The sequence below is a fragment of the Cervus canadensis genome, chromosome 29, assembly GCF_019320065.1.
Source record: "Cervus canadensis isolate Bull #8, Minnesota chromosome 29, ASM1932006v1, whole genome shotgun sequence".
Taxonomy (NCBI): Eukaryota; Metazoa; Chordata; class Mammalia; order Artiodactyla; family Cervidae; genus Cervus; species Cervus canadensis.
In genome coordinates this window covers 180,695-324,873 of record NC_057414.1, presented here as the reverse complement: position 1 = coordinate 324,873, position 144,179 = coordinate 180,695, and the positions used below count along the sequence as shown (strand labels likewise).

Sequence of the window (144,179 nt, the reverse complement as noted above, 5' to 3'; positions counted from 1 at the left end):
ACACTGTATGCGAATCAGCAAAAGAGACACAGATGTATTGAACAGACTTTTGGACTCTGTGGGAGAGGGCGAGGGCAGGATGATATAGGAGAATGGCATTGAAACATGTAAATTATCATATGTGAAATGAACTGCCAGTCCAAGCTCGATGCATGAGACAGGGTGATCAGGGCTGGTGCACTGGGATGACCCAGAGGGATGGGATGGGGAGGGAGGTGGGAGGGGGGTTCAGGATGGGGAACACATGTACACCCATGGAGGATTCAAGTCAATGTATGGCAAAACCAATACAATATTGTAAAGTAAAATAAGAAATAATTAAAAAGAAAAAAAGAAGTGAAAAGACAAAAAGAAAAAAAAAAAAAAAAAGACTTCAACATGAATTTTGAGGGAACACAAACCTTCACACAACAGCCTAGACCAAATATGACTTATCTTCACTTTTAAATCTTCTAACACTGCTTTAGAAATAGTTTTTGTATATGGTGTGGGATAGACCCAAGATCGGAGAAGGCAACGACAACCCACTCCGGGACTCTTGCCTGGAAAATCGATGGATGGAGGACCCTGGTTAGCTGGACATGACTGAGAGACTTCACTTTCACTTTTCACTTTCATGCTTTGGAGAAGGAAATGGCAACCCACTCCAGTGTTCTTGCCTAGAGAATCCCAGGGATGGGGCAGTCTGGCAAGCTGCTGTCTATGGGGTTGCACAGAGTCAGACACGACTGAAGCAACTTAGCAGCAGCAGCAGCAGGCCCAAGATAAATATATTTTATTGAAATGGCTATCCAACTGATCCAGCACCATTTATTTTAAAGACCATCTTTTCCCACTACAGGGAAGTCATTATTTTCTCAGACATTATGAACATTATATTTCTGGACTCTCTCTTCTGTTGCACTTTCAGTTTGTTCTTGTACCGAGACATAGGAAGGGTACTTAATTATGGAAGGGATTACTTTAATGAATATAAAACCATGAGAATTTTTCTCAAATTTTCCCTTGCATCAGTTTGGAATACTGTATCTTTTAAAAGAATTTACCAATTTCATCCAAATTTTTGAAACGTTTATCATAAAATTGTTCAAGAATATTCCCTTTTCTTTTTAGATCTGAAGGACAGTATTAATGACCACTTTTCACCCCTGATTTTGATTACTGGTGCTTTTTATTTTTTCCTTCATCAGTCTCATTTAGAGTTTACCAATTTATTAGTCTTTGTAACTATATTTTATATTTCTTTATTTTATTATATATTTTTCTATTTCAGTAATTTCTGCTCTTATCTTTGTTATTATATACCTTTTAAAATCTTTTGGTTACTTTTCTAATTTGTTGAGGAGGAAAGATTAGCTCATTGTTCTATTAACTTTTCTATTTTTAAAAATATGTGCTCAAAACTACAAAATTGTCTGCAGATACTGCTTTAGCTATATGCCATGGTGCAATGTATAGTAGTTTTATTATAATGCCATTCAAAACATTTGTTTGTTTCTATTTTGATTTGTTTTTAGTTCCATAAGTTACTAGGGAATGTGTTGCTTACTTTCTGTATATAAGGGAGTTTTTAAAGTTTTGAAGCTGAGCTAGGCTTCAAGAGTATGTGAACCAAAAACTACTAGATGTTCAAGATGAATTTAGAAAAGGCAGAGGAACAAGAGATCAAATTGCCAACATCCTTTGGATCATAGAAAAAGCAAGAGAATTCCAGAAAAATATTTATTTCTGTCTCATTGACTACACTAAAGCCTTTGACTCTGTGGATCACAGTAAACTGTGGACAATTCTTAAAGAGATGGGAATACCAGACCACCTTATGTGCCTCCTCAGAAATCTGTGTACAGGTCAGGAAGCAATAGTTAGAACTGGACATGGAACAACAGACTGGTTCCAAATAGGGAAAGGAGTACATCAAGGTTGTATATTGTCACCCTGCTTATTTAACTTATATGCAGAGTACATCATGAGGAATGCTGGACTGAATGAAACACAAGCTGGAATCAAGATTGCCAGGAGAAATATCAATAACCTCAGATACGCAGATGACACCACCTTTATGGCAGAAAGTGAAGAGGAACTAAAAAGCCTCTTGATGAAAGTGAAAGAGAAGAGTGAAAAAGCTGGCTTAAAACTCAACTTGCAAAAACCTAAGCTCATGGCATCCGGTCCCATCACTTCATGGCATATAAATGGGGAAACAATGGAGGCAGTGACAGACTTTATTTTCTTGGGCTCCACAAAATTAAAAGATGCTTGCCTCTTGGAAGAAAAGCTATGACAAACCTAGACAGCATATTAAAAAGCAGAGACATCACTTTGCTGACAAGGATCTGTATAGTCATGGTTTTTCAGTAGTCATGTATGGATGTGAGAGTTGGACCATAAAGAAGGCTGAGCACCAAACAACTGATGCTTTTGAACTGTGGTGTTGGAGAAGACTCTTGGGAGTCTCTTGGACTGCAAGGAGATCCAACCAGTCAATCCTAAAGGAAATCAACCCTAAATATTCATTGGAAGGACTGATGCTGAAGCTCCAATCCTTTGACCTCCTGATGCGAAGAGCTGACTCATTAGAAAAGACCCAGATGATGGGAAAGATTGAAGGCAGGAGGGAAGGGGGCTGACAGAGCATGAGGTGGTTGGATGGCATCACTAGCTCAATGGACATGAGCTTGAGCAAGCTCTGGGAGATGGTGAGGCACAAGAAAGCCTGGCATGATGCAGTCCATTGGATCACAAAAAGAGTCAGACTGAACTGAGTGACAGAACAACAAAAGTTTTTAAAAATTTCATTTTAATTGCTTATTTTTGTTTTTGCTATGAATCTCTAGATTATATGAATTGTGGCCAATACCCTACATGATTTCAATGCTTTGATTTTGATGAGTATGCTTTATTGCCAATTTAATGCTTAATTACAGTTAAATTCTCCTTGTAGGAATAAAAATAATGTGCCTTCTTCAGAATTACATTCTATAAGTGTTATTCTATTGTTATGGTCTACATATGCCAATGAAATCAAGCCTATTCATATCTTTTTCCTATCTTTTACTCTTCAACTTATGTATTCAATATACTTTTTACATATATCTCTTTTCAGTTCAGTTCAGTTCAGTCACTCAGTCGTGTCCAACTCTTTGCAACCCCATGAACTGCAGCATGCCAGGCCTCCCTGTCCATCACCAACTCCGGAGTTTACTCAAACTCATGTCCATTGAGTCAGTGATGCCATCCAGCCGTCTCATCCTCTGTTGTCCCCTTCTCCTCCTGCCCCCAATCTTTCCCAGCATCAAGGTCTTTTCAAACGAGTCAGCTCTTCGCATGAGGTGGCCAAAGGATTGAAGTTTCAGCTTCAACATCAGTCCTTCCAATGAACACCCAGGACTGATCTCCTTTAGGATGCACTGGTTGATCTCCTTGCAGTCCAAGGGACTCTCAAGAATCTTCTCCAATACCACAGTTCAAACGCATCAATTCTTTGGTGCTCAGCTTTCTTTATAGTCCAACTCTCACATCCATACATGACCACTGGAAAAGCCATAGCCTTGACTAGACAGACCTTTGTTGACAAAGTAATGTCTCTGTTTTTTAATATGCTGTCTAGGTTGGCCATAACTTGCCTTCCAAGGAGCAAGCACCTTTTAATTTCATGGCTGCAATCACCATCTGCAGTGATTTTGGAGCCCAGGAAAATAAAGTCAGTTACTGTTTCCACTGTTTCCCCATCTATTTGCCATGAAGTGGTGGGACCAGATGCCATGATCTTAGTTTTCTGAATGTTGAGCTTTAAGTCAACTTTTTCACTCTCCTCTTTCACTTTCATCAAGAGGCTCTTTAGTTCTTCTTCACTTTCTGCCATAAGGATGGTGTCATCTACATAACTGAGGTTATTGATATTTCTCCTGGCAATCTCGATTCCAGCTTGTGCTTCCTCCAGCTCAGTGTTTCTCATGATGTGCCGTATAAAATTAAGTTTTGTTTTTAATCCAGGCAGATAACATTTGTCTCTTAGATACATGATTGATTTACATTCTTTTTTATATTTGAGTTTAAATCTACAATCTTGCTCTGCATTTTCTATTTGTCCTACCTAGTCTTACACTTTTTTCTGTGTAAGAAAAAAGTGACTTCTTTTGAATTAAGATTATTCTCTATTATCCCTTAAAAATAATTCTATTTATCTCTCTTTTACTATACTTTAGTAGTTTTACTCTGAGAAGGCAATGGCAACCCACTTCAGTGTTCTTTCCTGGAGAATCCCAGGGATGGATGATCCTGGTGGGCTGCCGTCTCTGGGGTCACATAGGGTCAGACGTGACTAAAGCGACTTAGCAGCAGCAGCAGTAGTTTTACTGATGTTGTAATAATTACTTGAGTTAGTTGATAGTTACCTTCTTTTCAGACAATGCAAGCACCTCAGAATGTCTTGTTTGACTTATAAGCATTTTTTCATTTATTTTAATTATGTGTATATTCTGATCCCATGAGACAACGTATTGTTGTTTTATACATTCAATATTTACTTAGATGTACCTGCATATTTTACCACTGGTGTTGCTTTAACCCAGTTTCAGGAACTGAAATTTCCTTGGCTACATAAATGACTCAGTCTAGCTGTTCTACATCTGATACACCCTTAGACCTGGGGTGTCTCCTGTCTGGTTCCAACCTCAATAACAGGGAACTTATCAGGGCCACTTTATTTGCTAATGCTGGCTTCCAACTTAATTTGCCACAGACCCAGATGTCTTCCATAAGCACTGTTCAACATGTCAGACAGCTATTTTGTATTGGCAAACTCCAACAGAGCAGAAGCAAGTCAAAAAACCAAGTTTCTCTCTGGATTTCTCCTTTCTTCCAGAGATTGATGCTATCTATACTTATTACTTTCTTAGCTGTTTGATGACTTTAAGAATATGTCACCTTTTTTTTCAACTTTTTTGTTATGTTATGCCAGAAATTTGTTTCAAAACGTTTAGTATACTACTACAAAATGTCAATAATTACCTTTTATAAGCCTTTCCTTCCTTAATTAGACTAGTTCCCTCAGAGTTATATTATTTTCCTTTGCACTTTTAAGTGCCTACTTTGGACTTAGTATGCAAAATAGTCAATTTTATTAAATAAATCACTCACCATACTCAAATAGCTCCAAGGAAAAATACATAAATAGTGCTATCTGAAAGGTCCATGTGTTTAGCGGTAAATCTTGGTGAAGACAGAACGTAGTGTCTCTATGGCAGTGCTCCAGTAGTTCAAGTAATTGCCTGCTATACCAAGGAGTCCCTAAAGATATTAGCAGTAACTGAAATTTACTTTCCTAATGAAGCTAAGGAATTGAAGTGTATTGTAGTAATAATAACTGTTATATTTTATAGTGACTTCCCAAACTGGGCAGAAGCATATAATTTTGTTCCTGTTTTTGATGGTATGAGAGTTTGGTTCAACTAGGAACTAGTTTTATGGGCAGCAACCTACAGATATCTACTAATATAAAAAAGGAGATGAGGAAAATTTTTAAATGGAGAAACACACTACTGCAAAACAGAAAAAAATGAGTCCAACCATCACAATTTAAGTTAAATGGAAACATTAGTTGATTCTACTATTTACACATACCCCACAAGGCATTGTTCATTGCCTCTAAGTGTAGCTAGCTATAAAGGGCAAACACGGTGTTCTTCCCAACTCCCAGCCACATGGAATATAACCTCTTCTCCCACTTGCTCCACCAGTGTGATTACTGCTGCTCTTTTCTTTCCTTTCTTTTCCTCTCTCCTTCTTTCAACCTTCCTTCCACCTTTCCCTCCTCTTCCATATCCTCTCCGATCCTTTTCCATTTCCCCTTTCCTTCTTCACGTATTTGTATCGTCTGTTTAATACCTTTAAGTATCAGAAAGTCCCTAGTTCCCTTTTTTGATGGGGAGTTACGCACTGCATAGCTTGTGGGATCTGTTTCTGACCAGGGATTGAACACGAGTCCTTGGCAGTGAAAGCATGGAGTCCTAACTGCTGAACCAGCAGAGAATTCCCAACCACTGGATCCTTATTCCAAACTGGATTTTGTCACTTGGGCAAGTCTCCAAACATTTGCTGTCATACTTGACTAACCTGGAAAATAAAGTCATTATTAAGGTAATATTTAGTGTTTCATATTTGCAACAGTCTATAAGTCTATTAATTTTCCATGTTCATACACAACTCTATTCTTGATCATAATTGTTGGTCTGGTTTGGGGCACATGATCTAAATTGACCAAATGATTCCCTCCTCTGAAATGTTTGGACTTAGGTACAGCAGTAGCTCTTTCTAGGGATCAAATCATAAGATGTAAAGCTTAGCAGTTACTTTCAGTCAACTTTGCTGCCAAGGAGAGAAAATTTGCCTGAAGGGAAAGATAAATTTAAATAATTTAAATTTTAATCATAAAAACAGTTCCATAGCTTTGACAATCTATTCTTATTTATTTAATTCCAAGTCCTGCCATATAAGATAGATTTAGATTTATGAGATTAAGTCACAGGATATACAAGAAAATCAGATCCTTAAAAAATCTGTCGTATGAGCCAATTTTGTCAAGCCACTTACATATCTTACTGAAAAAGAGAATTCTGGAAAAGGTTCAGATAAAGGATTTAGATTAAAGAATCCAGACAAACATTACTCTTTGAACATCGTTTATTATGAATCAGGAACTTAGCAGATACCACTTGCCATTCTTGAGATAAGCCAGAAAGATACGAATTATTATCTCAATTTTGTGTAGGAGGAAATTGAGACTCAGAAAGATTGAATCAGTTGCCAAATTTATACAGCTAGGAAATCACTGAGCTGAAAGCCAGCTCCCTCACTATGACCAGAGATCCCAAACTTTTTTCATTCTATAATACAAGATTTCCTCTCAATTTGATTATAATATGCTTAAAAAGTATAGGAATGAAATAATTCATGAATTAAATTCACATAATTAATAAAATGTTTCCCTAGAGGGTGAGATGGTTAGATAGATAGCATCACTGACTCAATGGACATGAATTTGAGCGAATTCTGGGAGCTAGTGAAACAGAGGAGCCTGGTGTTCTGTAGTCCACAGGGTCACAAAGAGTTGGACATGACTTAGTGACTGAACAACAACAATTAATAAAATACTTAAAATCAAATCTAGAAGAATTTTCTTCCCTAAGAACTATATAGTATTCTGAGGAGTACTTATGATTTGATAATCTGTAAATTGCACATTTCTGATGGAAACTTAGTTTGAGATCATGTATTACTGCCATCTGTTAGTTTTGTTGGAATTTGCTTTGTGACACTTGACTGTCCTAATTACACAGTACTGTATGAATTCTGGGGCCTCTGGAAGATGAGATTTTGTGGCCCACACTGATTTTCACAGTTGGATGTCCCAAGCCTGCTCTTTTGGACAAATAGGCCAGGAATTTTTAATGTTCCAAGTTATCACTTAAACTATTGTTAATAAACATAGCTGCCATTTACACCATAGACTCTCAACAACTATTGACAGTTTTGGCTTCCCTTGTGGCTCAGCTGGTAAAGAATGCACCTGCAATGCCGGAGACCTGGGTTCTATCCCTAGGTTGGGAAGATCCCCTGGAGAAGGGAAAGGCTACCCACTCCAGTATTCTGGTCTGGAGAATTCCATGGAATAGTCCATGGGGCCCAAAGAGTCAGACATGACTGAGCGACTTTCACTTTCACTTATTGAAAGTTTTACTTTCAGGTAAACTGAAATACAGGAAAAGTTTTCTTACACAGATCATAAGGCTTGTAATCAGCTAACAAGCCTAACGCTGTCTGACTCTAAGGTAAGGACACCACAGCTTCAAACAACCCCAGTCAATACTGGCTCCATAGACTTACTGAGGTTAAGGGGGAATATTTTTAAAAGATGTAAACAGATAAAATCAAATTCAATGATTATTCCTGGAATTATGATCTCAAAGTTGTATATATTGCATGTTGATATATGCAAAGCTTCCTTTAAAAACAATACAGTGAAAACTTCCATCCATACAAAAAAAATGCACACAAATGTTTATAGCTGCTTTATTCATAATTGCTGAAAATTGGAAGCAATGAAGATGCCCTTCAACTGGTGAATAAAAAACTCATATACAATGGAATATTATTTAACAGTAAAAAGAAATGAGCTATGAAGCCATGAAAAAGCACAGAACTTTAAAATGCATATTGCTAAGTGAAATAAGCCAATCTGAAATGACTACATACTCTATGATTCCAGTTATACGACATTATGGAAAAGACAAAACTATGCACAGAAGAAAAAAGGTCAGTGGTTACCAGGGGCTCGGGGCAGCGGGGGCAGAGAGAAGGGATGAATATAAGAAGCACAAGCATTTTTTGGGACAGGGGAAATATTCTGAATAATACTACAATTACAGAATATGTCATTACACATTTGTCAAAGACTCATAGACTATACAACACAAGAATGAAGCCAAATGTAAACTGTGAGCTCCAATTAGTAATAATGTATTGACGTTGGCTCATTAAACTGTAACAACATTACCACACTAATGCCAGATTTTAATAGTAGAAAAAAATGGGAGGGAGTGAGGGTGATTATGGGAACTCTTCATTTTTAGTTCAATTTTTCTGTAAATGTAAAACTACTCAAACATTTGTCTATTAATTTAAAAAATCATAGCAGATACCAATGTTGTGGGGATCATAAGTAGACCACCATAGATCACATGAAAAAATGACTATTTACAAGGTAGGCAAATGGATTTTGCTCTTTGAAATAAAATTCCCAGAGACAACATTTTAAAAAACTCCTAGATTTGAGTGAAGTTGATGTATCCTGGGAAACAATGATGACTATAAATGTAAAAGATGAAGATCCCATGATGGACTCATGTAAGAGTTTGAGTAAATTTTTTCACATAATGTGAGAAAGAAAAATTGTACTACTTCTTAATTATTATATTGTTTGACAAGATATGTAATTGAAATAGGTAGGATGACAACTGAAACAAAACAACTAGCTATCAGTTCAGTTCAAATGCTCAGTTGTGTCCGACTCTTTGCGACCCCATGAACTGCAGCACACCAGGCCTCCCTGTCTATCACCAACTCCCGGAGTTTACCCAAACTCATGTCCATTGAGTCGATGTTGCCTTTTCATACTGTTCATGGTGTTCTCAAGGCAAGAACACTGAAGTGGTTTGCCATTCCCTTCTCCAGGGGACCACGTTTTGTCAGAACTCTCCACCATGACCTGTCCATCTTGGATGGTCCTACATGGCATGGCTCATAGTTTCATCTCATATATGAAAAGTAAATTTATATTTGTCTTGGGAAAAATTCTTACTTGTAAAATTCCCATTGGGAATATGGAAGCTTACCCTATTGGGGGATTACATTGTATTCAGGAATTTATGGTATTTTTTTGAGTATTTATATTACATTGGGTTAGACACAGTAAGGCAGATACAAAATAATCAAGGCACCATGATACAGTTCCTGCTCTGAATCCTTAAATACGGTTCAGTGATAAGGGTGGAATGAAGATGAAATTCAAGTGTTGCTCTAGCTACTGCTTAATGTTTATAAGCAGTAAGTGTAAAACATGGACTTTATTATGCTAATCTAAATTAAGGAGAAATTGCCTCTGTCTAGAAAATTCAGAATATCTCTGTGGAGAAGGCAATATTTTTGATGAGCTTAAGTTGAAAGATGAAGAAGGAAAAAGTGAAAATTGAAAGAGAAAAGAATTTTCCCACAGATGGAGATGCAGAAAAGAGTAAGTCATGTCCAAGGATTAGCAGCTGGTTCAGTTGGTGGCTTGCATGGTAAAGAATCTACCTGCGATGCAGAGATCTGGGTTTGATCTCTGGGTCAGGAAGATTCCCCTGGAGAAGGAAATGGCAACCCACTCCAGTAGTCTTGCCTGGAGAATTCCATGGACTGAGGAGCCTGGTGGGCTACAGTCCATGGGGTCACAAAGAGTCGGACATGACTGACAATGAGCACTTTCACTTTCAGTTTGATTAGATCACAAAGATCTGAATACAGAGTGGAGAGGAGAGTTTTTATGGAAATAATGGAAGAGTGTTAGTTCTGTGGTGCTGTTACCAAGTCCAAGCTCAAACTGCTTGCTCACTGTGCAACAGCCAATAAATCAAGAGAAATGTTGCTGGGGCAAGAAACGGTGACTTTATTTGGAAAGCCAGCAGACATAAAAGATGGTGGGCTTGTGCCTCAAAGAACCATCTTCCCTTAGTTGGAATTTGGGCATTTTTTATACTAAAAAGGGAAGGAATAAAGTAAAACATTTCCTGGTTTGGTTCAGCCTCTGGAGGGGATATGTTATTTTTTTCCTTCCTGAAATCATTCACAGGTGAGTCTGGTCAGGATGTTTCCTGTGAGCTGTGTGTGTGTGTGTGTGTTAGGTGCTCAGCTGTGTCCAACACTTTGTGACCCTACAGACTCTAGCCCACCAGACTCCTCTCTCCATGGAACTCTCCAGGCAAGAATACTAGAGTGGGTAGCCATTCCCTTCTCCAGGGGATCGTTCCAACCCAGGGATTGAATCCAGGTCTCCTGCATTGCAGACAGATTCTTTACTGTCTGACTCACCGGGGAAGCCCTCAAGTGAATGAAACAAAGATATTTTAGCTTAATACTCATTTTCTGGGAGGCAGGATTCTCAGAGATGTGTTATTTTAGCTTATAGGCAACATCTCTTTAGTGATTAACTTGTAATACAATATAGTTTCTTCCCTATTACAGGGCTCTGACATAGAATATAAGTCCTTCATTCTGTGAGAATGAAAGCTTCTGAACAACAAGTTACACTTCACAAAAATGAGTGTTATTCAGTTGTTTTGTGATAATGGAATTTATGTTACTGCATTATATGTTTTAGGTTTATTTGCCATTTAGACCATAAGATCCTCAAAGGCAGATGTCATCTTACTTCTCTTGTTATTATCAGCACTTAATATGTAACTGGTACATAGTCAATCCTAAAAAAAATCAGTCCTGAATATTCATTGGAAGGACTGATGCTGAAGCTGAAACGCAATAATTTGGCTACCTGATGCGAAGAACTGACTCACTGGAAAAGACTCTGTTGCTGGGAAAGATTGAAGGCAGGAGGAGTAGGGGATGACACAGGATGAGATGGTTGGATGGCATCACCGACTCAGTGGACATGAGTTTGAACAAGCTCTGGGAGTTGGTGATAGACAGGGAGGCCTGGTGTGCTGCCGTCCATGGGGTCGCAAAGAGCCAGACACGACTGAGCAACTGAACTGAACACTGTATAAACTATAAGTGTTTACCAATGAATAATTGAATGGTGGTTCTCTTAATCATTTAAAATAATTTTAACCCCCCTAGAACTATTGGTTTTAAACAGTCAAATCTGAATTGACCCAAATAACCATTGATTTACTATTGGGTTGACCAAAAAGTTCCTTTGATTTTTTAAGTAAAAATGAAAGACACATTTTTCACTTTCACCAAGAACTTTATTGAACAACATATTCACCTCTTTATTCTACCATCTTCTGCCATTTTTCAGGGAACTTCATAATTCCATCTTCTCAAAACTTTTTATCTTATTGAGCAAAGAGCTATTTAAGATGCCTTTTAAAATCTTCCAGGAAATTGAGATTTTTTCCATCAAGAGAATTTCTTAAAAATAAAACTAGATGGACATCTGAAGGTGCAATGTCTGGTGAACATGGCAGATGAATCAGAACTTCTGAGCAAAGCTGTAACAATTTTTGTCTGGTCATCAAAGAAACATATGGTCTTGAGGTATCCTGATGGAAGTTTATGTGTTTCCTGTTGACAAATTCCAGACACTTTCATCAAGTGTTGCCTTCTGTTGGTCTAACTGGGAGCAGTACTTGTTGGAATTAATCATTTGGTTTTCCAGAAGGAGCTCATAATGAGGGATTCCCTTCCAATCCCACCACATATGCAACATCGCCTTCTTTGGATGAAGACCAGCCTTTGATGTGATTGGTGGTGGTTCATTTCACTTGCCCCATGATCTCTACCATTCCACCTTATTGTATAGTATCCACTTTTCATCACCCATAGCAATTTGTCTTAAAAATAAAACATTTTGTCACACTTAAGTAGAGAACTGGATGCAAAAATACTGTCAAGAAGGTTTTTTTCTGTTACCTTATGTGGAACCCAGGTAGTGCAAAAAGAATCCACCTGCTAATACAGGAGATGTGAGAGATCTGGGTTCAGTCCCTGGGTTGGGAAGATGCCCTGGAGGAGGGAATGGCTATCCACTCCCCTATTCTTGCCTGGAGAATCCCATGGACAGAGGAGCCTGGAAGGATACAGTCCATGGGGTCCCAAAGAGCTGGACACGACTGAGCAAGTGAGCACAATGTGGAACCCAAATATCAAAGCGATCAATATAACCAAGCTGGTGCAAATGATTTTCAACGCTTGATCTGGATATTTTTAGTATGTCCACTATCTCCTGCATGGTGTAACACTGGTTGTTCTCCATTAATGTCTTGATCACTGTTAGCTTCAACTGATCTACCCTGACCGTGGAGCATTGGCCAGTGAGAAATCTCCATTGTCCCACACAAAACTTCACAAACAACTTTTGACATATTCGTCCAGTCATAGCACCTTCTCCATACACCACTCAAATATTTTTTTGCATTTCAGTTGGATTTTTAACTTTCTTGGAATAATAAAGCATAATATGTTGAAAATGTTACCTTTTTTCATCAATCTTGAATATTTAAATGGCCACATGAAAATTCACCAGGTTTGATAATTTTTTTAAATCATGTGAAATGATAACTGTCACAATACAGTCTAACAAAATTGTTTCTAATGAAGTTAAAGACAACTAAGTGCTACTAGAGCCATCTTACAGAAAAAAACAAATGAATGTTGTGGCCAATCCAATACCTCTATTTGGGTTCCTCCTCTAACCTCCTTTGTAGGACAGCAGGAGTTGATAGGAAAAAGACTACAGAAGGGATGAAAAGGTCATGGTTCAAGAGGGGATTAACCCCCTAATAAACCAACAACCTCTTTTTCTTTATTAAACCCAACATCCTTTCAATATACTGGACCTGGTAATTGCACCCTTGGATTGTTCCCTGTGCCTGAAAAGTTACTGCTGCGTGTCTCAGACCCCAGCTTCTCCGAGACTGTGGCTTGTCTTTCTCCTCTATGATCCCTTTGGAAGTTCGGGTTTAACCCTGAAACTCAAGCCAGTGTCTGGATCCAGCGAGTTACTTGCTGACAGGTGTTTTTCAGAAGAGTCTTCTTGGAAATTTGGACGTTGCTGTTTAAAGATTCTGCCTCCGTGCTCTCCCCACCCCCTCCCAGCGCCCTTCTCTGAATCCTAGCTCTGTCCACTCAGGCGCCCTCCTCTCAGCATCTCTCGGTCTCCAGCCTCAGTGCCTCTGCTCCTCTGGAAGAAGATTTGGTTCTTTGTTTGGTCCTAGACAGGCTGCTATAAACGACTGAGCCATACCCAAGCAGCTCCCAAGATTTCACTGAATATAACATTAAAGTAACCTTTGTTTTTAAATTTAAAAACACACCGAGCAAACTAACCCCACTAAATTTAAAAATACTTAAACAAAATAACACTTCTTTTTTTCTGCCTTATCAAACTAGCACAGCAATATTAAATGACAAGTCAATTGACTTAAACATGATCAGAAGATGTGTACTTGCAGGTAGTTACTTTTAAAAACATGGCAAAAGGGCTTAAGAAGAATCAGAGGTGGTTCTGATATAACATTCTGATGTTTGAGAAAGATGATCTTCAGAATGGCACAAACTGCAGGTGAAACTTAACACTGTTTATTTTTAACATTTCCAATGGTTGTTAACTGATAGCCATCAGGGTTGGAAGAGACTTCGGAGGTCAGCAACAATTTCCTTTCTGAAAGGAGTAAGTGCAGTAAACTTACGACCTTTTAAAAATAAAACTAATTAGCTAAACTAATTCCATTTTCCACAATTAGGTACTACGTAATCTGTTTGAAAACCTTTACTGCTTCTATTTTGCTGGAACAAACAGAAATTTTCTTTTGTTGCCTTTTACTGGTAGCTCTTTTAATACCAAAACTTTATTCTGAAAGGAATATCTAATATTTTCTAATAGAAATAACATTGTAATGAATTTGCTGTAATAAGTTACCTTCTCCGTAGTGAAGACTTGGCACTGAGCAACGCTGATGACTTTTGTACCACCTCTAGCCCTGTCCTCTGTTGTGGCATTATCTCAGGAATTGCTTTGACCCCTCAATTGTCTGTCTCTCGAACTTAGTGAATGTTCTAAGGATTTCATCTTTGTTTAACCAGAACCTGCTACTGTGCTTTGCACACAGCAGGGTTTCAATAAATTCTGTTTAAAAAATAAAATAAAGGAATATGTGGAGAAAAGATGAATAAACATGTGTTTGTGTCAACACTCAACTGAATGTACATTTGGAATTGAATCAGAGCTCAAAATCAGCAATGCCTTTGAAAAATAACCTGACTTTCACATTCTTCCTATTCTTTTGGTGTCTTTATTGCAGAGGTAATATAAGTCAAACACTGCATCTTCTTTTGAGTAGTGAATTTTTACTCATTCTTCTTTACACACAAAAAATGTGACATTTATGTGAAGCCTTTCTCTTTCGTTCCCTTGGGCAGGACTTTATTCCTATTTCTATCATGATGTCACATTGCTCTGTCATTTTCTCTTCTAGCATTAGCCAGGCCCTAAGTGAATATTAAATGTGAATCTTTATGCATCATTCCAAGGTGATTCACTGTGTTTTTCTAACTTTGGATATAATTTTGCTGCCCTTGACATATTATTTATGTTCATAAATACAAAATATATTTATTTTTATTATTATCAGTTTCATAACACAGGTAATTAACCTTTTAAATGGGCTTATATTACTTTTTACTCTACCACATCAACAAATATTATTACAATGTAGTAACAGTAGTATGAAAACCGTAATAAATAAATTTACACATGTATAAACCAATAATGAATATACTGTTGAGTTTTGATACTTTAATTCACATGCAGCTCAATGGTGTGCATATTAGTTAACAAGAAACAGTTTTAAGCTAACCAAGGTAACTACTTATAGGGAAGTAATGTGCATTTTATATTATGAATAGAACAGTCTTATTTTTATTTTTATAGGTAGCAGTGTGTAGTTCAACAAATTCAGCAGTTAAAATGTCCAAAATGAAATTCTCTACCTAAAAATAGCTAGCTAGATAGACATATACCTATATGTCTATATATGTATATATATAGTATATGTGTATATATATATAGTATATATACTATAATGTATACACATAACTGGATATATAATTCTATTTATCTCATTTATCTGTTGATCAGTTGATCTATCTCCAGAAATGGAATGAAAGCTTATTCAGATGCAGTGAGTTTTTTCCATTATTTGTTTGTAATGGAACAAGCAGGGCCTTGTGGTCTATGCGGTTTTAAGTTCTTTCTGGGAGCACCACCTCTGTCCATCCTCTCACGTCTCCAGGCTTATGATCCTAACCAGAGCTTCACCATTATTCACCTGCCAAATATTGCACCAGCAAGCTTCTGGTATTATCTGAGGCTTTAGTCAATACTGGCTTTGATTTCCCTGACAGTCGTTTGCTATTCAGATCTCAAAATGCAAGAATTTAGCAGGAATCCCTCTGCATTGCAGGAGACCTGGTTCAATCCCTGGGTTGGGAAGACATCCCAGAGAAGGAAATGGCAACCCACTCCAGTATTCTTGCCTGGGAAATCCCATGGACAGCAGAGCCCAGTGAACTAATTCCATGGCGTCACAAGAGTCCAACATAACTTAGTGACTAAACCAGTACCACCAATATCATGATATTTCATTCCTTGTGTATCTCCCTTTTGATCCCTTACTTGTAATCCGTTGCCTTTTTCCTTACTTATGATTGTATCTTGGATCTTTTCATCACAATGAAATGCTCTACAGCAGAAAGCTAAACTATGACATTCCACTCTCTAAGACTTCCTTTTCCTTTTCCTTCAGTTCTCTCCTTCTTTTATTACCACCAAAACTTTCATTCAGTCTGGTTAAGCTTTCATCCTCTTATCTCTCAATTTTGTCCCAGATTATTATATTCCATTGGTCTCTACTTCCTCTCCTACTTGACTTAAGCCCTATAATGGTGGCAGGAATCATTTATTGAGTACTTATTAAATGTCAGACACTGTGCTAAGGTTTTCACATGCATTATTTAATGTCAGTTCTCACAACAATTCTGTGAGGTAAGTACCATTATCTTCACATAAAGAAAATGTGATGGTGAAAAATAAATAAGCAAAAAACTCTAAGTGTCAGAATGAGATTTGAATACAGCTTTGTCAAACTCCAAAGCACATTATATAAGAGAACTCACCTAACTTATTTAAGATCATTTTTACTCAGAGATTACTATACACCAGGGCTTATTTTGACCTTAGGAAGACAAAGATTGATAAGAAACAAACTGTTTCCTTAAAAAAAGAAACTGAAATTAATTGGTGGTAGAATCCTATAGGTAATCAAATAAATACAAAGCAACATAATGCAATAATAAAGAAATACATAAGATAGTAATGGTAGTGTTAGTCATTCAGTCATGTATGACTCTTTGTGACCCCATGGACTCTAGCCCACCAGGCTCCTCTGTCCATGGAATTTTCCAAGCAAGAATACTAGAAGCCATTCCCTTCTCCAGGGGATCTTCCTAACTCAGAGATTGAACCTGGGTCTCCTGCATTGCAAGCAGATTCTTTACCACCTGAGTCATCAGGGAAGCCCAATACACAAGGTAACATGATAGCAAATGGGAGAGAATTATTAACTTTGTAAAGAGGAATCCTCACAGATAAAGCAACAATTCAACTGAATCTTAAATACTGATTTGAAATTGACTAGATGAAGGATAATTTTAAGGGACATTTCAGGAAGAAGACGCATCATGTGCAAAGGTATGGAAATACACCTCAGCCAGCATGGTCTTCTACAGCCAGAGAACACAGAACTGGGAGATGAAACTACCATTCAGGCAGGGGAAGATCTTCAAGAATCTAGGATGACATCTATGGAATGTGGATAGTTTTCTGTAGGAAATGGAGATACTTTATAGGGTTTTATGGCTTGATGTATGTTTTAGAAGGTGGAAGCTCTCAAGACACTGGAAATGGCAGCATTTGGGAGCAAGGAGACAAATAAATCATCGAAAAAGTTAAAGAAAGAGACTGAACAAATGTCTGAAACTGTATGGTGTTGGCAAAAAAAAAAAAAAAAGAATACTTAAGAGAAACACTGGAGGCTGAATTACAAGGGTTTAGAAATCTATTGTCTGAAGGTACATGGAAAGGAGAGGAACAGAGGCATCTTGAGACTCATATCTCTGCCCCAGAAGACTGTTAAAGTGGTGATGCCATTATAGGGGTAAATGAATCAATGAGAAAAAAAACACTTTTCGGAAGAAGATAATGTGCTCAACTTTGAAATTATAGCTTCCAGATATTAAAGAGAGGATTTCCAGAGACAGAGATTCTGATAGTCAGGAGTTAAAAGAGGCTTAGTGATGAGACTGGGTCATGTGAAGACAGACCCCTACAACCCAAGTTGGGGAGGAAAAGGATCTAGCACCTAGAAAAGGAAACGGTAAAGGATTTAGATGAAAGAAATAAAAAAGTAAGAAAATAACCCAGTCACAGAGGTCTCTTCTAAACCAAGGGAGAACCAGAGAGGTGGGAAAGAAAAAGAAGTAACAAATAGAGCAAGAACTTATAGAGACACTGGATTAGTGTCATAGGAACAGCTGCACTGGAATTTCAGAGACAAATCAAGTATTAGCTGAATAGTCAAAGAAAGGTGGTGGAGGGGGGTTCCCTGGTAGCTCAGCAGTAAAGTATCCAATTGCAATGTGGGAGATGTGAGTTCCATCCCTGTGTTGGTAAAATCCCCTGGAGAAGAAAATGACAGCCCACTCCTGTAGTCTTGCCTGGGAAATCCCATGAGCAGAAGAGCCTGGTGGGCTACAGTCCATAGGGTAACAAGAGTCGGACAAGACTTAGCAACTAAACCATCACCACCTAAAGAATTATAACCATTTTTTATGTGTCCAACTTTGCTTAGCAAATAGTATAATACAGGGGTCTCCAACCTCAGGGATCCAACGCCCAGTGGTCTGAGGTGGAGCTGATACAATAATAAGAGAATTAAAGTGCATAAATAATCTAATGCCCTTGAATCATCCTGAAACCATCTTTCCCCCACTCTTGGTCAAAGGGAAAACTCTTCCATGAAATCAGTTCCTGGTGCCAAAAAGATTGGAGACTGCTGGATTTATATTGATTTTAACCAAAATATCCTTATACATGTATATCAATAACAATAGCTATCTTTTTAGGTATTTTCTTGGATGCACATTATTTTTAGATTTTGAAGACACTGAAGAACAGATATATATATATATATATATATATATATATATATATATATATTTTAGATTTTGAAGACACTGAAGAACAGATATATATATATATATTTTTAAATATGTTTTATGAAAAATTTTCATATTAAAATATAATCATCAATAATTTTATTTTTCTCATTGCAACACTTACCCTCAGATTTATGAAAAAAACATAACAAATGCTCTCCTTGTTATTTCTTGTATCTACTCTCATGCTTCCATTCTTATCATATGATTCCACATGATTATAATTATTTTCTCAGTAGTGAATAAACAATCATTTGCTTTTACTCTGCCAAACAACATACTACATTTAACAAAAAATTTCCATTTTTACAATCATGTTAAGATTGAAAGGATTGCTTGTTTAATTTAAACTTTTGTTTCTTGACCTTTTCTGATTCAAATAAACTTATGTTTATAGTAAGACATATCAAATGTTAACTGAGTGGTAAACACTATTTAAGTGTCAATATTAGGGAAGAGTAATCATTTTAGACTAAAAGTAGTCAAAAGTTTTATTTTCAATGTGGTTTTAAAAAATGTTAAAAAAGAATAGAAGCATTTAGAAATGCATTCCAGAAATCACACATCTTAGACTAAAATTGTTTCCTATTCTGAAATGACAGGAACATTGATGATTTTGCCCATTCTAAATCTCAACAGGTCATGAAGTTCCTTTCCAACCATGAAATAATGCATTACTAATTAATAACAAGAACTTGCTTCTTCAGCAAGTGCTTGCCTGTCCCTAAGATAGGTCAATGTGGAATAAAATTTTCTCTTCTAGGTTTAGGTTGCAGATTCCTGCACTGAGAATATTAAGAGGCTTTTGCTTAAAATAGCTGGACATTGATATTTGTGAAATAAAATGGTTGGCTGATTTCATTCTGTTTCCTTTTGCTTAGGTAGGAGGGAGATCTGAAGGTAGGAGGGAGATCTCTTCAGCAGCAATAATCTGTAGCAATTGAATCTGTGGGCAAGTCAACTTCATTTACTGAGCGTGAAGAATGAACACTGCTATGAAAATAGGTGCAGAGCTCCTACCCACACAGAGTAGAAGTGTACTATCAATGGCTAAATATATGTACATGTGAAATTAACCAAAAACATTTAGTTGCAGAGGGGTCCTACTTCCATTATTATAACAATTTACTTGTAGTTGATTACAAATGCCCCCCCCCAAAATCCCTAGCCACTCGTAGTCTTTAGGAGGTAGAATTTATTTCTCTCCTTAGTGTAGGCTGATCCAATAACTTTTTGACCAATAGAATCTTGCAGTAGAAGCCCTGTGTAAGCATCAAGACTGAATCTAAAGAGATCTACAGCTCATACTTTTGAGCATTTGGGTGCTCCCTCTTGGAATCCAGCTGCTATCCTGTGAAAAGTCCAAGCCATGTGGAAAGGCTGTGCAAAAGAGAATCATGATACTCTGGTCAGCAGCCCCAACTTCACCTGAGACCCAAGACAAGAGCCAGCATCAAATACAGCCATTTGAGTGAACTGTCTTGGACATTCTAGCCCAGGAGTGCCTTCAGATGACTGCAGAGTCACTGACATCTGGTGCAGTATGGCAGAAGAACCACCCAGCTGAGCCCAGTTAACACGGAATAATGAAAAGTAACTAAAAGTTGTCACTTTCAGCCACTAAGTATTGGGTGGCATGTTATACAGGAGTACATGCAACACTAATTGAATTGTTATCTGAGTATTTTGCTTATTAAATATCCTAAGGATACTTGCTCACTAAAATTTTGACTTTTTGTTTATACATGAGGTTCACTTGATGACAATGCAGGTACTTAGAACTCAATGAGATCCAATTTAAAGACTTTATTCTTTACTAACTGTATGTAACTAGCATAATATATAGTATATGTGGTAACTATGTATAAACTTCCCTAAAGCTCAGCTTCCCTCTCTGAAAAAAAAAGTACTGATCAGTAAAATAGCACCTACTTCCTACAGTTGTGAGGATTTTTTAAAAATTAAGGAAAAAAGTTTAGCACAGTCCATGATCTACAGTCTGAGATCCACTTAAAAATAACAGCTTCCTTCTCATTTACCATATCCATGGATAGCCATATTTTTTTCTTGTACTTCCAGTGTATATACTTTCATTTTATTACCTCTCAAAAGATTGAAAAAAAGGAAGAAATCAACAAACAAATTGGCAAACTCATAAACAAATGATTCTGCTTAATGTTTGGAAGTTGCCAGACCATCTTTCTAAGTTCTGTTTCAAAATATGGCTCTTGCAACTCTTAGGGGAGGTACAAATAAATTCCACTAAAATAAATCTGAGTTTCCAATCATTTTATAGTTCCAAGTGGCTCCTGAAGAGAAGGGATAGTGTGTGTGTGTGTGAATGCTCACTCAGTTGTGTCTGACTCTGTGACTGCATTGACTATAGCTCGCCAGGCTCCTCTGTCTGTGGAATTTTCCAGGCAAGAATACTGGAGTGAGCCACCATTTCCAAGGGATAGTGTGGTTGCAAATAATACATTTCACCTCCCCTAACACTAACAGCTATTCATTTCTTCTTTCCTCCTTCTCCATGCCCCATTCATGACTTCACTAGCTATTGAAAATTTACTTGGAAATTTGATAATCCAAATTATTGTTCCTTTCAAGAATATATTGTTCCTTTACTTGCCACAACTTTTGTCCTCACAAAATATGGCATATATTTTGAAATGCAGTGTAAAATATCTACTTCTTTTAGAAAACTTTCTAAATAGAGACCATTTCATCATGATACCTCCTTTCTTCAAATTCAGGAAACTTAGATTTCACAAATTGGTTGGGGGCATTTAGTAAGGTACTATCTTGAGGCTTGTCTTTTGTTCTCATGTTATTGTGTAACTTCCCTGACTATCATTATTTATTCAGCCAGATTGAAAGCTTCTTGAGAGCAAAGTTCAACACTTACCAAATGTGTGATATTGAGTCACTTACTTAACCTCTTAAAATCTGGGGAATGAAGATTATAAATCCATTCTCTTCAGGTTACTTAAATTTAATGAGATAAAATACATGTGAAATACATGGTTTAGCACATAACTATGTTCATTATAAGCCAGTTAATTTTATGTGTAGTTCTTGAATATGATGGCTGACAAATGCCTCCTGGGGAATAGATTGAAAGCTATAATGTTTGATGCTGTCTTTGACGTGCTCATCATGTAAAGCAGAAAGCACAGGGCTGAGCCAATGCAGATGAAAAATAGACCCCTGCTATAGAGACGATGCCTGGAATACCAACATCCACGCCCTGGCTCTGTGGCTGTTTCTTTTGAGAATATCATGGCAAAATAAATTATACGTTAGAGTTATAACTTTAAACTATTGAAAACTTCATTCTGATTGCTTTAGTTCCAACTACAGGAAATAAAATCACGTGAACAAGAATGATGTTTGGCTCTTGGATACAGGCCTAAAATAAAGATCTGGGTCAAATGAGGACAGTGAGGAAGCTCTTAAGAACATCAGTGAACAGCGGTGAATAGCAGCAAACAGAACCAGGGTAAAGAGAGTGAGAGAGAAAGATGAGCTGAATAATCATTATAGTCAAAGTTCCCCTACTTTGCAATTTGTATGACCTCAAGTGGACTTGAGTTTGGGAAGGACCTAACAACCGTGTGGGCTTCCTAGGTGGAGCAGCTGCAAAGCAGCTGCCTATTGGTGCAGGAGACCCAAGAGACGTGGGTTCAATCCCTAGGTCAGAAGGATCCCCTGGAGCAGGAAAGGGCAACTCACTCCACTATTCTTGCCTGGAAAATTCTATGGAAGGAGGAGCCTGAGCACATCTATATAATAAACATGTAGCCCAACCCCCACAAGTCATGATGGAGGGTACGTATTATTTATATTGAAAAGCATAATTATTTATAGCAAGGAGATTTTATGTGCTGATCAAAGCAAGTTGCAAACTGGTTGCATTGCTGTTCTGGGCCCTCTCTATATAGTCTACTTATTTCTCCTTTGTTCCAGCCTTGGGAACATGGTCTAAGAAAAAATAACAACAGAGGTTACTGCTTGCATGTTGAGAGCACACAAGTACATCATTGTCTTTTGTAGCCCTGTTTTATAATTGCTGTAGAACCAGGGTCATTACCTAAAAGGATTGGCTATCGCTTGGTTTTGAGTCACCTCAAAGAAAATGGCTTTTGAACAAGAATAAGTCCCTGGTCTTCATCTCTTCTCAGATGCTTTTCCGTTAACTGATATGAAGGGAATAAATATTACATCCTTTGTTACAAGGATTTAAATTCTAGGAACAATGAGCACAATATGGGTATCATGATGGATGATGAGGAAAGCAATGACACTGTATGAATGATCCAAGCCCCCATATAAGGAGCACCAGGGGTACTTATTCATGACACAAAGCTGAATTTATTAAACTTGCTGAGCATTAACATTAGCAAGAGTATCTGTAGTTCTCCAAAGGGAAAATTTAGAGGAAGATACTTAAATGATTTGATGGCTTCCCTGGTGGCTCAGTGGTAAAGAATCTGCCTGCCAGTGCAGGAGATGCAGGTTCGATCTCTGGGTTGGGAAGACTTCCTGTAGAAGGAAATAGAAACCCACTCCAGTATTCTTGCCTGGGAAATCCAATGGACTGAGGAGCCTTGTGGACTACTGTCCAGGGGTCAAAAACAGTTGGACACAACTTAGCAACTAAACAACAAGAAGTAACAGCAACGTATAGGAGATGGATGTAGTGGTTTTAGAGCAGAAGTTAGTAAGCCTGGTTTGGACAAAGATCAGCCAGAATTTATAAACAAGAAAAATTAGTGACCATCAGTGGTCTTTTTGGAATATATGAATTCAGAGATAGGATAAACCATTCATCTGTTGAATAATTAGAATGTATGGGTCTGACTATGGCAATTTTAAATCAATCAGGGCTTATGTGTGTTGCAAACTATGATTTAGTAGATTGTTATGCAAATCATAATACAGTTTATTTTGCAAATTGTCATTTCTATTTTGACTTCTCAGAGCACATGTAATAAGCCCTGAAAGAAACTTTCAGCCTCACTGCTATGGTGGATTTCTAATAAGGGAGAATGAGAAAAAATACTTTTGTGTGTGAGGGAAAATTCCAAACCTTTGTGTAAAAAAACAATGTTATTACTTTACTCTTTCCATCCAAGTAGCTTACTTAGGAAATACCTGGTTAAAAAAAAACACATCAGATACTAGAAAACTGTAGGTAATTTCCATTTCTGGAGTATATCAGATATATATTCCTATAAAAATTTTGCCAGGAACATCTGGCACTGTGAATGATTCCACCATAGTTTATCAGCCTGTTTCCTAACAATGTCATCAGGATGACTGGAAAAGCTGGTGCATTTGCCTTTGAGTCTCAAGAACGTATCGTGAGCATCCCAGAATATGATATCCCATCTGAGGAGCAAAATAAATAGTTCCCCCTGCTTCCCGCCCCCCACAATGCACTGGTAAGCAGAGTTTGAAGTATTTGGGAGCAGAATAAGATAGCACATGGGTATAGCGCATACACTACCCTACCAGGGAATTCCCTACCAGGGAATTCCCTAATTCACCCACAAAGAAATAAGCAGAAAACACAGGGATTCAGTTTGCAATCAAATCATTAAAAATATCTCTGAGGAAGCTCAGCTGTGAAAACATATTTCCAGCTTTATTACCACAATTGTACTAAAGAAAAATAATGCCCCAGTCTGTTAAAAAAAAATTGTTTGAGTAGAAAAAATTTTTTCCCTAGTAACTAGATATATTTGGCCATAAGCACTGAATAAACATAATACTCGCTGGTTTCATTTACTAGTAAAACAAACAAACCATATTTAGAACTAAGCCCAACACAGAAACAGTCAAAATTTTTTATGATTCCAAATCACAGCATATGCAAAAATGTATCACTGTATGTTCATTTCATGAAGAACCCTATTTAGTGAGAATAATTATTTTAAAAATGTTTTTTTCTCCATGGCCAAATCAACTAGTGTTAAATGTATAATTATGACTCAGGTACTCTTTAGAGTTTACAATTCATTCTATTATTTTAAAAGTTTATCCTCACAATAACCTTGAAAGCAGACAGAATCACCTCTGCATTAATCCAGAATATTTTAATTTCAAGAAACACAACTCAAACCACTTGCAAAAGAATGAAACTAGAACACTTTCTAACACCATACACAAAAATAAACTCAAAATGGATTAAAGATCTAAATGTAAGACCAGAAACTATAAAACTCCTAGAGGAGAACATAGGCAAAACACTCTCCGACATAAATCACAGCAAGATCCTCTATGACCCACCTCCCAGAATATTGGAAATAAAAGCAAAACTAAACAAATGGGACCTAATGAAACTTAAAAGCTTTTGCACTACAAAGGAAACTATAAGTAAGGTGAAAAGACAGCCCTCAGATTGGGAGAAAATAATAGCAAATGAAGAAACAGACAAAGGATTAATCTCAAAAAATATACAAGCAACTCCTGAAGCTCAATTCCAGAAAAATAAATGACCCAATCAAAAAATGGGCCAAAGAACTAAACAGACATTTCTCCAAAGAAGACATAGAGATGGCTAACAAACACATGAAAAGATGCTCAACATCACTCATTATCAGAGAAATGCAAATCAAAACCACAATGAGGTACCATTACACGCCAGTCAGGATGGCTGCTATCCAAAAGTCTACAAGCAATAAATGCTGGAGAGGGTGTGGAGAAAAGGGAACCCTCTTACACTGTTGGTGGGAATGCAAACTAGTACAGCCACTATGGAGAACAGTGTGGAGATTCCTTAAAAAACTGGAAATAGAACTGCCATATGACCCAGCAATCCCACTTCTGGGCATACACACTGAGGAAACCAGATCTGAAAGAGACACGTGCACCCCAATGTTCATCGCAGCACTGTTTATAATAGCCAGGACATGGAAGCAACCTAGATGCCCATCAGCAGATGAATGGATAAGGAAGCTGTGGTACATATACACCATGGAATATTACTCAGCCGTTAAAAAGAATTCATTTGAATCAGTCCTAATGAGATGGATGAAACTGGAGCCCCTTATACAGAGTGAAGTAAGCCAGAAAGATAAAGAATATTACAGCATACTAACACATATATATGGAATTTAGAAAGATGGTAACGATAACCCTATATGCAAAACAGAAAAAGAGACACAGAAATACAGAACAGACTTTTGAACTCTGTGGGAGAAGGTGAGGGTGGGAGGTTTCAAAAGAACAGCATGTATACTATCTATGGTGAAACAGATCACCAGCCCAGGTGGGATGCATGAGACAAGTGCTCGGGCCTGGTGCACTGGGAAGACCCAGAGAAATCGGGTGGAGAGGGAGATGGGAGGGGGGATCGGGATGGGGAATAGGTGTAAATCTATGGCTGATTCATGTCAATGTATGACAAAACCCACTGAAATGTTGTGAAGTAATTAGCCTCCAACTAATAAAAAAATTAAAAAAAAAAAAAGAAAAAAGAAACACAACTCAAACTACTGCAAGAGAAAAGGGGAAGATAACTGGTTCATAAAACCAAGAATTGTAGCTGCTTCAAGCATGGCTGGAGTCAGGGACTTATAGGGATATAACTCTCCTCCCTTCTCCTCAGCGCTTTCTTTGTGCTTTGGCTTCCTGTTCACTCTCTGCTGGTTAAAATATATGGCCACTGCAGCAGCCCGTGGTCCATAGTACAGCTTTCCTGCAAAAGCTTCCCTTTTCCCTGACATGCACATATCAGATTTCACAGTCTCTGAGTGGCCTTGTTGGAGTCAGGCTCTCATCTCCGAGTCAGTCACTATGTCCAAAAATGTGAGGCCCTTTAACTTATGTCTGTGGCTGGGGAAGAGAGCAGTTGCACAAGCAAGGATTAATTTTTCAAGGAAAGAAATACTAGGCAAACACATAATGGATAACCTCCAAAGTTCAAGTGAGCAAATTTAGGCCCAAAGCAATTAAAGAAACTAGGGATCCTAATTAAATTAGGACTTTCCTGGTGGTTCTGATAGTAAGGAATCTGCCTTCAGTGCAGGAGACCCAGATTCGATCCCTGGGTCAGGAAGATCCCCTGGAGAAGGGAATGGCAACCCACTCCAGTGTTCTTGCCTGGAGAATCCATGGACAGAGGAGCCTGGCAGGGGTTGCAAAGAGTTGGACACAATTGAGTGACTGACACACACACTAAAGCAATATTACATGATTATTAACTAAAGCTCATACTTTATTCAGATTTCCTTAGATCTAACCCAGCACTCACATTCTGTATATTAATGCATATATATAGAATTTAGAAAGATGGTAAGGATGACCCTATACGCGAGACAGAAAAAGAGACACAGATATAAAGAACAGACTTTTGGACTCTGTGGGAGAAGGCGAGGGTGGGATGATTTGAGAGAATAGCATTGAAACATGTGTATTATCATATGTGAAACAGATCACCAGTCCAGGTTCGATGCGTGAGGCAGGGTGCTCAGGGCTGGTGCACAGGGGGTTCAGGATGGGGACACATGTGCACCCGTGGCTGATTCATGTCGAAATGTGGCAAAAACCACTTCAGTATTGTAAAGTGATTAGCCTCCAATTAAAATAAATATTTTTTTTAAAAAAGGACCTCATTCAGGAAGTCATATAGCATTTAGCCATGATGTCTTCTTAGAATCCTCTAGGGTGTGACAGTTTCTCAGACCTTTTTTTTTTTTGATGACTCTTTGTTGAGGAATATTGGTCAGATATTTAGTATAACATCCTTCAGTTGTGGTTTTATTGATGTTTTCAATGTAATCAAAAGAGTTACATGGGTTTTGGAGAAGAAGATCATAGAAGTGAAGTGCTATTTTTATCACATCGCATCAAGGATTCATACTAGAAATATGACAAATCACTATCGATGTTAACCTTGGTCACCTGGCTGGAGTAGTGTTTGTCAGAGTTTTCCTTATGTAAAGTTCCTCTTTTTCCTTATTTCCATACTTTTTGAAAAAATATTACTATGCCCAGCCCATACTTAAGGAATAAGGAGTTTTGCTTCACCTCTATGTGAGTGGAGTATCTGCATAAATTTTTGGAATTCTTCTGCATGAGAGATTAGTCTATGATCTCCATTTATTTACTTATTCAATCAATTATATGTATCATGGATATTTTTTTACCTAGAATAAATTTCTGTGGACATTTTTTAAATGAAGTCCAAACTGTGATCATATTGTCTCACTTTAGTTTCTGAAAAGATCTATAACTGTTGGTTTTGTAACAGAGAAGAACAAAAACAAACCTAATAAAATAAAAATTAAAGAAAAAAGGAATGCTAGCATTTTCCTTTCTTTTGCCTTCTTTGACTGAAGACTAATACATTAGTCTAAATGTTACCAATTTCTTAAAGTTAAAAACCAACAGACCTATATCAAGAAAGAGATAAACTAATTTTCTAGCTAATAAATGTCAATTATCTACACACTCAAATAAATCCTCAGATGAGAAGTCAGTGAGTTTTAAAGGGACAAATAAAGAAAAGATAATCTTTCCCTAATTTTTTTTTGCACAATGCTCTCATACTGAGACATTTACTGAGGGTGGCAAGTAAGGTCAGTCTCATATGGGAGATGATACTAACAGGGCAAAGGAAAATTTCAACACTAAAACACTTTGAAAGTAACCTGGGCATACTCACATCCACAAAGTCGGGCCAAGTGGTGGTGATAAATGGTAGCAACCAAATCTTTCAGTGACATCCATGTAATAAGAACTTATTTAGTAACTACTGTAGACCCAACAGGGCTTCCCTGGTGGCTCAGATGGTAAAGAATCTGCCTTCCAATGCAGGAGACCCAGGTTTCATCCTTGGGACAGGAAGATCCCCTGGAGAAGGGAATGGCTCCCCACCCCAATATTCTTGCCTGGAGAATCCCACGGACAGAGGAGCCTGGCGGGCTACAGTCCATGGAGTCACAAAGAGTCAGACAGGACTGAACGACGAACACGTCACACTTTATAAACCCAACCAAACCATCTTCTTAGGACTGCATGGACATAGCCTGTTCCTGGCTCCCATAAGACTACAAGTGGTTTGTGTGTAATCCTCAGCACATTTTGCAAAGTGTGATGCAAAGAAGGCATGAAATCAATGTTTGTACAGTAAATGAATTAATGCAGAAGCCTTCTTGAGGATCTTGAAAATAAGTAAATATTTTCATTTAAGTATTCTACATTTCAGGCCAAGAACTAGAGTAATGATCATAGTCAGCATAAATGGTATCACTTGCATTGTCCAGCAATCAAGCAATCATATTGGGAATACTGAAAGAAAGAAAGTCGGGAGGGAGGAAGGAAGGAAGAAAAGGGAAGAAAGATAGGGAGGAAAGAAGGAAGTGAATATTTATAAAATTATGGGAAACAAACTGGAAATACTGTTACTTTCCAGAGAGAAACAACTATTGCCAATAAATTAAATTTTAATACAAACGTAATTTGCCTTATGATATATTTGATTTGTCATGCTCTTTGATTTCTTATACATTGAAATGGTAATCAGCTAAACACAAAGATGTTACACTAACTTTTGTGGTCATATTTTTTTTCCTTTCAGTGAGGGTAAGGTTGAAAGAAGCACGACTTCAGATTCAAACAAGATTAAAGCCAAATGCTAAAATGGTCAGTTCATGTAGAACATGATGGACATTGGTGCATCATTAAGATGCATTAAGAACAAATCTTAATTCCTTCAAATTCAAAGCAACTATAATGATCTTAGTTGTTTCAAGAAGAGTTAGAATTTGTTATTAATATTTGTGTAATAGACTTAATTTTAATTACTGCCTTGTTCTTTCCAGATGCTAGTGCTGAGGGTGGATTGGGAATTTCTTTCCAAGCCACTAAAATTCAAGAATGCAATCCTCTGTTTCCAGGGCTTAGGCGTGTGAGAGCGCTAAGGGAGGAGTAGCCACAACTTGGTAGTTTAGGTGTACCCACCAAAATCTCCTGGCTGATGAACACCTCTCCTGGAAGGCTCTCATGTATGGAGCAAGTAGGTGATGATGGGCTATCCTGTCCGAGAGTTCTGAGATCAGCTAACACAGAACCTTACAGAGGGGATGTGCAGTACCTATGCGAATGGTTACGAGCCTAGAGCCGGAACTTTCTCTGTCAACCACACCACTTCTTAGCACTGGCAACTGAAATGGACTTGGCAGTCTCTTGGTGAGGATTCTGGGTCTCACCTCACACCACACCTCTGTTAGTCCTTCTCAGGCCCTTATGACTTCCCCCAAGGTCACTTTCCATCCAGATATCTTGCCTCTTCTATTCCTAACTTTCAATGCGTGAACTTCAGCTCGTTTCACCCAGGAATGTGGGTAGACTGAGTCTTACCATAAAGGAGAGACTTAAGCAAAATTTGACTCCATCAAGAAACGCTTTGAGTGTTAGCTATCTACACTTAGCTTTGTTTCACTCTTAGATTTGTCTCCTTTGCAATGTCCTATGGACCAACATTTTTGCTAAGAAGTGGTGTAAGTAAAGCATTAAGAGAGCTATTTCACTATAAACGGTAAATTATTGAGAAACAAACATAAATGTTTGGAGGTCATGTGGAATGGTCACACTTAAATTAAGAGAGAGGTACTCTCCCCACTCCTCCGTGAGAAACGCAGCCCTACTTCAGGTATTGAAGACCACCACTGGTGCCAGCTTGGTTCTTCCAGGATTTCGTCATGCCAGCAGCCCCTGTACTCAGCAACTAGTACCTGTTGAATTCAGTTTATCTGTGGGAAAAGGAGTTGGAGCATGAAGAGAATTCAGTAGAAGCAATAAGGCCACAGATCAATTTATCCATGGCAATTTTAAGTAGTATGTTTGTAGAGATGTTATCAGGAAATGGACTGAGAGCAGGTAAGAGCAAGCATGAAATATAGGCAGCATACAGGTGAAGAGGAGAAAGGAGAAACAGATAATTTAATGAATCTTAAAATTGTAGATAACTGAGACAATGGCGCGCAAACACAAGCAGGCAATCATCACAGTTTAAGTCTAGCCAAAACGGCCATGTCAAGGGATGAAGTGGAATTAAGAATATGATGTCTGAGTTTGATTGCTTGTGTTTGGCTCCTGTTGAGATGTATCTCCTGCAGAATGGATTTGCCAAAGGTAAGATGACATAGCAGATGAAATTTCCTTTGCTGGGATTTTATGCAAACGGAAAGAAAGGAAAAAATAAAGGTATTTTACGTTGCTCTCCTGATGATTTATGGTCTTGTCTGCACTTGGACATTGGACACAAAGGCAGAAACTTTGCCCATGAAAATGTATCTATTGTAGAAGTCTAGTACAGGGCATAAGAAGAGTAGCAAGCAACCCCCATTCCCCAGGAAATGTGTATTCACTGCAAAACAACTATTATGGGATGCATTGTGTTCAAAGGGCAAGGATGTCTGCATGTATCCCAGAGCGCTGAGAGTTAAGATTTAAATGTGGACTTTGACTTGAAATCTGAGGATTCTATTTTCTTGTTGTACAAAGGGACAGGGTCTCACCATTGCATCAAAGACTTACATGTTGTTCTTCATTGACGCTAAGCCTATCACCTACTCCAGTGCTAGCTTGAAGTTCTTAGAGTTTAAAAGATCACTATCCTTAGTGATAGTATAGTATATAGTATATAGCTCATATAGATAGTATATCTATTTTTTGTGGCATAAAACATGGGAAAGTAGATAAAAGGAATATCAACAGAAGCCAGATATAATAAAAACTTAATGTGAACTGAATCAAGATTGCCAGGAGAAATATCAGTAACCTCAGATATGCAGATGACACCATCCTTATGGCAGAAAGTGAAGAAGACCTAGAGAGCCTCTTGATGAAAGTGAAAGAGGAGAGTGAGAAAGCTGGCTTAAAACTCAACATTCAGAAAACTAAGATCATGGCATCTGGTCCCATCACTCCATGGCAAATAGATGGGGAAACAATGGAAAGAGTGAGAAACTTTATTTTCTTGGGCTCTAAAATCACTGCAGATGGTGACTACAGCCATGAAATTAAAAGACACTTCCTCCTTGAAAGAAAAGCTATGACCAACCTAGACAGTATACTTAAAAGCAGAGACATTACTCTGCCAACAAAGACCCATCTAGTCAAAGCTCTGGCTTTTCTAGTAGTCACATATGGATGTGAAAGTTGGACTATAAAGAAAGCTGAGTGCCGAAGAATTGATGCTTTTGAACTGTGATGTCGAAGACTCTTGAGAGTCCATTGTACTGCAAGGAGATCCAACCAGTCAATTCTCAAGGAAATCAGTCCTGAATATTTGTTGGAAGGACTGATGCTAAAGCCAAAACTCAAATACTTTGGCTACCTGATGTGAAGAACTGACTCATTTGAACAGACCCTTGTGCTGGGAATGATTGAAGGCAGGAGGAGAAGGGGACGACAGAGGATGAGATGGACGTGAGTTTGAGCAAGTTCTGGGAGTTGATGATGGACAGGGAAGCCTGGAGTGCTGCAGTCCATGGGGTCGCAGAGTTGGACATGATGGAGCGCCTGAACTGAACTGAATGCTGAACTGCGATACTCCTAGGGAAGACCTACATAAAACACCTGATCTCCGCATGTGCACTCAGTCATGTGTGGCTCTCAGTGCCCCCATGGGCTGTAACCCGCCAGGCTCCTCTGTCCATAGAATTTCCCAGGCAAGAATACTGGAGTGGGTTGTCATTTCCTCCTCCAGGGGATCCTCCTGACCCAGAAACTGAACCTGCATCTCTGTGTCTCCTGCATTGGCAGGCAGATTCTTTACCAGTTATGCCACCTTGGAAGCCTCAAAAAATCTAATAAAATTGTACTATAGGAAAGAGAGGGTCTGAAGAGTTGGTGAGAAGAAATGTTCCCAAGGGAATTTAAAGGAAACACTCTTCACTGAAAAAAACAAAACATGGCAGAGGGAGAAAGGAAAGATTATGACAAGAATAAAAGAAACAGTTATCTCAAACTATGACACTTGAGAGGGTTTTGCTTCTGGACCACAAATTTTATGAGCACATAAGGTTACGGGAAAATAGCAGAAGACTACCTTGTGGCCAGTGAAGCCTGGAAGGGAGGGGTACAGAGATCATAGAACAAGTACAAAGGCCAGGAGGGGAGGGAACTCATGCAGGGTATCGGGAAGATGGCTTAGGTGATTTTTAAAAGAAAAAGAACCCCAGTTGAAGAGCCTCCCTTTGTTCTAACATTCCCAAGCAAATGGACTCACAGGCCAGGAACATGGCAGCAAGGCCACTGAGGCAGGGAAGAACAGGGGGCAGGCATTCGTCCACTTTCTGCATAATTTTCTCAGCTCATCGTGAAACTTGTGGCTTTTGTTTAAGCCTGCTAATATCCCTCTAGTTCGTGATGAATGCCTCAAGTAAGAATACTGCCTTGCTTCTTATATTGCACCCGATTTTATCTTATTACAAGATCACATGAAAACACTAACCAAAGTGAGGCTGTTTATAAAGTTTTCCATCTGCAGCCCTCAGGTTCATTAGATGAGGGATAGAAGTTCCAAGTACAATTCCAATAGGCCTTCTGCACACTTTGGTCACTCGCGGCAAGAAGCTATTATTTTACCCAAATTATTAGGTATAATAAACTATGTCTAACATTTAGATATGCTAACCAACCAAAGGTTAGATGTCACAGGTTAGTTTCCCTGGAAAGTGGATTCTGAGAAGCAAATTAGCTTGCAAAATGTTTATTAAAAAGTGTTATTGCAATTCACACCTGTGGGTCTGTGGAATGAAGGAGATGAAAATGGGATACAGTAGCAAGTGGACGTGCAAGGTAAACTTAACAGTCTCAGCTGGTCTCATGGGGAGTCCTGAGCTATAGACATTGCCCCAGCTTGGGTTCAACATGTGCTAAGCTGCTTGAGTCGTGTCCAACTCTTTGCGATCATGTGGATTGCAGCCCACAAGCTCCTCTGTGTATGGGATTCTCCAGGCAAGAATACTGAAGTGGGTTGCCATGCCCTCCTCCAGAGGATCTTCCCAACCTAGGGATCAAATCTGAGTCTCTTATGTCTCCTGCATTAGCAGGCAGATTCTTTACCGCTAGTGCTACCTGGGTGAACATAGCCAGACCTTTCTTTATGCCCGGATATGTACTCGTCATTTTATGTAGGCCCTTCTGGAAAACTGTGTTTGGATAGGGTGGCTGCATAGTTGGGATGATCTCTGAAGGGGCTGGTAGTTGAAAATCATGACTGAAAGCATTCTCAGCTGTCAGGGTACTGAGTCCTTCACTGGTGGGTCATCTGGAAAGCTCATCAAATGTCTACCGCTGGGATGTCTGCTTTTCCAGGACTGTAGCAAATAATATGGAGAAGATAGATGAATAAAATAGTTAATATTTGGCTGTCTCCCTTAAGCAAAGAATAAAAGAGACCATGTAACATGCACTTTCAAGAGGAAGTGACACTTATTTGAAGGGATCAGTTCTGACACTTGGGAGTTGTGTGAACGTAACTCACCTACGGCTCAATTTTTATTTGGGAATTGTAGGTAACAAGTGTATGAGTTTTCTGCTGCTGTAACAAATCACTACACATTTAGTAACATAAAACAACATACATTTATTATCTGACAGTTTAGATATATTCACTGGATATATGTTCACTCATATGTTCATACATTGGGAGGACATGCTATGCTGTGCTGTGCTAAATCACTTCAGTTGTGGCCGACTCTGCAACCCTATAGACTGTAGCCCGTCAAGCTCTTCTGTCCATGGGGATTCTCCAGGCAAGAATACTGGAGCGGGCTGCCATGCCCTTCTCCAGGGGATCTTCCTGACCCAGGGGTCAAACCCTCGTCTCTTAAGTCTCCTGCACTGGCAGATGGGTTCTTTACCCTAGCACCACAAGGGAAGGCCCTTGAAAGTTCACAGTTAGTAACATGCATGTAATATTAACACACACCTATTGGAACTTCCTTGTGCTCAGTGGTAAAGAATCTGTCTGCCAAGGCAGGAGACACAGGAGACACAAGTTCAATCCCTGGGTCAGGAAGATCTCTTGAAGAAGAAAATGCCAACCAACTCCAGTATTCTTGTCTGGGAAGTCACAGAGGAGCCTGCTGGGCTAGAGAGTCCATGGGGTGGCAAAGACTTGGACACCACTGTGCGACTAAACAACAACAAATATGTTAATATATTGCAGTAAATATTAATAAACCTAAAGTATATTTTAATTATTTTAGAGAAGAACAATTATTAACAGATGTTTAATAAATTTCTTTTACATTACAACTGATTGCCATGCATAATCCCTGAAATTCCTTTGAATAGAGATCATCTTGATTTCAGTTCAGAACGCCACAACGTGTTCATTCTGACAAATCTGTCCCTGCCGCACTTGTGCTGTGTTCAGAACCTCAGATAGCATCCTTCTTTTATGACTTGTTCAAATAGCCATCCCTACAAGTCCCTAAAAAAGGTATGTTTGGTCTCATGATAAAAGATTGAACTGGGGTGCCTTCTCCCTAATGATGCACTAAGAAGTATGCAGATCATTTGTTTATTTGCACAATGAAGGAAACTATAAGCAAGGTGAAAAGACAGCCTTCAGATTGCGAGAAAATAATAGCAAATGAAGCGACTGACAAAGAATTCATCTAAAAAATATACAAGCAGCTCCTACAGCTCAATTACAGAAAAACAAGTGACCCAATCAAAAAATGGGCCAAAAAACTAAACAGACATTTCTCCACAGAAGACATACAGGTGACTAAAAAACATGAAAAGATGCTCAACATCACTCATTATCAGAGAAATGCAAATCAAAACCACAATGAGTACCATCTCATGCCGGTCAGAATGGCTGCTATCAAAAAGTCTACAAGCAATAAATGCTGGAGAGGGTGTGGAGAAAAAGGAACCTTCTTACACTGTTGGTGGGAATGAAAACTAGTTCAGCCACTATGGAAAACAGTGTGGAGATTCCTTAAAAAACTGGAAATAGGGAGGGGGGATCGGGATGGGGAATACATGTAAATCTATGGCTGATTCATGTCAATGTATGACAAAAACCACTACAATTTTGTAAAGTAATTAGCCTCCAACTAATAAAAATAAATGGAAAAAAAATAAAACAAACAAACAAAAAAACTGGAAATAGAACTGCCATATGCCCCAGCAATCCCACTGCTGGGCATACACACCGAGGAAACCAGAATTGAAAGAGACACGTGTACCCCAATATTCATCGCAGCACTGTTTATAATAGCCAGGACATGGAAGCAACCTAGATGTCCATCAGCAGATGAATGGATAAGAAAGCTGTGGTACATATACACCATGGAATATTACTCAGCTATTAAAAATAATGCATTTGAATCAGTTCTAATGAGGTGGATGAAACTGGAGCCTATTATACAGAGCGCAGTAAGCCAGAAAGAAAAACACCAATAGAGTATATTAAGGCATATATATGGGATTTAGAAAGATGTTAATGATGACCCTATATGTGAGACAGCAAAAGAGACACAGATGTAAAGAACAGACTATTGGACTCTGTGGGAGAAGGTGAGGGTGGAATGATTTGAGAGAATAGCATTGAAACATGTATATTAACATATGTGAAACAGATCGCCAGTCCAGGTTCGGTGCGTGAGGCAGGGTGCTCAGGGCTGGTGCACTGGGATGACCCTGAGAGATGGGATGGGGAGGGAGGTGGGAAGGGGGTTCAGGATGGGGAACACAAGTACAGCCATGGCTGATTCGTGTGAATGTATGGCAAAAACCACCACAATATTGTAATTAGCTTCCAATTCAAATAAATTAAAAAATGCATTCTTGCATAATAAGAACAAAAAAGAAGTATGCTGATCAGTCTACAACTGCTGCTGATCAAGAATTCTGTGAGACTTGTTCAGGAAAACTCTGGAGATTAAGAAGGAAAATAAAGCATGCGTTTGACCTGGGGCAACCACATCTGGCTGAAATGGCTGGGCCCCAGTCCCCAGGAACTGTCAGGCTGCCCAGTCACTACAGAGAAAAGAGCTCTTGGGACCCTCCATCTGTGCTGTTTTCCTCCAAGAGAAATATTCTGATGCCTCAAGCTTCTTCTCTGAGGTTGCCTCTTGCCTCTGTTGCTTCTGGTCACCCTTTGTCCTCATGGATTACGCCTCTGACTTCAGTATTAAGATCAAACCCCATACAACTCTTACTCCCCCACAGTTTAAGTTTTTTAAAATTGCCTCATGCACACGGAAGCAAGATTGACAGCAGAGTGGATAAAGAAGATGTGCTTTATATATATAAATACACACACACACATATATATATACACATACACAGTGGAATATTACTTAGTAACAAGAAAGAATGAAATAATGCCACTTGCAGCAACATAGATGCACCTAAAATTATCACACCAAGTGAAGTGAATCAGAGAAAGACAAATATCATATGACATCACATATATGGAATCTAAAAAAATGATACAAATGAACTTATTTACAAAACAGAGATAGACTCAGTCATAGAAAACAAACATGATTATCAAAGAGGAGGGTGGAAGGAAAAATTATGAGTTTGGATTCAAAATATACATACTACTATATATAAAATGTGTTAGTCCCTCAGTCATGTCTGACCCCGTGATCCCATGGATTGTAGCCTCTGTCCATGGAATTCTCCAGGCAAGAATTACTGGAGTGGGTTAGTGTTTCCTTCTCCAAGGGATCTTCCAGACCCAGGGATCGAACCCGGGTCTCCTGCACTGCAGGCAGACTCTTCACCATCTGAACCACCAGATAAGCTAATCAACAAGGACCTACTCTATAGCACAGAAATAATACTCACTATCTTATAATAACCTATAATGAAAGAGAATGTAAAAAAAGAATATATATATACATGGAACCTATCTGTGGAACTTAAAAAATCTTATATGTGGAATCTAAAATATTGATACAAATGAACTTATTTACAAAACAGAAATAGCCTCAGTCTGCATATATGTGTGTGTATATATATAACTATTTATATATGTGTGTGTATAACTGAATCACTTTGCTGTTAACCTGAAACTAACACACATTGTAAATCAACTGTATTTCAATAAAATTTTTTTGAAAACAAGTAAAAAAAAATTTGCTTCATGTAGCCCTTCCCTCTCCATCACAATACTAGTGAATAGGGTTAGGAGTGTAGAACCTAGTAAGAGAAGTTTAGGTTTAATATTTATTGAAATGAATCATTGAGACTTTTGTTCTTAGAACTTATAGGACTTTAAGAAGATGGTCTCATTGTTTGGATCGGAGGAGCATAGGATACATGGCTGGGAATGTTTGGGAGTGGGGAGAAGAGCTCAGAGTTGTACTAGCCAACAATCCAGCCATGATGTGAGGAGATGCTCACATGGACCCCTCACCTATATCCTTGTATGGAATTATAAAAGAGAAAGTTTAATCAGGGGTTTACAAAATAGGTGATAGTTGTCTGCAATGTACATTGTGTGAACAAACTCCTGGTTGCTATATAAAAACAGAAAGTTAAAATTTGATCAGAAATATATTCTTTCAGAACTTCCTCTTTTCTGTCATATAGTCTACTTTGGGGATTACAAAGGAGAAGTTCAAGTGAAATTAAATTATTAAACAGTATATTATTAAAGTCAAGTGTTGAGGGGACTCTGGTCCATAGTTGAAAAATAACTATATTATGGTTTTGGTGCTGCCACCAATTGACTGTGAGATTTTTGGCAAGAATCTTATTGATCCAGAAAAGAATATGATTGTAAAGGAATAAGTAATGGCTGAATATTGGGGAAATTTCCTTCTCCTATTTTCAAGCATCATGCACCATTCTTCAACCACTGATGATTTTTTGTATGTACTTATATTCTATTGGAACTTCCCTGGTGGTCTAGCAGTTCAGACTCTGACTCCAATGCAGGGGGCACAGGTTTAATCCCTGGTCCGGGAAATAAGGTCCCTATATTTTATACTAATATTTTATTAATCTGCAGCATATGTGACCCAATCATCAAGTCTTTTTAAGAGGAAGTAGCATATAATTTAATAGTCATAATTAATATGGTATTTTAACAGTAACTCAGTAGAATTAGAGCCAACATTTAATAATAATCATTATTCATAAAAATAAAAAACAATTAAAAAATTACATTTTTTCCAGGAAATTGTACCACTGCAATATTGTAAAAGAAGGAAGTGATTTCCAAGATAAGAAAGCCAAGTTAAGTGCCAAGTCCATAATTTGAGGAAGTTCATGCATCTGACACATGTAGCATGTGTGTGTGCAAAGTTACTCAGTTGTGTCCAACTCTTTGTGACCCCTATGGACCATAGCCCACCAGGCTCCTCTGTCCATGGGTTTCTCCAGGCAAGAATACTGGAGTGGGTTTCTATGCCCTCCTCCAGGGGATCTTCCAGACCCAAGGATCAAACCCGTGTCTCTTACATCTTCTGCATTGGAAGGCAGGTTCTTTACCACTAGCACCACCTGGGAAGCTCAGGACATATATAGAGGACTCCTCAATTATCTGTTCTGATGGATAGAGGCATTAGTGCAGAGAGTCTAAAAACAATTAAGTTACATCAAAGTCTAAACTCAGCTTACAAATTTATGCCTAAACATGACTGTGTCTAATGTTCTGAGGATTAGCAATACTTCATATTAAATAATGAAATTCCAATTCAGGAGACACAGGAAGTATCTAGTTTACCATGCAACCAGTGCTTTCAAGAGAAGAAAAATGATCACCTCTGCTTCCAAGCAAAAAAAAAAAAAAAAAAAAATAGCTTAAATCTGATTTACCTATCTCCTCGAGCTTACTTTCTGTTAGTAATTAATAGTTTGAATTTCATAACACTTTAGGTGGACTGAAGTAAGCTTTGAGTCAGAAGATCAGTGTTTAAATATTTGCATCTACTTTTACTAGATATGTGACATTGGGCAAGGCCACAAACCCTTTGAACTTCAATGTGATCACCTGGGACATGAGGTTAGTAGTAAGAGTTATATATGACTGTGTTCTTCCCATGAGTATGGATAAAATGCAACAAAATCATTAATGGGAATTACTTCATAAAGTATTTAAACTTATAATTGTTTAATGCACTATTACAGATAAAATAAATTGCAGCAATATAAATGTACAGCTTTATATTTGATGCAAACTTTGTGAACTATACCCAAATTTTTAAATGATTATACTTTCAAGGATAATATGATTTATCTGAAAAGACATACAAACAAGACTTAGCTTTCTTCCATTAACACCATGTGAGCGTGTATAAATCTCTAAAGCTCTCTGGAGTTCAGTTTCCTCAGCTATAAAGAATATTGGTTTCTTGGCTTCCATGTTTTCCTGAAGCCCTAAAGCATGATTTGAGGAAAAATTTCAGAAGGGAGCTGGCATTTGAAAGTGCGATTTGGCGTTAACAAAGCAAAACAGATGCTAGTACATCTGACTTTAACTGCAGATATAATAATGAAAGAGAACAGTGGTGATATACTTAAATAGTATAGTTTATAAGAATAATGGGTAGAATGTCCAAATAACTTGCATATGAATAACAGTCAATATGAAACGCTCATGGAAATTTGTCAAAACCATGACAACCAAACTCCATATTGCTAACTTCTTATGAGTTTCTTTCAAAATTCAAGGGACTGTAAGATACCACACAGGGCTGCTAAGTTTTCAATTAGACTCTCAACTCTGGGATATGTGTCTCCATAAATCCATGAAACAGACACTGTACTTTGCACAGGGTCATGTGATGCTGTTTTCAGCAGCCAGAGCACTAAAATTCTGCAAGTAGATCAGTTCTAGGCTGTCAGGCAGAACAAGGTCTTGGGCCTTGGGGACCTGGAACCCCTGCCCGAACTAGATGGAACATTTCATATATTATCTCATATGAAGCTGCTAAGTAAGCTCAGTAGGTAGACTACTCCATAGTTTGCTCCATCCTTCTGTTTTATTCTTTTCTTCCTTCCATCCTCCATATAATAACATATGAAGGTGACTGCTAAGTACAGATCTTACCCAGAGGAACTCACTCTGTAGCTGAGACAAGAGCCCATGCACCTATTAAACCACCAAATATAAATAAAGAAGAGCAATGAGTCACTGAAATGATGGAGAACAGTTCCCTAAGAAACACCTGAACTTACCCTTGAAAATTTACAAATTACATCAGGAGGAGCCAGAGTACATTTTGTAAATTTCAATTCAGTCTCAACTCCAAGTGTATCACCCCTTTCACTTACTAACCAACAAGCACAGACCACACACAGGAGTTCTCCGGTTTCCTATGCAGTCCTGTACTTCTAATTTCTTTGCCTCTGCTGCCCCCTCTGCCTGAAAGAGTCTCCCGACCAACCTCCCATCCAAACCTGCTGACTTTTTTTTGAAAGTCAGATCAAGGGTAACTTTGTAAATCCTTTGTGAAGCCTTCTGTGGCTCCCCCAGACAGGTTAGGCTTGCCACATTCAGCCACCCGCACTGCAAGCTGACTTAACTCCACTGTATCTGTCATCACGTTGCTGGTCCACACATACTCATGCCGTGTCCAAGCTACACTGTGTGTTATTCGTTGTTTAAATCTCAGACCATCAACAGTGCGAAGTGCTTAGTAAATATACAACATGTGTTCCAGGAATCAATAAATTGCACATAAATATTTGTTAACTGTGTGTAATTTGGGTGGTGGATTAGTGGCTTTAAGCGTTAAGGGCTCTGTCTAATTCAGGTTATTCTTGAAAATACTACCATGTGGCTTAACCTATAATAAAAGAGTTACAGAGGTATGGTTTGAGACTGCTAGACCCTCACCACTGAATGAACTATAGGCAATGCCAATATTAATATCAAACAATGCATAAATATTCACAGAATGAGATAAATGAGGCAACGCATACAACAACAGCATCTGAGTCTTCTGAGTGTGGTTTGTGAACACAGGAGGCTTTGGAACACTATAAATAAAAGATTAAGCTGTGAGAGCTTTAGGTAGGTGGGTAAGTAGGCAGTACGGAGAACTGGTAACAAAGAGAATATTCACATTAGTATTCAGAAATACCCCAGGTAAAGAATTCATTTCCCAGTGAGAATGAAAATGATTCTTACTAAAAGTAGCCTCATATTTACATATTGACATCTTAAACACATTCCGTGCAATGCTTTTAAAATAAAAACGCAGCATTCTCTGATGGAAAAAGAATTTCACACAACATGTCAACCAATGTCTAGAGACTGTGTGGCAGTGAGAACATAAATGTTTTCCAGCTTCAAGGTAGGTCACAGTCCAGGGACGCCTGCAGTGAGGAAAAACCGAGTGTGTAAGAGGTCCCCGAATTCGCATGTGAGCTGACGTCCCAGTCCGCACTGCAGGAGAGGAGCTCTTTGCTACCCTAAGTAACAGGGAGGGAATAAAATCATCAGAAGTTAGAGCTGCAGCATTTATGGAGATCATCTTCTTTGGCTATACTTATGTTCAGATGAGGAAGCCTTTTAGAGACCAGAAAGGTGAAGAAACTCAGCAGGTAGTAAGAGCTAGAAAATGTCAGAGCTGGAGCTAAAATCTTAGATCTCTAATTCCCAGTCCAGTGTTCTTTATTCTAACCTAGGCTATGTCAAAATCAGGCAAAAAATAAAATCTTAAAGCTACTAGGAATTACATTCAGAAGAGTGTCTACAAAGAAATAGATTCTGCTTCATGTTTCAACATTAAGTTTTTGTCTCCTTCTTGTTAACAGAAAGAGAGACATGGACCACAGTCTCCTAGTGACATCTGGTGTCTAAATCTGGGTAATACAAAATAGAGGAATAACAAAAAGACTTCCACATTTATGTTTATTAACATTAATAACATTAATAACATTTGGTTATTAAAGCCAAAACTTGGAGAGTATTTAAAAATTTTTGAAGATAGTCTTTCATGGCTTACCTGCTCAGTAATACGTTCCTAAACGGAGCTGTGTTTTACAGTAATTGTCTTTTTAATAATACTGAATTGCTGCCAATTGTGTGCTCAGTCGTGTCCAACTCTGCGACCCCAAGGACTGTAGCCCACCAGGCTCCTCTGTCCATGGAAGTTTCCAGGCAAGAATACTTGAATGGGTTGTCATTCCCTTCTCTAGGGGATCTTCCTGACCCAGAGATCCAACCCAGGTCTCCTGCATTGCAGGCAGATTCTTTACCGTCTGTGCCACCATGAAGGGCAATACTGTGCCATCTCAGCCTAAATTACACGATCTATTCAACAAAGATTTATGAGAACTTATAACATGACAGAAACAGTTCTAGCAACAAGGGATGCAGAGATAGATATCTATTACCACTTTCTTCAGGAAACTCACTGCTTATCTGAAGAAATAAACTCATTAGTTCAGTTGCTCAGTCATGCCTGACTCTTCGCGACCCCATGGACTGCCGCACACCAGGCCTCCCTGTCCATCACCAACTCCCAGAGTTTATAGAGGGAACTATAATAAGTGTGATAAGGGCTAAAATTAAGATACATACAAAATATGATGAGGAAGGAGTTACTGAGAGGTCAGGAAGTTTTCAGAGAAAACGGGACATTTTGACTTCATTCTTGAAAGGGGTTAGAATCCACCTGAATTAAAAAGCAAAATGTCTCAATTTATTCTCTCAAATGTAACAAAAAGCATCTAAATATATTTTTATTACATTTGATTTCATGAATTTGAATGTCACTGATATTTCTTTAGTACTGATCAACTTAATCTCTGTAGAGAACAAGAGTATGTCATTATTTCTGGTCAATGAATTCTTGGTATTCTTAATATTTCTTACCTCTACATCTCATAAGTAGAGGAGCCGGGAGACAGAAAGCAGAGTTGTCTGACTTTGAAATACTCTAGTGTTATTTACTGAGTGCCTACTATGTATCAGATATTTTCCATGTTGCTAAATTAGTAAACAAAAGCCATGCCCTCATTGCACTTACATTCTATAGGGGAGGACAGTCAATAAATAAATAAGTAAAATATAAGTAAGTCAGATGGCTATGAATACTACTAAGAAAAGTTGATCAGGGATGGAAGATGGATAGTGCTGCGCTGTGCTCAGTCACTTCATTTGTGTCCAACTCTTTGCGACCCCAAGGACTGTAGTCCACCAGGCTCCTCTATCTGCAGGATTCTCCAGGCAGGAATACTGGAGTGGGTTGCCATGCCCTCCTCCAAGGGATCTTCCTGACCCAGGGATCGAACCTGTATCTCCTGCATTGCAGGCAGATTCTTTCACCACTGAGCCACCAGGGAAGCCCCAGATAGTGCTGAGAAGAGTATTTATTTTAACAATGGTAGTCTGGGAATGCCTCCCCGAGAAACTGACATTTAATCAAAGACCTGAAGGAGGTCATGGAGGGAGACATGTGGATATTCGGGGAATGTGCTCCAAGTAGAAGGAACAAGAAAACTCTGTGTGGGGAGCATGGATTGAGTATGAACACCAAAGAGCACATATACCTAATGAATGAGACCTGGAAAGAGAAGAATAAATTAGGCCTGAAAAAAAAAAATGGTGGTCAGATTATGTAGGGCTTTTGGCCATTGTAAGGAGAATAGTGGGGAAGCGTCGTGGAGTTCAGGGTTCAAAGGTGACATTACCCAATCTGATCTAGCAGCCATGTGCAGAACATACCATAGAAGAAAGGCAAGTGATGAATCAGAGGCACCAAAAATAGAGTATTGTATTTATCCAGGAAACAGATCAGGGCTACCTGGAGGAGTTAGTGTAGGAGTGAAATAACCAGATTATTTTTACATTTTGTAGGTATAATTAGCAGTATTGACTGATGGACAAAATGTGTATTAGAAAAGAAGAAAAGTCACTTCGGAAGGAGGGTAACTCCAAGTTGCTTAAGCAACTGGAAGAAGAAGTTGACATTAAATAAGATCAGGAAATGTACAGTATGATCGTGTTTGGAGGAGCTGGCTATCAAGAGTCTAACTTAGGATATACTAAATCAGAGATACTTTGCAAGTGATGTCCAGTAGCAGTTGAATAGAATCTTAAGCTCAGGGGAGGGCTTCCCTGGTGGCTAGTGGTAAAGAATCTGCCTGCCAGTGCAGGAGACACAGGTTCAATCCCTGATCTGGGAGAAGGTCACATGCCACAGAGCAACTAAGCCCGTGCTCTAGAGCCCAGGAGTCACAGCTACTGAGCTCACATGCTGCAACTACTGAAGGCTGGACCCCCTAGAGCCCATGCTCAGGCTCCACAATGAGAAGCCACTGCGAAAAGAAGTGTGTGCACTGCAACTAGCAACAACCCCTGATTGTCGCTACTAGAGAAACCCATGAAGCAAGGAAGACCTAGCACAGCCAAAAATAAATAAGCTCAGGAGAAAGAACTTTTGAGCACATCAACATACAGATAATATTTAAAGCCATAAGAGTCGATGACATCACCTTGGAAATGAGTGTTGATAGGGGAAGAGATCTAAGAACCCAACCTCAGTGAACCTCAATGGAGACATGAAAAGAATTAACAATGGGAGCTAAAAGATGCAACAAATGGGGATAGGATAACTGAAGGAGGCGCTTCCAGAAACCAAGTGAAGAAAGCATTTCAAGAAAAGAGTCAATCAAAAATTGGGCAGAAGACCTAAATAGACATTTTTCCAAAGAAGGCATACAGATGGCCAATAGGCACGTGAAAAGATGCTCAACGTGCTTATCAGGGAAATGCAATTCAAGTCTACAGTGAGATATCACCTCTCACCAGTCAGAATGACCATAATTAAAAAATTCACAAATAATAAACTCTGGAGAGGGTGTGGAGAAAACAGAACCCTACTACACTATTGGTGGTGGGAATGAAAAATTGTGCAGCCACTATGGAAGTTCTTTAAAAAACTGAAAATAGAGTTACCATATGATCCAGCAATCCTACTCCTGGGTATATATCCAGAGAAAACTCTGATTCTAAAAGATACATGCACCCCAACTTGCAGGGCAACACTATTTACAATTACCAAGACATGGAAGCAACCTAAATGTCCATTGACAGATGAATGCCCTTTGCAGCAACATGGATGGATCTAGAGATTGTCATACTAAGTGAAGTAAGTCAGACAGAGAGAGATGAACATCATATGATATAATTTATATATGGAATCTAAAATATGATACAAATAAATCTATTTAGAAAACAGACTTACAGACATAGAAAACAAACTTATTTTTACAAAAAGTGAAATGTGAGTAGGGGTAGATTAGAAGGATGGGAATAACATATACACAGTACTATAGATAAGATGAGGGCTTCCCAGGTGGCACAATGGTAAATGATCTGACTGCCAATGCAGGAGACGCAAGAGACATGGGTTCAATCCTTTGGTAGGGAAGATCCCCTGGAGGAGGAAATAGCAACCCGCTCCAGTCTTCTTGCATAGAAAATCCCATGTACTGAGGAGACGAGTGGGCTACAGTTCATGGGATTGCAAAAGAGTTGACGTGACTGAGCATGCATGCCTGCATAGACAAGACAGATAAACAAGAAGGTCCTACTGTATAGCACAGGAACTATATTCAGCATCTCATAATAAGCTATATAGAAAAGAATATTCTTTTCTAAGAATTTGTCCATTTCATCCAAGTTGTCCATTTTATTGGCATAGAGCTGCTGGTAGTAGTCTCTTATGATCCTTTGTATTTCAGTGTTGTCTGTTGTGATCTCTCCATTTTCATTTCTAATTTTGTTAATTTGGTTCTTCTCTCTTTGTTTCTTAATGAGTCTTGCTAATGGCTTCTCAATTTTGTTTATTTTTTCAAAAAACCAGCTTTTAGCTTTGTTGATTTTTGCTACGGTCTCTTTAGTTTCTTTTGCATTTATTTCTGCCCTGATTTTTAAGATTTCCTTCCTTCTGCTAACCCTGGGGTTCTTAATTTCTTCCTTCTCTAGTTGCTTTAGGTGTAGAGTTAGGTTATTTATTTGTGTTTTTTTCTTGTTTCTTGATGTAAGCCTGTAATGCTATGAACCTTCCCCTTAGCACTGCTTTTACAGTGTCCCATAGGTTTTGGGTTGTTGTGTTTTCATTTTCATTCATTTCTATACATATTTTGATTTCTTTTTTGATTTCTTCTATGATTTGTTGGTTATTCAGAAGCATGTTATTTAGCCTCCAGGTGTTTGAATTTTTAACAATTTTTTTCCTGTAATTGAGATCTAATCTTACTGCACTGTGGTCAGAAAAGATGACTGGAATGATTTCAATTTTTTTGAATTTTCCAAGACCAGATTTATGGCCCAGGATGTGATCTATTCTGGAGAAGGTTCCGTGTGCACTTGAGAAAAAGGTGAAGTTGATTGTTTTGGGGTGAAATGTCCTATAGATATCAATTAGGTCCAGCTGGTCCATTGTGTCATTTAAGGTTTGTGTTTCCTTGTTAATTTTCTGTTTAGTTGATCTATCCATAGTTGTGAGTGGGGTATTAAAGTCTCCCACTATTATTGTGTTACTATTAATTTCCTCTTTCATACTCATTAGTGTTTGCCGTACATATTGCGGTGCTCCTATGTTGGGTGCATATATATTTATAATTGTTATATCTTCTTCTTGGATTGATCCTTTGATCATTAAGTAGTGTCCTTCTTTGTCTCTTTTCACAGCCTTTATTTGAAAGTCTATTTTATCTGATATGAGTATTGCGACTCCTGCTTTCTTTTGGTCTCCGTTTCCCTTTTCCGACTGGCTTTAAATCTCAAATAATTTGAGATCGTGTTCCCCATCATTTGTATATTGTGTCATTTCCTCCTTTTTGTAACCACTGGGACACTGTGGTGGTCATAATAAGGATTATATATAGTATAGTTGAGAGTTTAAGGAGTACGTCAAGACTGTATATTGTCACCATGTCACCATGAGAAACGCTGGGCTAGATGAAGCACAAGCTGGAATCAAGATTGCCGGGAGAAATATCAATAACCTCAGATATGCAGATGGCACCACCCTTATGGCAGAAAGTGAAGAGGAACTAAAAAGCCTCTTGATGAAAGTGAAAGAGGAAAGTGAAAAAGTTGGCTTAAAGCTCAACATTCAGAAAACTAAGATCATGACATCTGGTCCCATCACTTCATGGGAAATAGATGGGGAAACAGTGGTTAGCTTATTTTTTGGGGCTCCAAAATCACTGCAGATGGTGATTGCAGCCATGAAATTAAAAGACGCTTACTCCTTGGAAGGAAAGTTATGACCAACCTAGACAGCATATTAAAAAGCAGAGACATTACTTTGCCAACAAAGGTTCATCTAGTCAAGGTTATGGTTTTTCCAGTGGTCATGTATGGATGTGAGAGTTGGACTGTGAAGAAAGCTGAGTGCCGAAGAATTGATGCTTTTGAACTGTGGTGTTGGAGAAGACTCTTTAGAGTCCCTTGGACTGCAAGGAGATCCAACCAGTCCATCCTAAAGGAGGTCAGTCCTGGGTGTTCACTGGAAGGACTGAAGCTGAAACTCCAGTACTTTGGCCACCTCATGCAAGCGAAGAGTTGACTCATTGGAAAAGACCCTGATGCTGGGAGGGATTGGGGGCAGGAGGAGAAGGGGACGACAGAGGATGAGATGGCTGGATGGCATCACCGACTCGATGGACATGTGTTTGAGTAAACTCTGGGAGTTTGTGATGGACAGGGAGGCCTAGCGTGCTGCGATTCATGGGGTCGCAAAGAGTCATATAGATGAATGGAACAGAATAGAAAGCCCAGAGATAAATCCATGGACCTATGGACACCTTATCTTTGACAAAGGAGGCAAGGATATACAATGGAAAAAGACAACCTCTTTTAACAAGTGGTGCTGGGAAACTGGTCAACCACTTGTAAAAGAATGAAACTAGAACACTTTCTAACACCATACACAAAAATAAACTCAAAATGGATTAAAGATCTAAATGTAAGACCAGAAACTATAAAACTCCTAGAGGAGAACATAGGGAAAACACTCTCCGACATAAATCACAGCAAGATCCTCTATGACCCACCTCCCAGAATATTGGAAATAAAAGCAAAACTAAACAAATGGGACCTAATGAAACTTAAAAGCTTTTGCACTACAAAGGAAACTATAAGTAAGGTGAAAAGACAGCCCTCAGATTGGGAGAAAATAATAGCAAATGAAGAAACAGACAAAGGATTAATCTCAAAAATATACAAGCAACTCCTGCAGCTCAATTCCAGAAAAATAAATGACCCAATCAAAAAATGGGCCAAAGAACTAAACAGACATTTCTCCCAAGAAGACATACAGATGGCTAACAAACACATGAAAAGATGCTCAACATCACTCATTATCAGAGAAATGCAAATCAAAACCACAATGAGGTACCATTACACGCCAGTCAGATGGCTGCTATCCAAAAGTCTACAAGCAATAAATGCTGGAGAGGGTGTGGAGAAAAGGGAACCCTCTTACACTGTTGGTGGGAATGCAAACTAGTACAGCCACTATGGAAAACAGTGTGGAGATTTCTTAAAAAACTGGAAATAGAACTGCCATATGACCCAGCAATCCCACTTCTGGGCATACACACTGAGGAAACCAGATCTGAAAGAGACACGTGCACCCCAATGTTCATCACAGCACTGTTTATAATAGCCAGGACATGGAAGCAACCTAGATGCCCATCAGCAGATGAATGGATAAGGAAGCTGTGGTACATATACACCATGGAATATTACTCAGCCGTTAAAAAGAATTCATTTGAATCAGTCCTAATGAGATGGATGAAACTGGAGCCCCTTATACAGAGTGAAGTAAGCCAGAAAGATGAACAACATTACAGCATACTAACACATATATATGGAATTTAGAAAGATGGTAACGATAACCCTATATGCAAAACAGAAAAAGAGACACAGAAATACAGAACAGACTTTTGAACTCTGTGGGAGAATGTGAGGGTGGGATATTTCAAAAGAACAGCATGTACACTATCTATGGTGAAACAGATCACCAGCCCAGGTGGGATGCATGAGACAAGTGCTCGGGTCTGGTGCACTGGGAAGACCCAGAGGAATCGGGTGGAGAGGGAGGTGGGAGGGGGGATCGGGATGGGGAATACATGTAAATCTATGGCTGATTCATATCAATGTATGACAAAAAAAAATAATAAAATAAAAATAAAAAAAATAATAAAAGTGGACATTTAATTACCAAATACACATTTGATATTAATTTCTCATTTTGATACTAACTTCTCATTTAAATGCTTTCGACTTTGCAATCACCCTCTGTGTTGTTTTCAATCTTCTAACTTTACTGAGGCTTTCAGTGGCTAAGTCAAAGATCTCTCTTGGTAAATGTCACACTGCACTTGAAAATACATGGATTACTTTCAATTATCTTTTGATATTATCTTCTAAAAAAAAAGAAAAGAATATGAAGGGTGTATATATATATTTTATATATATATATATATATATATAATATTGAATCGCTTTGCTGTATACTGTAAACTAAGCTATGGAGAAGTTAATTAAGAGAGAGACTGAGGGTTTACCATTGAATTTAGCACAGTGGAAATCATGCATAAACTTGAGAAGGAGTCCTTTTTTGTGTGTGTGGAGCCCTTTAGGAGTAGATTCAAGAGAGAGCTGGAGAAGAGGGACGGGACAAAGTGAGAATAAGAAATCTCTTTCAAGGAATTTTCGATATATAAGGAAGCAGAGAAATCAGGTAATAGTTGGAGATTATTTAATGCCAGGGGTTATTTTTTAAAGCAAAAAGATACTATGTTTGTATGTTTGTGTTGGGAGAGTGCATAATTTCTTCAGTTCAGTCTCTCTGCAACAAAGATTTGGAACTGATGGACCAGTGTTCAGCTCAGTTACAGGTCAGAGGTTTATTTGGTAAAGGTGTGAGGGGAGACCAATCCTGAAGGGAAGGCATCAGCCCATCTTGGTTCCCTCTTTTTTTACTTTTTGTCTCCTTCCCCGCTCCGGCTCCCTGCGCCTTGCCTGCTCTATGCAAATTAGGGCTAGCAATCATCATTGATCAGGAAAGGGGTGTGTTTCACCTGAGGTTCCCACTCCAGTCCATGGATTTCTCCTTTGTTCCCTGTATTTGGGCTTTCCTCCTTTTTTTCTCTTTCAGTTATCACCATTTTGGACTCCTTGTTCCTATTCTAACTACTTAACATCCCTCCCTCAAGAGATAGGAGGGCCAATTCTTTAGGAATAGGGGCATTGAGGTCTCTCTTGGCTACTTCCTGCTGAGCTGGGATGGCGAGGGGATTTCGGCCTCCCCCTCTTGCTAGTCTCAAGCCTCAGAGTCTTTATAGTGGTGTCTGTGTAAGTGCAAGGGAGTTCCTTGGCTAAGACAAAGAGAGAGACAGCAATGTAGCCCAGGCTGAAGCAAGAGCTCTCCCGATAAAGTTTATCCCCAGAAACTTAATTTTTTGCCTCTTCATTACAATGGAACTCATTTGGAGTCTTGAATGAGTATCAGAGATCTCCCAGGGGCTCACAGGTGTATTGAGTGTCCTCTTCTGTTTTCTTTCACAGCTTAACACCTGAGCAGTGAATCCAGGAGTCGTGTGCCCTGGTACCCTGACGGCTGTGGGGGTAGAAAGTATTAAATGGTAGGGGCCCTTCCATGTGAGCTGGAGTTGGACCTTTTTGGACCCATCTTTCCAGATGTCTATGGTCTTGAAATTGGAGACTACTGCATATACTGCTCTCCTTTTTCACCTAAGACAAAGCTGCTTTCAACAGTTTGCCGATTTCCTCAGGATTGGTCAGAGGATCTTCTGTTAATCCCTCTGGGGGTTTCTGTCCAATGGTCCAAAGTTTCTAGGCAAGAGTGAAAGGGGAAAGAGCCCATAGGGGAATAGGCAGGATAGGATAGGTTAAGAACCTCACCAGGGGATATACTCAGTACAGGATTTCCCATCAGCATTGCCTGGTATTTGAGGATCCTTTGATCAGACCTAAATAAGTGGGTTTTGCCATTGAGAAGTTGTTTCATTTGGTGTCTAGTAAAAATAGTTAGCTTGCTTCCAAGAGTTTTACCGCATCTTCTATTAAGACTGCAGTAGCTGCAAGATTTCAAAGGCAGGGAGACCAGCCTCAGGTGATTGGATCAAGCCTCTTGCATAAGTAAGCTACTGGCTGGGGCTCAGGTCCCAACCTTTGAGCTAACATTCCCAAGGTTATTCCTTCCTTTTTGTGGACATACAGTTGAAGTGCTTTTTTCTGGGTCTGGAAACATAAGGCGGTGCTTGGGTTAAGGCCTGTTTTAGTGTAGCCTCTGCCTTCTTTTGAGGAGGTCCTCACGTCAATGGGATTGAATCATCCTGTCACTTTAAGCTTTTATATAAGGGCTGGGTGATTAGGCCATAGTTGGGTGTCCAGAGTCTACAGTAACTGGTTAGCCCCAGGAAAACTTGTAATTGTTTCTGAGTCATGGGGGAAGGCAACTGGAGGATTCTTTGTACTCGGTCAGAGGACAGCCTCCTGGACCTGTGTATAATCTGAAATCCCAGATAAGTGACCTTTATCTGGACCACCTGTGCCTTAGCACAGGAGACTTTATGTCCCCTCTCTGCCACAAATTTTAGAACCTGAATTCCATGTTGTTGGGCATTTTCATCATCTGGAGAGCAGATTAGGAGTTCATCTACATATTGTGATATTTTCCCATTAGGTCCCAGGTCCATATCTAGAAGATCTCAGCTAAGAACCTGTCCAAAGAGGTGGGGGCTATCTCTGAATCCCTGAGGTAATACTGTCCAAGTCATTTGTTGTTTTTCTCCTGGAGCCTCCTACTTCAGACAAAAGATATTGGGATTCTTTAACCAGTGGAATGTAAAAAAAGGTGTCCTTAAGATTCAGGACAGTAAACCACTTGGCACTGGGTGGGATTTCTCCCAAAATAACATAGGGATTGGGTATCATGGGATGGAGGGGGACTACAGCTTCATTTATGATCTGGAGATCTTGAACCATTCACCAGGTCCTGTCCTTTTTCTTTACAGGCAGGATCAGAGTTACATGGAGAATAGGTGGGGACCAATAAACCACAAGCAAGGAATTTATTAGAGACTGTAGTCCTTCCTGAGTTTGAGAAACTGAGGGGGTATTGTTTCCGATTTGGAAACCGAGTGGGAACTCAGAGGACAATGACAACTAGTTCAGCTTGATGGGTTCGTCCATGTGTCCCTGGTCCCACACCTGGGGGTTTGTTTTGCCCTCCCGTAGTTTTTGGTCCCTCCCTATTAGGGGGGCACAATGGGTTCCTCAGTAGTAACGTGAGTTGAAGGGCTCTAGGGGCTGAAAAGTTTCCTATCACAAGGTGGTCCCCAGCTTGGTGAGTATATCTCTTCTCAATAAGGGAGTAGGACGCTCAGGGACCGCCAGAAACTAATGGGATAATATCTGTCCATCCCTGCAACAAAGAAGTGCTTCGGTGAATCTTTTTGTAACGTTTTTTCCTGTAGTAACCAAAATTGTACAGGTTTGCAGGGAGAAGGCTCCAGAGTAGGACGTCAGGACAGAATAGGTAGCCCTGGGCGTCAACCAAGAAATTTTCAGAGCTACTTGCCACGTCCAGTTGCACCCTTGTCTCGAGCCCCTTGATGGTCATCCATGACAGGTGGGCTGGCTGGTGTGGGCTGCTTCCACCCTTTTGAGCCATCGTAAGTGAAGGCTTGGCACTTGACCTTAAGGTTCTTGGGTCCCAAGGACAGAGTGTTGCCCAATGTCCCAGTTGATGGCATTTGTAGCAAGCTGTTTCAGGAGGCTTGCCATGGTTTGGAAACTCTTTGACCCAATGCCCAACCTGTCTACAGATTAGGCTTTTCTCTCCTACTTTGTCCTTCAAGGACTCAGGGCTTCTCTAGAAGGTGGCCAGCATTTGGGCTTGCCTTGTCTCTTTCCATCTCTCTCTTTCCTGGCCCTTGGTCTCCCTCTCCTGCTTTCTATTATAAAAGTATTCGTGACTGTCTGGACTATCTGATCTAAAGAGACAGCTAGGTCCTGCTGCTGTAGCAGTTGTAACTTTATCCTTATGTCTGATGCACACAGGGACAGGAGTTTGTCCTTTAAAATCACCTGTCCCTTGTAAGAGTCTAAGTCCAGATTGGTAAACTTTTGGGGGGCCTCTTTTACCCTTTCCAGAAAGGCAACGGTGTTCTGGTTGGGCTCATGAGTTCCTGCTGAGACCCTGGCATAGTACCATAACTAATAGGTTTCCTAATAGGGTGGATTTCCTTAGGGTGCGTCTTACTGAAGCTGATCCAACCCAGTACTGTTGCCTCCTGGGAGCCAGACGACCCCAGGTTAGGGTGCAGATCCCCAAGCAGATTGTGGCCTATCAACCTTCTGGAGATCAAATCCTCAGGCTGGTCAAGGCAGGTCGGCCTCCCAGGAATTAAGTCCCTGGGCAGGTAGAGGGATGTTGACCTCCTGGGACCCCCACACTGGTGGATCCCTGAGCAGGTTGAGGCATGGCAACCTCCCAGGGACTGGATCTCTGGGCACGTTGTGGCAGGTCGACCTCCTGGGATCCCCAGGCTGGAGTTCGGCATCCCCAAGATCTCCAGCTTGACTAAGGGGTTAAGGGGTTATAATTAGAGCCAGGCATCCCCAGGTCAGGAACTGGATGTCCCCAGGGATTCCAGCAGAGGGGTGTTGGATGGGCCTGACTCTTTGCTGGTTTGTCCACCTGGATGGGAATAAATAGCACGATGTAAAGCAATCTAAGCTTGTGGCCTGAGACTGGGAACCTAGCAAAATAGCCACAGGACTAATTCTCTTCTCACCTTGAAGGAATGTGTGTCTCTGACTTCCTCCCATAGTCCTCCATAAGATCAGTTTAGGGTGGAGATTTCATCCAGGGGGTATGTTCACAGCTTTAGGAATAGAGTGGTAAGTATTTGGGCCCAAATGGCCTGCAGAGATAACTCCCAAAGTAGCAAACATTGTTTCTGAAAGATCAATTGCCCTCGAAGGGATGTCACCAACAGGTGGACTTCTAGCAGGCATTGTGTGCCTGCCACCTGCCCAGCGGGCCCACTGAGAGATGCTGTTTTCATAGTTGTAGGGAACCTGGATATGAAGGCCTGAATCTCTAGAGGGATTGGGTACTATACAATATTTCCCTTTCAAGGGCCAACCATTTTCTGGTTGTCCTGCCAGAAAGTTGCAGAGGCAAAATCGTGGGCCCAGTCAGGGCTCAGGAAAAGAGCCCACCTTTTGAAAATAGAAGGTTGATAACCCTCCCAATGCTTTGCAGAGAGTGGCATTGATGGAGGGAGGAGCTGGAGGACAGGAGGAGAAAGCAGCCAGAAGACTGTGCTGAGGAATCCCCTTCAGAACCTGCCGGGAAAGTGGCTAAATGCCTGACGTGTGCCTACACAGTGTTCATTGACCTGAACCTCGGCACAAGGGAGATTAAGGACAGAAGACCCTCACCCGCTTGGGCAACAGCTACTGGGGTGCAACGGACAGTGAGGCCTTGAGGACATGCTGGGGAGTAGCTGGGGAGTAGCCCTGCCAGAGTCCCTTAGTTACAGCCACAGCTGCTGAATGTTCAAGGAGACAAGAAACGAGCAATTGTAAAGGAATTAGGACTTTGTTAGCCATATGGTCCTGGGCGAGGACCTCCTACCTTAACCAGAGGTCTTCTGGAATCTAAGACTGAGCTGTATGAGCCTTCCGCTGAGTACGTTTTTGCTCTGCCAGTTCCTGCCACGTTCTGCTTCCCGTCACTTCCGCTGCGCTTGGCTTCCTCTGCGCTGGGTTTCCGCCGCTTTCGGCCACGTTGGACTTCTGCTGCAGTGGTTTCTACTGTGTGAGTTTTCATTGCATTGGACTGGTTGAGACAGAGAATATTGTGTAAAGAAGAGAGTGTAACCGTCTAAGTGGAAGGGATTGAGAACCAGTGTACAGATGTTAGCAGACAGGATCATGGTTAGCTCATTCCTAGTAACACGAAGGAAGAGAGAATATACACATAGGACAGGTTAATTGACATGGTGGTAGCAGAACAGAGGAGATATCTGTCAATTGTTCTAGGTTACAACCAAGGACCTGAGTAGCTGAAGTAGAATGACAGTGAGAAATGGACTATTTTCTGCCATAGCAATAAACAAAACATATCCCTGTCATCAACGATTTCATCCACTACCAGAAGCAGCCAACACCGATGGAGAGCTGGTGAGCCCTAAGGGAACTTAGGAGGGAAAGAATACCTGCCGTTAAACAGCCATCAGACTTAGCCGCTTCCTGTGTATATTAATTGCTCATTTGTGTCCGACTCTTTGTGACCCCATGAACTGTAGTCCACCAGTCTCCTCTGTCCATGGAATTCCCCAGGCAAGAATACTGGAGTGGGTTGCCATTTCCTTTTCCAGGAGATCTTTCTGACCCAGGGATCGAACGTGGGTCTCCCACATTGCAGGCAGATTCTCTACGATCTGAGCCAACCAGGGAAGACTGCCACTCCCTACAGTGTGCCCTGAGGAAATTCAGGATGTGAGAACACAGGATCCCAGAAAGCGTATCTGCATATCAAAGGAATGATTTCAGTGAGCCCAGACTCTTGCATCTTCCCACACAGAGAAAGGATTGATGCTGAAGCTGAAGCTCTGATACTATGGGGCACCTGATGTGAAGAGCTGACTCATTAGAAAAGACCCTCATGCTGGGAAAGATTGAGGGCAGGAGGAGAGGGAAAGAGAGGATGAGATGGTTGATAGCATCACCGACAGGGAGACAGAGGATGAGATGGTTGGATGGCATTACCGACTCAATGGACATGGGTTTGGGCAAGCTCCAGGAGATGCTGAAGGACAGGGAAGCCTGGTGTGCTGCAGTCTACAAGGTCTCAAAGAGTCAGGCACAACTGAGTGACTGAACACTGCAATACATAGATAGAAAACCATTAAATACTTTAACTTGAGATATCTGGTTTTCCTTTAATAAACAAGAATCTTTTGACTTCATACTACCGGCTCTCTGTTGCAAAACTTCTATGTAACCTGAGCCCCTACCCCACCCCACCCCTCATCTCCACCTCCTCAGAGGAGTTCTCTCAAGGTTGCTTGAGATGCTGCCTCCTGGGCTTGAAGTCCTAAAAAAAATAATAAAACAGAACTCTCAGCTGTTAGGTTGTGAGTATTTTTTAAGTTGACAGAAGTTCTTTGAAGAGGTCAGGATTTTGGAAATTTAATCCATGGACATTTATCCAGATTTATGACAGGAGTGTTGCAAAAACTGATATGACACACAGGAGTATTGTAAAGACACACATGATACAATCCTGAGGCAATAAAGAAAAGTAAAAGTAATAAAATCTGATGATATGAGGGAGCATCATGCTGGGAGATTTTTAAGACAGTCAGAGGGAAAATGATCTGGTAGGGTCCACTAGGAGAAAGAAGGATAGATAACCTCTCCACGTCTAGGTCCTGTGACAGAAGAGGCATGGGGAACAGAGACCCCTTGAGAGCATGTATGCCCTAAATTGGTTATTGATATCTTTATACCAGCAAATGTTACTGTCCAAGATTTCTTTGGTCACTGCACAACAGGCCAATAAATCAGAGATGAGATGTTGAGACAAGGAATAATGACTTTATTTGGAAAGCCAGCAAACTGAGAAGATGGTAGACGATAATCTCCAAAAGACCATCTGATGGGGGTCTGGATGCCAGTATCTTTTACAGAACAGAGAGAGGTGGAGGTGAGAAAGTAAAGTAAACCGGCCATTAATCTTGCAAATGTCTCTTTGAATGGTCAGCCCCAAGGAGGGGATGTGTTCTGGCAGAGAGGCAGAGTCCCCGGAGGCAGACCGTTATGTATAGACAGCATTCTTTTTGCAAACAAAAGCAACGGGAAACAAAAGTTAAAGAAACTGATCCAACACAGAGTCGGATTTTATTCTTCCCTGTTACACAGATATTTATTGGAATGCCAAATACATCCACGTCAATAAATGAGGGCTATCTACACAAGGGCTTCAGCATTGTTTGCTCCTGCATTTAATGTTTCACTCTATTCATATGTGTTGGAATCTAGTGTGTCTTAGAGAAGGTGGACACTCACATCCCGGCATTCTAGTGAATTTCCAACTCAGGAAACCATATTGTGCTTCTCTACATGTATTTCAATGGAAAAAAACCTCTTTGCTTCCTCTTTGGCGCTCAGCAGAAAGAATGCTGCCTGTATGTTTCCAGAGAGGGAGGCTCTAATCAAATGGAGCTTTATGTTGTCTCCTAATGGTGACACAGTCTTTTCAAAGTGCTTTCAGAGTCTGTAGAGGAAAAGTACCCAGCAGACATAAAACCTGCTAGGAACTTAATCATGCACTCTGAGCAGCAGATCACTCAAATATAATTGGCTTGAAATTTCATTTAATCTTGTTTTGTTGGACACATATAACCATCCCTGTTCCCCATGTCTTCTCTCTCCCAGATGTACAAATAGTGTTTTCCTGAATGTGCTCTCTTTTCCAATTCAAACAATTCTAATGATTCTTCTTTGACTAGAGTCTTTCACTTTGACAGTTCAATTTAGTACATCCACATGGTTATTATGAGCAAGATCTCGGGTCCTAGGGGAAAAAGGAATAAAAAGATCAATGAAATCTGGTCCCTGCAGGCCAAGGCTTGCTGTGAAGAAGCAAATGTCGTTCACACTGCTTCACTAATCTCTTGGCTAAGTGAGAACAGAACATTGTCTCAAGCCTCCTCACAGCAACAATTCCCTGGGTAGTGCCTGGAAATACAAATTATTAACAGATTCCTCAGATGCTTCCTGTGCACATTAAGCCATTCTAATACACCTATATTTCTCATCTGGATCTTCCTTTTATTAAGGCCTAAAGGAGTCTATACTCCTCAATTCATTCCTGCCTCAACGTTTTAGCGTGTACATCATTTGGCCACCTAATGCGAAAAACTGAGTCATTGGAAAAGACCCTGAAGCTGGGAAAGATTGAGGGCAGGAGGAGAAGGGGATGGGGGGCAGAGGATGAGACAGTTAGATGGCATCACAGACTTAATGGACATGAATTTCAGCAAATTCTGGGAGACAGTGAAGGACAAGGAAGCCTGGCATGCTGAAGTCCATGGGGTTGCGGAGAGTCAGAGGCGACTTAGTGACTGAACAACAAAAATACTAAAACACATTAAAGGTCATGTTATCATTTACCGAAGTTCTATTTCTCCCTTTGTTTACTCTAAAGTAAACTTTACAGTCTTTATCTAGGAATAAAAAATATTCTAAAAATCTGCTTGCAACCTATCCTCTGACTATATGGCAGGGAACAGGGGGAACGGCCCTCTTTCAGGAATAAACAGTGCATTGGAATTAGCAACCTCCTTCCAAATCATAGTCATTCCTTTGAGTCAGTCTTGATGATATGTAGTATGGTATAAAAATGTTGCTGAGAAACCTGACCTCTATTCACCAGTGCCAAATAGAAATAGGGAGACAAAACTTCAGAGGAGTAGAAAGGAGTAGCTTCATTACATTACAGGCAAAGTGGCCATAGCAAGCTAATGCTAAGACTGTGCCCTCTTCCCTGGGAGGCTGGAAGAGGCCTTATGGTTTTAGGATGGAAAATAGGGCTGTAGATAAGGATCAGGGCTGATGTAGCCTTGCACACTTCTCCTTCCAGGGGCATTGAGACCTTTACAGCTGGTGTCTGGTGATTCCAGAACAGATTCTGGTGGCCCTTGGGTTACCATCCCATGACATTCCTTCTAGAAGGAAGAGTGCTCCTAAACAATTTCCTTAAAAAACTAGAAATAAAACTACCATATGACACAACAATCCCACTTCTGGGCATATACCTTGAGAAAACCATAATTTAAAAAGACACAAGTATCCCAATGTTCATAGCATCACAATTTACAAGTCAGGACATGTAAGCAATCTGGATATCCATTGACTGATGAATGGATCAAGAAGTTGTGTTATATATGTATAATGAAATATTATTCAGCCATAAAAAGGAACACATTTGAGTCAGTTCTAATGAGGTGGATGAACCTAGAACCTGCTATACAGAGTGAAGTAAGCCAGAAAAAGACAAACAAATATCATACATTAATGCATATATAAGGAATCTAGAAGAATAGTACTGAAGACCCTATCTGCAGAGCAGGAATAGAGATGCAGGCACAGAGAACAGAGTGGTGGACACAGTGGAGGGAGGAGAGGGTGGGAGGAATTGAGAGGGTAGCATCGAAATATTAATATATGCAAAATAGATAGCTAGTGGGAAGTTGCCGTATAACACAGGGAGTTCATCCCAGTGCTCTGTGACAATCTAGAGGGGTGGGATGGAGTGGGGGTGTGAGAGGGAGATTCAAGAGAGATGGAATATATGTATACTTATGGCTGATTCACGTTGTATGGCAGAAACCAGCACAATATTGTAAAGCAAATATCCTCCAATTAAAAATAAAAAAAAAAGAATGCTCCCAGAGGAAAGGGGTGTTAGGGGAATGTTGTCTTGGATGGGATAAACATCAGGCTCACAGTACAACCTTAACTGGAAGGCAAACATTTTCACAGTGCAATTAAGCAAGAAAGAGAAGGAAAACAAACATCTGTAGTTTGAATGGGTGGAGAGAATAAGGGCTGAATAAAGGCTAACATGGGCTTCCCAGGTGGAGCAGATGGTAAAGAATCCACCTGCAATGCAGGAGACCTGGGTTCAATCCCTGAGTCAAGAAGATTCCCTGGAGAAGGGAATGGCTACCCACTTTAGTAATTCTTGCCTGGAGAGTTCCATGGACAGAGGAGCCTGATGGGTTATATAGTTCATGAGATTGCAAAGACTCATGAAATATATATATATATATATATATATATATATACCCTCCCACAAAGATAGATATATATATATATATATATACTGCTGCTAAGTCACATCAGTTGTGTCCAACTCTGTGTGACCCCATAGATGGCAGCCCACCAGGCTCCCCCATCCCTGGGATTCTCAAGGCAAGAACACTGGAGTGCATTGCCATTTCCTTCTCCAATGCATGAAAGGGAAAAGTGAAAGTGAAGTCATTCAGTCATGTCTGACTCTTAGCGACCCCATGGACTGCAGCCTACCAGGCTCCACCGTCCATGGGATTTTCCAGGCAAGAGTACTGGAGTGGGTTGCCATTGCCATATACACAAAGATATAGGACTGAGCAAAGAGTCAGATATGACTGAGTGACTAACAATATTCAACAATAAAGGCTAACATAATGGGGTGCCTCAACTAGTTTCTGCTCCTATAACATGAGATCAAAGCAAGAGTTGAGCACAATCTTCAACATCGTCATCTGTAAATTGAGACAACTATAGGACATGTCAAAAGCCTGTGAAAGTAAATAATATAATATAAATCTTTATTTACAAACAAACAAACAAAAACCTTTATTTCAATTCCTGGCACTTCAGGTCAGTGGCTCAGTCAAGTCCAATTCTTTGTGACCCCATGGACTATAGCACGCCAGGCTTCCCTGTCCATCACCAACTCCCAGAACTTGCTCAAAGTCGTGTCCATCTCATCCTCTGTCATCCCCTTCTCCTCCTGCCTTCAATCTTTCCCAGCATCAGGGTCTTTTCTAATGAGTCAGTTCTTCTTATCAGGTGGCCAAAGTGTTTGAGCTTCAGCTTCAGCATCAGTCCTTCCAATTAATATTCAGGACTGATTTCCTTTAGGATTGACTGGTTTGATCTCCTTGCAGTCCAAGGAACTCTCAAGACCACAGCTAAAAGGATCAACACTTTAGTGCTCAGCTTTCTTTATAGTCCAATTTTCACATCCATACATGACTACTGGAAAAACCGTAGCTTTGACTATGTGGACCTTTGTTGGCAAAGTAATGTCTCTGCTTTTTAATAAGCTATCTAGGTTGGTCATAGGTTTTCTTACAAGGATCAAGTGTCTTTTAATTTCATGGCTACAGTCACCAATTGCAGTGATTTTGGAGCCCAAGAAATTAAAGTCTGTCACTGTTTCCATTGTTTCCCCATCTATTTGCCATGAAGTGATGGGACTGGATACCATGATTTTTGTTTTTTGAATGTGGAGTTTTAAGCCAGCTTTTTCACTCTCCTCTTTCACTTTCATCAAGAGGCTTTTCAGTTCTTCTTCACTTTCTGGCATAAGGGTGGTGGCTTATCTGCATATCTGAAATTATTGCTATTTCTCCCATCAATCTTGATTCTAGCTTGTGCTTCATCCTGCCTGGCATTTCGCATGATGTACTCTGCATAGAAGCTAAATAAGTAGGGTGACATATAAACTTTTTTATTTCATATGATAAATATATTAAACTTTTAAAATATAAAATTTATATTTTTATTTTATATAATAAAAATATAAAATTTATAAAAGTTTTTATTTTATATTTTAAACTATAACCAAACTAAATATTGTCATATATACCTAGAATATTGCTCACTTAACATTTCAGTTATTTTCAATTACCCACGTCAGTGATTTATTGCAATTCCAGACACATAGAAAATGAGCAATAACTGTTATAACATCTTTATATCTGTTATTAAAAAAAAATTATCATTACTATGTGCTGTTTTATTTTCAAAGATTATATCAGAATTTTTACAGCAGCTATTATAGCTTGTTAAGCAAACAATTAAGAATGAAAGTACTAAGAAGCTTAAGTAATTTTAAAAGCGAAATAGTTACAAAGTGAGAGGAATTGACATTATTCTATTATCACTTCCCTTAAACCACAGCTCTTGACTCCTGGTCTGGTGTTCTTTTCATTAAACAGCAAAGTCCAGTTAGTTGGCTTAATTCTTCAACCATTCTAGAGAATGTCACCTCAAAACCTCACTCTCAATTCTTTGTCACACTCCGCATTCCTCCCCCCTCTCCGATGACTCACTTGCTATGAAAAGGCAGAGCTAGAACAGAAGAACAGATTAAGTTCCTCATCAGAAAGAGCAAAAAACAACCTCTGGATTACAAACATTGCATTAACATCACTTCATAGGGTCATGTCAGAGCCACAGGTGGAAGAGCCAAAGCTGAGGAACAGCTTGATTTTCCTGCCACTTCTGAAGGATAAAGAGGTCTTTCTCCCCCAAAGTCATTCTAGCTAGTAAACTTATATTGCACAAAGAACATTTTTTAAAGCATATTGTTGATCAACAGCTCAAAACACATCTTATTTGATTCAGTTGCTGGAGGAAAAAAAGCATGGAAATTCATAACATTTCTTAACCGAGATATAGTACATTTTGGAAATGGACTCAATCATAGTACAGATGTTTCTGGAGAAAATAACAAGTATTCTAGTGCAGGAGGGCATTGAGTACCCCCAATATATCAGAAAAGTGTGAAACAGCTCACAAACAACCTCTTCTAAGCCCTCAAATGATTGCTTGATAAACAACAACAACAACAACAAGTCCTTATAAGCCTAAATAACTTGCATTAGAGATATCACTGGCAAGGGACCCTTGCCTGATACTGACTTGACTTGTAAAATCCAAAATCTTGAACAGATAGATGAGCAGTGTTAAATTTAGTAAGCCATAAAGCCATTAGACTTTGTGGCCCTATTTCATGGTGGCCTATGTAAGCAAACCCAAATCTAGCCCTATAAATGCCTCAACCAAAATGCTAAGCACAACCAATCATAAACAGGGAACAAACCTCAACCTATACCCAAGGAGTAATCTTCTTACTTCTGGTTTGGTGCTGCCAGATTCCATTTGAGTTTTGCTCAAATTAACTCTTAAAGTTTTTAATATACCTGAGTTTATCTTTTAATGGTTCTGGTATCAGAAGAGGGAACCAAAGGAGATTCCCTTCAACTAAAGCTCCCAGGAGCAAGAAGCAACCAACCAATCAAAGGTAACTGCTGAGACCCCTGAACTCTGCTTTCTCAGTGCCTCTGGAGATGGTGGGTTGTTGTTGCATAGTTGCAAAGTCATGTCCAACTCTTTGTGACCCTGTGGACTGTAACTATGCCAGCCTCCTCTGTCCATGGGATTTCCCAGGCAAGAATAATTAAATCTTTGCTATTTCCTTCTCCAGGGGATCTTCTAGACCCAGGGATCAAACTCTCATCTCCTACACTGGCAGGCAGATTCTTTACCCCTGAGCCACCTGGGAAGCTGGAGATGATAGTTACCTCCTCTTTAATCCTAGCTCTGTGGCTTTTGTATAATTAGCTTCCAGACTTTATCTGTGCATTTCTTTTTCCAGATCAGCTCCAGAAATTGGCCAGAGTCAGATTGGGTTTGACTAACTGGACTGGATCTGGAGTTGGCCTGGGTCTGAGTTAAGTCTTGGATAAGTAAATTTTGTCTTAAGGCTGAACAAGCAGTTAACCAATGAAACTTCTGAAGTACAGTGACCATAGTGGAGTAACTTTAATTTAGATAAACTTATTTATTTATGAGGTGTCTTAGAGAAAAAGAGGTCTCAGCCAAGAACTCATCATAAAGGGTAGAGGGAAAATTTTTACTCCTGTTACCATTTCTGGTGACCAAGATGGGACCTGCTAGGATATCCTATTATTTCCAGAGCCTACAGATGGGATCTTAGGAAAACTGGCAGAAGTCAGCAAAGGGTGAGAATTCTTACCTAAGTCAGCTCTCTCATATCTCTGTCTGTGGTGCTTGGTAGAAAAAAAAGTAAATTTTACATTGTTACTTCCTTTCCAAATTCAGATTTGAAGGAAAAAAAATGGTAAGAATTAGATCTTTGAATTTTGATTCATGAATTTGCTTTCAGATACTCGCTAGTTGTCAGTCCTTTCTTTCCCAGAAGAGCTATTACCTTTTTTCTGTCTTGTCTTGTGTCCTGAGAACTTGGGTTGACAACTGTCAGGTTGGGCCCCCCAAATATGGCCAGAGAGAAATGTGAGTTACACCTTATTTGTGGCTGGATATAGAGGGACAGCCTGGAGCAGGGCATGACAACCCACTCCAGTATTCTCACCTGGAGAAACCCATGGACGGAGGAGCCTGGTGGGCTACAGTCCATGGGGTCACAAAGAGTCGGACAGGACTGAGCGACTAAGCACAGCATAGAGGAACAGAAATGTGGGTTGCACTTCATGTGTAGCTAAGGTCCTACCATTGTTTGAAGTGGCTCTGGATATCGAGAAGATAGTATCTTTTACGTCCCTTTGGGTCATTGGGAATTAGGAGGACACTGAAAAATGTTAGATGGCTGAAGGCATCTGCAACACTTAAGTTTGTGACAGTCTTTTTTCCAAAGTCCTAGCTTGCTGCAATAATAGCAGAAATTAGGAGGACTTTGGTTTTGTCTGGGAAACTTCAGGTTTGGGAACCTTCATTTGATGGAGTTGAAAATTAAAAATTTCAGCAATCTTTTTCTTAGATGACTCATCTCAGGTGCAAGTCAGCTGATTTGCCAAATTAACTAAACCTGGAGTGGACATAGTTTCTTGTTACACCCTGGTCCTTTTAGCTTAAAAAGAAAGATGCCAGTTCAGCATGTCAGCAAACATAGAGCTAAACACTACCCAAGCAGATTCAACATCTGAAGGAAGATGAGAATTTTCTCTGAAAAAACCTGGTTGATTATAATAGCTATAAGATGGTTCATTGGATTTTTGTGTGCTAACCTGAATTTTGTTCCAATCAATAGGCTTAAGAAAAGCTACTCTAAGAGTTGGGTCGATTTCTTGAGAGAAGGTTCTAGCGTCTTGCCAAAAGTTAGGAGTTTGTTTTTCTAAATCTCTTTCAAGAAGTTCTCACTGGACAAATTTCATCCAATGTTTAGTTTGACTCTCACCAACAAGCATGTAAAGTAACAGACATAGATCAGAAAAAACAAACAAACAAAAATAGGTTGGAAATTTTGATAACCAAGTTAAGTTCTTCAGCAAACCTGTGGAGAGGGTGTGGTCCTTCATTACTTTTGGAATCTCTTTTTAATTATGTCTCACAATTTGGCCTTAGTCCAGGGAACATAAAAAACTTGGGGTTTGTTTGAATTCTCAGAAGACTTAACTTTAAAGGGCAGGTTCTAATAGGTTCAGAGGAGGAGGAAGTGGGGAAAGGTTTAGGGGAAAATAAGGGAAATTTGGTGAGAGAATTGGAATGAAGAAGCAGAAGTTATAGAGAAGGTGAAGACAGCGCAGAACAGAAAGAGAAAGATGGCGGTGGGGGGGATTGCTGAGCACAAAGATGGCAGTCATGTATCTGGATAAAAAGATCTGGGGCAGGGGGAGGGGGAGGGAGAGAGAGGCCTCAGAAGCCATCTTGTCTTCTTCCATTTGTTTGCCTCAGTTAATTTAAAAATTGTATTTTGCAGAGAGACAATTTTAGATGTCTGATAATACTTGGAAGCCTTGAACTACCAATTGAAATAAGTATCCCATTCAGTTCTGACAATTTTAGAGCCAAGGCTGTCCAATTTAGGTTTAAGAAAAGTACGTTTGGGGAGTTCAAAAAGTTACCCATAATGGAGATCAATGTTCTACATTACTTTTGGTTAAGTAGGTTCATTTAGATAGAAATTTGCATGAGGAGGGACTATTGTTTTTATTCATAAAACCAGCTGGAGTCTCTGAAATGAGAGGGTGAGCTCAAAACTTTTAGATAACTTGGATTCCATTTCTTAGAGGTTTTACTCTAGAGAAAAGGAAAGAAAAATCCTACACAGCATAGTTTCAATAGGAACAGCCTGGTTCCAAAGGAATCCGACCAAAGACTTAGCACACATTTCCAATAGAAGCAGCCCAGTTTCAAAAGAGTCAGGTCAAAGTGCCAAATGAGTACTCACAAAAAAAGCAAAGCCTTTAACAGAAGGGACAAAGCCTTCAAAAAAAAAAAAAAAAAATCAGGTCCCTTGAATAAAGACTGGAAAGTTTTAAAATGCAAATAGAGCAGAGCTTCAAGGGTCTGCAAAAAAAACCAATGAGTTCAAACACAGTTTGGATCCCACTACTACTCTTTTCTAAACATGTGAGTTTTGTATTATTATACTGTTACCAAAAAATAGGATTTGCCTCCTGGTGGGTGTCAGCCAAATGGCACAACCAAGTGAAGGGTGGGGAGAAGGAAGTGTTTATTACTAGCAGCAAGTACAGAGAATGCTGGGGATCTTTCTCCCAAGGAGTTTCTTTCTGAACAGCAAAATAGGGCAAGCTTTAAGCTAAGGGTACATACATACTCATGAAGGGATTTGAGCAGAGGAGAATTCAGTATAGAATTGGTGCAGTTTGACAGAATCCAAGTTGTAGTTGATGGAGTTCAGAAAGGGTCAACATCATCATTTCTTAGGTTCCAGCTGATTAAGTGATTGAGTCCTCAAGGGGGTTTGAATTCTGCAAAACAGCTCAAAAATGTGTTTTTGGTTAATCTTTACCATTGCGACAGTCTTTACTACTGATTTATTATCTTTGTTATTGTTACTTCTCTTGCCTGATAACAGTCATTTGTTCTTGAATTGGTTTGTTCTTATAAGATCATTAATTACTGAGACCTGTCCAAGAACTAGCATTGTGGCCAAGCTTCAATCACAAAAATGGCTTTTCTTACATTAAGAAATCCTTGTCTGGTTTTCTTTCTTCAGGGACCCCTACCCTATCTGTTTCTTGGCTAAAAGTTTAGAACCATAAGGTCTCTGTTTGTGTCTGTCTGTATATTTATGTATGTCCATGTATGTGTAAGTGTGTGATATTTTTCTACTTCTGATGATATTGCCAAAGTTAATTTTTAAACAACTCTATTTGATTGGCTTAAAGACAAACATTTCTATACATTAGAAATACTCTCAGAAATATAGACACTAAAAAAAAAAAAAAAAAAGAAATATAGACACTAACTCAAATAGTTTTCGGAATTAAAGACCATCCCTGCACTTGAGTTAGTCTAATATGGAAGAAAAGCTTTCTAGAGTAATTTCATTTCCTTCACACTGTAACAGATATGTAGGTGGAGTATTACAGCAACACATAAAATGAAAACATCTTCTTACCAAAGTCCAGAAAAAGTGAAAAGCAGAGATGGTATTTGAGAAGAACCTTAATACATAACCAGAATACTCCCAGAAAGTTAAGTGGTAATGGACATTTGAGGCAAATGAGACAAATTTTACAAAGTTCAGTGCCACAAAATAGCCAAGAATGTTTCAGAAACCACTTACAATTCCTTGTGACAAGTTTTTATGATAGGTGATAGCAGAAGAGAATGGGGGAGTAGTGTTGAATAAGAGATGTGGCTGGAGAGCTTAATTATTGAGGATTAAATGTTGCAAGTAAAATAAACTAAAGTTAGTTTCAAGAAAAGGGAGAGTGGGCAAAGGGGCAGATGTTTATTACAAGGATAAAATAAGGGTATCTCAGAACCAAAAGGTAGGAAAAACACTGGGTCTCAATAAAACCTGAAATCAAGATCTTGAAGGTCAGGAGTTAAAGGAATACTCCATTTCTAATACTATTTCTGCTCCTACCTGGTCATGTGCTTTATTCTACTTTCTAGTTAACCTTAGTTCTCTGTGAATATACCCATGTGGTAGGCAGAAGCTGACTGCTCATATACGTAACACTTCCAGCCACCTCAATCTCCAATTCAACACCACAGCAAAAAAAGACCTTCCTCTAAGCTCAATTAGGTATCTATTCTTCATTCAACTATTAATAACTGCACCCAGAAGCATGAGGTTTTCAAGGTGTCCACTATAAGAATAGACTTGTATAAGGTCTTGGGAAGAAAAAAATTATATATATATATATATATATATATATATATATATATATATATATATCTCGATAAAAAAATTACACTTTATTTAATTTTAAGATAATTAAATTAAGGGAAATTATGGGGAAAAAAAAGAGTAAAGGTAAAGATTTTCAAGCAAGAAATCAAATGTGAAGGACTTCCCTGGTGGTCCAGTGGCTAAGACTCTGAGCTCCTAATACAGGGGGCCCAAGTTCAATTCTCTGGCAGGGAACTAGATCCCACATGCTTCAAATAGAAATCCCATGTGCTGCAACCAGCAAAGCCAAATAAAATAAGTAAATAAAACAAATATTAAACAAAAAATCAAATGTGATTGTATTTATCTTTTAGGAGGACCCGGTTGGTGGTCGGCTTTGACTGAAAGAGAGAAGAACTACCAGATTTACTTTGTTTGCTGTTGTGTATGCTGGCGTACTTTCTGATGCAGAGGAGACTCTCAATAAATATTTCATAAGTAAGTGGATGAAGAATGACTTTGCATTTATCCTGAACAATAATGGAGAATGGTGTCATTGATTCAGATGGAGCTGACAGAGAAGTCTGGCTGGAGATGGGGTGATGCTGGAGAGTGGAAAGTGAAGGTGTTGAGGGCGGTGGTGAAGTGACTGATACGTCACCTAACTGGACTAAGGGATGCCCGCAGAGCTGCAGAACATTAGTACTGGTTGTATCTGTGAGGGTGTCTCTGGAAGAGCCTAGCATCTGATCCGGTAAACTGAGTAAAGATTCACCTTTACCAGTGTGATGGGGTCTTAATTGAACAAACAGGTGAAGGAACGGTGAATTTCTTCTTGTTCATCTTTTCCTGCTCTCAGACATCAGAGGAAGTGGTTCCTGGGCCTCAGACTTGACGACTAGAGACGCACCCCTCCACACCCCTTCTCAGGCTTTTGGACCAGGACTAAATTTTACCATCAGCTCTCCTAGCTCCCCAGCATTCAGACAGCAGACTGTGGGACTTCTTGGCCTCCATAACCAGCTGAGCCAATTCCCGTGATAAATCTCCTCTTCTGTGTATTTCTACACAGCCTGTCAGCTCTGTTTCTCTGGAGAACTCTTACTAATACTGGTTGTCAGTCACTCAGCCCCTCTCTGTTCCTGTGAAGTTTGAGGGGCCTGGTAGACCCTCAGGTGGAGATCTCAATTCAGCAATGGAACGTTTAATTCTGGATCTCTGAAGTGAAGTCTCGGCAGACAACAAATGTAAAAAACCAGCGGATTCTATCGAGATAAGTGATATTTAGTGACACTGACTTCTGTAATGTATCTATTGGATTAAAAAATTAGATGTTATTTTTTTTGAATAAAGTCCAGTGGACATTCTTGATTGCTGGTCATTCCTCTAAACAGTGATTCAGAAATTGATGCTTTTTGTGTCTTGAGGCTATACCATTCCCTAGAGCCTCTGATATCTCTGCTAGATCTTGTGTGTTCAACCACATAATTGAGGTGAATAGAGAGAGGATTATGGAGGAAGTATCAAGGGCTAGGCTTGGCAGTAGTGTATAACACTTCCTTCTATATTTTGTTAACTCTTACACAGTAACATAGCCCTACTTAACTTCAAGGGAGAGTGAGACTTGTGGTCTAAGCTGTACGCCTAGGAAATAGGATATATGTTGGTGAACAGTTTCTGCCAGGGCATGATGATGCTTGGAGTTTAAAATCACCTCAAGGGATGCTACAGAAAAAAGAGAACCCAGAGCTAAAGGCAGAGGCTTCAGGCAGCCTAACAGTTCAAGGGCTGTTAAAGGAGGGGCTGGCAAAGGAAGCTGAGAAGGAATGCCAGGCAGTTTAAGAGAAGTGGTGTCATCTAGTCCAGAAGAGAGTGTTCACTGGGGAACTAGCATTTCACCTTACTAAACTCTCTGAGGATCTGTGTTGCAATATTTTAAAAATCTTTTTAAATGTCCTTAAGGGCAGGTTTTATATATACAAAAAAATCTATTCAGAATTTTACTTTAACTTTTATAATCATTATTTGGGTGACTGAAGTTAGAAATTAAAAAAAACAAAAACCTTGTTCTTTAACTTCTTTAATTTCTGCATATGTGTCTTATTCAATTTATAAATCTAATAAATTTTAACAATAACTGGGATCTTTTATAATTTTAGTATTATGTTTACACACTTAGTTAATTAAATACTGTTAAACATTTTAAACAGCATTTATACATGTAACATATTCTGTTAATTTTTAGGCAATTCATTTAACAAATCTTATCAAATAGTTAAAATTAATTCTCATCAGTCTAAAATTTTAATTTATAATCATGGAGAATATTAACTTCTCTTACATATTTTGGAAAAACTGCATATAAAGACAGTAGGTAACTGAATTATTCAACTATATAGCTTATATTAGAATCAAGTCTAATTGAATAGACCAAATTCTCTTAAATATCACAAAGCAAGGTTTTGAAATACTAAATAATTAATGGAATAATACATAATCTGATTACCTGAACATTTCTATGTTTCAATCTAAGTATTCTAGAGTTTAAAATCTACTATCTCACAAGTGAAACATTGGTGTCATTTCGAAGATTCTTCAATGATACTCTCTTACGTGTTTGGCTTATTTACCTGAAATACTGACCAGAGACATTGTGCTTATGATGCTCTATGTGTAGTCATTATATCAACTCATTTAACAGTCTTGTAGATCTAATAACCAACAGACATTACATACTTGGGTTTAGATTTTATGTAATTTTTCTTCTCACAAAACTTTGCAACCTGTTTTTACCAAAGTTCCAGGAGTAAGAAATCCCAACTGAAGCAAAGAAAAATCTTATTAGTTTGGTGTTTCTGTGACCTAGGCCAGTTCTTGGCCCATGGTGATAATTTTAAGAAATGCTTTTCAGATTGAATAAAATACCTTTATGAGCATATGTTAGTAAAGGACCAAAATGCTTTTTCTCATTACTGAATTAAATACTTGTATTTTCCACCATACTGTTCATTGTTTAAAAGAGCTTTGTAACTAGGTAATAACTACTCATCATCTAGTAGTTGCGGTGCAGTTCATTCATTTAAAAGCTTTTATTGTGTAAGTGCTATGTGACAAGGGCTTCCCAGGTGGCGCTAGTAGTAAAGAACCCGGCTGCCAAAGAAGGAGACATAAAGAGACCCAGGTTCAATCCCCACGTCAGGAAGATCCCCTGAAGGAGGGCATGGCAACCCACTCCAGTATTCTTGCCTGGAGAATCCCATGGACAGAGGAGCCTGGTGGGTTACAGTTGATAGGGTTGCAGAGTCAGACACGACTGAAGTGACTTAGCATGCATGCATTACGTGAGAAGCGCTCTGCCAGGCCCAACAGGCAGAGTTTTCAGTCTAGAGATGCTATAAGAGTTGGTAACTGGTTACAGATGCAAATATTCCGTTTGCATGGGCAAACAATATACTTGCCTGTCCTGTGTTTCCTTTATTTAATATTTCTATTCTAAATATATTATTTCATGCCCTGGAAGATGAAGAGGATGGTCAGGTTACATTTTAGCTTATCTTGTCCACCTACCTACAAAGTGATGCTGTACAATTTTTGTGTGTATGGATGGGCATACGGTACTGTGAAATATTTCAAGGTATTCTTCAAACAAACACTAATGAGGTTAACATGAATCATTAGGTATAAATATGGAGCCCATAATGCCTTCTGAACATTAGCTATTGCTATTTTTTTTGGCTTGCAATCTCTGCTTTCTGGTATTGTTATTTATCTTTGTATTTAAGCCCTATCTTCCCCCTTTGAATAAAGCTCTTCAGTAACAGAAATCATCTCGTATATCTCATAATTGTTTCAACTCTTAGTATAATGTCATCCAATCATTCAAAAGGATGTTTCTATATATGAAGCATTGTGATAACTCTGGAAAATAGATGGGAACATGATATTGTTCCTGGCACCAAGAAGCTTAAAATCTGAAAGGGAATAAGAGAATAAAATGTGCAACAAAAGGCCAACACATAAGATTAAGGAAAACTAGAGATCAGTGTGTTAGTAGTAAATGTCTATGAATATCAAGAACACAACATAAGTGTTTTTAAGCAGGTTCTTTAAAGAGAGAAAACATTATGCATATAAAAGTGGAAATAAGATATCCAAATAGAGGAATACATTTGCAATTTTGAACACTTTCAAATAAAGCATTATTAAACATATTTTGTATTTCCTTGGGAATTTGTGAATCATAATAAATGTGTGAAGGAAGTAAGTGGTTCAGGGTTGGGGAGAGTACTGTATGAAATCAGTGCTTTTGAAAGCTCAAATAGGCACCCAAGCAAGGTGTAGGGATGACAGATTCTTCATTTGTCATTAGGTGACATAATACATAGTGAATTAGCAAGCAAATGGTTTTCTTTTTCAGCATTAAAATTATTCTTCAGTTCAGTCATTCATTTGTTTAATGAAAGCGTATTTATCAAATAGTTATTTTGTGCCAAAAATTATGGGTATAAACATGTGTCAAATAAAGTATCTGACCTCGAAAAAGATCACAATATTCAGGAAGATAGACATATAAACACAGTTACAATACAGAATGATAAATGTTATAATCAAGAGAAATAAGAGCATGTCCCACTGGATTTGACATTCTTCTACAAGTCCTTACATAGAGGTCATCTATGATCTTTCCTCAATAGTCAAAGAAAGGAGTATAATGTGATCTAACACTTATCAAAACATGTGTGTTTTTGTAGGGGAGGGAGTAATTTAACTTCACTAAAGCTTAGTTTCTTCAGCTATAAAAGGGAAATAACAATAAAAATGACAATAGAAAAATCTAGTATGGCTTGCAAAATCACTTCTTAGAGATTTCAAATTCTTTTGGGCAAAATCTTGGTAGTCAAATAAAATTATCTTTCAAAGCATATAGTAAGTGCTTACCATGTAGAATGTGCTCATGATATTAATTCGTCATTAATTACTCATAAGAGCTATGTCTTTCCCACTAAACTGTATGCTTCATGAGGGGAGAAGGAATCCTTTCTATAAGATGACAAATTTTCATTTGTTCTCTGATTTCTTCAAATGTAGCCTCAGTTCAGTTCAATTCAGCTGCTCAGTCGTGTCCGACTCTGCGACCCCATGAATCACAGCACGCCAGGCCTCCCTGTCCATCACAAACTCCCGGAGTTTACTCAAACTCATGCCCATTGAATCGGTGATGCCATCCAGCCATCTCATCCTCTGTCGTCCACTTCTCCTCCTGCCCCCAATACCTCCAAACATTGTAAAGGCTATTAACTAAATTGTCATGTAGTTCTCATATTGTTCAAAAACTCTTCTTGTACTTAATAAATATAATTTGTCTCATTTACATTCACATATGACCTTCAGAACATCTTTATTAACACATAGTTCTTAATAATGTTATTAGATGATCCTTTTTTTTTTTTTTTTTTTTAACAAATGAGATGACACATTATGTGACTCTTGAGGATTTAGGGTTTAGGCAGGACCAGAACTAAAGCTTAAATCCAAGTCTTCTGACTTCAAGCCCAGTGCTCCTCCCAATATAAGCAAAGCTCTTAGCAAATATATCCCATGCTCAATGCAGACAGGACAGTGATTTAGAGTAAGATAAGCATTGGATTATGTTTTAGCTTTGTGACTTTGAGCAATTTATTCCATCTCATTAAATTTCAGTTTTTCTACGTGTAAAATGGGAAAAGTTACAGTATCAACTATGAAAGGTACCAATGATTAAACAAGTTAATGAGACAAACTGTCTCATTTAGAAAGTGCTCAGTGAGTATTATTCTTCCACCATTCCTGGTTAGATTTGACAACAAGAACATTAGGCAGCATTCAAGAAATAAAAGGTATTGTTAGAAAGGGATTAAAGGTTAGGGTTAAGGTTCCATAACCGTAACCTGTCCTAGGTTATCTAGCAGTTGTCTTGGTTCACTGTTGACATTTTAATTCTCCCATATCTCTTCACTTAGCTCAGAAATTCTTTATATAAAGTACCCAAGATTCTCTACCATCTAGCCCTGTCTCTCCCCTCTCTCTCTGTCCTCTGCCTTTCCCAAAGGAACCTATCTGCCTTTCTTTGACTACCCCTCCCGCAGCTCCCAGGGCCCAAAGTTTCTTGTTATCTCCAGCAGGTTCAAGCTCTGCTATTTCCTGGATTTGTTAAATACAATGTTCCCATTAAGCACTCCTAGCTAAAGGCCATGTATGCAGTTTCCCTTACAGATTTTAAGAACATCATTGATTTTATAAAGCCTGTGGTTATTCTCATCCTTTAGATACCATTGTTATTATTTTTAAAGAATTTATGACAAGGGTAGAATTATGTGCGATTGACTTGTCAGGTTAATTCAACAAAGACTGATTTCACGCCCACAAGGTAATAGAGTGTCAAGTGCAGCTGGGATATGAAACGAGATAAAGTCTCCGCCTTCAGCAAATTCCAGTATCATTTCTTTAAAAATGGTTGTGTAATGTAAAGGCAGGGATAATTTCCTAATAGTTTATTAATATCAGTGATCTTCATTAGGAAAAACTGCACAGTGGTAACTCAGATTGACATCAAAATTCACTCCCTGAATCCAAATCACTGCCAAAATAGGGCACGGCCGTTTTCTACTCGATTTTCCTCATTGCAGGGCTGTAACAGTATTTAATGGGGCTCCCCGGATGGCTCAGTTGGTAAAGAATCCGCCTGCAGTGCAGGAGACTCCGGTTCCATCTCTGCGTTGTGAAGATCCCCTGGAGAAGAGACCGGCTACCCACTCCAGTATTCTGGCCTGGAGAATCCCATGGACTATACGGTTCACGGGGTCGCAAAGAGTCGAGTGGGATCTCAGGTCCGAGAAAAAGTTCTTGAGAAATAATTTAGTCTACCAACTAGCCTGCAACATGTATTTTCCTAGAGAGAAAAAAATAGAGGACCCTTCCATTGAATTTCGCGGGATGCAGTTTTCTTTCTGTCCATAGGACTGTGCGCTGGAAGTGCAGAAAGGAGAAGCGTTTGTCCTCCGCTTCCTCCTTCCCTTTGTTCCTCCTTTTTCTTTCATTTTAAAATAAGGGCTAGAAATCCTCAAGCTAAACTTTTTCTCTTTTTAAAGCACCTCTCCGCGGAGTCGGGGTTTGCCCCGGGACGGCTCCGCCTCTCGCTCGCCCGGATTGGTTGAGAGTCGAGCGGGGCGGAGTCCGCGGAGCCCCGGCGGGGAGCGCACTCCCGGCGGCCGGGCTGATCCGCGCGGCGCAGGGGAAAGGCGCCCTTGCCCCGCCGCCCACGAGGCTGCAGCGGGGCCGCCGCACGGTCCCCGGAGGCCCCGCCGCCGCGCGCCAAGATGTGGAACCCGCTTCACGAAACCGACTCGGCCTCGGTGGCCTGGCCCCGTCCGCGCCGACTGTGCGCGGTGGCCCTGGTGCTGTGCGCCGGCCTCTTCGTCCTCGGCTTCCTCTTCGGTACGAGGGGGAGGACGGGGGTCCGCGCCACGCTCGGCCCCCAGCCCGCCCGCCTGCCCCGCGGCCCGCCGGGCTCCGGGGCCCCCTGCCGCGGGGTTCCTGCTGCTGGGCTCCGGGGCGGGGATCGGGCTGGGGGGCGTGCGGACCAGCTCCCGCGAGTTAGGTGGGACTTAGTTGCCGGGGAAGCACGTTTGCGTTCCGGACGGGCTGCTGGAGGACAGGCGCCTACAGGAGGAGAACGCAGAAACCCTGAAACTGAACTTGAGAAAGTTCCGCCGGCTGCAGGCCTGCGAGAAATTGGCTCCTTTCCGCAGGATCTCGGGGGACACTTGCTAGGTCGTCCAAGGAGCTTTGTAAGAAACGGGTCTTACCTCTTTGGGGTCTTAATCTAGTCGTGTGCGGTGGGGAGAGCGCTGGGCATTGCTTCTTGGGAGCCCTTTTCTCTCCTTTTGGAAGTAAGTAATAGAGGAACAGTTAGGAACTGGTTGACCTTATTGTCAGTGCTCTGAACAGAACTTTTTAACAGCAGTGCTTTCAAGTTTTTTCCCCTGTGTACTAATTTGCAGACTTAACCCAGCTCTCCAAGGTAATCAGGGAGCAACGCTGAGATTTTTCTCAGACTCTGCAACTTCTTCCTGACCTTGAGCAAGTGAGGGAGTCTCTGTTAGCCTCAGTTTGTCAGTCTTTGTAAGAATAATAGCTGTAAATTACTGAAAGTAGTAAATTGGCACTTTATTCTTTCCTGGTGAGGAGATGCTTCTCATTGGACTTTAATGCACAAGACTAGTGTAAGTATCACCAGGTAGTTTACCCCTACTGTGAATTCTGGGCTCCCTTTCTGGGATTGAGAAGACCAGGGCATAAACCTGCTAGGAGCAGTAGTTGAGTCGCTAAGTCATATCCAACTCTTGCAACCCCATGGACAGTAGCCTACCAGGCTCCTCTGTCCGTGGGATTCTCCAGCATAGAACACTGGAGTGGGTTGCCATTTCCTTCTCCAATTAAGCCTGCCAGGCTGGCTCAGACTCAATCTCTTTTTTGCTTGCTTTGCGCCCTTTGAACCACATTCTGCTCATAACTAATTGTGGATATCAGGGTTGCTGTGGGGCTTAGGTGAGATAAGTGTGCTCATTAAGGACACCCGCCAACTTGAGTTTCAATTGTCTCAACTGAAAACGTGGGAAATTCACTTGGCAAGGTCAGCATGAAGATTAGGATCTTATGTGTCTTTTTTCTTCTCTTTTTTGGCCATGCTGGGTCTTGCGGTTCTCGAGCTTTCTAGGTGCCAGGAGTGGGGGCCACATGGCTCAGTTGCAGCTCTCTGCCTCTGGGCTCAGCAGTTGTGTGGCACTCAGGCTTAGTTGCCCCTGGCGTGTGGAATCTTCCCGGACCAGGGATCCTCTCGTGTCCCCATCCACTGTACCACCAGGGGCGTCTTCTCTGTCTTTTAGAAGCATTTTGTGTTTCTTAGTGTTGCCCTTGGGTTTCCCAGGTGGCTCAGTGGGTACAGAATCCACCTGCAATGCAGGAGACCCGGGTTCAATCCCTGGGTTGGGAAGATTCCCTGGAGGAGGGCATGTCAACCCACTCCAATATTCTTGCCTGGAGAACCCCGTGGACAGAGGAACCTGGCGGGCTACAGTCCCTGGGGTTGTAAAGAATCAGACACGACTGAAGTGCCTGAGTGTGTACCCCGTGTTGCCCTCAGCCCCATACAGTGGCTTACACGGAGTGCGTTCTTTATTAATGTTAATTTTTCCCGAGGATTCTCTGCTCCTTCCCTCACACAGGCCTCCATCCTCTTTATCCAACTCAATTTTCAGATCTCGATTCAAGCATTTCATCCCCCATGTGCCCTGATCTTAAAGTCGTTTCCAAGTCTCCTTTTTTTTTTTTTTTTTTATAACATACTGGTGGAACTGTATTTCCATTTGCTGCCAACCATTTATTTCAGTACACATGTATATATGCATGTGTGTAGCATGTATATGATTAATAATTGGAAAGCTCCATGAAAGCTAGCTGGGTGGTTCTGTAACCATTTTATGCACAAATCGTATCATTTAGCTGAATATCTGTCATGAAGCCAGCTATAGGGGCTCATGGTCCTGGGAACTGCCTACCCGTTGCCTCTAGCCTATGTTTGTCTTGAAGAGATGTTAGGTGACTTGTAGTTTCATTGTAGCTCTCTGAAGTTGGACTTTTCAAGCCTGCTTCAACTGGAAGCACAAAATATTTCATCACACTTTGTTTTAGTTTCAGAACCAGAACAAATTACAAGACTGAATTGCCTTCAACTCTTTGAAATGATTTATGTACGTGAAATATGTTCATAATTAATTCATTAAACACCTACTAAATGTTTCTTCTGGGTCAGCAGAGGAGTAGTCACTGGGGATAGAAGCTTGAAGGAGAAAGAAGGTGGATCTCCTTTCTGCTTTCATTTTCCCCATTAGTTGAAGTGTATTTAATTTTAGTGCTAATATCATAAAGCATTTCTTAGAATAACAGCAATACATAATGAAATTGGATTAAAAATATATTGTGACTGATTTGTAATTAAGTCTGTTCTGCATGATTTTTTTTCCAATGGAGGTAGGCAAGAGAAAACTTCAGGAAATCTCAGTTAATGCCAGAGGTCATGGACAATTTGTGTTTTACATATGATAAATAAAATAATAAGAAAAATAGGCTCTGTCTGAAAGCTCATACCCCATTCCTATATTTGTTTGTCTTTTGCAGGATGGTTTATAAAGTCCTCCAGTGAAGCTACTAACATTCCACAGCAGAATGTAAAGAAAGCATTTTTGGATGAGTTGAAAGCAGAGAACATCAAGACCTTCTTGTAGTAAGCAGATACTTCAAAGTTTATATCAAGTTGGAAAATTTTGTTATTCTGTTTAGAAGTTTGATCCACTATTTCATAAACAGAAACTGACTTAAAAAAAAAAGTCTTATTATTGAAGATCTTGTATCACATTTCATCTCAAAAGGATTGTACCCTCAGCTGAACTTTATCATGATATTTATTTTAAAGCAGGTGTCAGCATACTTTTCCTGTAAAGAGCCAGCTTTGTATGCTGGCTGATCTCTGTCACAACTACTCAACCCTGCTATTTCCTATCACAAAGAAGTGATAGGAAATACATGTTGGAATAAGGGTCAGTTTTGATAAAACTTTATATTATCAAAATAAAATTTGAACTTTGTATAAATATGTCATAAAATATTATTCCTCTTGCTTTTTTTGCACCTATCTAAAACATGATAGCCATTTTTAGCTTGTGGGCTGTACCAGAAAAAAGGAAGTGAGCTGGATTTGGTCAGTGAAACATAGTTTGCTGACTCCTGTTTTAGAGGAAGATAATGTATTTAAGTCAAAAGAATGAATTTGGACTTTGAAGTCAGACATTGACAAGTTTAAATTTCGTTTTTGCCTGTTGATACTGACATAACTTTGAGTGAATATGTAACCTTCCTGAGCTCTCATTTTCACATCTATAAAATGGGAATAGTGATACTGTTAAGATGAGCATGAAATTAGAGAGCATATGTATGACTTAGTGTAAAAACCTGCTGCCTATTTCCTGAAATAGCTATCCCTGGTATAGAGAAAAAGAGTAAATGAATAAAAGGTATTTCCAAGGCAACTAAAAATAAAACACTTTTATTGAATAATTGATTGGAATACTTAGACTCTTTCAAAGCAAAATACTTGAAGTCCTGATAATGATTAAAGGATTCCTTTATGAATGTAAGTTATAATTTTATATAAAAACAGGCAAGTAAACAAATAGATAGATAGGCAGTGCAGCAGACCCGGGTTCAATCCCTGTGTTGGGAAAATCCCCTGGAGAAGGTCTATCTTGCCTAGAGAATTTATGGACAGAAAAGCCTGGTGGGCTACAGTCCATGGGATCTCAAAGAGTTGGACATAACGAGGCAACTAACACCAGAGAGAACATACACATAGTCTTTAGAATTAAATTTTATGAATAAAATTTGCTAGGACATCTGTCAAGCCTTTATAAGGGCCATTTCTGGTGAGAGAGATGGAATTTAAAATTTTTTGTGTGGAAATTTTTCTCCCTCTTGCATGTCTTTTACTGTAATGATGTATAATAGGTGTAATAAAAGTGGAAGTCTGGCTAGACATAATCTTCACTCCTAGACAGGTGCTACCTCTGTGTCCTTTTTCCTTTTCTGACCTGTGACATGGTTATTGTTATTCAGTTGCCAAGTCGTGTCTGACTCTTTGGGACCCCATAGACAGCAGCACGCCAGGCTTCCTTGTCCTTCACTATCTCCTGGGGTTTGCTCAAACTATGTCCATTGAGTGGATGATGCCATCCAACCATTTCCTCCTCTGTGACATGGAGTGACCAGCAAAGAAGAAAAATGAATACCTTCCTCTCTCACTTTCTGGGCTCTCAGCTTTTTGCTTATTCTCCATGGCCTAGACCAAGATCTTCTGTTTATGCTGCCAAAATCTTGGCTCTGTGTGTACCAATGATGAACAGAAATATGGAGACAGTTATGGAGGAGGAAAGAGTGACTTTATTTCTGTGGCAGGCAGAGGGGGAGTACCTCAAGAACTGTGCTCCTCTCCCTGGAGAATAGTGTACAGTGTTAGTTGCTCAGTCGTGTCCGACTCTGCGACCCCATGGACTATGATCTGCCAGGATCCTCTGTCCATGGGGATTCTCCAGGCAAGAATACCTGAGTGGTTAACCATTTCCTCCTCCAGGGGATCTTCCCAACCCAGGAATCGAACCCAGGTCTTCTGCCTTGTAGGTGGACTCTTTACATGAGCTACCAGGGAAGCTCTGGAGAATGGAAGAGGTTAAACAGTCAGATAGGGTTCTGTGACAAGGATCAAGGTATTGGCATTCTTCTGCAAAGTGACAAGGTTAGGATGTGTGCAGGGTCTCAGGTGGTTGGGTCTCCTAAACTTGATGAGTTTTTCTGGTTCCTTTAATCTCACTACATCTCAGGTGGTTTCCTGGCTGTTCTCTCTTGATTAGCAGCTATTTGAGTCTGCCCTTTGGAACTCAGGGAAGGTCATGAAGGTAGAGTCTTGCCTATAGAAGTGGGGGACCAAAAGCCTCCATGCCTGAAACCCCACAGGGCCATGCTTGGCATCATTTAGAACTCAAGAATTTCCACCATTAACACAGAAAGAGATGAACAGAACTCACACTCACACTTCCGAGGGCCACAGAATCTCCAAAAGCCTCCTGAATTCCCCATAATTCCAGTTTGCCATTTGTCCATTGGAGCTGTTTAGTCTATTTATACCCTTAGGTCAGGGGTCATTAAAGGCTCAGATCTGGCTTCTCCCCTTTTCTGACCCTTTGCTTTACTGCTAAAGATTCTCTACTGTTTCGAGGTTACTTGACTCTGACTGGGAGGATTAAGGAGGGGCTGGCTGCCTTTTCAGTCTCCCTTGGCATGTAAGGTTGTCCTCTGTTTTCCTTTTGTTTTGTAACACCTGGTTAAAGTCTCAGATTTGTTCATTATTTTGCATTCTTCCTCCACTTGTTCTGAAAGACAAGGTTATTTTAGAGGAATGTTTTAGAATTTTACTGATCTGCATTTGAATACAAGTTCTACCTTTCACTGGTTGTCTTTAAGTCACCTGATGTCTCTAAGCATTGTTCATTCGTAAACCAAATGTAGTGTTTTAAAACATACATCAATAGCTCCCTTTATTAATTGAGATGACATAATGATACTTAGGACATATTTAAAGTTTTCTAGCCAGACAGAGATGTATGTGCCTGTTTTTTAAATGCATGATGTTAGCTGTTTTGGATAGTTAGTAAATTATTCACATAAAAAATAACTTGATATTCTAGTAGGTCAAGAAATTGTGTCACACTTCTCAATTGATTAAAACAAAAGAATAGGAACTTCTGCTTATTACCAGTTGTCTCATTGAGCCTCAGATCTTTGTGTATTAGTGAGGAGGCAATTTTCTCCTTCTGTATGAATGAGAGGGCTTCTCTGATGGCTCAGGGGGCCAAGAATCCTGTCGTCTGCAATGCAGGAGACACTGGAGCCTCGGGTTCCATCCCTGGGTTGTGAAGATCCCCTGGAGGAAGAAATGGCAACCGATTCCAGTATTCCTGCCTAGAGAATCCCATGGGCAGAGGAGCCTGGTGGGCTACAGTTCCATGGGGGTCTTAAAGAGTCAGACATGACTGAGCCACTAAGCAATGCACAATGAATGAGAAATTTAAGACATGGCCAGGAAGAAGACAAGAAGTCAGTGGCAAAACACTGATTTTGTGCCAATTGATTTTATTTATCCTTGGAAACAAATCTTTTTTCCTACTCGTCATTTTTAGGATCAACTTTTCTCCAAATGAATGCATTCTAATGCTGATCGTAGCATGCTTCTTGTATGTCAATTGATAACAACAAAACTTTTACCAGGAATTTCACTCATCATGTTACCTGATGAAACTTGGGTCTGCTAGCCTCCTGGGCAGCAAAGTCAATATACTGACACTTGGTTGAGGTGAAGGAGTACAGTGTTTATTATAGGGTGCCAAATAGAGAGAACAGACACCTCATACTCAAATGACCAGAAATCATAGATGGCTTTCAAGGGGAGGGTTTTTAAAGACAACGTTTGAGGTGCTGGTTGCAGCTCATGGACTTTCTTCTGATTGGTTGGTGATGAGGTAACCAGATGATGTTTCAGAAATCTGAATCATCAACCTTGTGGTTCTAAGTAGTCTCAGGTCTACGTCCTTGTGGTCAGCATGCAGTCACCATCCTCCACCTATGTGGGGTTCTCAGTTTCTGCAGAACAGCTCAAAGATATGCATCAGATTGTTATATTGTTTAAACTACCATTACTTTTCTCACTTTACCACTTTTCCTTTGTTTCTGTATTTGCTTAGTTCCATAATAGTAGTTGCTTGTGTCTGCTCTTTGGAACTCAGGGAAAGCCTAGGAGATTAAAGCCTTTTACTACAAAAAATAAACCACTGTGGGGCTTTTGTATCTGGGCGGGGGGCCCTTGGAGCTACTGCTTGGTTTCAATCCGTCTTTTTCTTTGATACTCCTTAATCCTGACAGGAATAGAGACCGAATGGGAAAAAGGAATAAGACTTTTTGGATAGAGAGGTTCATCATGAGCTTGGCAGGGGAATTTAGTTTTAGGGGAGTCATTTCATTAATAAAGTCTGATAATGATCTCCTGTGTATATGTATGTGTGTGTGTATGTGTGTGTGTGTGTGTGTGTATGTGTGTGGGAGGGCAGAGTCAAGGCTCCCATAACAATTCTTTCATGTAAGTATAGGGTTATAGCTATGACTTCAGGAAATTTGCATACTTTGCATCTGTTTTAGTTATGTTGCAGTTTGGATTTGTGTAATAGGGAATAAAATAGCAACATGTTGTCTTGTAATGTTTTCTTTCCAGGTCAATGAGGAAATGCATAGATGCCTCATCTGCCTCTTAAAATTGTGTTCTTTGCATTACTTTATTTTGCAAATACACATTAGAAATCCTATGTAAGGTTTTAAACATCTAAATATTTATTGGATGAGAATCGTAACACTGTTTTTGTAAATAACAGTTTAAATGATTTTACTCTAATTATAAAATTAATCCCAGGACTCCCCTTCTTCCCTTTTTTTAGAAATATACACTGTAGATTCAACACTTAAAATTAGGATGACTATAGCTATGTTGGTTACTTTTTTTTTTTAATCACTGTGTAAGAATGGAAGTAGGTTGAGTTTAGAAAATGCTACATAATTAGAATGAGAAATTCATGAAGCTCAAGACATTTATAAGCTAGAAATGAATAAATATCATTTCATGACACATGATGCTTTGTCATATGAGATTTTTTTTTTCTGAAAGGATTTAAATTGAAAATAACAGTGAACTGAATCTTCAAGGAAACAACAAATTTCCAAGAAAGAGAAATTTAAAACAAAAGCCCCAGTATCTACACATATTAAATGAGAAATTAGTCTATTTTTAAACATATTTGTGTTAGCTAAAATTTTAGCCACATAGTTTATTTGTTATTTGTTAGAGATATTCTTGGTCAGACTAATTCTCATTGTTGATTTTTAGTATTATACTTACAATGCATGGTGAATGGAATACAAAAGATTCAGTTTGAGCTTGTGTAAATATGTTCAAATTACTTCTTAAAGAAGATGATTTAAAATGGCTGCTAATTAAAAGGTTTCTCACTTGGCTATAGAGTTCATTATTTAAAGATAAATGTAATTATCAGTAGTTCTTGGAATGTCACAGCTTGATCTTTGGTTGAAAATGTTTTTTACTTTCCAGTTATATTTCACAAGGTGAAATAAATAGATAATTCCATGAAAGTCAAATATGCATGAGTCTTAAGGAAAGAATATAACACTTTCCTCATCTAATATAGACAGATTCATCTACAGGTGTACACATATCAGTTCTCTACAAAGGTCAGTTTTTCTGATTTTTCTCTTGAATGAGTACAAATTAGAGCATGAAGATTTAAAAACACACTTTAAAATCTATTTGACGCAGTAATGGTGCCACTTTGCTTTTTCAAGGTATAACATTTCAAAGTAGTTTTTTTTTTTTAATGTAAACCTGCCTTATTTGGTTGTTGATTTAAGACAAAGGCTGACTAAACAATTTCTAACCACTTTCAATTTTTGTTCAACAGTAATTTTACACGGATACCACATTTAGCTGGAACAGAACAAAACTTACAGCTTGCAAAGCAAATTCAAGCTCAGTGGAAAGAATTTGGCCTGGATTCTGTTGAGTTAGCCCATTATGATGTCCTGTTGTCCTATCCAAATGAGACTCTTCCCAACTACATCTCAATAATTGATGAAGGTGGAAATGAGGTAAAAAGAAAGAAAAAAAAGCTCCCCCATCTTCTCTTTTGAAATACTTTCTGTAAAAGAATGCCCTGTGCCATCTCCAAACGCTGGTAGAAATCAATATTGACACTTGTGAATGATGCCTTTAATGATCTTACTACTGGTGCCAGCTCTTTCTTAATGATGTTTGAATTTAATGTGATGTTGAAAAGATTCTGAGAAATTGATGCTTGATGACAGTTGCTATTTTCTACTTTTTAACTATTGTTCACTAACAAAATATGATATGTTAGTAAACTACATTTAAATTAGATACACTTTTGATTGGTTCAGATGATAAAAGATCATGCATCAATTTGAGGATGCTAGGAAATTCAAAGGTGTGTTGTTTGAGCCAGTAGGTTTTTATTGGTAATTCATGATTATATTTCCTGTGATCATGTATTCAGCTGTGTGCCCAGAACTTGGGTGTGGGCATTTGGAAGGAAGAGAGTTTGGAGAGAAATACTATAGAATTATATCTATGCTAAAAATTTACAATCTTATTTGCTAGTTAGGGCACATAATTGGAAAAGAAGATGATAGAAATAATTAAAATATTTCATATCATGATATATATTCAATATGAAAGCTCATAAAATATAACTCATATATTCATCACTATTTGCCTTAGAGCTACCATATCCCTATCTAAAATAGCCCTTTTCCTCTAGATAGCTTTCTTCACTCCCCTTCGCTGGACCTTCTAAATTGCATATAGCTTCAGATGTATCCAGTTTGATTGGTCAGCTCAAAATGTCATGTGATTTTTGTACATAAGAAGTTTTAATCCCCTCCTCTTATTGACTAATGAATCAGCCTTTTCTTAATGATTAATATGCTATTTTGCAGTCAGTGATATAATCCCATGGTAAATTTCCTAATATGAGTTGAAACTTTCCATATGTACTCTTTTAAATTATAGTAGTTAATACAGTTTAACTTTTAAAAATACTATCAAACCATTTCAAAATTATAAAAATATTTTTAAGGTTGGTTTGGGGAATACCAATATACTCCATAAGATTCCATAACCTTTATAAGTGGTGGCATAGCTATATAATTATTAAAAGTCTTTAAAAGTATATTTAGGAAGAATATATGATCACATAATAAAATATCAGTAATATTAAAAAAAATACATGGAAACAGTGGGGGAGGGAGAGAGTGAGATGAATGGAGAAAGTAGCATCAACATGTATACACTCTCGGGTGTAAGTTGGACAGCTGGTGAGAAGCCCCTGTGTAGCACAGGGAACCCAGTCTGGTGCTCTGTGAAGAAGTGTATGTATAATTAAAACTGATTTGCATTGTTGTATGGCAGAAACCAGCACAACATTGTAAAATTAAAAAAATTAAAAAATAAATATTAAGGTTAAAAAAAATACATGTATTTAGAAAAAAAAAATACATGTACTTAAACCAAATTCGACCTCTCAAATTTGGTGATTGTGTACAATGAGGAAAATAACAAACTTTCACTTTTCTTCCCTTTTTCTTCCTCTGCACTTCCCAGTTTTATCCCTACCTTTGCTTTTATTCCATTGCATTATTTGTTTTTTGCTAGTATAAGCATTTGTGAAATTTCTAGAGCTTGTCCCATAATATAAAAATATGTAGAAGTTTCATTTTGGAGTTTTTCCTGAATGTGGTTAGCTGCCAAAAGCTTATTAACTTTTTTGAAAGTTGTATCATTAATTCGGTTTTATTCTTTTCCAAGTTATACCTGCACGTAAATACTCACACAGTTCTCCAAAGCGCCTTGCTTTTTTCCTATTTCCCTCTTCCCTGAGGGAATCACTGTTCAGTCCTGAGTTGATTCTTTTGATATTTACCTCTGTTTCTTTAAATGATGTGCTTGTATTGCTTGTGTTTCAGACTCAGGCACTTTCTTTTGACCTTGTGACAGCTCAGCTCTATTCTTACCCCTCTGCCCCAACTACAGATGCTCTCTTTCTGGGTCCCCGTCTCCCAGATCAATTCACATGACTGACCGTTCATAGCCAAGCTAGGTAAATTGCGGACTTTACTGTCCCGCACGACACAGACATGTTCCCCTTCCTACAGACAACAAATATGATTAATATTTTATGTATTCTACCAGAAATGTTTTCAGCACATATTTATGAATTATTTCTCTTATTTATGTAGGGACAATGTGCCATATAGTTTGAACTATATATATATTGCCTTTTCATGTTGCAAAAGTTAAATAGAAATTTGTAAACCAAAATTATTTTAGTTATACTCAGAATACATAGTTTGAGGCTATGTTAGTGAATGTTGGATTGTGAACGTTGCTCACTGGTGTATTGTCTGTCTTTGATAAAGTCACCCAAAAGAGTCGTTTCCTTGACTGTAAGAAACTTTTCCCAGTTGGAATAACTCATAAACTTGATGCGAAACCCACCTGCTCAGTGATGCTGTAAAATTGAAGGTTACCATAAAGGTAAATCAAGTGAGACCAGCTTGAATACTCCCTTGGCTGAAAGACTTGCTGATGTGATGACTTTGTCTCGAGATGGATTTTTATTGCACTTGAGCATAGTTTTTCTTAGAATTTTTCCCAGTGATTTAGTTCAGTTTGTTCTCTATGTGGACCAGAGAAAAATTACAGGAAAAATGGAAGATGTGGGAATTTTTGAAGAGTAATAGTTGATTTGGTTTCATTTTAGATTCTGTCAGCATCTGAAGTAGGTAACTGGTGCTTTAGTATAGTGTCAGCTCAGATTCACTGTCCATCTCCCAGCACCTTTACATTACTGCACTGGCCAGGACCTATAGTTTAATATTGAAAGGAAGTGAAGACAGCAGGTGTCCTTGACTTGAATGTCTTTAATGTTTCACCTTAATTTTGATGTTTATGTCAGGTTGCCTTAATTCAGGGCTTTCCAGGTGGCACTAGTGGTGAAGAACCCACTTTCCAGTGCAGGAGACATAAGAGACGTGGGTTCGATCCCTGGGTCGGGCAGATCCCTTGGAGGAGGGCATGGGAATCCACTCCAGTATGCTCTCTGTCCACGGGATCATAGAGATCGGAGCCAACTGAATCGACTTAGCAGTGTGCACTAATTCACTTTTCAAGTTCACGAAGACTTTCTTGTCATGAATTTATATTGAATTTTATCAGAACTTTTTTCTTTTTCTGGATAACTTTTGAGATGAGCAGATAAGTTTTCTTTTTCATAATGATGATTATAATAAATGATATAATAGATTAATTTACATTTTTGAAATGTATAATATTAGTCTGTAGTAGAGTTTTCAACTCATATCTGTATACATTTATTATATTTATTATAGTGATAACATGTTTGGCCTGTATTTCTGCAATTTGCTTATTTGATTATAATTTCTAGATTATACTTGCCTTATAAAATGAGTTTTTAATCTCTGAAATAGGTTGTGTTATATTTAAAAAATCTTTTAGTATTTCAAATCAAAGGAAAACCACTTGGTTTTGATACTTTGTTTTATGGAAGATTTTAAGCTACTGATTCAATTTCTTTTTTGTTATGGGACTATTTAGATTTGTTTAAAATGCGCTGTTATGTCAGTTTTAATTATTTTTTAATTGCATTTTTCCATTTCATCTAAGTTTTCAATTATTGGCATAGTTCTTCCTAGTATTTTCTTACTATCTTTTTTGCAAGATCTATAGATATGCCTGTTTTTCTACTCCTAGTATTATTTATTTGTATTACATTTTTTTCTTAAGTTACCCTTTTACCTTCCTAGTTTCTATTTTGCTATTCTTTGTAAATTTTCAATTGAATACTTAATTTATTGATGTTGGACCTTTCTTCTTTTCTAATATGAGTATTTAAAACCATACATTTCCTTCTAAGAACTACTTCAGCTAGATCTCATAAGATCTGATTTTCTAAATTAACTACATTGTGATTAAATAACTGCGATTCGTATGACACTAAACCTTTGCAACTGTTCCTTTACAGTCTATTATGTCATCAATTTTTATAAATGTTCTCTTCTTATTTGAAAAAAATATTTTGAGTTGTTGAGTTTAATAATTTTATATTTGTTCATTAGTTAAAATTTGTTAATTGTTTGGTGAAAATATCCTTTATCCTTGATATGCTCTCATTTTGTCTATTTTTATTAATTACTGGGAAAGGAATATTAGATTTTCTCACCATAATGGATTATTTTTATTTCTGTTTTGAATTCTGTCAATTTCTACGTCTTGTAGTTTGGAGCGCTTCCATTAGATATAAACAGTATTTGCTTAGTGTTTCTTTTTCTGCATAGTTACTTTCAGACTTACTGTGATCATATGTCTAAGTCATTTCTTGAAAAATGGTACACAGTTGAATTTATCTAGTCTGACATACTAAGCTTTTTTTTAAAATTAAAAAAAATTGTTATTACTGACTTACAGTAATAATACATGATTTTTACTTTTACTTTTTCCCCCTAATGTTCCTTTTTCTCTCTTTTTTTTTGTTTTCTTCTTTTTTGGGGGTGGGGTGATGGTTAATTTTATTAATTATATTTCTTTTAGTAGTTTGGAAAGTAAAATAATATTGATTCCCACTTAACAGTGTCAGTGATACACTTGAAAAATAATATTATGTTTGGTTAGAGTTGAATTTAACCTTTAATTTGTTTATAAGTAATCAGCTTAGCATTTTTATAAGTGACTAATAGTACTGTTGCTGCTGCTGCTAAGCCGCTTCAGTCATATCTGACTGTGCGACCCCACAGACGGCAGCCCACCAGGCTCCTCTGTCCCTGGGATCCTCCAGGCAAGAACACTGGAGTGGGTTGCCATTTCCTTCTCCAAAGCGAGAAAGTGAAAAGTGAAAGTGAAGTCGCTCAGTCATGTCTGACTCTTAGCAACCCCATGGGCTGCAGCCCACCAGGCTCCCCTGTCCATGGGATTTTCCAGGCAAGAGTAGTGGAGTGGGGTGCCGTTGCCTTCTCCAACTAATAACACTATATGATGTTGTTTTTTATTTGGAAAGTGAAGTTTTCCTTCTAAATCAAAAACCGGTGCTTGTAGACCCTCTTAAGAGTCTGTAGGTTATTCACCCATGAACTACTCACAGCTTCTAGCACAAGACTGGCTCTTTGATCTGCATCTTTAAAATACAGAAGTCTTGATTAACCCTCTCCTGGCGAAAGAGATCATATGCATTTCTTTGCTTGATTGTAGTAATTGAGCTTTACCTGATTTGCTTCTGATTATTATGTTTTGCTTCTCTAGATTTTTAACACATCATTATTTGAGCCGCCTCCTCCTGGATATGAAAACGTCTCAGATGTCGTGCCACCCTTTAGCGCCTTTTCTCCACAAGGAATGCCGGAGGTAAAAATGCGTGTGATAAAAATAACAAACAGAACTTCCTTGCACATGCAGGCAATAATTAAAGGGGTATTGAGGTTTTTGATGTAATCCAAATTTATGTTTTTTTGCATTTAAGAAATAGAATTTCTTAGGAATAAGAAGGAATATACATTTTGTGTTCATAGTTTTTTTTAGGATAAAATTTACCGCACTGAGATGGGGGAGATCCAAAGTGTTACTTTGGATCTTTTGTTATATTTGTTATTTGACAAATATTTGTTATTTGACAAATATTTGTTATTTGACAAATGCATACACCTGTGTAATTAAAACACCATCTACATGTAGAATATTACTGTCACTTCAGAATGTACTTGTAAGCCCCTTCTCAGTCAGCCCCACACACTCCCAAGGCAGTCATTCTCCTGATTTTTTTTTTTTTTTTGGCCACCTTTGATTAGTTTTGCCTATACTAGGAATTCATATAAATGGAATTGATAGCATTTGTCTATTTTCTTTCACTAAGTATAGGACCTGTGAAAATTCACATATTTTGCATTTATCCATAGATTGTTCTTTTTTATTGCCAATTAATTTCCATTATATGAAAATACTACATATCTTGCTACCATTGTAAGACTTGGGTTGATTTTTATAAAGAAATTGAATGAGAATTTGAAATTGTTGCCATTTTCAAATGAAGAGTACAAATATCCTTTTTAGAAAATTTGTATGGTTTACTTAATAAGGCAGTGTGCATATTTATTATCTGAGTTTTCACAGTAAATCCCCAGATTCTTGGATAGTACTTTGTTTATTATAAGAAAGTTAAACTTGAAAGAGTTGAATATAATTTATTAATGTCTTTTAAAATATTACCTCTCCTGTTATAGTATTTGACATCAGGTAGATTCAGTTTTGGACATATAGAGTTTGAGGTACCTAGGATATTCCAAGAAGTTGGAATATTGAAGTATCACTCAGTAGAGAGAGAAACACTTGATGATCATCAGAAACATCCCTAGTAAAAAATTTACATTTAGAACTGAATTCATATTTAAAGCTCCAAGGAAATAGCAGCACACTCCAGTGTTCTTGCCTGGAGAATCCCATGGACAGAGGAGCCTGCCAGTCTACAGTCAAAGGGGTTGCAGAGTCAGACACAACTGAGTGACTAAAGCACTTCACCAGTCAGTTAATGTTTATTGCAAAAACATAGGCAATAAACCTATGTTTTTAATTAATTATGAAACCTATGATTTAATATTAGGCAATGCTATATTTTTTAATATGTAAAGTTAAAAAACATACTATTTTTTATTTTTTTCTAATGCATTTGATTAACATATTTAAAAACTCACAGGTTTAGAATATTTTCTACCAGTTGTATGAAATTTGCTTCAAATGACTAGTTAACACCATAGTTAATGGCACAATATTAGAAAAATTCTCTCCCCAATTTACACATAAATAGGTCACTTACAGTCATTGTAGTTATTTCATAATTGACATGACATAGAAATAAAGGTTATAAAAACTGGGAATGAAGAGATAGTATATTTTAGATCTCAGGTGTCTAGAGATTACATAGACTTTACCTTCTGGGTAAGGCACATTACCATCATGGGTCCATGTAAAATTCCTAATTTAATTTCTTTCCTTTCATCTTTTATCCTTATTTTCAATCTCATTCCTCTTCTCCACATCCCCTACACCCTGCCACCATCTGTAATGTATTTATACTTTTAGGAATGTATGTATTCTTATAAAAACATGGGCTTATTAGTGATTGGTATATTTTGAATATATGCAAATAATATTATACCTTAGGTCTTGGTCCATGACTGTTGTCAATTAACTATTTTTAAAAAATCTATTTTATGTCAGAGTAGTTTGTTACTTTTTACTGTTGCATAATATCCCATGTTATGTGCACACCACATGTAGCTTGTCCATTCTCTTATTGGCAAACAGGTTGTTTGCCTCTAAATCTAAATTACTGCAAACAGTGTTGGAGAGCATTTGCTCATACATGTCCCTGTATGGGCTTGCAAGGCTTTCTCTGTGTACAGTAAACCAGTTGTGGGATTGCTGGTTTGTAAGTGATAGTTAATTTCACAATGTTCAGACTGCAGCAGTTTATTGCTCCCTGCAACACTATATATGAGTGTTCCTTTTTCCTCACATTTTCATGAACAATTGAGGTTATATAACTTTCTAAATTTTGCCTATCTAATTGTGTTGTTTTGTTAGTTTGGGGTTCTCAAGGCAAGAATACTGAAGTGGTTTGCCATTTCCTTCTCCAGTGGACCATGTTTTGTCAGAACTCTCCACCATGACCCATTCATCTTATGTGGCCCTATCCTCTGAAAGTGAAAGTGGCTCAGTCCTGTTCGACTCTTTGCAACCCCATGGACTATACAGTCCATGGAATTCTCCAGGCCAGAATACTGGAGAGGGTAGCCTTCCCCTTCGCCATGGGATCTTCCCAACCCAGGGATTGATCCCCCGTCTCCCACATTGCAGGCGGATTCTTTACCAGCTGAGCCACACGGGAAGCTCAAGAATATGGGAGTGGGTAGCCTATCCCTTCTCCAGAGGATCTTCCCGAACCAGGAATTGAACTGGGGTCTCCTGCATTGCAGGCGGATTCTTTACCAACTGAGCTATCAGGGAAGTTTTGCTTCAGGTTATTTGAAATTAGCAATTCAACAATGTCTGTAATTATAGTTTAATTCAGTGGTTCTTGAACTCAGCTTATATCACAATAATCTAGAGGGCTTATAAAACACAGATTCTGATTCACACCCCCTAAATTTCACTGGATCTTGGGTGAAGCCTGAGAGTTTGTTTCTGGTAAGGTCCTAGATGGTGTTGACTCTGTGGGTTCAGGAACCATGCTTTGAGAACCACTGGTCTTATGTCCCAATTCTGTCCCTATTAACAAGAGCAGGAAGATGGAAGCTTGAAAGAAATGGAAATTCTAACAGTGCAACATTGTTAATTATTTCCAGTTATAGAACAATTGTGCAGTGTAAATTTTACAAGAAGGTCATTGTCTGAAAACAAAGATTTTTTCTAACTAGCAATGACAGCTTGCATTTGTGAAGTGCCAAGAGGACCTGTCTGTCCACACTTGTTTTCATTTTCAAAGTTTTCTGTCATTTTCAAACTAATTTCTTCTCCTGTCCCTTCTCCATCCTAATTTGTCTTGTGAGATGTGCAGATTAAAAGGTAGCTACAATTTATAGGCATTTAAAGAAGTAGTCAGTTTTCCCAAAGTTGGTGATATTAAATATGAATAAATTTCAAGTAGAACATTTATGCTAAACAGAATTCACTGGAACCAAATTGGTTAATGGCTGTGTATTCACAGAATAAAAGTGTGCTCTAGAGAAGGCTAATGATTATAAACCAGACATACAGTGCTGCCATCAATAGTTTATTAATCTTGCATTGATCTTGGGAAGAAAAATAGTAGCTAAAAATAATCCTTTTCCTGAAGCAAAGATTCATATGTCACTTTCTCAATAAGCTTTCTTCATTTTTTTTGAAAATTGCAGGCAACTGAGTACAAGGTCCATGTTTGCTTACTATATTTAAACTTAGATTTTTTTTCTCTACAGAACTCAGCGCCTTTTAATATTGTATACAATTTGCTTATTACTTTTATGATTTATTGTCTCTGCTTTCCACATGAACATAAGTTTCTTCAAAGACAGGGGTATCTGCATTTCCTGGAATGATATGTCTTCAACATATTTGTGGAATGAATCCGAGAGTCAGCTTGGAAACAACCTTACATTATACATTATACATTATAAATTTGTTGTGCACATGTTATGAGACATAGTCAAAGAGGAAAACAATAACCAAAATAAAATGATGGGACACTAGAAATAGTGTGAGACAGGAATAGGATATTAGAAATAGTGTAGGATGGGGACTTCAAACACTAGGGTATGTAAAGACTTTCCAAAGGCAGATATAGGATCATTTAAAATAAAAGTCGCATTATTTGTTTCTCAGTGGACTCTTCATGGAATTGAGAACTAGCCTGTGGTAAGGCTCTGCTGGTCCCCTGTTTCCACCTCCCTGATTTACAAGTATTTATTTCTTATTTTATGAATGAGAGACATCACTCATCTATCCTGAAACATATCTCTGAGTTGTAAAAAAAAAACACAAAACTCTAGGCCTCCAAACAAAGAGATGCTAGTGAAAGATTCTAATAGCTAGGTAACAGAAATTTGTCAAGTCAAATGGTTTACAGTTGAACAAAATTAAAGATGGGTCTAATTGAGTTTCCAGCTAATACCATTAGAATTAACTTGGATAACAGATCAGTGTGAGATATAGGGGCTGTAACTTGGAAAGAGTTAAAATGATTCAGGGAAAATTCTATAACGAGTTTTTTTTTCACTCATATCCTAAAATTTCTCAAAACATGTCTAACAATGAGAAATGTGAGTAAAACTGATAGTCCTGACTTATTCTGGAAATAATTTATTCATCCATAGATCCATGACCTCATGTTTTAACATCCCACAGTACTAAAAGTTGTATTTCAAGCAAAACTTTATGCTTAGGCGTTGTTTATAAAAGTTTGTAATGATGCTTAGACTCACTTTGATACTGCTAATAATTATAATAGTAAGTTACTTGAAGAATTTTCTTAACATGTACAGCTTGTCATAGGAAATAAATATTTTTAAACGCTATACACATGCATTCTTAATCAAGACAGGTTTGGCAGTGATTAAGATTTACAAGCATTGTCCGGATTTCTAGGCAGCAGAAACTGAAATGGAATTTGCCATGCTAGATGTTAATTAAGGAGTGTTCTCTTGGGATCAATATCTGTGGCAGGGAGGGGAAGGAAGCTGGAACAGACAGAGGGAGAAATTGCACCTCAATGCTAGCTCAAGGACAGCCTCAACTGACCCAGTGGGCTGCTCTGGAGTCAGAACAGCCCTTCAGAATGCCCTGGGCTGGACAAAGATGTCCAGATCTTTCTGTTCCCACACTGATCAGTCATTGAACACGTGTATCCTGGAAGAGCCTGACCTTGAGCAGAGTGGCTGTGTGTAGCTGATCTTGATCAAGGGCTGACTTTGAAGACGGCCTGCAGACAGCCTTCCTTCTCTGGAGCAAGGACGTCTTCAATGAAGGGGAATCTAGGCAGGACACCCTGGTGTCCTGTAGAAATGTATTTTACCTTAGTATATAGTAAGATAGTTTAGGCAAGGGGGAAAATATGAGTTCAAGGAGAAAACTTGTTGATAAAATTCTGACTGAAGAGTGTGACTTTACAATGAATGATGTTGAATAATAAATCATTATAGTATTTAAATTCTTTTGGATATAAATAAAAGAGGTAAAATTGCTTCTGAAAATGTTAATATTTATAATGTGCTGGAAATTGCATTCTTTATGGCAACTTAAAGATATGACAAACAATTTCAGATGTGAACCTAAAAATAAAGGACAGATACATTGCTTTTCAAAATTAATTTAAGGAGTAGGTAAGCAAAAAAAAAGTGTGTGAAGAACCCTGATCTAATCTTAACAGGCCATTTTACAAATGATATTTTTGAGACTCAGAGACTTGCTTGTGATCATTATAATGATATGAAGCCAAATTTGTAAAGTAGTGGTGTTACCTGACAATTATTTCTTACCTGGTTGTGTGAAGATGCATTGTGAATTTACTTCAAAGAGAATAAAGCTCTCATCAAGGGCTTTTTAACCTAGGGTACCTGGCTCCCTCCAAATTGCATGGGGCAGCATGTATGTGCATTTTTCTGGGGAATGCTTCTCTATAGTTTTATAGTCACTACAGAGGAGACATTGACATAAACAAAACAATATTTAATTCATAAGTCTCTACCCAGCTAATTGCCTTCTCAATTCAAGTTCATTTCTCCCATGAATCTCTTATCAGAGGCTTTTTTGACCCTCTTATGTACTCTTGCTTCTTTCCTCTTTCAAAAACGCAAAACAGTCTTCATACCAAGAAACCTCTGTTATGAAATCTTTCTTGTACTAAGTCATCTATGTTCTCAACAGGGTGACCTAGTGTATGTTAACTATGCACGAACTGAAGACTTCTTTAAACTAGAGCGAGACATGAAAATCAATTGCTCTGGGAAGATTCTGATTGCCAGATATGGGAAAATTTTCAGAGGAAATAAGGTAAAAAAAACAAAAAAGACAAAATTCTCTTTTGTTCTTTTCAATAAAAATAAAAAGTTATATTTTATCTTGGGCTTTCCTGGTGGCTGAGACGGTAAAGAATCTGCCTGCAATGCAGGAGACCTGGGCTCAATCCCAGGCTCAGGAAGATCCCCTGGAGAAGGGAATGGCTACTCACTCCAGTGTTTTTGCCTGGGGAATCCCATGGAAGAGGAGCCTGGTGGTCTACAGCCCATAGGGTCGCAGAGAGTCAGACTGAGGGACTAACACTTTCTGTTTTTCATATTGTATCTTACATGGGTAGAACCACATCCTTAAAATTTTTAGATGACTGTGATCTTCCCATACTTCTTTACCATTCCTGCCTAATGGTGAGGGTACATGTGCTAGTTTATAGGCAGGTTTTAAACTGGGTCATTGGAATTTGGCTAGTGTTCAAGGAGAACAGCTCAGGTTTTTTCCATACCTACGCATTGTCCCTGTGGTCTATGAAGTAGCGTGCATTGGATTTATTGTTAGTCTTTAGTATCTTTAAATATTATCTTTGAAAATATTTACTAAATTAAATTTTGGTGTTAATTCTTTGTTAGAGGTAATGAGACAAGCCAATCTTTGCACAGCAGTTTTGAAAGTTACCAGCACTTGATCTGGGGCTTCCCAGGCAGCACAGTGATTGCTGCATGGGAAGATTGTGCCTGCCAATGCAGGAGATGCCACAGATAGGGGTTCGATCGCTGAGTCGAGAAGATCCCTTGAAGTAGGAAATGCAGCCCACTCCAGTACTCTTGCCTGAGAAGTCCTATGGACAGAGGCGCCTGGTGGGTACAGACCGTGGGGTCACAAGGAATCAGATACGACTGAGTGAGCACATAGAACACTTGATTTTTTTTCCTCTTGTGGGAAATTAATTTAAAAAATATTCTCTTTCAACCATAGAAGAAATGGGAATCTAGTCTGTGAAATCTACTTGCTTATTGTGCTTCTAGACTAGAGGAAGGAAACAACGGGTACCTGTTACCACTGACATGTACATTTAAAAAATCTTCTCTGAGAGCTAATCCAGCCCTGGAAGCTAGTTTTTAGAGTTTGCATAAGAAAAAGACAAAACCAGTTCTCTGTGAGATGTCCTTTGTTGTAAGCATAAGGATGAAAGATAAGGATTGAAGATAAGCTTTAGCTACTTATTTAAGTGTAATTTCAAATAACCAACCTAAAGTAAGAAGCACTGTTTTCCAGGTTAAAAATGCCCAGCTAGCTGGGGCCAGAGGGATCATTTTGTACTCAGACCCTGCTGATTACTTTGCTCCTGGGGTGGAGGCCTATCCGGATGGTTGGAATCTTCCTGGAGGTGGTGTTCAGCGTGGAAATATCTTAAATCTTAATGGTGCGGGGGACCCTCTCACACCTGGCTACCCAGCAAATGGTGAGTGATCAGGCTTCAGTCATCACAGAAACTTTTAACATTTTGAAGTGATTTTATCAAAAGATTTCCTTTGACAAAAGGATGAAGTATGTCCTTTTCTTACTGTCTGTGCATCTTAGAATAAATTAAAGGGTTTTGAACTCTGAAAATCACTGGTTTGGGTCCTTTACCCCTTGTTTGAAACCCTTGCATCTGGTAGGTTTTGAAATGCAGACATTATCAGATATTTAAAAGTAGGATGGTGCATATACCTTACTGCATAACATTCACATAGGAGGCTGGGACAAAATGTGGGAAGCAAGCATGTAAATATTTTATAGTAAAATGTATGAATAATCATTTTAAGCAGAGGGTACATAAATAATATAAATAGCCTCATGTCTGTTCAAGTCAGATCTTGCTGCCAAATTAGTTTATATCAGATCATGTTTTGTGCCAAGTATTAACAAATGCCCTCTCCCAATTAATGGATTTCACAATTTTTTCAGTTCAGTTCAGTTGCTCAGTTATGTCCGATTCTTTGCGACCCCACGAACTGCAGCATGCCAGGCCTCCCTGTCCAACACCAACTCCCGGAGCCTACCCAAACTCGTGTCCATTGAGTCGGTGATGCCATCCAACCATCTCATCCTCTGTCGTCCCCTTCTCCTCCTGCCTTCAATCTTTCCCAGCATCAGGGTCTTTTCAAATAAGTCAGCTCTTTGCATCAGGTGGTCAAAGTATTGGAGTTTCAGCTTCAATGTCTGTCCTTCCAGTGAGCACTCAGGACTGTTTTCATTTAGGATGGACTGGTTGGATCTCCTTGCAGTCCAAGGGACTCTAAAGAGTCTTCTCCAACACCACAGTTCAAAAGCATCAATTCTTTGGCACCCAGCTTTCTTTATAGTCCAACTCTCACATCCATACATGACTACTGGAAAAACCATAGCCTTGAGTAGATGGACCTTTGTTGTCAAAGTAATGTCTCTGTTTTTTAATATGCTTTCTAGGTTGGTCATAACTTTCCTTCCAAGGAGTAAGCGTCTTTTAATTTCATGGCTGCAATCACCATCTGCAGTGATTTTGGAGCCCCCCAAAATAGTCTCTCACTGTTTCCACTGTTTCCCCATCTATTTGCCATGAAGTGATGGGACCAGATGCCATGATCTTAGTTTTCTGAATGTTGAGCTTTAAGCCAACTTTTTTACTCCTCTTTGACTTTCATCAAGAGGCTCTTTAGTTCTTCACTTTCTGCCATAAGGGTGGTGTCATCTGCATATCTGAGGTTATTGATATTTCTCCTGGCAATCTTGATTCCAGTTTGTGCTTCCTCCAGCCCAGCGTTTCTCATGATGTAATCTGCATATAAGTTAAATAAGCAGGGTGACAATATACAGTTTTTTAAAATTTCTAATTGTAGATAAGGGACAGTAAAACAAATTCTACAAATCCCTGAAATGGCATATTTTGAATAGAGAGTCTGGAAAATGCTTATTGTGTCACTACTGTGTAAAGGGATCCCTTTCAAGGAGTGTTTCAAAAATGCTAGCTTTTTAATGCATTAATGACCCTATAGGCTTTGTTGTACTGTTATCTCTACTTGACAGGAGGAATGTGAAACCATAAGGAAGTAAACAGTCTGCCTTGTTCATCACACCACTAAGTGAGGAGTGGGGATTCAAATTCAGGTAGTTTGGCTCCAGAGTCCGTGTGTTTGTCTCATGCTGAAATGCCCTGCTGTAAAACAGTAGATCATTAACAAAGGAGCTTGGAGCATATTTTTAATGTACTCAGCTATTTGATGACATTTACAAAAACCTGTCGTCATTTAGTTTGTGTGGTTTAAAATTAACGAAGGAAAATAAATAAATAAATTAACGAAGGTTTATAACTTGGATAAAGTAGGTTACCAAAGTTTTGGTGGCATTTCCATATTTATTTTTCATCTTGGATCCTTCTATCTAATTGTAGACTCCTTTAAAGCTTATGTGTTTGGCTTTGTAAATTTTTGAGCATAGTACATTGTCATAGTTTTTTTTTAAGCAATACATATTATCCTGTGATAAAATCATATGTCTACCTGAACTTTACTGACTTAGCCTTTTTATTCTCACGTTTTGAAAAATGCAACTTCTCCTAAACTCTAGTTTGTTATACAAAGCTAAAATTATGAACATAAAATAAAATTAACTGAAATATTTCTGTTTACTATGCTCAGATTTAAAAGATGGCATTGTAGAAATGTTATCCCTATGAGGCTTCCATTTGTTGAATTCCCTTTTGTGCCTTAGTCTTTCTTATTTTTCTTTTAATTTCACTTTTATGGAATAGTTCTAACACACAAAAATAGAGATAATAAATACCATTTTGTCAATCTTATTTTATCTATTCATTGTCTTTTTTTGATTATTGCTCTAAATTTAAAAAATCCCATGTAATGTATTATTATGTCATTTTGCCATAAAAAGACTAGCTTTTACAATCACCTATACCAAGAGAATTCCAGAAAAACATTTACTTCTGCTTCATTGACTACACTAAAACCTTTGACTTTGTGGATCACAACAAACTGTGGAAAATTCTGAAGGAGATGGGAATACCATACCACCTTACCTTCCTCCTGAGAAACCTGTATGCAGCTCAGGAAGCAACATTTGGAACCAGACATGGAACAAAGACTGGTTCAAATCGGGAAAGGGGTACATCAAGGTTGTATGTTGTCACCCTGCTTATTTAACTTACATGCAGAGTACATCATGTGAAATGCTAGACTAGATGAAGCACAAGTTGGAATCAAGATTTCTGGGAGAAATATCAATAACTTCAGATATGCAGGTGATACAACCCTAGTGGCAGAAAGCAAAGAGGAACTAAAAAGTCTCTTGAAGGTGAAAGTGGAGAGTGACACAGCTGACTTAAAACTCAACATTCAAAAAGCTAAGATCATGGCATCTGGTCCCATCCTTTCACGGCAAATAGATGGAAACAGAGGCAGATTTTATTTTCTTGGGCTCCAAAATCACTGCAGATGGTGACTGCAGCCATGAAATTAAAAGACGCTTGCTCCTTGGAAGCAAAGCTATGACAAACCTAGACAGCATATTCAAATGCAGAGAAATTACTTTGCCAACTAAGGTCCATCTAGTCAAAGCTCTGGTTTTTCCAGTAGTCATGTATGGATGTAAGAATTGGACAGTAAAGAAGGCTGAGTGCGGAAGAACTGGTGCTTTTGAACTTTAGTGTTGAAGAAGACTCTTGAGAGTCTCTTGGATGGCAAGGAAGTCAGACCAGTCAATCCTACAGGAAATCAACCTTGAATATTCATTGGAAGGACTGATGGTGGAGCTGAATCTCCAGTACTTTGGCCACATCATGTGAAGAGCCAACTTGTTGGAAAAGACTCTGATGCTGGGAAAGATTAAAGGCAGGAGGAGAAGGGGATGACAGGACAAGATGGTTGGATGGCATCACTGACTCAATGGACATGAGTTTGAGCAAGCTCTGGGAGATGGTGAAGGACAGGGAAACCTGATATGCTGCAGTCCATGGGGTTGCAAAGAGTTGTACACAACTGAGCAACTGAACATTAGCAATAAATTTCTTGTGATTTGAAATTTTGGAGGAAAAAAATGGAAGAATAGCTGTTAGTTTTCTTAAATCTGGGGAAATGACAGGATGTGTCCTTTTATTTTGAGGTAGAGTTTACATGTAATAACATGCACAGATCTTAAGCAATAAATTAAAAAAGTTGTATGTATCTGTGTCACTCAAGATATAGGACATTTCTGTGACTTCAGAAAGTTCTCTGGTGCCCATTTTTTGTCAGTTTTTTACCATAGCCTCACCCCTAGAAGCAGCCATTTTCTGATATCTTTTGTCATTCATTAGTTTGGTTTTGAACTTCATGTAAATTGAATCAGATTATATCTGTTCTTTTGTGTGTTGACAGAAAATCAAGTAGCAGTCAAGCTAAGAAGAAAGAAAAGGGAATATTATTTATGCCAAACTGAGGAGTATAACCCAGGGAACAGATTCTCAGAAGCTCTGAGAACTGTTCCACTCGTTGGGAGTTAGAGGTGCAGTTTTATATGTTTCTGAGAAAAGAATTCATGCATCATATTGACAGATTAGACTTGTACATAAAATTGACCGAAGATATTTTGATCCAGTGTAGAATAAGCCTTTGGTCAATACGACTCCATGTATGGTGTGAAAAAGAAATATTAACCTTAAAATGACAATACTGACATCTGACAAAAGGATCCATTTTTCTCAGAGAGGTTGATGTCATTCTGCTTTGAGGAGGTCTGGTTAATGTACAATGCAGATGCACATTGCCCACTTGCAAAGACTGCCACAAACAGAGCATGTTATCCTTTTTCCTTCTTAGTTTAATTGTCTTGTCATTGAAAAAGTTGTGGTTTTTTTTGCTCATCATTTGTCTTGCTGCATTCACTCAGTATAATAAGTAGAGATTAGTCATCTTATTATGTGTATTGATAGTTCCTTCCCTTTAATTGCTGAATAGAATTCTATTATGGGACTCCTCTATAAATTGCTTATTCATTCTCCTTTTTATGAACAGCAGGATGGTTCCTAGTATTGGCTACCCAGATTCAGGTGCTATGAGCAGTTTTGTGCAGGTCTTTCTGTGAAGATATGTTTCTATCTTTCTTGGGTAGATACTAAGAGTGTAGTTGTTGTGCCATAGGGTGTAATTTTCTGCATAACATTAATTTTCAAAAAAGTTGTTTAAAGTGATTGTAAAGAGTATATACACTCTTACAAGAAATGTATGAGAGTTTCAGTTGCACCACATTTTTGTTAACATTTGAAGTTGTCTTTTTAATTTTAACAGTTCTAGTGTATGCAATTTAAAAGTGTGTTTAGTGTGATTTGGCTCAGTTGGTAAAGAATTCACCTGCAATGCAGGAGACCTGGGTTCGATCCTTAGGTTGGGAAGATCCCCTGGAGAAGGGAAAGGCTACCCACTCCAGCATCCTGGCCTGGAGAATTCCACAGACTGTATAGCCCCTGGGGTTGCAAAGAGTTGGACATGACAGTGACTTTCACGTTAGTGTGATTTACAGAGAATGTTTTGAAAGGGACTCCATTTTTATTAGAAATATGTTCAACTTTTTCAGAATATGCTTATAGACGTGAAATCGCAGAGGCTGTTGGTCTTCCAAACATTCCTGTTCATCCAATTGGATACTATGATGCACAGAAGCTCCTGGAGTAAGTTTTTAAGAAACAAACAGATGGCTATTTGAGTAATTCTCTTTACCAACATTCTTCAGCTATCATGCTTTTATCTTCATTATTCCATACTGAAGTTCTCTGTGGTGGGTGGGATATACAATTTTATCACCGTTTTATACAATAGTGATTCTAATCTGGGATTTGCTTTAAATACTGATATTAAAGTGAAATATCACCATGAAAGTGAGTCTTTCCAGATCATCAACTTCAGGGATTGTAATGATCATTTGCTCTACTATGCTTTTTTTTTTTTTTTCAGTTTTTTAAAATTAATTAATTAATTTTTAATTGGAGGCTAATTACTTTGCAATATTGTAGTGGTTTTTGCCATACACTGACTTGGATCAGCCATGGGTGTGCGTGTGTTCTGCATCCTGAACCCCTCTTCCACCTCCCTCCCCATCCCATCCCTCAGGGTTGTCCCAGCACACCAGCCCTGAGCACCCTGTCTAATGCAGTGAACCTGGCCTGGTGATCTATTTCACATATGATAATATACATGTTTCAATGCTATTCTCTCAAAACATCCCACCCTTGCCTTCTCCCAAAGAGTCCAAAAGACTGTTCTTTACATCTGTGTCTCTTGCTGTTTAGCATATAGGATCATCGTTACCATCTTTCTAAATTCCATATATATGTGTTAGTATACTGCATTCGTGTTTTTCTTTCTGACTTAACTTCAGTCTGTATAATAGGCTCCAGTTTCATCCACCTCATTAGAATTGACTTATGCATTCTTTTTAATAGCTAAGTAATATTCCATTGTGTCTATGTACCACAGCTTTCTTATCTATTCATCTGCCACTGGACATCTAGGTTGCTTCCATGTCCTGGCTATTGTAAACAGTGCTGTGATGAACATTGGGGTACATGTGTCTCTTTCAGTTCTGGTTGCCTTGGTGTGTATGCCCAGAAGTGGGATTGCTGGGTCATATGGCAGTTCTATTTCCAGTTTTTTAAGGATTCTCCACATTCTTTTCCATAGAGGTTGTACTAGTTTGCATTCCCACCAACAGTGTAAGAGGGTTCCCTTTTCTCTACGCCCTCTATAGCACTTATTGCTTGTAGACTTTTGGATAGCAGCCATTCTGACTGGCATGAGATGGTACCTCATTGTGGTTTTGATTTGCATTTCTCTGATAATGAGTGATGTTGAGCATCTTTTCATGTGTTTGTTAGTCATCTGTATGTCTTCTTTGGAGAAATGTCTGTTTAGTTCTTTGGCCCATTTTTTGATTGGGTCATTTATTTTTCTGGAATTGAGTTATAGGAGCTGCTTCTATAGTTTTGAGATTAATTCTTTGTCTGTTGCTTCATTTGCTATTATTTTCTCCCATTCTGAAGGCTGTCTTTTCACCTTGCTTATAGTTTCCTTCATTGTGTAAAAGCTTTTAAGTTTAATTAGGTCCCAGTTGTTTATTTTTGATTTTATTTCCGTTACTCTGGGAGGTGGGTCATAGAGGATCTTGCTGTGATTTATGTCAGAGAGTGTTTTGCCTATGTTTTCCTCTAGGAGTTTTCTTTTTTCTGGTCATACATTTAGATCTTTAATCCATTTTGAGTTTATTTTTGTCTATGGTGTTAGAAAGTGTTCTAGTTTCATTCTTTTACAAGTGATTGACCAGTTTTCCCCAGCACTTGTTAAACAGATTGTCTTTTCTCCATTGTATATTTTTGCTTTCTTTGTCAAAGATAAGGTATCCTTTGGTGGATGGATTAATCTCTGGGCTTTCTATTCTGTTCCATTGATCTGTATTTCTGTCTTTGTGCCAGTACCATACTGTCTTGATGACTTTAGCTTTGTAGTATAGTCTGAAGTCAGGCAAGTTGATTCCTCCAGTTCCATTCTTCTTTCTCAAGATTGCTTTGGCTATTTGAGATTTTTTGTATTTCCACACAAATTGTGAAGTTATTTGTTCTAGTTCTGTGCAAAAATACCATTGGTAGCTTGATAGGGATTGCATTGAATCTATATATTGCTTTGGGTAGTATACTCATTTTCACTATATTGATTCTTCAGATCCATGAACATGGTATATTTCTCCATCTATCTGTGTCATCTTTGATTTCTTTCATCAGTGTTTTATAGTTTTCTTTATATAGGTCTTTTGTTTAGGTAAATTTATTATGTATTTTGTTCTTTTCATTGCAATGGTGAATGGAATTGTTTCCTTCATTTCTCTTTATGTCTTCTCATTGTTAGTGTATAGGAATGCAAGGTATTTCTGTGTATTAATTTTATATCCTGCAACTCTACTATATTAATTGATTAGCTCTATTAATTTTCTGGTGGTATCTTTAGGATTTTCTATGCTGAGGATCATGTCATCTGCAAACAGTGAGAGTTTTATTTCTTCTTTTCCAATCTGGATTCCTTTTATTTCTTTGTCTTCTCTTTCTTTGTCTTCTCTTTAGCCACTGCTGTGGCTAAAACTTCTAAAACTATGTTGAATAGTAGTGGTGAGAGTGGGCACCCTTGTCTTGTTTCTGATTTTAGGGGAAATGCTTTCAATTTTTCGCCATTGAGGATAATGTTTGCTGTGGGTTTATCATATATGGCTTTTATTATGTTGAGATATGTTCCTTCTATGCCTGCTTTCTGGAGAATTTTTATCATAAATGGGTGCTGAATTTTGTCAGAGGCTTTCTCCACGTAGATTGAGATAATCATATGGTTTTTATCTTTCAATTTGCTATGTGACATATCCCTTGATTGATTTGTGAATAGTGAAGAAATCCTTGCATCCCTGGGATAAAATCCACTTGGTCATGATGTATGATCTTTTTAATATGTTGTTGGATTCTGTTTGCTAGAAATTTGTTAGGGATTTTTGTATCTATGTTCATCAGTGATATTGGCCTGTAGTTTTCTTTTTTTATGGCATCTTTGTCTGGTTTTGGTATTAGGGTGATGGTGGCCTCATAGAATGAGTTTGGGAGATTACCTTCCTCTGCAATTTTCTGGAAGAGTTTGAGTAGGGTAGGTTTTAGCTCTTCTCTAAATTTTGTTTGAATTCACCTGTGAAGCCATCTGGTTCCTGGGCTTTTGTTTGTTGGAAGACTTTTGATTACAGTTCTGATGTCTGTGCTTGTGATGCATCTGTTAAGATTTTCTGTTTCTTCCTGGTTCAGTTTTGAATAGTTATACTTTTCTAAGAATTTTTCCATTTCTTCCAAGTTGTCCATTTTATTGGCATATAGTTGCTGATAGTAGTCTCTTAATGGTCCTTTGTATTTCTGTGTTGTCGTGATTTCTCAATTTTTAGTTCTAATTTTGTTGATTTGATTCTTCGCCCTTTTTCTGGATGAGTCTGGCTAATGGTTTGTCTATTTATTTATCTTCTCAAAGAACCACCTTTTAGTTTTGTTGATTTTTGCTATAGTCCTCTTTGTTTCTTTCTCATTTATTTCTGCTCTGATTTTTATGATTTCTCTGCTACTAACTTTGGGGTTCTTCATTTCTTCTATTTCGAGTTGTTTTAGGTGTACAGTTAGTTTATTTGTTTGATTTTTCTCTTGTTTCTTGAGGTAAGCTTTTATTGCTATGAACCTTCCCCTTAGCACTGCTTTTACTGAATCCCATAGGGTTTGGGTTGTCGTGTTTTCATTTTCACTTGTTTCCATGAATATTTTGATTTACTTTTTGATTTCTTCTGTGATTTGTTGGTTATTCAGAAGCATGTTGTTTAGCCTCCATATGTTTGTATTTTTGATAGTTTTTTTTCCTGTAGTTGACATCTAATCTTAATGCGTTATGATCAGAAAACATACTTGAAATGCTTTCAATTTTTTTGAATTTACCAAGGCTAGATTTATGTTCCATCATGTGATCTATCCTGGAGAATGTTCCGTGTGCACTTGAGAAAAAGGTGAAATTCATTGTTTTGGGGTGAAATGTCCTATAGATATCAATTAGGTCTAACCAGCCCATTGTATCATTTAAAGCTTGTGTTTCATTCCTTATTTTCTGTTTGGTTGATCTATCCATAGGTGTAAATGGGGTATTAAAGTCTCCCACTATTACTGTGTTACTATTAATTTCCCCTTTCATACTTGTTAGCATTTGCTTTACATATTAGGATGCTTCTATGTTGGGTGCATATATATTTATAATTGTTATATATTCTTCTTGAATTGATCCTTTGATCATTATGTAGTGTCCTTCTTTCTTGCTTTTCACGGTCTTTATTTCAAAGTCTATTTTATCTGGTATGAGTATTGCTGTGCCTGCTTTCTTTTGGTCTCCATTTGCATGAAATATCGTTTTCCATCCCTTCACTTTCAGTCTGCATGTGTCCCTTGGTTTGAGGTGAGTCTCTTATAGACAGCATACATAGGGGTCTTGTTTTTGTATCCATTTAGCCAGTCTTTGTCTTTTGGTTGGGGCATTCAGTGCATTTACATTTAAGGTAATTATTGATAAGTATGATCCCATTGCCATTTACTTTGTTGTTTTGGGTTTGATTTTATAAAACCTTTCTGTATTTCCTGTCTAGAGAAGATCCTTTAGCATTTGTTGAAGAGCTGGTTTGGTGATGCTGAATTCTTTCAGCTTTTGCTTGTCTGTAAAGCTTTTGCATTCTCCTTCATATCTGAATGAGATCCTTGCTGGGTATAGTAATCTAGATTGTCGTTTTTTCTGTTTCATCACTTTAAATATGTCCTGACATTCCCTTCTGGCCTGAAGAGTTTCTATTGAAAGATCAACTGTTATCCTTATGGGGATACCCTTGTGTGTTATTTATTGCTTTTCCCTTGCTGCTTTTAATATTTCCTCTTTGTGTTTGATCTTCATTAGTTTGACTGATATGTGTCTTGGGGTGTTTCACCTTGGGTTTATCCTGTCTGGGATTCTCTGGGTTTCTTGGACTTGGGCGGCTATTTCCTTCCCCATTTTAGGGAGGTTTTCAACTGTTATCTCCTCAAGTATTTTCTCATACCTTTTCTTTTTGTCTTCTCTGGGACACCTATGATTCGAATGTTGGGGTGTTTGACATTGTCCCAGAGGTCTCTGAGGTTGTCCTCATTTCTTTTCTCTTTTTTCCTCTCTGCTTCATTTATTCCCACCATTCTGTCTTCCACCTCACATCCTATCTTCTCCCTCAGTTATTCTGGTCCATCCAGAGTCCTTTTTGATCTCAGCTGTTGCCTTATTCATTATTGATTGAGTCTTCTTTATTTCTTCTAGGTCCTTGTTAAACATTTCTTGTGTCTTCTCAATCCTTGTCTCTAGTCTATTTATCTGTAGCTCCACTTTGTTTTCAAGGTTTTGGATCAGCTTTACTATCACTATTCTGAATTCATTTTCAGGTAGACTTCCTATCTCCTCCTCTTTTGTTTAGTTTGGTGGGCATTTATCATGTTCCTTTACCTGCTGAATATTTCTCGCCTTTTCATTTTGTTTGGATTGCTTTTTTTGGGGTGCCCTTACTGTAGGCTGGAATTCGTGGTTCCTCTTTATTGTGGAGCCTGCTCCCTGTGGGTGAGGTTGGACTAGTGGCTTGTCAGGGTTTCCTGGTTTGGGGAGTTTGCACCTGTGTTATGTTGGGTGGAGCTGGATCTCTTCTCTCTGATGGGCAATGAAGTGTCCAGTAATGAGTTTTAAGGTGTCTATGGGTTTGGCCTGGCTTTGGGCAGCCTGTCTTTTAATGCTCAGGGCTGTGTTCCTGCTTTGCTGGAGAATTAGTGTGGTATGTTTTGCACTGGAACTTGTTGGCTTTTGGGTGCAGCTTGATTTTAGTGTAGGTATGGAGACTTTGGGGTGAGCTCTTGGCTATTAATGTTCCGTGGAATCAGGAGTTCTCTGATGTTCTCAAGTTTTGAAGTTAAACCTTCTGCCTCTGACTTTCATTCTTTCTCTTACAGTAGCCTCAAGACTTCTCCATCCATACAGCATAGATGATAAAACATCTAGGTTAATGGTGAAACAATTCTCCACAGCGAAAGACACCCAGAGAGGTTCACAGAGTTGCATGGAGAAGAGGGATGAGGGAGATAGAGGTGACTAGGAGGAGAAGAGGGGAGGTCAAAAGGGGAGAGAGCAATCTAGCCAGTAATCAGTTCTCTAAGTGTTCTCCACAGTCTGGAACACCCAGAGAGATTCACAGAGTTAAGTAAAGAAGAGAAGGGGGAGGAAGGAGATAGAGGTGTCCTGGGGGAGAAAAGGGAGTATCAAAAGGGGAGAGGGCAATCAAGGCAGTAATAATATCCCTAAGTGAAAATGGATACTGGAGATTAGATTCTTAAAGGTACAAAATTGATAACAAATACCAAAAAGCAAAGATTAAAAATCTACAGTATAGGTTAGACTCTCAAAAATACAATATAAAAAATACAAAACAAAAACAATCACTAAATTAAAGAAGCATATATATGAAATTTGCTTTAAAAATAGGGTCTTCTTTTTGCAAGGAAATAGTAGGTTATAAAAATGAAAGTTAAAGGAATAATAACTTAAATTTAAAAAAATTAAAGAGTGATCATAGTAAAAGTATATCTAGCAATTTCTCTGGAGCTGTTGTGGGCATTGTGGGGTGAGTTCAGTTTCAGGTAGTTCGTTGTTCCAGCTTGTACTTCTTCTCAAGGTCTGTAGGCCCCTCCAGTGCTTCGTCAGTGTTAGCTGCAGGGTTTTAATCTGTTGCACCTGTCACTTCCACAGCAGGCCCCTCTTCTTTGCTTATTTTGCTTCCTCTGTTTTCAAGTCTCTTCAGTGTCTAGTTTCTGCCCTGACACAAGCAGGAGAAGATCATCACTTATTTAGGCTCGCTTGTTCAGTTGTGTTGTGGGGAGGGAGGAACACCACAAACAGATATTGCTGGCGTGTGTGAGGAGTGCTGTCAATGTATGGACCACACTGGGTTTGCCCCAGTTCATGGCAGCGCGTGCTTCCCGGGTCTACACTGCTCGGACTCCAGGGTGCTCTGCAAGGGAACTGTCCAAAGTGGGCCCTGCATTTCGTGCACTTCTCAGGTCTAAGCCGCTCAGGTTCTTGGGTACTCTAAAAGGGCACAGACTCAGTTGGGCCTGCATTTTGTGCCCTTCCCAGGTTCGAGCAGCTCAGGTGACCAGGTGCTTGGAGAGTTCACTGTCCCAGGTGGGCTGTGCATCTTAATCACCTTCCTGCTCCTGGCTGCTCTGTTTCCCGGGTTCACTGCAGGAGCACCGTCTCAGGTGTGCCGTGTGTCTCCTGTGGGGAGCTGATCTCAGGATCCTGGCAGATATCAACCGTCCAGGATCCCAGGAAGACGTGGTTAGCAACTGGGAGACTGCTCACAGTTTGGTGGAGGATGCAGTCTCTGGGGCCGAGACTGCAGTAGCCTCTTGCCTTCCGGCTCTGGCTATTGCCTGCCTGCCTCCCTGCCCTCGGCGGGGGGACGGGCCTGTGCGCAGCTGGCCAGCTCTCCTTTAGTATAAGCTCAGTCCTTTGTTCTGTGAGCAGGCCAGGCTTTTGCAGGAAAGTTCTATTTTTTTTTTCTTCCTGGCGACCCCACAGTTTGGGTTGCTATCTCACGTTAGCGCCCTCAGATTGTCCTCAGAGCATTCAGGCCCAGTTCTTATGCTAAGCATGCAACCCACACCTCCCTGTTCGGCCCCCGCTCGCTGCTGGCAGGCGCAAGCATCTGTGCTACTTCTCCACTGACAGTTGTGCTTAGGTGCTTAGTCTGTGGTTGTTTTTTTTTCCCCTCCCGGTTATGTTGCTCTCTGAGATTCCAAAACTCCCCACAGAACTGCCTGTGAGAGGGTTTCATACTATGTCCAAACTACTCCTTCACAACTCCTTCCCCAGGACGGGTCTCTGTCCCTAATTCTTTTGCCTCTCTTTTTGTCTTTTATATTTTGTCCTACCTCCTTTCAAAGAGAATGTGTTGCCTTTCTGGGTGCCTGGTGTCCTCCACCAGTGTTCAGAAGTTGTTTTGTGGAAGTTACTCAGCATTTAAATGATCTTTTGATGAATTTGTGGGGGACAAAGTGGTCTCCCTGTCCTATTCTGCCGTCTTGGGACAGCCCCTCCACTGTGTTTTTTAAAAGTAATTTTTGGCTATGCTGGGTCTTTGTTGCTGCACATAGGCTTTCTCTAGTTGCTGCGAGTGGGGGCTTCTCTGCATTGCAGTTCATGGGCTTCTCATTGTGGGGGTTTCTCGTTGAATAGCACAGGCTCTAGAGTGAGGATCAGTAGTTGTGGCTCATGGGCTTAGTTGCTCTGCAGCACATGGAATCTTTCGGGATCAAAAATCAAACCCATGTCCCCTGCATTGGTAGGAGGATTCTTAACCACTGGACCACTGGGGAAGTCTGCTCCACTGTGCTGAAGCATTGTGCTAAATCAGTCACCCTGGTTGTGTCAAGGCCATGCTTCCATCACATGCTCCCAGTCAGGAACTAGATGCAGCAAGAATATTAAATGAGGCCCATTACTGGGAGACATGGGACTCCTCTGATGCAAGGGTTAGAAAGGCTGAGAGCAAGGCTCTTGGGACTCTGCCACCAACACTCTTCTCTCTTTCTCTTTTACTCCATATCTGGCTTTCTTGGCCTTTCCTAGCTCCCTTGTTATTTCTTTCACTGGCCTTTCCCCTGATAAATGTCTTACTTATTGAATTCTCTTGTTGACTACTTTTTCACGGACCTAGAATAACACCCTTTGAAAGTGTCTTCCGTTGATTATCATCTTAATTCATTCCTCTTCCTCCTCTGCTTTCGTCATTGAGGCTTCTCCAAAATTGTTGTTTAACCTGATGTTGGAACTCTTTCCTCTTTCCTGTCTTGCTTTCTACCATCTTCCTGTCCTTTCTTCTCCATTACTCTTGAGCAGGGTTCAGGCAGTCATCACTGACTTCTCTAGTGGTTTATCACTAGAGACCAAAGCATTTGGCTAGTTTCTTTTCTTTGAATTCAAGGCAGTCTTAGTAACTATTTTAGAATGGATGAGAAAACTTTTCATGACCTTGTGCAGTGCCCTCATGACAGGTGAGGAGGCTGTCATCAGACAGCTGGAGGAATTTGTCCAATTTAACGAGGTTTCCCAGGTAGCACTAGTGGTAAAGAACCCACCTGCCAAGGCAGGAGACATAAGAAACTTGGGTTTGACCCCCAGCTGTGAAGATCCCCTGGAGGAGGGCATGGCAACCCACTCCAGTATTCTTGCCTGGAGAATCCCATGGACAGAGGAGCCTGGTGGGCTACAGTCCATGGGGTTGTGAGGAGTTGCATATCACTGAAGCGACTTGGCATGCACTCATACACGTTCCACTGAAGGGCAGATTTAGGAACAGCACCCTGGTCTGTTTTTCTTTTGAGCTCTTAGCTTTGCCATGTGGGTTAAGACTCAGGATGGAGCACAACCTTTGAGTGCACCATGGACTATGTGTTCGTCTAAATACAGAGTCTAAATATTCATTACGTTTAAAAGATGAGTGTGATTATAGCATTACTTGTAATAGTGGAAAACTATAAACAATACAGAACTTCAATCATTGATAAGTAGTTAAATACATTACTATGGTAGTACATGAAGCTATTAAAATACATATTGTACAAGAGTATTTAATGATGTGGATATATGCTTATAGTATTGAATGGGAAAAACAGTTTCAAAAATATGTATGGTGGTGGTTTAGTGGTGATGTCATGTCCAACTCTTTTGCGACTCCGTGGACTGTAACCTGTCAAGCTCCTCTGTCCATGGGGTTCTCCAGGCAAGAAGACTGGAGTGGGTAGCCTTTCCCTACTCCAGGGGATCTTCCTGACCCAGGAATCAAACCCGGGTCTCCTGCATTGCAGGTGGATTCTTTACTGACTGAGCTATAAGGGAAGTCCATAATCCTAATGCTGTATAAAAGTAAACCTGTATTATCTTTGTAGTTAGAAGAAGAATGCAGTTAGAAGATTTTATGGAATTAGACGTGAGGTTTGTTTAATTTAGTGTCTACCATTTGACTAGGGTAAACTAGTCAAATTTGGCTGTGCTATAACTGTGTTACTACAGGAATTACTTGATGAAAAAAATTACCAAATGTGTTTAAGTCAGCTTTAGTAAGTCATTTTGTAAATGCAGTCATTAATAGCATAACTTCTATGGAAGTATATTTTACACTCAAGACACAGTGATTAAAAGTGAATTTGGAAAGTACAACATAATTTTTGGAAGGAGGCAATGATCTGCATATACGAAAGCAATAAGATAGTTTGCATTTCTCCATCCGTGTCCATACTTTGTAAGGGCTTCCCTGGTGGACAGTAAAAAATCTAAGTCAGACACAACTGAGCCACTAACACTATTTTATACTTTGTAAGGTATAATGAAACACTATACATGATTAGAATTTCATCTTATTGAAAATTTAAGAACATAACACTTTGTGAATTTCACTGTGAAAATTTACTCCCTCTGCATAATTAAGGAATGTGATACTTGTCCCTGATGGTCAATTCTCATATTCCCACAAATGGTTAGCAATGTAATACTATGTATTAATTAGAAAAGACAGTATTTTACAAATTAGATATATCATAAAATGAAAGTTTCTTAATAAATTTTTAAGAAGAAAAGACACAGAACATTATATAATGGAATAATATAATTCTCAGGAATGCTGAGAACTTTATAAAAAGTTGATGAAATTTGAGTTATAGTAAAATTTTAATTTATCTGAGTGGGATGTTCATATTCTTTTTTACTCTTTTATACTAAAGTAAATGTGATTATATGGCTTCTATTTGCCTCCCTGAGTAAATACCCGGATTATAATGACAGCAGCAACAATCATAATAAATACAATGACAATAGCATTAACATACATAAAGTACTAATTAGTTTCTAGCACTTACTCTGTGCTAAATGCTTTACATAGTTTTTATCAATTTGCTCATAAAACAACCAGATGAGTTAATATAGTGATAGCTTATTTTACAAATAAAGAAATCAAAGTTCAGAGAATATGTAATATATTTGGGATCCAAATTCATGTCTGATGTAAAAGTCAACTTTGTTGTCGTTCAATTGCTCAGTCATGTCTAACTCTTTGCAACTCCATGGACTACAGTACACCAGGCTTCCCTGTCCTTACCTATCTCCTAGAGTTTGCTCAAAGGCATGTCCATTGAATTGATGATGCCGTCCAACCATCTCATCCTCTGTCGCCCTCTTCTCCTCCTGCCCTCAGTCTTTCCCAGCATCAGGGTCTTTTCCAATAAGTTGGCTCTTCCCATCAGGTAGCCAAAGTACTGGAGCTTCAGCTTTACCTTCCAATGAATATTCAGAGTTGATTTCCTTTAGGATTGACTGGCTTGATCTCCTTGCTGTCCGAGGAACTTTCAAGAGTCTTCTCCAGCACCACAGTTTAAAAGCATTAATTCTTTGCCGCTTAGCCTTCTTTATGGTCCAACTCTTAAAACCATACATGAGTACTGGAAAAACTGTAGCTTTGACTATGTGGACTTTGTTGGCAAAGTAATGTCTCTGCTTTTTAATATGCTGTCTAGGTTTGTCATAGCTTTTTTCCCAAGGAGCAGGCATCTTTTAATTTCACATCTGGTCACCATGGTGTAAGGGTTAAATGGTATATCCTATGCAAATCCTATCCTAGAAGCTATTATAAGCTGGCTTTCAAGAAAGCAAGTTCTGGGACTTCTCTGGCAGTCCAGTGGTTAAAACTTTGCCTTCTAGTGCAAGGAGCGCAGGTTTGATTCCTGGTCAGAGAATAAGATTCCCTATGCCGCACAGTGTGGCCAAACAAACAAGAAAAACAGAAAGCAAGTTCTTTGACATTTTAACTTATAACCTCAGAATTTTCCATCAGCTAGTAATATGTTTTTTATGTTCAACAGAAAAATGGGTGGATTAGCACCCCCAGATGACAGCTGGAAAGGAGGTCTTCAAGTGCCCTACAATGTTGGACCTGGATTTACTGGAAACTTTTCTGCACAGTTAAGAGATTATTTTTATTGTAACCCTCTTTAGGGGGAGGAAACCTTTTTTCAAAAAACAATTATAGAGGATGACTGGAAAGTAAAATCTACTATCAGCAGGAGACATAACAACAGGTTGGAAAGGGTATTACACTTATATCCTCACAATTGGCCAATGTAATTCTTGCTTATGTGCATTTAGAAATATTCAAAACAGTGGAAGATTTAAAAAATGTGGGTGGCAAGCTGCTAACCAGTATTGTTAGCCTGTGTCCTCTATTTTTGTGTTAGAAAAGTCAAGATGCATATCCACTCCAGCAATAAAGTGGAGAGAATTTACAACGTGATTGGAACTCTCAGAGGGGCTGTGGAGCCAGGTAACTTAGTCGTCTGTTCAGCGCATGTGGATTGGGCAATGCTTTGGTGCCAGATACCACTCTGAGCTCTGGGAACATAGAGAGAACAAAGAGAGGCAACTCTTACTCCTAATGGAACTCGTGTAAACACAAAACAGATCCATAGGAGGCAGTTTTGCGTTGTGATGCATGTTGTGAATAAAGGTTGGGACGAGATTGGTCAGATGAGCAAGCTTGGTGAAAAACTATGCATGCTTCAGTTAAAGGAACAAGGGAGGAGGAGCAGGGAGAGATGGTTTCTAGGTGTTTAATCTGAGCATTTTTTCTCTTTAAAGAATTCCAGATTTCTTTACTGCATATTTTGCATGGAGAAATATCTGCATAATAATGATAAATAACTCTTACCAAGTTAGGATAACTTCAAGTTAATGAATCCCATACATGGATTCATTTTTTTACACTGAAATTGGTAAAATACATAGACATGTGATTTTCATATGATTTCAGATAACCTGCTCAGTGATACATTTGAAAATAATCTTACTTTATTATGTTTTGATTCCTTAGGACCTATGAATTTGTAACCAAAATAGAATTAAACTGCATGTCTTTCACACAAGCAGCCAGTATTTTCTTTCAGGGATAAAGAATATTGATATGCCTTCCAGTGAGCACTAAGTGATATGCAACTATTTATTGAACCTCACTGAGTACATATTTTGTGCCAGCTCCAGGCTAGGCTTTGGGGATGGAGGGATTTTTATAAACGACCCAGATCGGGGAAAAGGAGCCCCCTACATTTAAGTGTGGTAAATGCTTTATCAACATGAAAAGACTGCCCTGAGAGTAGGGTAGTGGTGTGATTCCCTCTCCCTGTAGAAATGGGAGAAGATTATAGAGAGGTAGAATCTTTGAGCTGTACCTTAAAAACTAAGTAGAAAGAGTAGAAAGTGGAGAACTCATTACGTGGCCACTCTGTTCTTTTACTCTGAAAATACTGGAAACCATCTAAATCGGTAAAAGAGGAATAACAGAGAATTATATAAAGAGGTGGAAAAGGATACTTTTATATTCACTTATCATTACTTACATAGTTATAATTACCATAATTCACTGAAGTATTTACCTTTGCCTATGGCATGTATATTTTCTTCATGCATCACATGCAGAATAGTGATATATTTGTGTAAATCTTTAGGAATGTTGCTATCTTGAGTCCTTAGTGCCTTGTGTTAGATGCTGGTGAATCATTTGGAGTTTGCTCTGTTCTTGGCCTGGATTGGCAAGTAATTTTGCAATGATGCTTTCTAGACAGATATGTCATTCTTGGAGGTCACCGTGACTCATGGGTGTTTGGTGGCATTGACCCTCAGAGTGGAGCAGCTGTCGTTCATGAAATTGTCAGGAGTTTTGGAAAGCTGAAAAAAGAAGGTAATGTAAGCAAAAAGTAAAAAGACCATTTTTTCTGAATCTCAGTTTGGTCTTCAGTAAAGTGAGTGTAAAATCACAACCTCAGTGGTTTGTGTGCAACAGCAGAGAGGCTGCATGCAAATTAAATCATAGTAGTAGCATACAATATGTAGTAGTGGCTAGGAGCAGAGTAGCTTTCAGTAATTAGCAGCTACATTACATTACTCAGTTGCTCAGCTGTGTCTGACTCTTTGCAACCCCATGTACTGTAGCCCACCAGGCTTCTCTGTCCGTGGGATTCTCCAGGCAAGAATACTGGAGTGGGTTGCCGTATCCTCCTCCAGGGGATTTTCCCAACCCAGGGATCGAACCTGCATCTCCTGCATTAGAGGTGGATTCTTTACCAACTGTGCCACCTTATGTTGATTAATAATATTGTTTATTTCTTTATATATTTATTTTTAATAATTCATTTATATATAATATTCACATTATTTATATTTCGATACTAAATTATAATCTGAAATAAAGGAATTATACTGTTCATGGTTTCTTTTGGCAGCAAAGAAGATGGAAATGGGTTTCTTCCCTGCAGAATAGACACCAGAATTAGGTTATAAGCCATTGTGTCCTGGTCTGAGAAACGTGAACAGGAGTTCCTTGGGCTCTTCCAAGCCTCAGGTCTCAGGTCAAGGGCTCTAAGTGATTGAGGAGATGAAAGCTTAGTCAGAAAAATGCTGGTCTTCTTGCTTAATAGGATGCTGTCAAAAGTTTCATATGTGCATTCTCACAGTCCAGCTTTGGTTTCTCCCATGGACTTTCAGATTTTGCTGTACTGTTAGACTGACCATTACTTCTGTCATTTTAGAACCTTTTTATGAAACCAAAATAAAATTCAGTTCAAATGGTTGTTTTTTAAAATGAACATTGCACACTGAGAAGAGACGTCCTACTTTGTTTACTGCTCCTGCAAACAAGGTGTCTGTGCTGGAAATGTGATCGTAATTTTCCTTTGTTTTTTTTAGCAACAATGAAAATAGTAAAAATATGTTTAGTAAAAATATGTTTGCATGATACCTACTTTCTCAGAGAAACAATGTTATTATATGTGCTATCTGTTTTGAACTCATAGCACCAGGGAGATGTTTACCTAGTTATTTTGATTTACAAATATATTAACTGATGGACTTCCCTGGCAGTCTAGTGATTAAGACTCCACGCTTCCAGTGCAGGGGGCACAGATTCGATTCCTGGTTGGAAAGATCCCACATGCTGTGAAGTGTGGCCAAAAACAAAGAAAAAGCAAAAATACATTAACTGAAGTGTTTAGGGTTCAATAATTCACCCAAGCTTGTGTAGTGGGTGTGTGACAGAGTCTGGGATTGAAATTCAGATTTCTGGCTCCCAGTCCAAAAAACCGTGACATCTCTCTTTGAAATTAAATCTAAGGGTGCTCTATTCTTTTTACCATACAGTTTTCTTATTCTTTAAGAAAACAGAATTATGGAAACTAGAATTTACACAGTTTGTAAATTAGGTTGTATTTAATATTATTACAAAAAGTTTCATTATTTTGCAAGAAGGATCCCTGTGGTAAATATAAAACATGACTATGACAGTTACAGAATGTGCCTACAGACTGCAGTGATGAGGAATAATAATTAATCAGGGATTTGAGTAATAACTATTAATACACTTAACAGAAATGAAGCACTTGACTCAATAGCCAGAGGGGTATTCAGTCTTAATAAGCACAAATGAAATATGTACTCAAACAAGGAGAACTTATACTGTTTGGAGCACTTGTTCAGTGTTGTCTTTATAACTGTTATGCCATTTAATCCTCCCAACAGTCAAAGAATATCTTTATCTTTGCTCTGCTCTTCCCGGTATACAGATGCTGAAACAGGGATTTAGCAAGTTTGAGTAACATTCCCTTGGTCCTACTGCTAGTAAGGGGAAGAACCAGGGCTTGAATTAAGATATCTTTAACTCCAGGGTTGGTGTTTATAACTCCAAGCCACATGACCTTCCTACTGAATGGTGTACTTTTCAGCAGCAGCAGACCCTGTCGTTGCGAACGGACCTTCTGTTGACTAATTCTGGCAAAGAATGGCGTGAAGTCACACAGCCAACTGATACTGAACCATTGTTTGTGTGATGCCAGTGCAGCTTGGGAGGATTGTAAAGGGTTTTCTCTCAGTTCTATTGGCTGGAAGAGCGTAGTCTACATCTAGCACTTTCTTTCACTCCAGGCAGCTGCAGACCACAGATGGCTTCCTATTCTTAGCCAGTCATCATTGTAAACCTATTAGAATGTTTTATGAATTCATAGAATATTTTTTAAAAATTATTTATTTAAATTTATTTATTTTTAATTGAAGCATAATCACAATATTGCTTTGGTTTCTGCCATACATCAACACGAATCACCCATTTGTATACATATGTCCCCTCCCTCGTGAGCCTCCCTCCCACCTCCCATCCCATCCCATCCCTCTAGGTTGTCACAGAGCACCTGTTTGAGTTCCCTGGATCTCATAGAATTTTTACCATGTCTGTATTTCCCCCCCTTCCCTTCAATACAAATGCTCTACTTTGTATTGACAGATCAGCTTTAAAATCATTGAGAAGGAAGTTAAGATTATCACCATAATTCACCCTTCCTAAGCAACCAATGAATTTTTGCTGTTGTTATGCTGTTGGGCATGCTGATGGTCTTGGCTATATTATGCATTTTTCCAGCTTTTATCAGTTCAGTTCAGTTGATCAGTCGTGTCCAGCTCTTTGCAACCCTACAGACTGCAGCACGCCAGGCTTCCCTGTCCATCACCAACTCCCAGAGTTTATGCAAACTCATGCCCATTGAGTTGGTGATGCCATCCAACCATCTCATCCTCTGTCGTCCCCTTCTCCTCCCGCCTTCAGTTTTTCCCAGCATCAGGGTCTTTTCCAGTGAGTCGGTTCTTCGTATCAGGTGGCCAAAGTATTGGAGCTTCAGCTTCAGCATCAGTCCTTCCAATGAATATTCAGGACTGATTTCTTTTAGGATGAACTGATTGGATCTCCTTGCAGTCCAAGAGACTCAAGAGTCTTCTCCAACACCATAGTTCAAAAGCATCAATTCTTTGGTGCTCAGCTTTCTTTATGGTCCAACTCTCATATCCATACATGACTACTGGAAAAACCATAGCTTTGACTAGACGGAAATTTGTTGGCAAAGTAATGTCTCTGCTTTTTATTATGCTGTCTAGAATGGTCATAACTTTTCGTCCAAGGAGCAAGCATCTTTTAATTTCATGGCTGCAATCACCATCTTAGATATGCACATATATTTCAGGATGGAGGCCTCGAAGAACAATTCTGTTTGCGAGCTGGGATGCAGAAGAATTTGGTCTTTTTGGTTCCACTGAGTGGGCAGAGGTTAGTTTATAATTCAATGTAAGATAGATTTTCATAATAATAAAACAGATAATATTTAATTCACAAGAATGTAAGAATAATGTCAGTCCAGCAAGAAAATATTCAAACACTTTTTTCAAAAGTCTGAAACAACGTATTCATGTTCAAAAATCTTGTCAGCTTGTACTGTCTTCCTCATATCATAATGGCCTACTTTAAATCATGCTAAGAGTGAGATGGAAAATTTTATGAGGCTTCTTGCAAAGTAATTTTACCTGCACGCATTGTTGGCTGTGGGTAATAGAAGCATTGCTGGTAAAGTAAATATATGCAAAAATAACATTTATTACATTAACTTATAGTCATGATATAAATATTTACTTATCTCCTATTATCTTGAAATTATGAGAAGCCATGTGTACTTACATTTTCTTTGAAGTTTACCAAGAAAAGAAATGGTGTTCCTGTAAATGAAGATTTATGCTGGTGTCAAGAAGAGCTGAAATATTTTGATTTGCCTCTTTCATATTATTTTCTTCACTTACTTTCATGTTTTTTCACTTTATTTTTTATAAATAAAATGACACAGATAAATAAAAGGACACAGAAAATTGCTTGTTTTGGAGATTAAGAGTCCACTTCTAGCAAAAAAAAATCTTGCTACTCTTTGGCAGTGTTTTAAAATTGAAAACAAAGTTTTAAAGTTTTGACCAGTAGGTGGTACCATAACACAGGAGAACTTCGATTCCAGGATTATGTGTGATTAAGAAATCAACTTTTCCGCTCACCATATTAAGAATGTGGACAGTTTCATCTCAAATTTTAGTCTTAAAAATGTTTTGCTTGTTATTTCTTGCCAAATTCTTTCAAACATTGAAAATCTTGAAAGTCGTATATGTCAAATTTGGGGTGAACTTGGGCCAACTTCATTCACAAACCATACAGTAAATGTATATGAGCATTTTTTTAAAGAAGGGAGTTATGACTATATGTTTGTTTATTCATTTATTTTATTTATTTATTATAGGAAAACTCCAGACTCCTTCAGGAGCGTGGTGTGGCCTATATCAATGCTGATTCTTCTATAGAAGGTGAATATCATCAGTTTCATAGGAAAATATATATGATCTTGGTAGTATAGCAGTTTAGTTCATAAATCACGTGCTGACAAAGAATAGAAATCCGGTGACAGGTGGTGAGGGAATCTCCTGCGGGTTTGCTGTGCTCGGGGCAGCTCTGAGCTCGAGGATGCTAATTTGGACTCTATTGAAACAGCACCCTTTGATTTGTTTCATCTGGCGTATTACCGTATCTGTGGTAGGAATTCAGTGACTGTCTGTTAAATGAATAAATCAGTTATGAAACTAGAGATTTCTATAATTTTAGAGTGAGGTATCAAAAAGCTATGATTTATGTTTAACTCCTATCATTATCATATCATGCATACAAATTTTGAGGACAGATTAGTGGCTTCCAAGATTTCATCTTTCACCAAGATTTTTTTCTTCTAAATTTTTTTTCTTCAATTCAAACACTTACTAAGCACCTCTCTATGCAATGAGCTTTCCAAGGTTTCAAAAGCGTTAGGGGTTGATAAAGAACAATCTAATACTCGAGAGTTTAAGATTTAGTATGTGCTGTGCTGCGCTTAGTCGCTGTGTCCTGTCAAACTCTGTGACTCCATGGACTGCAACCCACCAGGCTCCTTTGTCTGTGGGGATTCTCCAGGTAAGAATACTGGAGTGGTTTGCCATGCCCTCATGCAGGGGATCTTTCCAACCCAGGGATCAAACCCAAGTCTCCTGCACTGCAGTCAGATTCTTTACCATCTGAGTCACCAGGGAAGCCCAGGATTTAGTATAGATGATAAAATAAATCAGTCTAGGATTCTGATATATGCAGGTACTCTCAGAAAGATATTAATGTACTGATCTTGGAATTCAGAGGACAGAATGATAGCAACTTCAGGAAAGGCTTGAGAAATGAGATAAGCATTGAAGACAGGACTTTTAGAATGGGTTTGTTTTGATAAACAGAGATTCAAATGAAGAGACAACCTCAGGTCAATTTCCAAGAAACCCAAACAGTCCGTTGTCACTCACTGCACCGCGATGATGGTTTAGATGCTAATTGTGTCCGACTCTTGCAACCCCATGGACTGTAGCCTGCCAGGTTCCTCTGTCCATGAGATTTTCCAGGCAAGAATACTGGAGTGGTTTGCTGTTTCCTTCATCAGGGGATCTTCCCGACTCAGGGATCGAACCCAGGTCGCCTGCACTGCAGGCAGACTCTTTACCGACCGAGCTCCCAGGAAAGCGGGTGTGAATCACACTACACCATAGCCCTGCTCATCTTTCTGTTCCTCATCAGCCACTGTGACTGCTGTTCCCTATACTCAGATTGCTGTTCAGCACACCATCTGTTAATTCTTAGAGTCTCCTTAGGAATGCCATTTTTTCCCCCAGAAAACTATATCTTTGTAATACTCATCACTGCCATTATTAAGTAATTATTTGTTTTACAAACTGCCTCCCTTTCTAGACTATATTCTTCCACCAGGAACAGGTGGGATCATACTTCTTCATCCCTGGATTCTTAATGTCTCATTAAATAAATGTCATTTGCATGGGTGCAACAAATGAATGTATAAATGAATGAAGGGTGGACTATAGAATATTTTATTTAGTTTATTAGTAAGTCTGCCATGTCAAAAATAGTCGGGACATTGCATATGATGGAGGCACATTGACATTTACTTTTTCTTCTTTGTCCATGTATCTGAGCTGCGTTGTCTCCTAAGTTAGTGCATTTCGGTTATCTTCCCCTCCTTCCTCTGACTTTCCTTAGTTAGTGGCTCAGGGGTTGGGCTTATATCTGGCCCTGCTACTTCTTAATTATGTGACCTCAGGTTGTTGCTCTCTGTGTCAATTTTCTCAGCTCGCAGTAGAGTTACTAAGATCACATATCTCAAAGGTGCTTGTAAGGGCAGAAGAAGTTAATAATTACAAAACTCCCAGAGTTGTCCCTTGTACAGGGTTAATGTTCAGAAATGTTAACTTGGATTATTATCATCCTTGTTTAAACCCTTAGGAAGATGAAATACCTTGTCACACAGAGTAAGTTTTGCAAACATATATTCTTCAAAAGTAGAATAACATTCTGTTGCTGTTTTCTTAAGATTTTAATGCATTTTTTTTAATCTGTGGATTTTGCTGATCATGTCATTATGAGTTAATGCTCTTTTGTTGTCTCCCGATCCTTTTTAGGATCAAAAGCAAATAACACCCCCATTAGTCTGTGATTGGAACACAGCTTTTCTTACTTTGTTATGTATTTAAAATTTTATTAACTGTTCCTTTCTCAAATAATATAGTAAATCATGTATGGCTTTCTAATGTTAAGATGCAAAATTTACAAAGAAAAAATTTCTACTGAAACCATTCTGAAATAACTCTCTCTTCAAAGACACTACTATCCTCAGTTTGGGGTGCTTCTATCATGTTGACATTCATATAAAATTTAGCTCAAAGTGCCAACAACGGCAAATGCTGTTAAATATAAACATTTACTTTAAATGTATTAAAGTAAAGCTTTAAATATAAATGTTTATTTGACACAGTAATCCTGTGAGGGAAGTACTTTTACCATCTCTGTTGTATAGAACATTTGCTTTGGCGGAGTAGAAGGTAAAGTTTTGGAAAGGTGAGAGGTGAGTGAAGATTAGATTGTTTCATGTGTTGCACCAAGGGTCAGGGTGAGGATGAATTTTATCCAGGGATGAATTGGAAAGTTCTGACCGGATTTGAATTCTATTTATTTATTTTTGGCTGCACCTCAGGGTTCGTGGGATCTTAGTTTCTGGTCTGAGATCAGATCCGTGCCTCCTGCGGTAGAAATGCAGTGTCCTAACCGTTGGACTGCCACGGAGGTCCCCAGTCAGATTTTAAAAGGGTCATTCTGGCTAAGGAGCTAGCAATGGTCTTTGAATGGAATAATAAAATAAAGTAATGAAATAGAAAACAATCTTCTCCTTGTCTTTCAGGAAACTACACTCTGAGAGTTGATTGTACCCCGCTTATGTACAGCTTGGTATATAACCTAACAAAGGAGGTAAAAATAATTACATGGAATTTTAAGTTCTATAAATGTTTTCCTGAGGTGGCATTTTTATGTTTATTATGTCGAACAACTGTTGTTTTATAACTTTTAATTTTCCACATAGCAAAGATCCACTCCTAGAAACGTCTTATAGATGGTGGGTGCACACTGCCCTTTCTCCCCACACCCGTCTGAGGCAGTCTGTGGGGAGCACTGCGTATACCGTATCCGTTTGAAAATGAGAAAACAGAGCTCAAAAGGCATTAGCCAGTGAAGTCACACAGCTTATTCAGTAGCTGCGCCGTGACCGAGTCCTGTGGTTTAACTTCTTAGTTTTAAAACTGATGTTTACTCTTTAATATGATACCAGTTAATTCAGGACTCAAGAAAAGTTGGTATTTCTAACTGGCTGAGAAAGAGTAAGTAAATCACCGCATGCAGACTCCTGGGACAGAGCCTGGAGTACATGAATTGAATGTACTCAGTTCATGATTTCCTGCTGTGACTTTCAGTCCACTGAGCTAAAGTTGCCTTATTTCTTCTGACAGCAGCACAAGATACTGAACCTGGTAGTGTCTGGATTCCTGCAGGACTGACAGGCAGCTCTTCATTTTAGTTCTGCCCCATAAAGCCTCTGGTCCTAGAGTTAGTCATAATGAATGAGCTTTTGCATGGTAGATTTTTGTTTTTACTGCTATTTACCTGCTTTGAACAGAAAAAGAAAAAAAAAAAAACCTTGGTTATTTAACAAAGAGCTAACGCTACCCACTCCAGTACTCTTGCCTGGAAAATTCCATGGATGGAGGAGCCTGGTGGGTTATAGTCCATGGGTTCACAAAGAGTCGGACACGACTGAGCGACTTCACTTAACAGAATTACCAACTGAAATGTATTTACTAAGAAAAATATTTGTTTCCCTGAAGTAGGGATTTTATATAGACCCTAAACGTATGGTTAAGCTTTGGTTTAACAAGCATGGAATTTAATTTATTGACATCTCCAGTAGAAGTGGAAAAGTTTAATTTGGCATTAATCTATTCATATGTTGCTTAAGAGTTCCTTCAGGATCTGCAGTTTTTAATCAATTCCTGTGATGTGTTTACAAAATTAAATACTGGGAACATTGCATCTCAGAAAATTCCCACCATTTATGGAATTTAAAGTCAATGCTAAGGAAGCTTGGCAGTTATATTTGCTTACCAGGTGGATTGGTGGTTCTCTGTGACAAATGCAAAAACACTACTTCTAGGTTAGGTTTGAAATTATATGATACTTGGTAATTTTGGATTTTTAAAAATTATGTTTTGTTTGTTTTGAGAAGATGATTTGCAGCATTTCAAATTTTAGTGATAAACTAAGCAATCTAGTAATATATTTCTATGTTATTAAAAATTCATATTTCCTAAAATAAATCAAATATTTCTGCCATTTGTAGCAAAAAGTTTTGGGTAAATTTATAAGCTTGAGTGAAGTTATTTTGTTGCTTTACATACTGACATTTTACTTCATGCTTGTGTAAATTTAATTGTGTTCGCATTGACCATTGCACATCCCTGTATTATAGAGCCTAGCACATGAAATCTACACTTTTATTTACAGTTCCCACTAGTAGATGATATGTAACGTGTGTTATTACACTTTGTATTGCTAGCATCTACAAAAAGTCTTCCACAGCATAAGTAGTCTATAAATTTTTTTGAGTTTAATCTGTTAAAAAAAAAATAGACCATAGGACTTTTATTAAATACAAAATAAAAACTTTTTATACCATATGTCAGTCAATTAACAATAGTAGTGGAATATTAATTACAATTTAGTGTGCTAAATGTTTTGGCATAATATTTAATGCTCTGAAACTCACATTCAGCAGTAGGGCATATTTTACTCCCTTGGTTTTCTTATCTGTAAAATCTAAAAATTCGTTAAAAGCCCTGTGTTTAGCATAAATACAGTTTACACTCAACTAAGTGAAATATTATTGCATTTATTTTCTTATGTATTATTTAATGACTTTGACAACCTTGTTGGCACAAAGCAATATTAAAACAAAACAAAAGTCTTCCCTTAACCAGCTTGTTCCTTTTCATTTTTTTTTAAGAGGAGAAGGAATGGATCTTTGAAAGTAGCCTCCTTTAATTCAGAAGAATAGATTGAAAAAATCTTATAATATGACCATTCATCTGAATTTAATGGCTTGGTAATAATTTGGTGTACCCTTTCTTTCCATACACTCCATGTATTTTTTTTATAATAGGTGTATTATATATAGTAGCATTTTCCCATATCATCAGAAACTCAGTGCTGTAATTCTTAATGACTGCTAATGTATGAATTGCTTTTCATATTTTCCTTAATATGATTTAACTACTCATTCCCTGGTTAAAAGATATTTAGATTTTGAAACATCTGATTTATAAGTATACTCTCTTTTTTTCCCTGTTTAACTCATGTAGCTCCGAAGTCCTGATGAAGGTTTTGAAGGCAAGTCTCTTTTTGAGAGCTGGAATGAAAAAAGTCCTTCCCCTGAATTCAGTGACTTGCCAAGGTAAACAAACAGAACTCTGTATGGAATTTAGTAAGGAATTATGTCAAAAATAAAGGATAGCTTCTTTTAATAAATAATAAAAGTTTAAAATTCTCTAACATCTGATAAAGATTAAGCAATGCTTAGGTTCACAAATAAAATTGTTACCTGAAAACTGGGTTTGCCTCTCAGGGGGTGTAGAGCCAAAAGACACAACCAAGTCAAAGAACTGGAGATGGAAGGATGAATTATTTGCAGCAAGTTTGGAAAACATTGGGTGTGCTTAGTCAGTCCTGTATGACTCTTTGTGACCCACTGTGGGTGTAGCCCACCAGGCTTCTTTGTCCATGGGATTTCCCAGACAAGAATATTAGAGTGGGTTGCTGTTTCCTTCTCCAGGGGATTTTCCCAACCCAGGGATCAAATCTGCATCTCCTGTGTCTCCTGTATTACAGGCAGATTCTTTACCTGCTGAGTCATCATGGTAGCCTGGAAAACACTGGGGATCTTTCCCAAAGCAATGTCTCCCTGAACAGTAAAATCATAGATGTTTTAAGCTAAGAGTACATGCATATTCATAAAGAGGCTTGAGCAGAGTATAATTCGTAATAAAATTGGGACAAAATCTGAAAAAGTCCAAACTTTAGTTGACTGAGTGAAGAAAAGGTTAACCTCATCATTCCCAGCTGATCTGGTGGTTGAGCACACATAGGGGTTTACGTTCTGCAGAACAGCTCAGGAATGTTCTTTAGGCTAATATTTACCATTGTAACTGAGCTGAAAGTCTTTACAACGGGCTTATTCTCTTTGCTGTTGTTACTTCTCTTGCCTAAGGCATTTGTTCCTAAATTTTCTTGTTGCCTTAAAATCATTTATTACTGAGACCTGTTCAGGGATAAGCATTGTGACCAGGGCTTTATCACAAAATGGCTTAGATCAAAAGTGAGTTGCCCTATGTCAAGAAAGCCAAACCTAGTTCTCTTTTTCTAGGGACCCCCGACCCTGTCTGCTTACAAAATATTGGTATGTGTTTTGAAATTAAATCTGTAGGCCATCAAAATGTGATTCTCTTTTGAATAGCTTATGCACGTGGTGCCTAAGTCTGTCCTCTTGCTGCTTAATAAATTTACTTTTTTCTGAACATCATGCTATATTTTGGTTACTCTGAGAAGAATATAGGCATCATATCAGGTTTAGCCATATCTTCACAAGCAAGGGATGAGGAATAAATATCTCAGTAGTTTGAGATTAAGATAACAGTGTGAATAATGTAAATTTTTAAGGATAGGATTTAAATCTGAGTTATCTGAAAATTTTCTGATTCTTTTAACGTATCATGTACAACAAATACAGATAATAAAATAAGTCAGTGGAGGAAAATACTTTCCAACTTCAAGAATCTTGTTTTTTTTAAAATAGTGAAATACAATTGTGATTCATAGTAAGTGTGCATTTGGTCTTCTTGATTCTCTTAAAGAGCTCCTAAAATCCCTGGAATTTTCTAAGAGGTGAGAGGGACAAAGGTATCTTTTGTTTTGTTAATGAGGTAACATGGACCCATACCTAAAGTGGGGACTGGTTGCCGGGAGAACCAATCAAGTGATTTGAGGGTTGTAACTCTCAATCTGGCCCTCAACCTCTCTGGAAGGGAGGCAGCCTGAGGTTGACTCAGTCACCAATGTCCAATAACTTAACTGATTATGACCATGTCCTGAGGTTTTCATAAAGCCTCAAAGCTCTAGAGTTTGGGGGATCTTCCTGGCTGGTGAACATGTGGAGGTGCTGGAAGAGTGGTGAGCCTGGACAGGGTTGGAAGTTCTGACCCCCTTCCCATACCTCATCCTATGCATCTCTGGCATCTGGCTGTTGCTGAGTTATAATTTTAAACTGTGAATCGGTGATCTAGTAAGTAAATGCTTCTCTGGGTTCTGTGAGCCGCTCTGGCCAATCCAAGGAGGGGCTTGTGGAACCCTGCTCTCTGTAGCGGTTGGTCAGGAGCACAGGATTCTGAGTGGGAGGGGTGGGACAGTCACTGGTGGTGAGCCCTTCATGTCTGGGATCTGACACTACCTCCAGGTGGGCAGTGTCAGAACTGAGTTGAATTGTAGAACACCCAGCTGGTGTCCTGGAGAATTATGTGCTGTCGGTGTGGGAAACCCTCCCCTCCCCACATAAACAGGTTGGAATTGGGTCCAGAAACTCAAAAGAACAATGATCACCCCTCCCCAAAATAGTCTTATGGAAGTAGATATATTGTGATAAAAAATGACATTCCCCCCCCCCTTTTTTTTATTTGCTGCTTCTCTAAAGGCAATATATCTAAAAATTGTATTTATAGTATTGAGTGGAGATTTAGTTTAATTCATTTTGATCTGTATTCAGTGAAGAAGTTACTCAAATAATCCTGTATTTTATCTCTAAAAGGATTAGCAAATTAGGATCTGGAAATGATTTTGAAGTGTTCTTCCAAAGACTTGGAATTGCTTCAGGCAGAGCAAGGTATACTAAAGATTTGGTAAGTCTATTAATAATTTCTTCAAGATTAACTATGAATATATTTTAGCTAAACAAATAATTCTGGATCAATAAAAGTGACTTAAGCACCATGCTCGTTCCATCCCTGATTTTGTTCAGCAACTTAGAATTCTTCCCATGTTTAATTGGTTTCTTCTGATGTCTGTCTGCATGTTTGTAATCATATACTTCTGCTATTTCTTTCTTTTTCAGTTTTAGGTATTATCCATTTACTTTTTTCTAGGGAAGCTAGGCATTCAGTTCTCTTATGTCACTTCCTCTCCCAACCCCCAAATACTTTCCTTCATGGCATTGTTTTCAATATCATATTTGTGCTATGCTTGTTGATTAGAAGACATTTTTTTTTCCTCCATGTATCTGCAAACTTTTAGTATATTCAGACTCATCAGGTGATCTGGCAGAGTTCATTTTCCCTATTGGGGTTCTTCTGCTCCTCTTGGTTCTCTGGTTATTCTTTCTGTCTGTGGCACAGTTTTTGCCTAAATTTTAAAAGAAAGCTGAGAACATCTTCATTTCACTCATACTTTGGATTTTCTGTTTCCCAGATTTTATGTCTTCCTTTTTCTTATTTACTCACTATTTTTTTTTCTGAATCACATCTTTCAGGCACTTCTTGAAAAGAGTGAACAAAAGCTAAATACCTTGCATGCCTATTATACTACCCAGAAGTCTTCAATAATTTGACTGGGAAGCAAAGTTTTGTTGCAAATTCTGTGCCCTTAGAATTTTGATCTTATTGCTTTATTGTCTCCCAGCCTGTTGAGAGATGTTATTTGTTCCCTGATCTGTTGTTTCTTGCTTTTTATTTTTAAAGGAAAATTTTAGTATCTACTCTTTACGACTGTGTTGTCTTTGGTGAGCAAATGCATATTATGTCATATTTTAATATGCTGAACTGGGTACAAGTTATACCCTTTGTTCTGGAAACCTATGGTTGTAGTTGGAGGAAATGTTTTTTTCTTTGATTATTCCCTCTTTTCTCTTTCTCAAACTATTATGAATTTGTTTAGCCTCTGGGGGATTCTTTTCCAGTGCCTTTATCTGTTCTCTTGCATTCCCATCTGTGTCTTTTTTTACATTCAGCAATGTTTTCTTCAACTCTGCCATTCATTTATTCCTTTTTATTAAGTTTCCCTCCATTCCCTGTAGTACCTCCTTACTCTGACATGATTTTATTCTAGTTTGCAGGCTGGATCTATAGCTTTCAAGTTAAAAGTTGTCTTCAAATGCCTGGCCGTCTTTGGCAGTCTGTCTTATTTGGGAGTGAGGCTAGAGAAAGCTCATATGCGGGGGTGATGCCTGTTGAAGGGGAAGCTTCACAACAGAAGGACTGAGAGTGCCTGTTCTGGTTGCTTCTTTGGGAGAGAGCTAACACTGAGGATCTGTAGTCTTTTGTCTTGGGTTGGTTATTCTGCCCAGAGAGAAAATCTCTCACCATTGGGGTTGGTGGTGAAGGTAGATGTTAATATCATCTGCATTTTCTTATGAGGAAACTGCAGCCAGGAAAGGTTGGTAAACTCTGGGGTTAATAAACTCCTGGAGTTATTTGGGGTAGTAAGTTCTGAAGCCTGGATTCAGACTCTGGCAGGCTAATTCCTGAGTCCCACTCTCAACATACCTCTATGTAAAGTGTTCTATGATATCAGTAAAAAAAGAAAAAAAAAAGCAAGCATCCTTAAAAAATGGGCGAAAGGCATAAATCAGCAACTCAGAATTTGAAAAGTTGTTCCCTCTTGCCTTTTGTGTATGTTCTTATATTCTTATAACGGTCTGAGCATTACTTGTCTCTTTAGTGAGATTTCAGATCTATTACTGAACCCTCACTGTTTAGACTCTCACTCAGCACACTGCTTGTCAGAAAATTACCCATTCATGGAATTTCAGTCAGTAAACAATTTGCACCATTGCTCTATATAATATATCATGCTTATTTTCTTGCTTCTAACAATTCTCTGTCTTCTTAAATTATTTTCACACAAATGCAGCATTATCTTGTCTTTATTTGAGGAAGATTTTTACATCTCCTGTTAAAGGCAAGAATCTTAGGTTTCTTCCAAGATCATTTTTACAGTATTGTTTATGTTATATACACATACTTTTTTACTAGTGAAAACCTGGGGCAGGTTTTAATAATACAATAATAAACATTTAGTAAGTGGCTTATTGAAGTACTTAGATACTTCCTTTATTCATTACTGACAAAAACAGTCTTACTAATACTAACAGTAACTGTGATACTATGCATTTTATATAAATTATCTTACAAGGGATACATTTTGGATTTCTTTGCATTTTTTTTTTTGTAGGAAACAAGCAAATTCAGCAGCTATCCTCTGTATCATAGTATCTATGAAACGTATGAATTAGTGGAAAAATTTTACGATCCAGCGTTTAAGTATCACCTCGCTGTGGCCCAGGTTCGAGGTGGAATCATCTTCGAAATAGCCAATTCCATAGTGCTGCCCTTCGACTGTAGAGACTATGCTGTTGTTTTAAGAAAGTATGCCGATAAAATCTACAATATTTCAATGAAGCATCCACAAGAAATGAAAACATACAGCGTGTCATTTGGTATGCTAGCTTTCCTCTTTCAAAACTCTATCTGTAATCTCTAAAATGTAATGACTTACCTCAGGTCCATTTATTATTTATTGCTATTGTGCATGATCAAATATTTTATGCATATAAATGTTCCCTCTGTCTCACTGATGCCTATCTTGCAATATACAAAATATAAATACCTTGTTACAGACAAAAGGGAACAGCTTCCTGTATGGTTCCCCTTGTTTAAACTATAGAGCAATGCCGTTTCATTAGGTTCTAATTTCTCTTTTAGATTCACTCTTTTCTGCAGTGAAGAATTTTACAGAGATTGCTTCTAATTTCAGTGAGAGACTCCAAGACTTGGATAAAAACAAGTATGTTCTGCATATATACAGAGAGACAGATAGATATGCTATGCATGCACTGTATATAATAAAAAAGAAATACTAGTTGACGTCTTGTTGTTGAACTATCTTTGGAAAGTGTTTTTCTGCTTTCTTTCTATTCTAACACACCCTATATAGGGCTGCCTTATCTCTTAAAGATGTATTTTTGACATTTAGATGACATATGTGCTGTTGAGAAATGCTGGTGCCTCCATTACTATGAACTCTGAGTAGTTGTAACAACATTTCCACCTTAACGTTGAAGGGTCCATATTTCAACCAAACTCTTCTTCCCCCAAAACACACCTTCTTCTTCCCTCTTCTTAATGTCACTACTCCCACAAACACTTCATAATCTCCACTGCCACCTGGAAAAATTCTCTGTATCCAGAATAGCAAATAAGATAAAGCCATTCTTTTTTTTCCAAAAGGTAGAATGTTGAGAGTAAATATCAATTAAATATATAATGATGATACAAATATCAAATCCTTGGGGACTGATGCAAGAATACATGGAAAGAGAGAGTGCAGACAGATCAAAAGTTAGACCAGTGATATATAAGGAAGTCTTTGTAATGAAGGATACATTAAAATCAAATGAGAAAAGTATTCAATAATATTGTATAAGCTTTTTCAGGAATTGGTAAAAAAAAAAAGTGAATCCAAAATCTCACTTCACATTCTATGCAAAGATAAACAACAGGTATAGAAGAATTTTTTAATAAAAATTGAAATATCTTAGAAATGAGATTCAAAGTTTAGAAATGATAATGCAGTCAGATTTGAGAATATTAAAATGGTTTATAATATGAAAACTAATAGTCCAAATCAAAGATAAAAGACTGGAAAATTTGGATGGTGGGTAATAAAGATGCAGAAAATATGAACGGGGGTAATACAGCTATTATAAAAATTTGTTTTTGAAAACTGATGAGGATCCAAAAGACAAAGTGGGGAATATTGACACTAGACAAGAGAACTCAAAAATAACATATCCTCTGTACAGAAACAGAAAAAAAATTCAAATTTACTAGTAATTCCAAAACCACAAATGAAAATATATTATTTTCATATCAAGTGAATAGCAATTTAAAATTTGTTTGTGCAAATTGCTGCAGGCAGTACACTGAAGCTGATGCTCTTGTGCTTTATTTTTTCTGATAGCATTGAAATTGCTATTGCTTTAAGCTATTAAAGAACATAAATATATGTTGTTACAATTTCTAGAGCAATGACAGTGTTCTTACACTCTGCCATAGTATTTCTATTTCTTGAAATTTTTTCCTTCTGGAAAGGGTCTCAAGTTTGAGGGAATGAAATGGCTTCTCATAGAAAAATTCAAATTACAATATCAAATAACTGAAAGCAGCATTAATACCCATGAGGACAGAAGTTACTAAACAATCGGATGTCCACCAATTTAAACATTTTGTAAACATTAAAATTGATAATTATAAGTTTATTAAGATATAGTAATATGTTAAGCAAACAAAAAGGTCATAAAATTGTTCATATACAGTATTTTATTGATTACATAGAAAATATTATAAGAAAGCAATTAGTATAATAATCATGTTATCCTTGGGTGAATGTGAAGATTTTTTCCCTTATACTTTATAATTCTTTTTGAATTTTTATCTAAGTAAAAATAACCCATGATAAATAAATTTTGGAGTAATGTCAAACACTGTGTAGTCAGGAAGATCCCCTGGAGTAGGAAGTGGCAACCCAGTCCAGTCTATAAAGCTGATTTTTTGTCATTAAATGATGTTAAATGTCATTAAATGATGTTTCTTCCTTGTGGGGGAACTGCCTGATGGCATAGTATGGTAATCTAGCACACTGGCTTTCACTTCCTTGAGTATTTCTAGATTTGTCTTACCATCTCTAACTGATAGTTAAGGTACCATTTGTATCTCTATATTATGTATGCATACCCTGAAACACGTGGAGCTGTGGTTTGTACATAATAAGAGTAAGTGCTGGCTAAAATAAATTAAGGTGGATGTAGAATTTCTCAACCAAACTTTGAAATCTGTGGAAGAGACACTTCTTGAATCCTGCTTTTCTTCAATCAATGTCTTAACCCATTGAAGAAAACAGAGTGTTGACTTCTTGGTACCTTTATGGTCACATAGTTTTCAACCTCAAGACCTAGCCTCCTCCAGTCTCTGTAGGGAGGCCAGCATACTTCTGGTGGAAATAGATCCTGTTTACATTAATGGTGATCTGGTGATCTGAGCATTTACCTCCCAGGGATGTTTTAGTTTGAACCCTGCAAGGTGGCGCTAGTGGTAAAGAATCTGCCTGCCAACGTAGGAGACAGGAGACGCGAGAGACTCAGGTTCAAACCCTGGGTCAAGAAGATCCCCGAGAGTAGGAAGTAGCAACCCACTCCAGTAGTCTTGCCTGGAAAATCCCAGGGACAGAAAAGCCTGGCGGGATACAGTCTATAGGGTTGCACAGAGTAAGACACGACTCAAGCAACTTACTGCGACTCAAGCAACTTACTGCGCTGAACAAGGAACATCTGAATGGGTGTGTGTGTGTGTGTGTGTGTGTGTGTGTGTGTGTATCCACATGAGTTTCTGTGTTCTTAGCAATGCTTTATGAATTTGGTTCAGAAACTTGTGATACCTTATTGAAATTATGGTTCATTCAGTTAATGTGGACTGTTCACAGGTAAAGTCTCTGCCCATGGTTTACCTTTATCCTATCACATAACCTGAGTTCTTGACGCTAAATGAATGTTGAAAATAGCTCATATCCAAATTCTGTGGCCTTTAATTATTCAATTTGTCTTTTGTTGACGTACTGCAGTTGAAGGAATAGTACTGACCTCCTACTGCTGCTGGGTCGCTTAAGTCAGGTCCAACTCTGTGTGACTCCATGGACTGTAGCCCGCCAGGCTCCTCTGTCCATGGGGATTCTCCAGGCAAGCATACTGGAGTGGGTTGCTACACCCTCCTCCAGGGACTCTTCCTGACCCAGGGATAGAACCCGTGTCTCTTAACATCTCCAGCATTGGTATGTGGGTTCTTTAACACTAACACCACCTGGGAAGCCCACTGAGCTCCTATTTCACTCTAAAACTTTCTAGATGTGAACTTGGGCGAGTTATTTCTCTACTGAATCTGAATATCTTATCTATGGAATGGGGCTGCTATTCATGCATAACTTGAAGGATTGCTCAGACGATTAAAAGGAATATATTTTATAAACATTCAGAATAGTAATGGGCACATAGTTTTCTTATTAAAACTAAGACATAACAAAGCTAGAGATAATTCAATTTTTATATAAAGTAATTTGACTCCTTATGGTAATGATTATTTTTCATTAGTTAATTAAATTATGACAATATGTTGAATGTAACAACATATTCTTGCCCTACTCCAGAATTGCTGGTAAATTTTCAGTTGTATTGAGGCATTTTTATTACAGTAACACTCTCCTGCATACTTTGGAATGTGAACTCTGTAAGCAGGAAGAGTCTGATACCTAGCAGGCATTCAAATATTGTTGAAAGGAGGAAATAAGCAACATCCCTGTGTTCATGTAGGTCTGTCTTTAAAAACAATAAAGTGTTATTAGCCATCATTTAATAAATATAATTCTCTAGGCACCCTACTAAATATTAATATGCTAATCCTTTTCAATATTTAAATGACTTCTATGAACAGATTATTAGGATACTTAAAATGAAAAAGTCTTGCCTATTATTTGAATACCTAGTTAGTTATTTCAGTGTAAATAAAAATTACTATAATTTTTTCCATTGGCACATTGAACATTTTCAGTTTTTTGGTTTGTTTTTTAAATTGGGGATATAGTTGCTTTACAGTTTTGTGTTGTGTTAGTTTCTGCTGTACAAAGAAATGAATCAGCTATATGTGTACATATAGCCCCTCCCTCTTGGACTTCCCCCTCAACCCTGCTCCCGTCCCCTCCATCTGGGTCAGCAGAGAGCACTGAACTGAACTGAACCCTGTAGCTGTCCCCAGTAGCTGTCTGTTTTATCCATGGTAAAGTATATGTGTCAGTCCTCATCTCCCAGTTCATCCATGCCTTCCTGCCCATGCCCCTGGGTCCACACTTCATCCCCTACACTCTCTAACACTGCCCTGCAGGTATGTTCATCTGTACCGTTTCTCTAGTTTCCTCATACATGCATTAATATATGATGTCTGTTTCTTTCTTTTGGACCTAATTATAAGCCTCAGCAGAATATTACTTTATGGGATTTAAAGAAATATAACTATGCATGCTACTGTTCTTAATTCGCGTGTTATAGGAATTTAAAATTAACTGTGTTTAGTTTTGTTTTGAGTGTTTAGTTTGCTGGGTAGTGCACATATTTTCATGAAGCTGCAACTTATGCCTTTCCTTTTCTAGCCCAATATTATTAAGAATTATGAATGATCAACTGATGTTTTTGGAACGAGCATTTACTGATCCTTTAGGATTACCAGACAGGCCTTTCTATAGGTAAGGATAAAAATATGGCTCTTCATTTTAATAAATGTGGCAAAAATGTATTTGATTTCTTGCAAACAAAAAATTCCAAAACATATGTAGTAAATGGTAAATATTATTTATTTATATAAAATTATTACTACAGGTCTTTATTATCTATTTTTTTGTTTGTTTTTGTCTATAAAAGAGTATATGCTCCTTGTAGGAAATTTAGAAGACCGAGGAAGTCAGAAGTAGAAAATAAAAATCTCCCCTTTGGTATTCATAAACTTTAGCCCCTTTTTATTTTATTTTAAATGTGTATTTATGCATATACGTAAGGCATAATAAATATATACTTATTTACTGTCTCCGGAGAAGGCAACGGCACCCCACTCCAGTGTTCTTGCCTGGAAAATTCCATGGATGGAGGAGCCTGGTAGGCTGCAGTCCATGGGGTCGCTAAGAGTCGGGCATGACTGAGTGACTTCACTTTCACTTTTCACTTTCATGCATTGGAGAAGGAAATGGCAACCCACTCCAGTGTTCTTGCCTGGAGAATCTGAGGGACAGAGGAGCCTAGTGGGCTGCCGTCTATGGGGTCACACAGAGTCGGACACGACTGAAGCGACTTAGCAGCAGCAGCAGCATTTACTATCTTAATGTTGATATTCAGTTTTTTCCCCTAATTTTTGATAATCATTAATTATTTCTGATAAACATCAACTGTCCCCAGGTTGATCTTACTAAGAATTCAGAAAGAATTAGATCATTGACCAGCCAGAAATGATCCCATCTTTCTGTGCAGGGATTATTTGTGAAGAATTGGAGTTGAGACTAAGGGTGTCATCCAAACAGAGTGAATGGTCTCCCCCGGGCGGCAGCACTGTGCCCCTTTCCTTCTTTGTCTTTTTACTGTGGAACTTGTCCTTCTCTTCCAGGCTTATTATATGCACTTCCCTCATAGCTCAGTTGGTAAAGAATCCGCCTGCAGTGCAGGAGACCCCAGTTCAATCCCTGGGTTAGGAAGTTCCGCTGGAGAAGTAGCTAGGCTACTCACTCCAGTATTCTTGGGCTTCTCTTGTGGCTCAGCTGGAAGAAGATCCCCTGGAGAAGGGAAAGGCTACCCACTCCAGTATTCTGGCCTGGAGAATTACATGGACTGCATAGTCCATGGGGTTGCAAAGAGTTGGACACGACCGAATGACCTTCGCTTTCACTTTCACTAGCTCCTTCAGTAAAACAGCACCTTTTTCTGAGATCATGTTGAATGTTACAAAACTATTTTTAATGATTCTCACTTGATTCTGGGTATTGCAGCATGACTTCTTTTTTAAGTAGGAGAAAAAGAGTGACAAGTTGTTGTTACTGTTGTTAGTCATTAAGTCATGTCCAACTGTTTGCAGCCCCATAGTCTACTCTGTCCACAGATATTCCAGGCAAGAATATGGAGTGGGTTGCCATGCCCTCCTCCAGGGGATCTTCCCAACCCAGGGACTGAAACCACGTCTCCTGAAATGGCAGGTGGATTCTTTACCTCTGAGCCACCAGGGAAGCCCATACAGTGATTGATTGGCTGGGTCACAAATGAGACCCTATTGTGCTGCATTTCAGAAGATAGAATGGTATTTTGAAGTCATCACTTCTTTACAGTATACACTGAGACTTATCACTTCATCTCCCAGACCTCAATTTCCTCCTCTTTAAGATGCTAATATCAGTTTTGTAGAATTTATTTTCAAGAATTGGAAAACTTATAGTGGTTTACTTGCTAAGTCATGTCTGACTCTTGCGACCCCATGAAATGTAGCCTGCCAGGCTCCTCTGTCAGTGGCATTTCCCAGACAAGAATACTGGAGTGGGTTGCCATTTCCTTCTCCAGGGGATCCTCCTGACCCAGGGATCAAACCCGGGGCTGCTATGTTGCAGGCAGTCTCCTGCATTGCAGGCGGATTCTTTACCCACTGAGCCACCAGGGAAACCCTCTAGAAAAATTATAGGTTAATAATTTAATGCCAAGTGTGATACATAGTAGGTGACAAGCTGCTGTTGCTATCATTGTCATCATTTTTGTTGCTCTGAGCCACTGTAACTCATTGTCTAAACTCAAGATATAGTTAATTACCACATACTTCATAGTCTTTGGAGATTGAACTTGGAAGTCTAGTTGACAAGTGGCAATTAGAATTATACAATCCATGAATTGTAGAGCGACCTTGTTTTTTCCCTTGTATATGTAATTTGAGCAACTGATAGCAAACTATTTCTGTCAACAGGCACGTCATCTATGCTCCAAGCAGCCACAACAAGTACGTGGGGGAGTCATTCCCAGGGATCTACGATGCTCTCTTTGATATTGAAAACAGAGTGGACCCATCCAAGGCCTGGGAAGAAGTGAAAAGACAGATTTCTATTGCAGCCTTCACAGTGCAGGCTGCAGCAGGGACTCTGAGAGAAGTCGCCTAAGAAATTTCTTCGTAAAACACATACTGAATTGGTATGATGTATCGGAAAGAATCATGTTGGATGAATTGATAAACTGAAAAATAAAGTTGTGTACATATGTATACGTAGGTATAGATAGATGCATATATCTACCTTGGCATTTCTTTTCTTCTTCTTATAGATCAATAAGAAAGATGGATATTTTTCTAAAATTATAGAAAGTTATTCTGAGAAAGTTGAACTAAATGATGGAAGTAAGAAGTGCCTAAAATTTTAATACACTTTAGGTGATGTTATCAGAAATCACATCTCCTTCAACACTTCCAGATCTATTCCTGTCACTGCACACGTAGAAAGCATCAGTTTGTTATAGAACACAGGGGAAAATCCACAGGGCTTCTTCAAGCTTGGGACCTCAGTCTGCCTGGCCTCCCAGGGCTGAGAGGACTGCTGTATTAGCTCAGTAGTTGGGCAACTCTGGTCTAGTCACCCTGAAGGTAAATGTTTTGTTTTATTGTTGTTATTTAGTCGCTAAGTTATGTCTGACTCTTAGCAACCCCATGGATTTTAGCCCACCAAGTTCCTCTGTCTCTGGATTTCCCAGGCAGGAATACTGCAGTGGGTTGCCATTTTCTTGTCCAGCAGATCTTCCCAACCCAGGGCTCAAACCCATGTCTTTTGCGTCTCTTGCATTGGCAGGTGAATTCTTTACTGACGAGATGCTTGGGAAGTAAATATGTGTGCTTAGTTGCTCAGCCATATCCAACTCTTTGCAACAGGAGCCCGCCAGGCTCCTCTGTCCATGGGGATTCTCCAGGGAAGAATATTGGAGTGGGTTGTCATGCCCTCCTCCAGGGGATCTTCCCAACCCAGGGATTGAACCCAGGTCTCCTGCATTGTAGGTGGAGTCTTTACTCTCTGAGCCACCAGGGAAATCCTAAGGTAAATATAGTCCCTCTATAAAATAAGGGATAATTGTTTTTTTAAAAAGTTAGCAAATATGTTGTTTATACCAAAGGATATATGTAACATATACATACAGCACAAAGTAAGCATTTGTAAACCTACTTCAATAATTAGGTTAAGAAAAGGAACATTACCAACATCTTTGGGTCCCACATGTACTTCTGACCACATGCCTTCCCCTTCTTTCAGAGATACTCACTTTCTTGAATTTTATGCTTTTACCATACATTGCTTTTCCCAGACATGTGTTTGACTTTGTGTATTTTTAGAATTTTTGAAAATAAAATTGTACCCCATGTATTTCACTATAACTTGGTTTTTTAAATCACCCTTGACATTTCATCCATCCATGTATTATTGTGGCTGTAGGTCATCAGGTTTCACTAACAAGAGAGCACTCCCTTGCATGGATATATCACTTATCCATTAAATGCATTCAGTCAAGGCAGAGAAACCACACAAAAATGTAAACAAGGAATGTTAACATAAAGAATGATTAATTATAATGGCACTGGAGCTACGAAGTATTGTCTAGTATAAGGTAGATAGAGGCTTAAAGAATGTAAGACCTACAGATACACAAAACAATCACTGGTCTTGGGTTGAGGACTGCAGGAAGAGGTAGCTGTTTCCTTAAATAAATTAAGTCATTGTATAAATCAGAAAGATTTAAATTTGTGTTTATACCTATGATAACCTAATCTTTAAAAGTATAGTATAATACCATAAGAAGAGTGTAGTCTGGAACTTCTACAAAGGGGCTGAAGAATACAATTCACATTATCCAGAAGATAAAGATCCTCACTGGTGGACATTAGGATGACAAGTACAGTTGCCAGTGAGTTCTCTCTTATAAAGCAAACAGCCTAGCTGACTTTACTTTTTGTCTAAAACTATCACATGAAAATGTTTATAATGCTCATTTATTGTTACAGAGTTGGAGATAGTGGGGGCTAGTCCATTCTGTCTTCCTGAGACAACTTTAAATTGTTCTGTCAACTGAGGGTTTGAAATTAAGGTATCTCCCATGTAACAAATGGTTTGTCTAATTCTATCACTTTGATGACAAAGGTCCCTATAGTCAAAACTATGGTTTTTCCAGTAGTCATGTACAGATGTGACCATAACGAAGGACCATAAAGAAGGCTGGACTAAAGAAAGCTGAGTGCCAAAGAATTGATGCTTTCCAATTGAGTTGCTGGAGAAGACTCTTGAGAGTCCCTTAGATTACAAGGAGATAACACCAGTCAAGCCTAAAGGAAATCAACCCTGGATGTTCATTAGAAGGACTGATGCTGAAGCTCCAGTACTTTGACCACCTGATGTGAAGAGCTGATGTATTGGAAAAGACCCTGATGCTGGGAAAGATTGAAGGCAAATGGAGAAAGGGAGAGCTGAGGACGAGATGGTTGGATAATATCACTGACTCGATATGAGTGTGAGGAAACCCCAGAAGATGGTGGAGGACAGGGAAGCCTGACGTGCTGCAGCCCATAAGGTCCCAAAGAGTGACTGAACAGCAACAATAATGTCTCATAGGGTAGCCACATTTAGGTCTCAGGCACTTGGAACGTGACTAGTCTGGATTGAATGGAGTTGTTAGTATAAAATGCATGCTGCACATCAAAAACTTAGTATAAAAAAAGAATGTAAACCAGTTCATTAGTATTTTCAATATTATGTTTTAATGATAATTAAAAATATTTGTTGATAATCAACAAATATATTGTTGAAATTCATTTCAAATATTTTAAATACTTTTTATAACGTAGACACTAAGAATTTAAAAATACATATGTGACTGATTTTATTTCTGTAACATTATTATTATATAATTCTAAATCTTTTTTGCATTAAGCATTTCAGTTGTATTTTATTAAATCTTGGATTAACTTAAGCATGTTTCCAAAAATTGTTTTGTGTTTTCCTTTATCTGACTGTATAATGGGGCTTCCCAGGTGGCAGTAGTGATAAAGAACTCACCTGCTAATGCAGGGGACATAAGAGATGTGGGTTCAATCCCTGGGTCAGGAGGATACCCTGGAGCAGGGCATAGCAATCCACTCCAGTATTCTTGCCTGGAGAATCCTCTGGACAGAGAAGCCTGGCGGGCTACAGTCCACAGGGTCTCAGAGAAGGACACGACTGAAGTGACTTACATACAACTATGTAGCATGTTTTCTGGGAGACAAAGCTGACTATCTTGTTTTGGTTCACACACCATACCTGAAAGGCAAAGGTAAGTGTTTCATATAAACTGGATGACTGAGTTGAATCAGTAGGGAACACAGGTAGTGAAATGCAATACTTCATGTATCTTTAACATGTTTAATTTATAGATGTACCTTTATTTATTTTATTTTTTTTTTAGATGTACCTTTAAATAAATTTTAGCTAGTTTAAACAAATATTTAAACTTGATGATTGACAGCTCTGAAAAGTGAAAGTGTTAGTTGCTCAGTCCTGTCCAACTCTGCTAGTCCGTGGACTGTAGCCTGCCAGGCTCCTCCATCCATGGGGTTTTTCCAGGCAAGAATACTGGAGTGGGTTGCCATTTCCTTCTCCAGGGGATCTTCCTGACCCAGGGATTGAACCCGGGTCTCCTGCATTGCAGACAGATTCTTTACAGTCTGAGCCACTGGGTAAGCCACCAGGGGCAGCTCTGAGTTATATGTAAATCAAAACCTCTGGAACAAAAAAGAGACAAAAGATTATGCTCTCCTCTGAGAAACACAAATAGGGCATACTTAGTCCATTTTAGAAGAGATTGCTTCTCTTATATTACGTTTACTTCATTTCATAAGGGATAATTTGTTACCTGGAACTAATTAACATTTTTTAAAAATTTATTTATTAGCTGCATTGGGTCTTAGTTGTTCTGTGGAATGTGGGATCTTAGTCTCCCAACTAGGGATCCTCTGATTGGAAGGTGGATTCTTAACCACTGGACCACCAACGAAATCCCTGATTCATATTTTAACTTGTGTTCTTTAAAATATGAAATGCAAATGGATCAGTAAGACTCAAAAAAATTCTGGGCATTTAAAACAGAAGGAATGTAATGCAAGGGATTGGTTATACTGGTGAAATAAGAGGGACACTAGAAACAAGAGATAGTGGAACCAGCCAGAGGTTAGCATCAGCAGGAAAGCCATCACCAAACTAGGCTGTGGAGATAGGGTGGTAGTGATATTAATTATCCTTAGAGTTAGAGTCAGTTCCAGACTGGAACCATGAGGGGAGATGGTGCCTGAGGTAGAGAGGAAGAGAAGAAATACAGCAACTTCTCTCTTTCTGTTACCCTCTATTGTCCTTCCAGAGCCTGCTGGAAACCAAGTTGTATAAAAGTTTTAGAAAACTGGCTACCCAAGATAAAGAACAAAGTATGGAGAAGATGTGCAAAGATTCTGAACACATTCAAGTCCCAGTCTGACAGTTCATTCTTTTTGGCACTCAACATCTATTTTCCTCCTCCTATGCATTTCTTTTAAAAAAATATTTTTTGCCTAATTTTACTTACCTATATTTGGTTGCCCAGAATCTTCATTGCTGCACAGGCTTTTCTCATTTGTGGCAAGTGGGGGCTACTCTGCACTGTGGTGCACAGGCTACTCTGCTGTGATTTCTCTTGTTTCAGAACACAAGCTCTAGGCATATAGTCAGTAGTTGCAGCATGTAGGCTTAGTAGTTGTGGCTCCTGGGTTCTAGAGCTTGGGCTCAGTAGTTGTGGGATATGGGCTTTAGTCACTCTGAGACGTGTGGAATCTTCCAGGACCCACCAACCTGTGTCCCCTGCATTGGAAGGTTGATTCTTATCCACGGCACCACCAGGGAAGTCTCTACTATGTATTTGTTATGCAACTGCACAAATTAAAAAAGTTATGCAGTGTTTTAATTGAATAATATTAGGGATTTTTGTTCAGTTACTCAGTTGTGTCTGACTCTTTGTGACCCCATGGACTGCAGCACAGCAGGCTTCCCTGTTCTTCACTTTCTGTCGGAGTTTGCTCAGACTCATGTCCATTGACTTGGTAATGCCATCCAAACATCTCATCTCTGTTGCTCCCTTCTCCTGCCCCCAGCATCGGGGTATTTTCTAATGAGTCAGCTCTTTGCATTAGGTGACCAAAATACTGAAGCTTCAACTCCAGCATCAGTCCCTCCAATGAATATTCAGGGTTGATTTCCTTTAGGAGTGACTGGTTTGATCTCCCTGCTGCCAGGAGAGTCTGAAGAGTCTGCTCCAGTACCATAGTTCAAAAGCATCAATTCTTCAGCACTCAGCCTTCTTCATGGTCTACCTCTCACATTAGATCCGTATCAGATCTAATTCCTTGAATCTGTTTGTCACTTCCACTGTATAATCA

General features: G+C 38.7%; 1 protein-coding gene across 2 annotated transcripts; it reads left to right on the top strand.

The window, feature by feature from the left end:
• Positions 1–75,481: 75,481 nt before the first annotated feature.
• On the top strand, positions 75,482–140,112 carry FOLH1B (folate hydrolase 1B). Of its 2 annotated transcripts, none has more exons than XM_043452456.1 (19): positions 75,482–75,725; positions 78,468–78,573; positions 84,416–84,602; positions 89,845–89,946; positions 95,995–96,120; positions 97,357–97,543; positions 102,667–102,760; positions 114,611–114,709; positions 114,983–115,068; positions 116,359–116,478; positions 119,798–119,880; positions 120,887–120,950; positions 123,902–123,969; positions 126,411–126,502; positions 128,906–128,996; positions 131,323–131,587; positions 131,853–131,934; positions 136,342–136,434; positions 138,678–140,112. In XM_043452456.1, the coding sequence occupies exons 1-19, from the start codon at positions 75,608–75,610 to the stop codon at positions 138,865–138,867; spliced, it is 2,253 nt and encodes a 750-aa protein (XP_043308391.1). In that variant the 5' UTR covers positions 75,482–75,607; the 3' UTR covers positions 138,868–140,112. The 2 variants fall into 2 exon arrangements, with proteins under 2 accessions (XP_043308391.1, XP_043308392.1); XM_043452457.1 differs by lacking the exon at positions 75,482–75,725 and adding an exon at positions 75,768–76,078.
• The last annotated feature ends 4,067 nt before the right edge of the window (positions 140,113–144,179 follow it).

What these genes read in the sequence shown, in the direction of transcription:
- FOLH1B (XM_043452456.1), top strand. Translation starts at nt 75,608, where the DNA reads ATGTGGAACCCGCTTCACGAAACCGACTCGGCCTCGGTGGCCTGGCCC. An exon ending in CAAGGTATACTAAAGATTTG is followed by an intron (nt 128,997 to 131,322) that starts GTAAGTCTATTA and finishes TTTTTTTTGTAG; the next exon opens with GAAACAAGCAAATTCAGCAG. An exon ending in CAAGACTTGGATAAAAACAA is followed by an intron (nt 131,935 to 136,341) that starts GTATGTTCTGCA and finishes TTCCTTTTCTAG; the next exon opens with CCCAATATTATTAAGAATTA.